The following is a 144,179-nucleotide window of genomic DNA, read 5'->3' as shown; positions in this document are numbered from 1 at the left end:
ATCTTTGACAAATTGAATAGAAAACTGTAACAATTAGAAATTCTTTGCGACCAACCTGAAATAGCTTCGCGGACCACACATTAATGGAGTGCACTGTAATAAATGCTTGACACATAGGCATATGTAGACCAATACGACAGTAGGCCTATTATATGAAGTATTACGGATATCAGTATTTTTCTCGTGGCAAGCACGAGGTAACGATGACACTGGGATTTCGGCCTCAGCCATTTCCGACATACTAATACACATAGCGTTTCGACCGACATGCCACTCCGTGACATGCGCTGCCGAAAATTGGCGGCGATAAAGCATTGGCCAAAATGACCGCCGCATTTTGACCGAAACCTTCGATATCCATATGTCCAGACGCCGAAATAGCCGGGGTCAAACGGTTCCGCCGTTGCATTGTAAACCCACCAATACAAATGCCAATAAATGTCATATTGTGAATCGCTTACTACGTCACAATAAAGATCTTTTTCTTTCAGAATCTTTCAACTTGCGACAATCGCTACGGGAGGTCACTGTAGTGGGTGGTGCGGAGGTACCACACAGAGATCATGTATGTTGTGTTCTTCATTAACCTCTTGCCTGTCAATTCCTTCATACTGTTGTACCGTGCCTCCTGTGTGTACCGCTAACTGCCTAACTGCCTCAATTTGGATTATTGTCTTCATTCTGTGCTTGCGTTGTATATCTTTGTGCTGCTTATTAGCTTTTGTGCTTGTCCCGAGAGGGCAGATATTGGTAGCTCTATGGCGCCACTAGGGTGTGACGACATCGCAGATTTTGCTTTATTCACACAACATTGGCGCTTATCGCCTATAAAGTCATTTGCGCCCAGTACAATAATTTCAGTAATACCAGGTGTCGTTTGCTGCCATCTTTCAAGAGTTCGGCTCTCTCTTCCTCTGGGCTTTTCAATGCGCTGTATTCACAGCAGGATCGGCGATGATGAGCCCAGATAAACCTCCAACACATAGAAACATGGCAGAGCCGAGACTCGAACCCGCAACCAATGGTGTCGTGACTGCATTGTTTAACCAACTGCGCCACACGCTTCCCCGACATCGCAGGTACTTCGGGGCTTGGTCCTCCCTGAATACGTTGCTGCTTGAGAACCACACGTCTCTTATATTAGACAGACCGTCAGTCACGTTACTACAGTCACAGAATGAGAATAGCAACATATAACAAAGTAATTAAATAACAACATGGGCCCGTCAGAAGCTAAACCGCCTACACTTCACGAATAGTCGTAACCATGTAGCATGAATAATTGTACAGGTCTTAAGATGTGCAATAATTATTAATGGTGGTGTCTATAAATTTTCGAAGGCACAAAGTCCACCAGCTCAACTTGTAATTCAAACACGTGAGCTGGAAGAGCAGTGGTTCCCAACCGGGGGGATTCTCCCCTTGGGGGGAATTCTGAAATTTTTAGGGGGGAATCTGACTTGTTGTACTTGGGTTGCAACTCATTTTTTACTTTTATGGTAGAACTGTAAAATATGACACTAGTTCGTCTTTATAAGTGTGTGTTTCTGTTGGCGAATTATTAGCTAGATATATTTTTAATGGTTTTTAAAACCTCCCCTTTCCGTAGAAATTCCACTCACTGAAAATGTGAGGCTCGCGAGACGATTACGTTGGGCCCGCGGCAGCCTCTTAACGAAATTGCTTCTAAGCAGGAAAAAGTCATGCCGAATTCATCACAAAGCCGCTTGGGAAAATGTTTACCTTTTTCAAGCCAACATGAGAGCTAATATTTTTGCTTTTTTGTTTTGGGGTATTCATGGTGTTTGTCGACTACTATGGTCATTTACACCAGGCCGATATTCTTCTTATTTTCCGTAACTGCCGAATTATAGCACGGCCCACCTCTAGGCTTTTGTAAGACACCGCTGACGCGGATGAGGTGGTGAGCTAATGTGAAAACATCCGAAGTTCATCGATTCAACTCATGACCATTGCAGAAGCAAACTCGGTGATTTATTTGTAGTTAGGAACTACCCGACCGAAGAAAAAAAACTGGCCAAATTTAGAGCAGTAACCACAACGGAAAGTGATGACCTAAGTTGTTTTGATTTAGGTAATTTCTAAGTAACAAAACTAGCTAGTATTCAATAATTGATATGGACGTAGCGCGCGTACTTTACCAAAGTGTAATTCGGTCCGCATTCGACATAGTCTGGGCATTTATTGCTCAGTCAACAAATAGTTGCTCGTTAAATCCCCTTCTTTGATCACCGGGCAACTTTTCTTGGGGGGGGGGGCGATTTTGGCTCAAATATCGGCCGCGGGGTCCACGAGACGAAAAAGGTTGGGAACCACTGTGGTAGAGGATCAAAATTAACAGTAATATATGCGAAGTATCAATATCATTTACAAAATTCATTTAGGAATTTTAAAATATTTTACCGCTGTCTGCTACTAGACAATAAATGCACAGAACATATTGTCTTTTCGTGACATTAATACAGCCGACTCCGCTTAATTCGGACACTTTGGTTACGTTCAATCTGAGCCGAAACAAGCGTAGAAACGAATTTGTCCAAATTAAGCGGACAATCAATTGCTCGGTTCAGATTGTCACTCGAATAATGCATTGCACATGCATTAACTGCGGTTATTGGTACTGACTGCATTTAACGCTGAAGAGCTAAAACTCCAAATTGATAGTCTTCGACCAATTACCCATTGTCTTTTTACTGCAGTCCTTAAAATATGGGGCGCAAGATCTAGGCAAATCTTGAAAAGGGGCGCTGAGATAGCGTAATTACATAATCCACAGCTGCAATACCAACGGGTTGCGGGCTCGAGTCCGGCCGAGGTCGACTCCAGAATTCCTATTGAAGTGTTATCTAGGCTCCCACTCGCCCTATCATCCGTGGAAGCGGTGTCTTATAAAAGCCTAGAACATCTTCTTGGGGGTACAGAACTTCAATATACAATTGAATAGTAGGCTATATTCATATTGAAATGAACCCAAATATTTTCGGATGACACTCGTCAGGGTAATCGTCAGCAACTGGTTGAGAATTCAAAAGAACATCGTATATCAACAATCGTAGCACAAAAGCCTAGAAGTGAGCCGTGCTACAAGTCTGCAGATGATTTACTATATAGTTACACAGAGCAATAGAACAAAACCCAATGCAATTATAACTTCGCCGTATTGTCAATCGCAGAGGGGAATTTTGGATATGTAAATCGGGATCGAACCAGATGGTATGAGCCCCTGCAGTTATGGTCGCTATCACAACCTTGATTTGATGCTGAATATAGCTTATAATTATTGCAACTAGTTGAGTGGTCCTCGGGAGCGATTCAAGGGCTATATATTTCCACTAGTAATGTCGCAACTCAAAAAGACCTACCGGACATCTACCTCTTAACTATAGTTTTCTTTTTACTACAGTCCTTAAAATATGGAGGCGTCAGACCTAGGCGCTGAGATAGCGTGGTTGTGCATTGTGCAATCCACAGCTGCAACACCAATGGGTTGCGGGTTCGAGTCTGGTCGCAAGGTCGACTCCAGAATTAACTCCGAAGTGTTTGAAGTTTATCTAGCCTACTCGCCATATCATCCGTGTAAGCGGTGTCTTATAAAAGTCTAGAAGTGGGCCGAGCTACAAATCGGCAGCTACGGAATAAAAATGAAGAAAATTGGCCTGACCATATAGTATTAGGGTTGGGCCTACTATATTTTGAGATCCTACAAAGAGGACACTTTTCACAAATTCCGAAAGCTCCAGCACCATTTAGGAAAACTGGTGATTCTGCAAAGTTTTCGACTGATAGTACTGAAAGGGTTATCACATTGTCTCGACTTCCGATTTACCAGATATTTTACGGAACTCTGACGTTAGCTGCGTCGGAGTCGCACTTGTCATGGCATTTTAATCCTTTTCGCGGAAAAAGAGGACAAAATCCAAAAAAAGGGGACATTTAGGCGTCCTCCGTGGACGCTTTCAATTTATTGGGAAAAGAGGACAAAAGAAGACAAAGTGGACGTAGGTTAACCCTACATATAGTAGTCGACAATAAACACCATGAATGCCTCAAAGCAAACATACAAATATCTCGTAGGGAATTCCCGATCATATTGACCGATTCAATCATGAATTATAGAAATTTTTCGCTCTTCGCGCGTTTAGGCGAATCAAGCTCACTCACGGTCCCCCCAAGTAGACGATAAGTAGCAGCAAAATTTGCACAGCCCGATGGGCTCGGGGGGCGAAGCCCCAATAATTTCGGTTTATCACCACTATGGGGGGGGGGTCCGAGACCAACGTTTTTTGGGGGGGGGCGGGGTGAAGAAGTGTTGTTACGGTCCTGTTCATTACATCGCATTGTGTCTTATCACATTGTACATTGTGTGTGTCTTGGCCAGATGAAAATAGAATCTGACGATGATTATTGATTAAGATTGCGACACAATGAAGCAGTGTTGGGATCAAGTCACTACCTTCGAGTCTCGAGTCATTGCGAGTCATTGCACATTTTGACTCGAGTCAAGTCAAGTCAATCGATTTTCGAAGGTGACTCGAGTCAAGTCAAGTCACTCGATTTTGGAGGTGACTCGAGTCAAGTAGAGTCAAGTCAAGTCACGAGTCAAGTAACAATTCAAGTCAAGTGGCTTTTTCGAAGTATGAGGACTGCTTACGTCATTGTATTTTGCTAGCTGTCAGAAATACAGATTGAGTGGTCATTGATTCTGGACTCATGAACGAATATAGAGTTGAATATAAACGCGATAAGGCGCTTTATTGCTGACATATACATAGAAAAGCTAAACTACGTAAGTAATAGCATAGCCGCGGATTATAGTTAACAGCCCAAATAGAGAATAGAGAAACGAATTGATAAGATGCAATACATTACCCAGTTACAAATTGATATGATACAATTCCAGCCTGCGCTAATGGTTGATGACTATATAAACTATATTGGAATTCAATTTCAATAAAACAAGAGGCTTGGTTAAGTTAAGAATAGAGAATAGAAATAGACATGTTGCTATTAAATTACTTTACTATAGTAGTTTACGGCAACGTAAGCTGTAAGCTTCGATCACTTCGTTTGCGATCAATTTATTTGTGTGAGAACAATGGAGGCTCGGTAAAACGCACGATCATTGAATGATTGGTCGCTCTCACGGGTTACACCGGCGTTTCGCGTACAATCCGAACATATGCAAGACACGATTTTTGTCGACATCGATTGCTTGATGACTCGAAATTGACTCGTAAATTTTGCTCCGAGTCACGAGTCAATCCACATTTCTGATACGCCGAGTCAAGTCAAGTCATTTTAGCAAAGTGACTCGAGTCAGGTCAAGTCATACGTAAAAGGTGACTCGAGTCTGGCTCGAGTCATCCCAACACTGCAATGAAGAGGTAGGAAGTCGAGTATAGTATAAATAACTAACTTAGAGGTGGTCAAAGTATTCAAGAAAGCGACTCAAGTAGAAGTAGAAGTAGCGACGAAAAAATCTACTCAATTACAAGTAGAAGTACTTCCTTCATAAGCAACCTAAAACTACTTGAAGTAGAAGTAGATTTGACTGACTTCAAATCTACTCAAGTAAGCAAGTAGTTGTGAAAACGATCGTGATTCGTTCGCATGGATTGTCAAGATCTGTTTTGAAGACGATAGTATTATTTTGTTGGCATTGTCTCTCAAAAGCTGCAAATTGAGGTATGCGGAAGGTGCAGAGAGCTTGATTCATATTGATGCATCCCAGGAGGTGTCAATTTTTGACAGAATAAGCAGTCGTCCACATCACGGGATGTAAATGATAGTACGGTATTAATATGGAAATGCGTTACTAATTCTTTGTTTACATTTTCACGAACACCCCGTTTTAGAGAATTTCATGGCATGGCGCCCTCCCCCATATTATAAGGCTGCTAGTCATGGCACCCTACCTCATATTATAAGGCTGCTAGTTCAGTCGACGAGCAATACGGAGAAGTTGTGTCGGATACGGCTTTTAACTCTTTGTGCGATTAGTATACGTTAATTAAAAATATGTCAGATCGTAAAAATGCCATATAGGCCTAGTGTATAGCTTTATTTTCGGAAAATATAAGGTATTACTACACTTGCTTTTATACTTCAACATGTATGTTTTCCAGTTAAAAGAACTGAAACTATAATTAGAACTCAACTTACAAATAGCCTACTACTTCTAAAAAGCGGAAAATACATTTCATGCCTTTTTTCCGGAAAGTTTCAACGGTGGTCTGCTAAAACAGGTCTAACGTTTAAAAAAAGTCAAAGTCCACTTTTTCAGATTAGGACACGTCACGGGCTGCTAGGCAGGGTTGTAACCAAGTCACATGGTTCCGAGTCACGAGTCAATCATACTTTTGTGGTTTTGACTCGAGTCGAGTCGAGTCATTTTCAATTCATCACAGACTCGAGTCCGAGTCCAAGTCACCGTTTAAAGGGTCAAGTCCGAGTCATGGTGTTATGACTCGAGTCGAGTCCAAGTCACAGTATTGAAGTCATATTCAACTCATGTTTTCAATCCTGCTTGGGTAATATCGAATTCCTTGTTTGCGAAACATGCTCATTTTGTCCCTATCAGAGTCTTGGCACGTGTTTATTTAGGCAGATAACGGACAGGTCCTGGCCTCATTTACCGATGCCAAAGATAACTTTACTAATCTTAGAACTTAAAATCGAATATCTCTCTTGTCAGTCTGATACATCACCAATACAAGCATTTAGTTTTCATTATGAACACATCGACGATAGTTCACGAATAGCTGATAGAGAACCAACAAATTCACGTCAAGATACTAGTTGATAGAGAATCAATAGATGCATGTTTATGTAGAGGTATTTACAACAGGCCAGCATGCTGTAAAAGCGTGCATGCAACTATGTGCATTGTGCAGTGACAACAGAACAGATACCCTTTGATTATACTAAAGGTTTTCCCAATTCCATTACAGACTACATCGCAGTTACAGCATTGGAGAAATAATTGTACAATGGGGCTGTTCAAAAACATTTTTTCAAATTTTCCGGCTACTTCTTAAAATTGCTAGATTGCCTAAAAAATCAAATTTGGCTCAATTCCAACCAGTAGAAAGCAATGCTATGAAAGAAAATTTTAGACTAATTACAAATAGAGATTTTCGAATTTTACCGGCTATCTCATGATATTGTTACATTGTGTAAAAACATGATTCATAGCAAATTTGACTCAATTCCAACTAGAAAAAGTGAAGTTATTAGAATAGAATGTTTTGGATATAAAAAAATAGTCGGATTACTACTATGTAATTATATTATATGAAAGAAGTTCTCACTAAAATACTCCATTTATTTTCAAATCCAAAATATTCTCCTCTCACATCATTGATTCCACTTTTTTCAAATTAAGCCAGATTCAGTGTTTCTTTTATGCAACATAACAATTTTATCAAGTAACCACCCAGTAAAATAAAAAAGAAGTTATTTTAGAACAGCCATATTGTACAATCATCACACAACATTAGCCATTCATTATTACTCACGTGCATCACAATGCACATACCTAACAAAACGTCAAATGGACGAGGGGCATTGTGTGTTTTCACAGACAGCAGATCAAATCAATGAGTTACACCTCAAAAATACTAATGTGGAAAGGAGATCCTCAAATATGTTAAAGCGGCATGGCCGTAGAATGAATCCACATCTACTGAATACACGCTCCACTAGTGCACTCGATGCAGGAATTGACAAGCATTTTTGAACCACACTGAAGAGCATTTAATACTCATTCTTTCTAGTCGCCCAAAAATGCAAAGAATCATCGCCTTCAAATCTACACATGAGCTTATCAGTCTCTTCACCATCTGAGTCATTTCATTGGCTCTAATTGAACTTTGATCCAATTGTTTGCTTGTATAATTGAAAAGTCTTGAGTACTTTAATTGCGGAGGATCTATTACCTCTTCATCACTGGACGATTTTGTACATTGCATTGCTACTATGTATCATTTTCTGTTGTTTTTACGGCGGCATATCTGATATCAGACAAGTGCAACGAAAGCAGTGGTGACAAATAGCGATGTCGGCAGAATTCGTCGGATGCGTTGATCTAGCCATTATGATTCGCAAATTTCTTCATCTTCAAGTCATATAAAATAAGAAGTCGAGTCAATGACTTGGGTCGAGTCATGCGTAATGACTCGAGTACAAGTCGAGTCAATCCAAATGTTGACTCGAGTCGAGTCGAGTCATTTTCCCATTTCAAGAAAATGACTCGAGTCAAGTCGAGTCATAAAAAAATCGTGACTCGAGTCTGACTCGAGTCGAGTCATGACTCGAGTCATTACAACCCTGCTGCTAGGTATAATAGGTTATTGCTAGATTAAGAATCGATAGTTTCAAACGCTATGGGGGGGTAGGGGGGGGGGCAGAGATGAGCATGGATTAGGATTAGGTTTCGAAAAAACAGGTTTTGTGAAATTTTCTCGGATTTGGATTAGACATTTTTTTCTGAACGGATTAGGATTTGGATTGGATTTACCTGTTTTCTGGGAGATTGAAATGTCGTGTGGCGAATGGCGACAAACTTTATTCAGTTCAGTTATTAATGTAATTATGGTTACTAAGTTATCTTGAATGAAGTGAATCGTTGGTTCTGAAAGAAAATTTTCGAATCCCTCCATTGCATAAATTAGTATTTTTTCTGAATTTCTAGTTGGAATCGGATTAGGATTGGACATGGACTTGAATATGAAAAAGTTATGGATTAAAATTAGGATTTGGATTTGAAGGTTCGGATTTGGATTGGATTAGGACATGGAAATTTCAAATCCGCTTATCTCTGGGGGGGGCATACTTACTGTGATGTAATATTTTGTATAGGCGACAATGCGGTGTGAACGGAACCACGCCACCCGGTATCTAATTCAGCGATACTTTCTTTAACACATATTTGTCACTCCATATATCAACTTTGCGCGAAGCGCAACGAAAATTCTGGGTGTTACATAACTTTTGAAGAGCTTCTTGGAGGTACAGAACTTCAATATACAATTAAATAGTATATTCATATTGAAATGAACCCGAATATTTTCGGCTGACACTCGTCAGGGGTAATCGTCAGCAACTAGTAGAGAATTGGAAAGAACATTGTTGATATACAATGTTCTTTCCAATTCTCTACTAGTTGCTGATGATTACCCCTGACGAGTGTCAGCCGAAAATATTCGGGTTCATTTCAATATGAATATACTATTTAATTGTACATAACTTTTATGAAAAATTAAATGTTGTTACTGCGTGAAAACAGCTCCGAAATTCCTTGGGCTATCTTTTTTCTTGGGGGATTAAACTACTTCTACTTGACAAAGTGAAAATAGCGAAAAGTAAGTAATTAGTTCACAAAATATTACGAAGTGGAAGTAGCGAGAAAAAGATCCACTTGAGTAAGTACCAGAAGTAGAGGAAAACTACTTGAGTACTTCGAAAAAGTAGAAGTACTTCGTTACTGACCACCTCTGTAACTAACCTGCGGATAGATACGCAACACATGTCGTTACGCTTGCTTGCCCGGAGGAAATTACTACAATCTGAACGCAACATAATTGCTAATCCTATAGTTGACGATCCGCGTGCTTAAATTCAATAAAGTTGGTCTTATTTGAAAGCTAATGTCGCACTGATTCCGAAAATATACATTAAAATCGAATCAGGACAATGGAACCTCCTTGAAGTACACCTCAAAGTTTGAAAATCGGCATTGTCCTGAACAATCGCAACCACGCAAGGGCCATTGTTATAGTCATTGTGCTGTGTCTTTGCGATTGTTTAGAACAATGCCGATTTTCAGACTTTGAGGTGTATTTTCAGGGAGTCCCATTGCCCTGATTGGATTTTAATGTATATTTTCGGAATCAGTGTGGCAGTAGCTTTCAAATAAGATCAAGTTTATTGAATTTAGGCGCGCGGGTCCTCAGTTATGGGATTAACAAATATGTTGAGTTCAGATTGCTGAGCAGTAATGACCTACGGGCAAGCAAGCGTGACGACGGGTGTTGCGTATCTAACTATCTATCCGTAGCAGAGATGAGCATGGATTAGGATTAGGTTTTGAAAAAACAGGATTTGTGAAATTTTGTCGGATTTGGATTGGATTTGGATTAGACATTTTTTTTTCATAACGGATTAGGATTTGGATTGGATTGACCTATTTTCTGGAGATCGAAATGTCGTGCGGCGAATGGCGACAAACTTTATTCAGATCAGTTATTAATGTACTTATGGCTACTAAGTTATCTTGAATCAAGTGAATCGTTGGTTGTGAAAGAAAATTTTCGAATCCCTCCATTGCATAAATTAGTATTTTTTTCTGAATTTCCAGTTGGAATCGGATTAGGATTGGACATGGACTTGAATATGTAAAAGTTATGGATTTGGATTTGGATTTGGATTTGAAGGTTATCTATAAGTATGGTCTATGAAATCAGACACCAACATGCGAAATCCTGTTTGGTTTTTACATTTCATTAACAAAATTCTGCCAAAATCGAAATCTATTAGCAACTTATAGTCCGAATTCAGTCCGGCTACGCTAAAAGTCGACAAAATCCGGCACCTTCTCCGGATCTTTACAACTTCGGCTAAAATAATCTGGCAACCAGTCGTATTGTTTTGACATTTCTCCTGACCGGCTGATATCTCGTAGTGACACTGGTAATGTCGTCATGTGAAAGTGAGATATGAGTTTCTGGTTCGGTGTTTACTGTTTAGTCGTGTGATTACGAGCCGCGTGCATTTACCAATCTTTGCGCAATATTAAGCAGCAGCATTGGGCTCTCCGTGCAAGCTAATACGCAGATTCCTTGAATATACTTATCAATCGAAGTGACAGCAGTAAAGTGAGAATGTCGTACAATCCGAATGCTAGCGCCGGTAATATGTATGGAAACTACGGACCACCTGGACAACAGCAAGGTTACCCTGGACAGCATCCAGATTTTAGCCAGCATCAATATCAGCCAATGCCAAATCAGTATGGTGGCCCATCTGCAATGCCACAGCAAGGACCCGGACCTCAATCTGCAATGGGAGGTTCGTACGGATATCCCGGCACACAACCAAGTGGAGGGTATCCAGAAAAGCAACAGTATGGAGGCACACCACTACCATCTCAAGTGCCACCTCATGCTGAAGGTGTGAAATCACCATGGGATCCAAATCAAGCTACTTCGTACAGTGGAACAGACATGGGAAGTGAAGACGTAGGTGAAAATGATGCTGAAGATAGCATACAACCGTCTGCACCGTCATATGATGCTGTTATTTATGGTTACGAAAACACAGGAATAGACGCAGATGTGTCTGTAGGGCCACCACCGTCTTACGCAGAATCTATTGAATACACGCCTGCGGTCGTGGATGCAAACCGCATTCCAAAGTTAACTGATGAGGACGCAAGACAAGCTCTGTTACAATTGGTGAGCAAAAGTGCTTGCTGGGGATCTGGTGCTGCGAAAGCAATGTCAATTAAGGACATTGCAGCCACCAACGCTTACCATTATGTACTAGAGACGTACACGGAAGGAAGAAGCACGAGCTATGCCAGAGTGCCATACAAAGGAGGATATATCGATGCGGCACACAACGGCCCTGCTCCTTTGCCATGGTCTATTCCTTGCAGTCCTACTGCTTTTTTCAAGAGCGAAGTGCACAAAATCCCAGTTCCTCATACGGATGTTGTGAGACCGTGCTATCTTTGCCGTGGTCGTGGATTTAACCGGTGTGGTAAATGCAGAGGTCGCGGTAGAGTCCGCTGCGGATTTTGCCACGGTCGAGGCACCCGCGAAGTGAACCAACCCAATGGAGAAAGGAGACACGAAATGTGTCACTCTTGTCATGGTAATGGTAGAAAACGTTGCCATCCTTGCCGCGGTTCTGGATGTGTTATGTGCCGCGTATGCCAAGGATATGGCAGTGTGAAGCAATTTATTCAGCTCACCGTCTCGTTCACCAATAGGCACAACGATCATATCATAGAAAGATCCGACCTTCCTGACGAGCTTATCCGTGGCGTACAAGGAGATACTATGTTCGAACAAACAGCGCTACGTGTTGGACCGATCCAAAATTTCTTCGAACGAGAGATAAACAGCACGTCAAAGCAGCTTGTGGATAGCCACAATTCGGCGTGGCCTACTGAGCGCATCCTACAACAAAGGCATTATCTTCGTTCTGTGCCTGTTCACGAGTGCCAATTTGAATACCAAGCGAAACCAGGGCGATTTTGGGTTTATGGTCATCAGAAGGAAGTCTACACCCAAGATTATCCCCACACCTGTTGCTGCTGTCGTTGTGTCATTCTGTAGACATGATGCCGGGTTGTGTTATAACTAGAACCCTACCGATATTAGATTTTTAAACCCATGTCAATAAAACCAATACATTCCACCTTCACCGTTACCACGATACAATGGAAGACACTGCATCTAGCTTATGGTGCATTTCCAAAACTCCAGAGCATTTATTTGAATATCTTTACAGCAGGGGTGTCGAACTCGGCTTGGGTCTTGGGCTGCATTCAAACCGTCTGATCGCTTGCGGGCCAGACCAGTCAAATGATTCCAAAATGGTAGCAAAAAACCCACGTTGATGTTTCTCACTTAAATCCTTTATTACCAAACCTATATACATCTGGTATATTCTATAATATTGCAGATCACAAACAACTGAATTGGCAAAATTTGATTATTGGTCTGTTGAATACAGTTATGAACCGAGAAAACAGTGGCCCTAACGACGATTTGTTTGCATAATCCATACCCCTTTTAGTAGCAATGCAGCGATGGCCTTGTCCCTAACTATGGGTTGCATGAAATACAGGAGATAGAAATGTGAACTCGGACATTCGAATTTAGTTCAATTATTATTGCATCGCGATTCAGGTCTCTCTGGAGGCCGGGGATCTGAAGTGATACGGCAACGCGGCTTAGTATATTAGAATTACGCTTTTGTGTACCATACCTATTATCTTCATGTAACCTGTATATAACGATTCCGCGTATATGAAAAAGTAATTTTGGTCCATTTTTGATGGAACTCGGTGTAGGCTACACTTTTTTTATGCTGACTAGAGTGAAACCACAACTTCGCTGTCCGATGATTATAATGCGGCCTGTGAACATGTTCCACATCTACCGTCTTGAGGGACTATTTGATAGAAGTACATTTCTTACTAAAAATCTCAACAATTCTTAGAACTGTGCTGGATAATTCCAGCATTTTTCGATTTACTCAGAATTGCTCCACGGGCCTGACAAAATCATCTGGCGGTTTGCGGGGCCGTATTTTTGACACCCCTGCTTTATTGCATTTTGCTATGATTGGAATGGACATGAAACAAAGTTGAATGCCTGCATCTGGACACTGCAAGCTATAAGAAATAGATCAATTTTCTCTGCAAAACTGTCGCAGATCGTAGTTCTCTGATTACCTCATACCATGTGACGTCAAGAGAATTGACAATATTTTTTTTACCTTCATTGGCTGATACTAATATTTCTTTCAAAATGTGATATTTACCGTATGTTATCGGCGAACCAATTGTCTTCCGGGTTCTAGTTACAATGTCAGGATCTCAGTAATCTAGCTTGGATATGAATTCCGAATCGTGGCTAGTATCCTGTAAATCACTATGCGATGAGACATGGCGCTTTATGCAAATCACACAGAAGGATGCTCATTTTCTATGTATTGCTACGCCTACACATTGAGTAATAGCATATGTGAATCAATTGAGCATATCCATTTCCTCAATGCTCAGTATCAAAATATTTGATTTCTACCTATTGCATGACAAATTGCAATTGATTTGGTTTTGAGCACTTTTTGTGTATATCTTAATAACAGCATCCTGACTGCTCCTTGATCTTGTACAATATTGCCATTTCTGTACTTGAACAGATTCTCTATCATTGATCGATGGAATCCTGGACGACGAAGATATTGCCTATTGATTATAATTGCGAGTCTTTTGAATGTTCCACGTATACTGATCAGTGCAATAGAATTATTGTTGACTAAATTTTATGTCTGGTGCTGCGTGTCAAATGAAGGGCTTGCTTGGAAATAGTTGAATTAGCCAGACAGACATTTATTGCTTCTTCTAAGATGAAATTGACTGGAGGTGACGATATGACCTATAAAGGCGTTGTTACTCATCACCTTCATGACAATGAATTCATCGAATGTTTCGATTTTAAAAAATATAACAGTGGACAGTCTGCAACAAAGGAGAAAATAATAAACACAAATATATGACAAAGACAATAGCTACGGTAACATACTAGTTTAAGCAATATGAAATCTTTAATTAGAGGCATAATATATAAATCAACGGGTACAGACTCTCAGATGTTATTGTAATTAGCAAAAAGGTCATCCAGGCATTGGGTTTTAAATTCATGCTGAGGCAGTTCTTTGATATTGTCAGTTACGCTATTACAAATGTTGGGCCCATATAATTGGTGTTGTGAGATGAAACAAAAAAGCAATTTAGAGCAAACAAGTTTAAAACAAGACCCTTGTTATGTTCCGTTTTTTCTAAGCCAGCATATTCAATAATGACGGTAGAGGTTCGTTAAGATTAGTAGTGTGCAGAAATCGCTGCGACAGATGAAATAGGCTACTACTAGTCCACGACAACGTAAGCTCTAATCACTACGTTTGCGGTCAATTTATTTGTGACTTGCCGACGGAGGCTGAATAAAACCATATTGCGCAATCGTTGAATGACTTGTTGCTCAGGCTCACATATCAACAGCGTGTCGAGAGCATGTACGGGACGCAGACGCACGGGTACAGCGAGTTAGCCTAAACCAAGGGCGAAGCCAGAAAAAATATTTTGGGGGGGGGAGGGAAAAAAATTCGATGACGTAAATGGGCCCGCCTATCCCCTTTAAAGTTCAGGGAAAATAGGTTAAAAACGATGGTCTTGGGATCTTATTGGATGATTAACACAACATCTGGGGCATATATTCCCACTCATACATAAAGTGATATAAAAATATAATGTCTGCAGAAATCTCGGGCGTCAACACTTTCGCGCGAAGCACGAAAATTTTTCATGGTTGATGAATGAAATTGGTTCATTATATTGTTAATTGCATATTGCAACTACGTTTTCATTATCAGATTTACCGGTAGGGCTGATAGAAGTGTTGTCATCGAACATTCAGGGTTACACTTGAACTATGTCCATACCATACGGCGAGATTATTTAGAGCAGTGGTTCTCAAGCGGGGGTCCGCAAAGCATTTTTCAAGGGGTCCACGAAACCTCCAAATTTGCAAAATGGTTGATAACCTAATTTTTAGTTTCTTGCAAATTAAAGTATCGAATGTCACATTCGATAATTAGAGAAATCACGAAGCATTTTCGCTTCATAACTGCTAAAACTTCAGGACTAACATAAACAGAGAACGGCCGTCTGAGATGGAATATTCCATCACTGTGCAAAGTCATTTTAATTGTCAAATTGCCAACAGCCTACTCATACTAAAATATTGCTGTTTTTGGATGTTTTGCTGGAGTTTTGGAAAATATTGTTTCCAGATATCCATTTTCTCCTATGATATACACGACCGCTATTCCAGAATAACTTCACTATGAACTGCTAGATAAGAATGATTAGGCTGGAGGTTATATTGGTCCATGTATGTTGCCATCATAGCCAAATGTGTCTTCGGAAGCGTGTTACAATCGCCACCATGGACCTATCTTTGTTGAAATGGATTTTCGGTACTCGTTCATATCAAATCGACGACGCAGATTTTCAAGACATGGCCTCGTGTTTCAAGAAATGCAGCTGCAGAATTCGCTTTGAAATAATTAGAAGTCTTCCCAATGTATACATAAATAGTATGATGTTATTTTCAAGAAAGTTTATTTTGCTGTTTTTATCACTTGCCTACAGTTAATAATTGCACTAGACAAATTTTTAGTTTCTTGCAAATTAAAGTATCGAATGTCACATTCGATAATTAGAGAAATCACGAAGCATTTTCGCTTCATAACTGCTAAAACTTCAGGACTAACATAAACAGAGAACGGCCGTCTGAGATGGAATATTCCATCACTGTGCAAAGTCATTTTAATTGTCAAATTGCCAACAGCCTACTCATACTAAAATATTGCTGTTTTGGGATGTTTTGTTGGGGTTTTGGAAAATATTGTTTGCAGATATCCATTTTCTCCTATGATATACACGACCGCTATTCCAGAATAACTTCACTATGAACTGCTAGATAAGAATGACTATAGGCTGGAGGTTATATTGGTCCATGCATTATATGTTTGCCATCATAGCCAAATGTGTCGCCGGAAGCGTATTACATTCGCCACCATGCACCTATCTACGTGGAAATGGATTTTCGGTACTCGTTCATATCAAATCGACGACTCGGATTTTCAAGACATAGCCCCGTATTTCAAGAAATGCAGCTACAGAATTCGCTTTGAAATAATTAGAAGTCTTCCCAATTTCTACATAAATAGTATGATGTTATTTTCAAGAAAGTTCATTTTGCTGTTTTTATCACTTGCCTAAAGTTATTAATTGCACAAGACAAATGAAGGTTGCATGACAATAGGGGCAAATTTGAAATAACAAATGAGGGTCCGTGGCGGTACGTGACGGTCCAAAGGGGGTTTGCTAAGACAAAAAAAGTTGGGAACCTCTGATGTAGAGTTGCTATCGGGTGGGCACCGCTCGGGACAGTTGTCATTTATTGCCGTTGCATCATGACTTGCGAAGAAAGATGTCACACTCCAAAGATCAGTCACACTTAAGGTCGTAGCTAGAATTGCAATTTTTTTATTGGGGGGGGGACAAATATTTTATGAGCTCCCCCGTGGGAACACCTCGCAGAACCGTACATCCCGACATGGGCAATTTCATCACTTTATACCCGTTATCCATACGATTCTTAGACGCACACACACACGCACCCTATTGAAGCTTCCAGTTGCCAACTATACTTATAAGGCGATCGTTCCACGGACGAGCCCAAATTGTGAATTTCGGACCTAGTCGCGCGGAGAGTAAAATGTTTTTGAATAAATGAAGTAATTTGATGAATAACACAGGTCGAAATTTTTCAACTTATCTTTTGTTTTTTAGAACGAATAATTGAGTTTACCTAATTTGATGATGCTGATTCCAAATTTGCCACCAGAATTCACTCATCACGTCACAATTTTTCGCAAAAATCGACTGAAGATTTTACTGAAATACGGCTGTGTTGAGGGCGATTATGACCGTTTAGGTCCATATATAACACGAAACACATCCTACAAAGCTCTCACCTTACTATATTGAATTTGCGGTTTGAGTATCTTGAACTAAAACCCTCCAGCTAATCAGGATCCTTGATATTCCCAAAAAATTTAGATGCAAATTCAATGAAAGAGAGTCATGTATTTTTTTCCGAATCCGGCTTCCTAATCAGAAATAGGGGTTTTTGGTGAGTGTTCTGATTTGAGGTCCAGTAAATACACCTTCTATTATATTAACTCAAGTGAAGAAACCTTTCGTGAATGGATTTAGAACGTGCTCTCTCTTTGATCAGAGCCTTTAGAAACTTTTTCATGAGATACAGTTTAATATATAATGGTGGAAATACATCATTAGATCTGTTGATAAGATCAGGCTCTCAAGCATTTTGAAGCCTGGCGTAAGACTCTCCCTCATCGGCCACTTACGTTAAATTCAATGATTTCTACTGTCTCATTCACAAAACAAGGATACCTTGTAGTTCTAGACCGATGAACTAGTACCGTATTTATGAGTTCAAAATCAACGGAAACTTTATAGTTTTGAGTACTTTATTCCAAATTTGAAATCGAAAGTTTCGTATTCTCGTAAGACCCCTTGATGCCAGTTGTACCAGCTACAAGGATGGAAGCACATTAATTTGCATTGTGCGACCAAACAGCTTTTAGGCTTGATGCATAAATAAAGAGGCGCAATTCACGGTTTCCAATGTCTCTATGTGACCTTGAACATCGACGCAATAGACAAAAGAGGGTTCGCCGGCAAAGAAGAGTGTGTATTCACTATCACGATGGATATACCATGCAAAAGTGGTGTCAGTGCCAAGTAGGATATATGTTTGGCTTTCAATCTGAAACCTGCAATTAAAGCAGATTCATTTTGCAAATTCAAATTTATGACAAAGTTATTTAGTTCAGCTTGATTCAAATTTATATAGCTGCTGATCACCATCACACACATGCTGAGAACATTCTTCAGACAAAGACTCTTCACTGAGAGAATCTTCTTCAACTGCTGGTAAAACTTTTGAAGGCAATGGAATTATAACATCTCGCCCATGAGAAATCGGTCGTATTGCGCAAGTCAAATTGGATATTGAATTTAATGCTGGTTTTTGACATTAAATAAATAAAAACACATGAGCAAAGTAACAATCTTTTCCATGTCGATGTGACTCGATCTCTCCAAACCATTTTGGCACACCAAATAGTAAATATTTTTGTTTTCGAAAGGTTCACAGCCTCAATGTCGCTTTATTATTCATTCCTTGTGCTGTGTAAACCTCTTCTTTACATCGCCTAGGGTCAGGTCTGATTTCAGTTTTCTGGTGTCTGATTTCAAAGACTACTCCAAGTCGTTTCGACGCCTTCCTATCTTTTCATTGTATCGCAGTCTTGTGATATTTTGAAAGGAAGGAAATATTAATAAATTGATACTGATATCAAAATCTAGGCTTAGATAATGACTTTATACTTATAAAATGTTACTTTTACTTCTACTTGAGTAGAAATTGACATCGTTACTCCTACTTCTACTTGAGTAGAAATTGATGCTGTTACTTCTACTTCTACTTGAGTACCTATGGTAAGTAATTCAACCACCTCTGATGATGTCACAATGGTGATAGCTATGACCAAACAGCAAAGAATACGTCACAAAACAGGCCGTTTTTAGCACTAAAATGCAAAATTTTAAATCACAGATTATAAAAAATCCTGACGTGAGAGAAAAAAAGCGACTTCATATTCGTAATCAGCGTACGAAAATTGACTTACTAGTCATCATTTTGGCTAGAAAACAAAAATCATGTCGACCAGTGTAATTAGTGCGTGTATCCAATATGAGCAAATGGATTCCAGTCTGTCTGTCAGTCCAGTCAGCAATTACAATTATAATTACTGTTAAACATGTAATAATTACAAATATAATTACAATTACTTTTAAACAGGTAATTGATTCTGTAAAGAGGTGTTATTTGACGACGTAATTAGCAACAATCTCAAGCTATTCATGTTTCATTCCTGATACGTAGAATACCCTTTAATTAAAAAAGACTCGAACGTATTCGAACTATTCCTAATCATGAGTACTGAAAACTACAAGCACAGAAAAATGTTTCAAGCGACTGTTCTAAGAACCTAAGGTTTGAGCGGTAACAGCGAATAGGCTACATGACAGTCAATGAAATGTAATCAAACAATTAGGCTACTCAGAGCTGAGTCAGAATAATGAAATGTAATGGGTAAGGCGTCAGCGATAAGGATTATACCGAGAAGGTGCGTAAAATTAAAATAAATGCAAAAGGAAAGAACCTCCTGATAACTAAGAATTAAAATATTTTGGTTCGCATTTACATTTTCACTTGCTCGGAAACTGTTAGATTGTATTTGAAGAACATTGGGGTGCGAAAAGTTTCTGGCCCCAGTAAATTTGGCCAAGATTGGAAGTAAGATTGGGATAACATCTCTACAAATGCGTGATCAAGTTTAATGAAGCCTTGGTTCGAAACTTGAATTTTTTTGCAATTGTTGCAACAAGCCTCGGTACTGGTCAGAGATTTAAAAAAAACTTCAACCGGGGTGTAGGAAATGGCTCAGCACGGGTTTCAGGAGAGTTTATTTGCTGTTCGTCCATTTTTGAAATATTAAGATTTAGTTTAGCTCACTGGCTCTTCAACGTTTTTAGACACGTCCCCCTTTATGACAGTAAATATTTCGTGCCCCCCTTATCGTCATAGCACACAATGAAACCAGAAAGTTAGCAATCCTTACATATAGTTTGATGGTATGGAAGGTTAGACTGTTAATGAGAGAATTCTCCAATACGAAATTCAGACTGTACACCAACCAATAACCATAACACGGAGGTGAATCGGGCCAAGCGCGGAAAAGATTTCAGTTCACTGGAGCGTCGCGCCCCGTTCAGATGCTTTCACGCCGCCCAAGGGGGCACGGCCCCAGTTTGAGAACCACTGGTTCAGCCAATATTGTAATTCACAAAGTTTTCTGTTGCTACTGTAGTATGGGAAACAGTTTAGCGTGACTGAATTATCTAGTTATTACGCATCACGCATAGAACACCGATGTAAATAGGCTAATTATTACATGTGGTGACTGTTTACTAAGGCCTTAAGGCCCCTCGTGGTCATCCTGGTTCGAACCGGATTTTCACTGGTGCGACGAATAAATGATTGATTAAATGATTATTTTATGTTGTGATTGTCAGGTTTCCATGAAAATGTAATTGAGATTGTAATTGAGCGAAATTTTGATCAAATTACAATTACAATTACAATTACAATTATATAAAAAAATGTAATTTATTACATTCAGCTCAATTACAAATTACAATTGATCCAGCTCTGATACATACCAGACCAAATTAAATAAAAACTCCTTTGATCTGACTCGTGCGGTTTAAAATTAGCACTTTTTAGCGGGAGTTGGCGATATTTTCATGTGCCAGTCGCATTTATGTCGGAGGGGTCTGATTGCAGAGACAGGATCATTAGGCGCTAGCCAAGCACCCGAAAATCTATATCGAGGGCTTCGGAATACATGCGTCGGTTTTATGGACGTCAATCATTTTGGGGGCGCACTTTGTGGAGTCGCATGTAGTCTAATTTATATGTCTTCGTGTGTCCCGGTACGGAAATTGCCGGAACTAGCAGTCCCCAACCCCTATAGCCTATTGAACTGACACCCCCAGACTCAATCAACCCAACGACCTCGGGCTACTCTCGTGTATCTACTGGTACCTTCGTATTCTCATAATTGAGAATGCAACTAAATTCAATTATGGGTAGGCCTATTTGCGGAATAATGCTTTTTTTAGGTATATGATAATATGAAAGCGTGGATGAACACTAAATCGCGCGAAGCGCAAAGAAAATTTTTAGCTTGCATTCATCTTCCCAAAAATACTGTTATATTTATTGATTTTACGAAAAGTTTACAAAAATTTGTGGGGTCGAGCGATCACCCCTTTCGCCCCTCCCTGACTACGCCAGTGGCCTACACCGATTATTTGATGACTTGAAATTGACTCGAAAATTTGCCTCTGGTCACGAGTAAATCCACGTTTTTCTTACGCCGAGTCAATTCAAGTCATCTTTCGAAGGCGACTCGAGTCATCCCAAAACACTGGCTTGGTCCGATTTCAAAACGCTTCTTTTTTAGATATTGTCGAAGATAAGATATTATTCGAGTTGGCGTAGTCGGTTAATCCACGGTCTTTATCGCGAAAGACTGTAATCGACTTTCGGCGCTAGCACGTTCTATAGGCAAAAATTTTATTTCTTCGACTCAGCAGACTAACTACCGTAAAGTCACATGAATACTATTATGAACAAAACCAGAGCATTTATTTGAATCGCTTTACAGCAGGGGTATCAAACTCTGCTTGGGTATCGGGCCGCATTCAAATCGTCTGATCGCTTTTGCGGGCCGGACCAGTCAAATGATTCCAAAATGGTAGCACAAAACCCATGTTGTTGTTTCTCACTAGAATCCAGTGTTGGGATGACTCGAGTCATGACTTGACTCGAGTCAGACTCGAGTCACCTTTTTCGTATGACTTGACTTGACTCGAGTCACTTTGCTAAAATGACTTGACTTGACTTGACTCGGCGTATCAGAAACGTGGATTGACTCGTGACTCGGAGCAAAATTCACGAGTCAATTTCAAGTCAACAATTGTTAAGTCATCGGTGTCGATATAAATCATTGTATCTTGCATCTGTTCGGATTGTTCGCGAAACGCTGGTGGTACCCGTGATAGCGACCAATCATTCAATGATTGTGCGTTTTACTGAGCCTCCATTGTTCTGTCACAAATATATTGACCGCAAACGAAGTGATCGAAGCTTACGTTGTCGTAAATTAGTAGTGACGTAATTTAATAGCAAGATGTCTATTTCTGTTCTTACCTTAACGAAACCTCTTATTTTATTGAAATTGAGTATAATATAGTTTATATAGTCCATCCTCAACCATTGGCGCAGGCTCGAATCGTATCATATCAATTTATAAGTTGGTAATGTATTGCATCTTATCAATTCGTATTATCTATTTTCGATTTTGGCTAGTAACTATGAACTGAGGCTGTGCAATTACTCACGTAGTTCAACAGTTCCACGTATATGTGAGCGATACAGCGCCTTATTGCGTGTATATTTAACTGTATATTCGTTCGTCGGTTCGGAATCAATGACCACTCAATCTGTATTTCAGACAGCTAGCGAAATGCAATGACGTAATCATGCCCCACACTTCGAAACGGTAACTTGACTTGAATTGTGACTTGACTTGACTTGACTCGAGTCACCTCCAAAAATCGAGTGACTTGACTTGACTCGAGTCACCTTCGAAAATCGATTGACTTGACTTGACTCGAGTCAAAATGTGCAATGACTCGAAATGACTCGTGACTCGAAGGTAGTGACTTGATCCCAACACTGCTAGAATCCTTTATTACCAAGCCTATATACATATGATGCGAAACAAATCTTCATATTGTTAATTTATTCGCTAAAAGCTTTTCGACTGACCCACATCAGTAGCAAACGTCAGTGATAAGGTGGATCAAATTCGAAATGTAAGAACTATTTTGTGTCTATGACGTAATAATAACAAACAAAAACAACTAGTAGACTGGCAAGATACGGTAGTAACGATACAAAACAAACGTTAACGAGCGCATATTCGGTTATAAATAACCGAGAACACAGCACACAACATTAATGAAATATTCCAAGGGTGTAGAGGCGTTCCTTCTGGCGACAGAGAATCGGCTTTCGCAGCTTTACGATCGTAGATTCCAGGACCTTCAAATGAAAAAGAGAACGGCCACGATCAACTATAGAAAATTGACTGTCATTGTGACGATCAGCTCATTCTGGATGGGATAACAGATGCTGTCCAATAGCCGAATTACAAGCAGTAACTTGATCATAATCACACAGTGTGTCAACACACTGCGATGACGGAGTTGGTGAAACCATAGTGTCCTATATGGTGTCGACACAAGCAAATCGCACGGTTCAATGAAATTGTATCACGTCACAGTTTCCATTTGGCTACAGCCAATTTGACGGTGATTTTTGACCGACTTGCCGAGCATTAAATTTGATGAATCGGGTATCAATCGAAAGCTGACGCTGTACTGCTTGCGAAAATATAAATTTTATTCCACTCATGACCCTGGAATCCCCACAATCAGCCCCAAATTATTCATTGTCGAGTAGATTGGCAGTGTGACGCAACAATGCTGTCTGGCGCAACGAGAGACTAGCTCAAGAGCAAGGATGCGGCCGAGCGGCGAGAGTGGGATCAGCTGACGTCGCGGCAATAGCAATGTGGAACCGCGCCACAGAGAAACGCTGCGCTGTTGATACTTTTTCTATGCGCTTCGGTACAAGCGAGCACACACCAGCCTTTCCGTGACTTGTAAGGGTAGAACTGGGTCCACAGAATGTATTAGGGCCCTACCAATTTTCGCGCAATATCCTTCAGCTGATAGAGATATGTAGGCTACGTCTAAGTAGTCTACATTGGATATGTCAGATTATTATGATATCGATTGCCTTAGCCCGCTTGTTGCGTAGGGCTCCAGAGATGCGTGGCGCTGTTGATACTTTCTATAGGCGCTTCGTTAAAAGCGAGCACACACCAGCCTTTCCTCGACTTGTAAGGGTAGAACTGGGTCCACAGAATGTATTTGGTCCCTACCAATTTTCGCGCAATATCCTTCAGCTGATAGAGATATTTCTAGTAAGAAAAATATACTTTCAAGTAATAAGATTCACTCAAGACAGCAAATTTAGATAATGTAAATATATCATATTGTAGTAATACAACTACAGTGTTGACTTTTCACTCTAGTCCCCATAAGCACCACGTCGGTGACCTTGACACCAAATTCCGAGAAGGCGAAAAAGTGCAAACTCTGTTGGGCCGAATGGACAATGGACATTCAGTTATTCACAGATGCGAAAAAAATAATGCAAATCCGTTTTACGTAAGTTACATTAGGAATATAAATACAGGCTATAGAATGAATATAATTCAAATATCTGTGATACCACTGTATTACTTTTGACGCAAAAGGTCCCCGGCATTCAAAAAAACTGTTTGGTGATTGAAAAATGCTAAACCAAATTCCAACGTCAACGTTTATAGTGATATCAGATATATTCGAGTGAAAAACAAAGGTATGAATTTGGTGGTAACATTTTGGAATCATTTGGCAGGTATGGCCCGCAAGCTTTCTAGTAACGGATTGAATCCGGACAGCGATACCAGTTTAATTCGACACTCCTGCTGTTAAACTTTATTCAACAATCAACATTTTACCTGCTGCATTCGCGGACCAAGTCCTATCCATACGGATCAAATAAAAGCTTGTAATGTATGCTCATTAGGGTTGTCCATGATTTGGAAAATCTCAAAATTTATGCGTATCCATGTCTTATTTTATAGATTATAGCCAAAAAACGTCAATGAACCTGCAATAAGCTCACAGGAAAGTCGTTAACATTTGTCTAAATGCGTTTGAAAGTAGCTGCCGTAGAGTGGGCGTGTCAGCGATCATAGAACGGCAAGCAGACTAGTAATCACGAAATCACGGCGCTTGATTGGCTAATCTGCTATGCTTCAATGATCACGACGGTGGCGGCTTGCTGCGCATTGTAGGCTGGCCCGCAGATATTGATTTAAGATTAATTCAGAACATACTGAGTGACGAAATACATGATGAACAAAGAACAGCTGCTTCAGAAAAACTTTAAATACATGACTTGATGCCTTATTTTGAAGGCAACCGTTGTAGCCTGTATGCCTTGTTTTCATCGAGGGAAAGCACAAAAACACAAGAAGAAATATTGCAAAGGCGCTTATGCAAGTGGCGAACGAACTTCTAGTTTCAGAGGGGATGTTCCATGATTGAATACAAATATAAAACTTGACATTGACAACTGTGTCTCATCTTATCTTGCCGTGGTAGCCTATATAATTGTAGTCTTAGAAGCTGTACGGGCTGGATGAATCAGCCATTTATGCTTGACACTTGTCACATTCTTGCAGCATAATGAATCATACCTGCGAGTTCTGTCTAAGTCCTCAATGATGCCCCGGAAAAAGGTCTAAAGGCAAGCATAGACTATGCTGGTAGGACCAGCAAAAAAACTGTTCGCTTGCATTGTTTAGCATGTCCATAATGAATCTTAGATCCATTACCGGCTGCATCACGACTAATTCTTGAATCAAACCAGACATGGACATAAAAAAGAATGCATTGAAGCGGTGCGGTAGTTACATTTCTTTAGAGCAGGGGTGGGCAAACTACGGCCCGCGGGCCGCATGCGGCCCGCAACACCGTTCTGTGCGGCCCGCGAGAGTCTAAAGCAGTGATTCCCAACCGCGGCCCTGAGGGCCGCATGCGGCCCCCAGCTAGCCTTCTTGCGGCCCTCACAAAAATATTGAGAAATCGATTTACGACAAAAAATTATGTTTATAAAATACTCTTGCTTGACTTGGAGTCTGGAGTTTTCAATTAGGATTGCAGGAAAGTTGTGAGTAGACTGCTAAGATTACGTCACTGCTGTTTCAATGCAATGTGCCCTAACTTTCCAGTTGAACGGGCAGTACCTATGGATATCGGTATAGATATAGGTATTGACAGGACCGTAACTGCCGCACCCCAGGTCCCCCAATTGGGGGGAGCGAGCTCGATGGGGCCCAAAATTATTTATTGAATTAGCATGAATTATAGAGTATTTTATGAAATTGTATGCAACTTTTTCAAAAATGTTTCGCGCGGGGCGCGATTTCAAGTTTCCAAGTACCTTAATTATTGGGTACTCTTCGACCAAGATAAAATACGCAAGATTTATAGAAGTGGGCATATCGGCGTTGGCCATTACCGCGCCACGACGCACGAAGACATAAAGTTTTAGGCCATGTAACATGCGACTCCAAGAAGTGTGCCCAAACGATCGGCAGCGAGAAAACCTTGGCCGAAAAGGACTGCCCTTACGCTGACCGAAAACTTCGTTATGTATATTGAAAATACATATAGGTATAATTGACCATAGGCGCCTAAATGACTGGCGCCGAATGTTCCTGTCTAGCAATCTGAACGTCACGAGACAAATAGGCTACCATCCCGCAGGGAAGAATTATATGCCAGTCAAATACTACCTATTTGAAATCGTGTGCATCTTTTAGTTTATTATGTTTGGGCGATTCTATATTTCTTGATATAGCAGACAGGGGGTCACGAAATAACAAATAACATCATGCAACGAAGTCGTACCAACGGGTCCGCCCGTCCGAATACGTTTAATTATTATTTACGGGCCCTACAGTTTCCAAGACACATCACTCAGCTCTACCGCTAAATCTGATTACGTGAGCAGAGAGGACAAGTAATTGATAGCAATATATATGCAATTCCCGATCTTATTGACCTATTTTATTTTGAATTATCGAAAATTTTCGCGCTCCACGCTGGCTCACTAAACGAAGATCCTGATTTCGTGGCAGAAGTGAACAACGGCACGGGGTTCGGTTTATCACCCTATTAGAGCTCAAGACTTAAGTCTTTTGGGGGGCCTGACGAAGTGCTGTTTCGTTCCTGCCAACGGGTATACGCCCGAAGATGTTTAATTATTATTGAGTGGTCCTACCTTTTCAAACAGAACTCACTCGGCTCAACCGATCAACCTGATTACGTGAGCAGGGAGAGGATAACAATTGATACCAATATATATGCTATTCCCGATTATATTGACCGATTCAATCATCAATTATAGAAAATTTTCGCGCTGCGCGCGACTAGTCGCCAGAAGCTGCCTAAGACGGACACCCGATTTAGATATTTAGATGATAAATAGCGGTAAACAGCCATCTAGCCTGAGGGCGTCTGGGGGCTTCGAAGGTCTGTTTATCACCCTATAGGAGGGGGCACGAGAAACGTTGTTTTTTTTTGGGGGGGGGCTGACGAAGTGCTGTTACGGCCCTGGGTATTGATAATTAATTTACGGATAGATGTGCAACAAGTGACTCACGATTGAATACGCCGAGATGCAAACTGCCTAGCCGGCAAAAAGCAGCATAATTGGTAGTCCTATAGCTCGCGACCCAAGCGAATAATTTTGATATGTCGGTGTTTATCGAAAGGAAGTGTCGCACTGATTCCAGAAATACGAATTGAAATCTCGCCAGGGCAATAAAATTACTCCGAAATACCCAGCAAATGTTGATTGTTCTAAACAATGGGAGCGCGGCAACACAATGGCCAATGGCGTCAAGCGAATGATCGGAACAATGCCAGTTTTCATATTTTGGTGACTATTTTGGGTTCCTTTCATTGCCTTGATATTCGTGCGGCCCCGGCCGTCCTCTGAAATTCTAAATTTGGCCCTGCCACCGAAAAAGGTTGGGAACCACTGGTCTAAAGAAACTTTTTCAAAATATAGATGAAATGAGTACTAAAAATCGAATTAATGTAGGGACTTGATTAACTTTTTCTTAGTATATTTCACCATGATATTTCTAAAACAACGGTTGTCAAACTGATTGGCGCGACCCCCTTCGGGGCGTGAAAGCATCTGAAGGGGGGGTGCGAAGTTGAGCTCGACTGAAAAAAAATTTTCGCGCTCGGCGGGATTTACACACAATTCATAGTTATTGCTCTGTGTTTAGTCTGAATTACATATTTATAAATCTCTCATCCACAGTCGTTACCTTCCATGCCATCAAACTACCCGTTAGGTTGGCTAGCACCCTAGTTGCGTTTTGTGATATGACGATAAGGGGGCGCGAAATCTTTCACCATCATGAGGGCGGCGTGTCTTAAAAAGTTTGAGAACCACTGATCTGAGGTAAATACTCATTATCACAGCGGAATAGCTTCAACGACATTGACATACTTTGGATCACGAGTGGGATTTCAGATTGGCCACTCCATTTTTAATTATTTCAGTGATGTGCTTATAAGAAACGATTCGGGCGTGTCTTAGGTAGATTCGTTGTCTGTATGTGTAGAATTGGGGTATTTATATTTTATCTAAACATAGTAGAAGCGTATTTGAAGCTAACATGGTATATATAATCAAATATGACATATATATAATCAAATATCAATATTGCGTTTTATTTTATAATCCCAATTTTATATAGTGCGGCCCGCGAATGGATTCAGATGTTTAATGCGGCCCGCGAGCTCAAAAGTTTGCCCACCCCTGCTTTAGAGTCCCAATGTCTACCTGGTCGGCCCACATATCTTCTGAGCATACAGGATTGTGTCCAGAATCCATGTCACATGGCGTGCTGCACCAGTTTGGCGATAACTAATATACTTTACCTTCACTGCACCCGGAAAAGCGGGACCACTTGGCGTAATCTCAATCATATCAGATAGGTATTTCTGGGATCTATAAGTTCACAAGCATTCGCTGTTTCACATTTGTCATGCCTGCAAGAGGGTATTGTTGTTCTGAACCTATTGTTATCTAGTTTTAACACTGAAAATTCAATGACCAAGTGTCTCATTTTATTATTTAATCACCAACGTACAGTGTGCTTACAGAATCATCATTGCCGTTAGCGTACTTCTTGAACTAGTAGAAGCACATAATCAGCAAGCCGCCGTGGGCGTGATCACTGAAGCATAGCTGATTAACCAATCAAGAGACGTGATTTCGTGATTACTAGTCTTCTCGCCGTTCTATGGTCGCTAACACGCCCACTCTATGGAAGCTACTTTCAAACGCATTTAGACAAATGTTAACGACTTTCCTGTAAGCTTATTGCAGGTTCATTGACGTTTTTTATCAATAAACTGCAGAATGAGACATGGATACGCATCTTTTTTGAGATTTTCCAAATTTTGGACAACCCTAATGCTCATGCTCAATGCTCCTTGCTCACACTTAACCATAAAAGCGACTATAGAAAGTATCGACACCCGCCATCAACAGCGCGACGTGTCTCTGGAGCCCTACGCAACAAGCGGGCTAAGGCAATCGATATCATAATAATCTGACATATCCAATGTAGACTACTTAGACGTAGCCTACATATCTCTATCAGCTGAAGGATATTGCGCGAAAATTGGTAGGGCCCTAATACATTCTGTGGACCCAGTTCTACCCTTACAAGTCAAGGAAAGGCTGGTGTGTGCTCGCTTGTACCGAAGCGCATAGAAAAAGTATCAACAGCGCAGCGTTTCTCTGTGGCGCGGTTGCACATTGCTATTGCCGCGACGTCAGCTGATCCCACTCTCGCCGCTCGGCCGCATCCTTGCTCTTGAGCTAGTCTCTCGTTTCGCCAGACAGCATTGTTGCGTCACACTGCCAATCTACTCGACAATGAATAATTTGGGGCTGATTGTGGGGGTTCCAGGGCCATGAGTGGAATAAAATTTATATTTTCGCAAGCAGTAGAGCGTCAGCTTTCGATTGATACCCGATTCATCAAATTTAATGCTCGGCAAGCCGGTCAAAAATCACCGTCAAATTGCCTGTAGCCAAATGGAAACTGTGACGTGATACAATTTCATTGAACCGTGCGATTTGCTTGTGTCGACACCATATAGGACACTATGGTGAAACATTACTGATTCTAATTTGCCGTGGGATATGCTGGCGAATTCTTTGCTGCAAGCGCTGAGACGTGCGACCTACATACCGACTGTCACATCGGCACGTGTATTCATATATAATGTTGCTTTGATTTGTCGCAGGTAGCACATCCTTTTGCGTTGCAGGCATCAGAGATTTCGTCATGAAGATTATTTGCGGTTCTTTGTGAAAAACAATGCCTCACTGACGATTTAATTTGCTGTTCAAACCTGTTTGACACTTTCCCAATACAAGGAAGATGCCAATAAACGGGACATTTTCTAGGTCCAAACGGTTTAACTTTTCTGAGATCTTTGAGTTTACGATCAATGGTCATTTTAATAATATGATCAGGATAATCATTTGACTGGAAGATTGACCGAATGTTCTCCAATTCAGAATCAAGTTTGACTCTACTACAAATCATCAGCGCCCTGTGCACCAAAGCTCTTATCAAATTAACTTTACCTTTAACTGGACAGAAAGAATCCCACGAAGTACATTGCCCACTGAATGGAGGCTTACGGTAAACTGATGTAACAAAGTTAGCACCCGTCTTTTCAACAACAACATCAAGGAATGCTAATGAATTATTAACCTCTTTTTCCATGGTGAATTCCAGTGACGGGTGAAGACCATTCAATTTGCTCCGAAACAAATCACACTGGGATTCATTCTCAAATATGGCGAAAATGTCATCAGCATATCTTTGATACATTAATGGTCGATCAATATCATCGAATAACCGTTTCTCGTAATACCCAACAAAAATGTTGGCCAGAATGGACCAAAAGGTGATCCCATTGCAACACCATCCGCCTGTTTACATACCATAAGATCCAGGATAATCCCAGAATTACCAAGGAAAACTGAAATAACTCCTCTTCTGCGGCTTGGAATTGAGTACAATTTGTTTTGCATCGTTTTTAAAGACAGCGCAACAATTTTATGGAGTTGGAAGGAAAATTTGAAAAAAAAAATTTTTGCATTTTCGGGCAAATTCAAAATTTTCAAACTGTACGAAATCCGCAAATATTGGTTGGAATGAATTGAAAGTTGGTATGCGTCGTTTTTTAAGGCAATTTCACGATTTAATCACGTATAGCCAGCAAGACTCAGGTAAAAAGGTTATTTTTGAACAGCCCTACTGCTGAGTGAAATCAAAACGTCGCTGTCGTATGATTATAATGCGACTTATGAACAATGAACATGTTCGACATTTGATGCTTGATGGCTTATTTGATAAAAGTACATTTCATACTAAAAATGTCAACAATTGATAGAACTGTGCTGCATAATTCCAGAATTTTTCGATTTACTCAGAATCGCGGGCCATATGTTTGACACCCTTGCTTTATTGCTATGATTGGACAATGGACATAAAACAAATTAAAAGGCCTGCATCTGGACACTGCAAGCTATAGGAAATAGATCAATATTCTCAGCGAAACTGTAAAAGATCATAGTTCTCTGATTCCCTAATACCATGTGACGTCAAGAGAATTCATGATACTTTTTTACCTTCATTGGCTGATACTATTATTTCTTTCAAAATGTGATATTGACCGTACATTATCGGTTAACCCAGTGGTTCTTAACCTTTTTTCCTCCAGCGCCCCCTTTCAAAAATTATCGTGCTCCAGCGCCCCCCAACCGCATATTGTAAGGAATGTAATAAAGACAATGAGTAAGAGGGTGGGCCGCAACAGCACTTCGTCATCCCCCCTAAAAATGATTGCCTTGCGCACCCATAGCGTGATAAACCAAACTTCCGAGGGCTTCGCCCCCAAGAACCACGTAGCGTGATTTCGATGGTCAGCAAAGTTTGTGTGGCATGGTCGCCCTAGGTAACAAAATTTTCTATAATGCATGAATGAATAGGTGGTAATTACATATATAAGTCGCTATAAACTTTTTATCCTCTCAGCCCACGTAATCAGATTTACCAGTAGCGCTGATTGAGCTGTTGTATGGGAAGATGGAGGGCACGTAATTAATAATTAAACATATTCGGGCGTGCCCGTAGGTACAATTAATTCGTTACCAGGGCCGTAACAGCACTTCGTCAGCCCCCCAAAAACGTTGGTCTTAGCCCACCCCCATCGGGTGATAAACCAAACTTCCGGGGGGCTTCGCCCCCAGACCCCCTTTCGGCTATCCACTATTTGCTGATACTAGTCATCTACATTGGGTGTCCATTTACTGAGCCAGGTATTCCCGCCTAGACGCGCGATGCGCGAAAAATTTCAATAATCAATGATTGAATTGGTAAATATGATCGGGAATTGCATGTATATTGATATCTAATTTTATCCTCTCTCTGCTCACGTAAACAAATTTACCGGTAGAGCTGAGTGATGTGTGATTGAAAAGGTAGGAACCCTCAATAATAATTATACATCTTCGGGCGTATACCCGTTGGCAGGAACGAAACGGCACTTCGTCAGGCCCCCCGAAAAAACTTGGGTCTTGGGCTCCCATAGGGTGATAAACCGACCGCCCCCACCACGTTGTTCGTTTTGCCCCGAAATCAGCTGTAGCCTACTGTTTAGCGAGCCAGTGCGAAGTGCGAAAACGTTCGATAATTCATGATAAAATCGGTCAGTAAGATCGGGAATTGCATATATATTGCTATTAATTTCTTGTCCTCTCTGCTCAGGTTACCAGATTTACCGGTAGAGCTGAGTGAGGTGCAATGTTCCGTCTAAGCTGCTCACGTGCGCAGTGCTGACATGGTATCTGTGCACAGAAAATCTACGTTGCTCACAACTAATCCGAAGTTTTTACCCTTTTTTAGTCGTTACGCACTGTTGTCCAAGGGTCTGCGCAGTGAGTTTATTGAGTGTGCGCAGACTCATCAAAACGTGGAGTGAACAATGTGAGGTGTCTTGGAAACTGTAGGGCCCGTAACTAATAATTAAACATATTCGGGTGGGCGAACCCGTTGGTATGACTTCGTTGCATGATGTTATTTCGTGACCTCCTGTCTGCTATATCAAAAAATATAGAATCGCCCAACAGGGATATCGCCCAACAAGAATATCTAGTTTTAGATATCCCTGTCGCCCAATCGTACTAAACTAAAAGACGAACACGATTTCAAATTGGTATTTCTTCACTGGCATATAATTTTTCCCTGCCGGATGGAATTCGTCTTCTGGGGTTCAGATTGCCAACACAGGAATATTCGGTGCCAGTCATTTAGGCGCCCATGGACAATTAAACCTATATGTATTTTGTAGGCTATAAATAACGAAGTTTTCGGTGTTCAGTTTCTCTGAATACTCATTAAGGGTATGTCCTACCACCACATCATCTACTGCGAAGCCATTTTTCTCCAGCGCCCCCCATACCGCCCCCCTGAGCCCAGCGCCCCCCATATCGCCCCCTGAGCGTTTCCGCCCCCTGGGGGGCGCTGGAGGCAAGGTTAAGAACCACTGGGTTAACCGATGGTCTTCAGGGTTCTAGTTACAATGTCAGTGTCTCAGTAATCTAGCTTGGATATGAATTCCGAATCGTGGCTAGTGTCCTGTGAATTACCATGCGTTGAGTAATGGCATATGCTTTATGCGAATCACAAGGAAGGATGTTCATTTTCTATGTATTTCTGTGCCTACACATTGAGTAATAGCATATGTGAATCAATTGAGCGTATTCATTTCCTCAATGCTCAGTATCAAAATATTTGATTTCTGCCTAGTGCATGACAAATTAAAATTGGTTTTGTTTTGAACACTTTTTGTATATATCTCAACAACGGCATGCTGACTGCTCATTGATCTTGTACAATATTGCCATTTCTGTACTTGAACAGATTCTCTATCATTGATCGATGGAATCCTGGACGACGAAGATATTGCCTATTGATTATAATTGCGAGTCTTTTGAATGTTCCACGTATACTGATCAGTGCAATAGAATTATTGTTGACTAAATTTTGTGTCTGGTGTTACGTCTCAAGTGAAGGGCTTGCTTGGAAATAGTTGAATTAGCCAGACAGACATTTATTGCTTTCTAAGATTAAATTGACTGGAGGTGACGATATGACCTATAAAGGCGTTGTTACTCATCACCTTCATGACAATGAATTCATCGAATGTATTGATTTTAAAAAATATAACAGTGGACAGTTTGCAACAAAGGAGAAAATAATAAACACAAATATAAGACGAAGACATAGCTACGGTAACATACTAGTTGAAGCAATATGAAATCTTTAATTAGAGGCATAACATATAAATCAACAGGTAGGCCAACTGACTCTAAGATCTTATTGTAATTTGCAAAAAGGTAATCTAAGCATTTGGTTTTAAATTCATACTGAGGCAGTTCTTTGATATTGTCGGTTACGCTATTCCAAATGTTGGGCCCTTATGCTTAGTGTTGTGTGATGAAACAAAAAATGTTTAAAACAAGACCCTTGTTATGTTCTGTTTTTTCTAAGCCAGCATATTCAATTATGACGGTAGATGTTCGTTAAGATTAGTAGTGTGCAGAAAGCGCTGCGACAGATGAAATACTACTAGTCCACGACAACGTAAGCTCTAATCACTACATTTGCGGTCAATTTATTTGTGACTTGTCGACGGAGGCTGAATAAAACCATATTGCGCAATCGTTGAATGACTTGTTGCTCAGGCTCACATATCAACAGCGTGTCGAGAGCATGTACGGGACGCAGACGCACGGGTACAGCGAGTTAGCCTAAACCAAGGGCGAAGCCAGAAAAAATATTTGGGGGGGGGAGGGAAAAAAATTCGATGACGTAAATGGGCCCGCCTATCCCCTTTAAAGTTCAGGGAAAATAGGTTAAAAACGATGGTCTTGGGATCTTATTGGATGATTAACACAACATCTGGGGCATATATTCCCACTCATACATAAAGTGATATAAAAATATAATGTCTGCAGAAATCTCGGGCGTCAACACTTTCGCGCGAAGCACGAAAATTTTTCATGGTTGATGAATGAAATTGGTTCATTATATTGTTAATTGCATATTGCAACTACGTTTTCATTATCAGATTTACCGGTAGGGCTGATAGAAGTGTTGTCATCGAACATTCAGGGGTACACTTGAACTATGTCCATACCATACGGCGAGATTATTTAGAGCAGTGGTTCTCAAGCGGGGGTCCGCAAAGCATTTTTCAAGGGGTCCACGAAACCTCCAAATTTGCAAAATGGTTGATAACCTAATTTTTAGTTTCTTGCAAATTAAAGTATCGAATGTCACATTCGATAATTAGAGAAATCACGAAGCATTTTCGCTTCATAACTGCTAAAACTTCAGGACTAACATAAACAGAGAACGGCCGTCTGAGATGGAATATTCCATCACTGTGCAAAGTCATTTTAATTGTCAAATTGCCAACAGCCTACTCATACTAAAATATTGCTGTTTTTGGATGTTTTGCTGGAGTTTTGGAAAATATTGTTTCCAGATATCCATTTTCTCCTATGATATACACGACCGCTATTCCAGAATAACTTCACTATGAACTGCTAGATAAGAATGATTAGGCTGGAGGTTATATTGGTCCATGTATGTTGCCATCATAGCCAAATGTGTCTTCGGAAGCGTGTTACAATCGCCACCATGGACCTATCTTTGTTGAAATGGATTTTCGGTACTCGTTCATATCAAATCGACGACGCAGATTTTCAAGACATGGCCTCGTGTTTCAAGAAATGCAGCTGCAGAATTCGCTTTGAAATAATTAGAAGTCTTCCCAATGTATACATAAATAGTATGATGTTATTTTCAAGAAAGTTTATTTTGCTGTTTTTATCACTTGCCTACAGTTAATAATTGCACAAGACAAATGAAGGTTGCAGGACAATAGAGGCAAATTTGAAATAAAAATTGGGGGTCCGCGGGGGTACGTGACGGTCCAAAGGGGGTTCGCTAAGACAAAAAAAAGTTGAGAACCACTGATTTAGAGTTTCTATAGGGTGGGCAACTCGGCACCGCACGGGAAAGTTGTCTTTTATTGCCGTTACTTCATGACTTGCGGAGAAAGATGTCACCACTTCAAAGATCACTGACAGTTAAGGTCGTAGCCAGAATTGCAATTTTTTTTATAGGGGGGGGGGAAGAAACGTACATCCTGGCATGGGCAATTTCATCACTACCCGTTATCCATACGATTCTTAGACGCACACACACATGTACCCTATGGAAGCTTCCAGTTGCCAACTATATGTATAAGGCGATCGTTGCACGGACGAGCCCAAATTGTGAATTTCGGACCTAGTCGCGCAGAGCGTAAAATGTTTTTGAATAAATGAAGTATTTTGATGAATAATGGGTGCGTGTAACCACTATGAGCAAATGGATTCCAGTCTTATTAATTACCTCGTTGACGCACGGTTATTTAGCAACCTCTGGTAAAGATTGACGCTACCTTAAAGATTGGAATTGCTGATACGTACCAGACCGAATTAAAAAGAAAATCCTTTGATCTGACTCGTTCGGTTTCAAATTAGCACTTTTTAACGAGAGGTGGCGATATTTTCATGTACCAGTCGCATTTATGTCGGAGGGGTCTGATTGCAGGTACAGGATCATTTGACGCCAGCCAAGCACCCGAAAATTTATTTCGAAGGTTTCGGAATACATGCGTCGGTTTTATGGGTGTCAATCATTTTGGGAGAGCACTTTGTGGAGTCGCATGTAGCCTACTTTATATGTGTTCCTGTGTCCTGGTACGGAAATTGCCGGAACTAGCAGTCCCCAACCCCCATAGCCTACTGGACTGACACCCCTAAACTCAATCAACCCAACGACCTCGGGCTACTCTCGTGTGTCTACTGGTACCTTCGTTTTCTCATAATTGAGAATGCAACAAAATTCAATTATTGGTATTGGCGAAATAATTTTTTTGGGGATACCGATAATAAAATGAAAGCGCGGATGAACACTAAATCGCGCCAAGCGCGAAGAAAATTTTTAGGTTGCATTCATCCTCCCAAAAATACCGTTATATTTATTGAGTTTACGAAAAGTAAACAAAAATTTGTGGGCTCGAGCGATCGCCCCTTTCACCCCTCCCTGGCCACGCCAGTGACCGACACCGATTATTTGATGACTTGAAATTGAATCGAAAAATTTGCTTCGAGTCACGAGTAAATCCATATTTTTGTTACGCTGAGTCAAGTCAAGTCATATTTCCAAGGCGACTTCAGTCATCCCAAAACACTGGCTTGGTCCGATTTCAAAACGCTTCTCTTCTAGATATTGTCGAAGGTAAAATATTATTCGAGTTGGCGTAGTCTTTATCGCGAAAGACTGTAATCGACTTTCGGCGCTAGCACGTTTCTAGAGGCAAATTTTTTTTTACTTCGACTCAGCAGACTAACTACCGTAAAGTCACATGAATACTATCATGAACAAAACCCTCAAATGGTACTCTGTAGTACCGTACGTGCAAAAACGGTTTCATACTTTTAATTTTGGGGTTGATTTCAATTTTTGAAGGTCCACCGGTCAGTCAATTATTTTTTTGAAATTTTACCGGTACGCGAGATGAAAAAGGTTGTGAACCACTGTTCTATATAGATAGCATATAGGCCGAATTCTACAATGCATCTCGTACGCTGATTTGGTGTTTCGCATCCCGAAAGGGTACAAGTCCACGGACCCTGGTTAAAGAACCCCTAGAATAGAAATGTTCAATCGCCGAAGAATCCATTGGTGTTACAGCTGTGGAGCGTACCACTACCTTACTCGCCACCGGCGATAATGACATGGATAAGGAGACCAAAGATAACCTAGGATGTAATTAACGTTGCATTGTTGGGGCAACAGAATTTCAATGGTGGCCATACTGACATTTACATACGCAACGCAAAAAGCTACGACATTTTGATCCGCAAGTCACGGCGTTCCAAGTCATAATCAAGTCCTTTTCTGATTTTAATGTTTGACCCGACTCAACTCGGGTCATTTTTATTTTATAACCTAATTCGAGTAATTTTACAAACGGTAGTACCCACGTCCAAATCACTATTTTTAGTCACGAATCATCAACGGGTCATGTTTTATCATAATTAACTAGAAATGTTACATCATAGCTGATCTTGCACCGCATGACAGCATTTCAAAGTGATGCCATAGTGAAGTTTGATGAGATTTCAGGTTTTGGAGGTAGTTTTACAGTGAACTTTTAGAGTGAACGGTAATTTTTTGACAACCGGGCTCGAGAATGATCGATTCGGAATCGCATTGTATCGCAGTCTTGTGATGTTTTGAAATGATGAAAATATTAATAAAAAACTGATTGGTCAACCGGAGGGGAGGGGGGTAGCTGGTTTCTAAATAGAACATGTAACGTTACGACCTATATGTTGAAAGAATCTTCATTGAAAAAGTAACAGATGTCTGTCAGGTCTGGCAGTTTTTTACCAGCAGATTTCGAGTTTGCGATATTCAAAATCGAGCTGCTCTTTCCTCCTGCCTATCGCTTTTGGTAGCCGATTGTGTTCCAGTAGTACGTCGCCATCGTGCGATGTTGAGTCGTTTACGCTATCATATAAACACGTTACTCTTTTGCGCTGATAAATTTGGAACATAACTCTAAAACAGGGTTGCCACTTGCCAGTTGTCCGGATTTCCCGGAATATGTCCGTAATTTCAGTGTTCAATCTGCGTCCGGAGGAAATGCTAAAATATGCTTGAATGTTCGTAATTTTGAATTTTCGTAAATCAACATAAACAAAAACTTAATGCAGGTGTATATGCTATTAGAAATTTTTTTTCGTACTTTGCGCAATTTAGTGTCATATTTATTGGTTTTATCATGGGTATTTCTGTCCTCGCAAAAAATAGAATCAAAAATAAAACAAAAATCATCAAGCACTGAAATAAGTCAATTGTACTCGCAATCATTAGAGAACGGTATGTCAGTTAAGGCCGTTTGGACGATTAAGTCATAGACAGTGGTTCTAATCCTGCCTTTTTTCCGAAGATCACAGAGATGTTGAAGGCAATCAGCTTCCCAAATAGGCCATGAGTAAGTCTCCCGGGCAAAGGTGCTGACCTCTAGTTTAGTAATTACCTTACCAAATTTTGTGGCGGGCAATGGAACATTTTCAAATCTGACGCGACCATAAAAGGTTGAAGACCTTCGGAATAGCAACTTGATAATACGGACCGGCATTTCGGCCAGCAATATCCATTTATCTATGTGAGAGGAACGTGAAATTACGTGCCGCGCATTTTCGATGTCATCGTACCTCAACCAGCTCTACGCCGACTCTGATCAGGGCGGAAAGAGGATATAATTTTTATACACCACTATTATTACTAATGCATTATGCATGCAGTAAGCCCCCAGAGGTTTCGTCGAACACCCCATGGTGGTCCCCAGACTATCGTTTTTGGGTAAGGGCTGCAAAAGTGTTGTTTCGGTCTTGCTTACAACACACAACTACACCGACCTAACAATATGTAAAACGTGAGCTGGATCTCAAATTAGAGATGACCCAATATCATAGTTGATTCATGACACGATGTTCAAAAATCCACTCTCGCATACAATCAGTAGGTAAAGCATATGTCATGTCGTCATACTGTCAGACAATGTGTTCATATCTCATTTTGAACCCGCTAACGGGCGCTAAAGAGCGACCTTATATTAGTAAAATATACATTACCGAGAATGGTCAATGCCGAAAATCTAACATACTGAGACGAGACGGACGTTGTCGATAATTTATACCCGAGAATCGACACCGAATGTGGCAACGCCGTGATGCACATACACACGACATGTACAATGTACATATGCATAACATGCCTGCATTGCATGCATTGCATTCTCGGTAATGTCCATTCTAGGTGGTGTCCATTCTCGGTATTGACGGCACATCCCGGATTTGTACCCATGAAGATGACCATGATAACCCTGCTGCTCTGAAGGCATCCAAAATCGTGAAACTCGCCGCACTTCACTACCAACACATTCTTGGGATCAAAGATAGAGAGAGAGAGAGAAATTTTCTTCATCAACTGATGAGGCCAAAAAACAGAACACGTATATGCGGTATAAAACAAACAAAAAACGATACCTTCTCGGTATTGACTGGCACCGGTGACCCAATCACGGCGATCTTCGTGTCAACCAGAACCAGAGTAATTGGTTATTCAGACAAAATAAAGTCATCAACTACCTAACAAGTAAACAGGTTAAACTAATACAGAATCTATCGAACAAAATGCAATAATACGACTCACTGGGCAGCAATGATAAATGGAAACATGGACCACATCACAGTTACAGTTACAGATAATCAGTGTATATAAGTGACGTGCAGCCAAATGAGGCAAGTGAGGCAGTGTCTCACCTGTCGTCGGGGTGAGGAAGAAAAAAATGTGAAAACACTAGATGATTATTGATATTTTTCATCGATGTACAATGTACATAAATAACTAAATTTGAAGATTTTCTTCGCCCAACATCTTCAATTTGCATAATTATATTCAAAAATACAGCGCGAAAGGAGATGTGAGGCACAGGTGAGGCACGGGCTTATCGTGCCTCACCTGAGACAACGCAATTCATCATAAACAGCTCGGAATAACTGGTAAAAATCAAATGCTATCGTCGGACTGATTCTGAAAATCCAAATAATAGTGTCAGAGCCGCAGAACCCCCTCAAAATCGCCAAATAATTTTACATTCGGCTTTATTACAGACAATGCCATCGCAGATAAACAATAGCCGCAGGTGAGGCACAAACGACTCTGCCTCGCGACAAGACGTGGAAGTATATTCACGTGAGTGTTATCTAACTACCAGTTATTGAATCACAAGCTCTCGGTAAACCAACAAAGCTTACTTCATGTTTTCGTTCCATGACGATGGCGATGGTGGTGCCTTATACAATCAATTGCAGTGACAGACATATAGATTTCACCTTGAAGCTAAGCAGCGATGGGAGCTTGCCGACACCTCAATTATTCTCGCCTGAGGCACGTTCAGAATGTTCAAGCATCATGACGAACTTTACCTGCGATCGCTCTATCGATCTGCATGTCCGCTTGTGGTCATATTCGTAAATGCAAATAACATGTTGACGGTTGCAAACTTATTCTTATTGAATTATTTGTCAACAAAGTCGCATAATTATTCATCGACGAGCGCTGGTTGGCCACTGGGTGATGAAGTTAGCCGATAGTTGGAGACTCAATAACACGGCCTTACAAAACACAGGTGTGGGTCGAATAAAAGCGCTACCGATTCATTAAAACTGAGTCTCCTAATATGCCATACTGGTTTTGCGATCAGTGCGACCTACTACATTGGTACCGATCCACTATCTCATATAGTAATCCATGTTGAACATAATAAATAATAGATGGTGTTTATTCGCAGTACAAAACGAGATTGACATCACATTTAGCCAGTGAAATTGAATGAGCTTGTTAACACTTGGTCGCATTCTAGTAAATCCTTTATTCGCTGTCATCGGTTGCATCGTCACTCGCTCCGGATTCTGCATCTCCGGAATCATCCCCATTATCATCAGAACCGGTGTCTTTAGAATCTAGAAAACGATAAGGGAGCCGGTAAATTACATTGAAGTGGATAAATGTAAAAGAAACATGAATATGCTCACAGCAGAATCACAAGATATCACTATGGGAATTAATGTCCATCGTTTCTGAGATTCTGACCATTTTGGATATTTGGGGCAGTGAGATATTATCCTCTAATTTGAGTGTTTTGGTTTGCAAGAAACATGTAAGCACTGGTCAAAGGCATAAGAAGATTATAGTGTAAGTGCATAGCTTCAAAAGGACGACAACATTAGATTTTACAATACCTCCAATATCATCCTCATCCGTTTCATCATCTTCAGAATCTTCAACAGCCTCACCCTCGTCATCATCGTCATCATCTATGAACATTAATAGTTAGCGAAAGTAAAGGAAGTTTCATTTAGTCGCCGACTCCAGCTAGTAAATCTTACCGTTCTCATCTAATATATCAAGAATGCTTTGGATCATTTCTTCCAAAGACTTGGATTCCTCCTCATCCTCGTCATCATCGGCTTTCCACTTGAGCAACATTTTAAGTGTCTGCTTGAGAAGACCACCACGTATTTTACGGAGAGCCATTCTGTTAGGTCGTCTACCGCGGGCAGGTTGGAATCCTGTTTCAGAAACACAGTAGTGAAATTATATTTCCAGAAAGCATATTCCCAATTTACCTCTTCGTCTAAACGGCCGGCCTTGGCTCCCACGACGAGGACCTCTTCTTTCATCATCACCATCATCATCCTCACCGCGACTTCCCACTATATAGAACAAGGTAGGACGGTAATATATCAATAAAGTGAAGCTTTGATGCAAATAGTACTTCCTGGACCTCTTCTTAATGGTTTGTTACCGTCGTCATCGCTCGTGCCGTTGCGTTTCTTACCCTTTCCTGGCATTTCTCTTTTTCCCCCTGGTGCTCTGCCTGGGCGATCTATTCAAGTTATTGTAGCCAATGTAAATATCGATATCTGATAGGAGGGGTAAATTAATCTGGTCGTAGGATTATTCTCAAGAATATGATACATAGAGGAAGATACTAGATAAATAACAGATTAATTCGCCCTTACCTCTGGATCCTCTCATTGGTTGTTTGTCATCGTCCTCGTCGGAGGTTCCATTCGATTTACCTCCCTTTCCTTTCATTCCACCTCTACTTCCAGGTCCACCGCCTAAAAAAATGTGAGATTGACTGTTACATATACGATTACGATCTGGTCAATTGCATGGACACGTCGGGTTTGTCTAATTTGAATAACTCCGATTTTTTCCCAGTTAATGCTAAAATGTGTCTGAAAGTACATTGTACAAATGCACATGAATGCACATTGCACAAATGCACATCCTTGATAAAGACTTGGAAAACTTGTGGATTGCTATTTTCAAATCACGAAAATTCGGCATCAAATAGTTCATGCCAGCCAGATATTATGTAGGCCTGACCATGATTAGTAATCGTAATGGATGACGAATGTCGATGACGAGCTTTTTCTAGAAATCATATATTAGATTGTTTCACATGTCAATTGATTTCTTTATAAAGGAAAAATTGCTCCACCTATTACTTCGTACCTTTAATTAAACTATGAAGCGAACTGAACATTGGTCAAATCGGCACCTATTTAAATATGATATACATTACGTGTGACTTACTGCAACAGAGTGATTTAGAATGAGTTTAGCATATGAGGAAATAGTCGTGATTGTAAATTGTTCGACTCTGAAAATGACGTCATTACCTCGCATTCGTCTCTTGTTATCATCGTCATCATCACCATCCTCTTTGGTTCCATTAGACTTCTTTCCTTTTCCACCCATTCGCCTGTTCATACCTCCTAAAGTGAAGATGTGTATATGTAATTATTATTATAGTCGTTGGAATTGAAATGCTGTATATAGCAGCAATAATAGGCTTTATTAGTTTGTAGTCATGCATTCTGAAATCCTAAGGCAGGGGTCGGCAACCTTTTACTAGTCGCGGGTCAAATTTCGGGTGTACAACTTTTTGGCGGGCTGGAATTTTTCTTAGTACTATATTTTACGCTCACTTCGGTATATTATCCTACATTGGTGCAATCTCAATCATACCAATCACAAGACACATGTATTTACACTTCAACAACACAGAATAAATGTGACAATTGACGCAGCTTGCTTTGTGAAAGGTTTTCAACTTCTGGTAACAAGTCAGATGAAACAAGAATCAGACCCTATTCAAAATGGACGTCCGAAATACGTGATCTTAGCTTGCTCTTCGTGAATTTCTTTGTTCAAGACTATTGTTCACATGTGTACGTGCTTCCAAAAATCGATGCAATTTCTTTTGCATTGTTGGTCAAGCTGGGATAAAGACCAATTTCAAGAACGCACTCTTTGTCAAAATCATGCAGCGATATGCTCTTTGTATGAAATTTGTCATTCAATTCAACTGCATCGCATTTCATAAAGGCCCATTTGAAATTTTCAGGCAATGGTATTGGCGTCCACATTAAACAGAGTACTGAATAGCCAGAATTCATTTTGTAGAGAAGGAATGTCGGAAAAGCGGGTGAATATTCAGTAGGTAATTTTCGTATCACAGTTACAAATGTAGTGTTGGTACTAGGATTTCTCTCCTCAGTATAGGAAAGTGAGCATAATTTTCTTTGTACTGTTGACATTTCCAGAGTCACAGATTTGTTTTGAATGCGCCTCAACATCTCATGTATTTAGTTGTTTTCCCCTGAAGTTGCAAATTCAATTTGTTCAGATGTGAGGTTAAATGTACCAGGAAAGCAAGATGAGATACCCATTTTCGATTACAAGATTATGAGTCGGCGATATTTGTGTTTTCGTGGAAAGTTGCTATTTCATTTTTCAGTTCATACACTCGTGTAAGCATAGCTGCTCGACTTAATGCGCGAATATGACAGATATCGGCCTACATGACATCGCCATATTGATTCTCTGCTTCTAGTAATATCTGGCGTAACTGATTCAGTTAATAAGACAAAAATCATATTAACATTTTTCATCATTGTGGCCAAAACACTATTCAGGTTTTCTGTCTTGGCACACAATGCCTTCTGGAAAATTAAACTATAGATGGCTAACTAACATACGGAGGCTAGTTATCTATAATTGAACAGTTTGAGATTCCATCATTGCGTCTGAGATGTTCCAAGCGTTTTTGAAGCAAAGGAAGAACACCTTTAATGTCACACCCCATTAGAGTGGTAAACCCTTTAAAAAAAGTATGGTACACCTTCGGTTGCGAGATACACCCGATTGATAAGCAAGGATCCAGTCTAGTCTATCTCCATCTCCTACTTCAACCACCTTCGTTTTATGGCGTAACAATAGACTAATACGATGTAGGCTACTATTATATCGTAGCAATGCCGCATTTTTTTCATGCAGTGCTGCACTGCAGATTGAAACTCATTATGAAACGGCGGGCCGTATTCTTGTGATAACTAATTATTATATCGCGGGCCGGACGATTTCGCTTGGCGGGCCGGATCCGGCCCGCGGGCCGTAGGTTGCCGACCCTTGTCCTAAGGGAAAAACAACTAGTCTATTCACCTTCTTCCATCATCTTTCTGCCGTCGCAAGATTCAGTGTCTTCATTTTCTTCGTTATCTGTTGAATCAAAATAGGATTATTACTATCATAATCGCGAGTTTTAAGCAGCGTCTGTCAAAATCGGATTAGGAGTTTTCAATCTGTCATAGGCCTTATGTAAGACATACTATCAGCTGATATATATGAAAATAAACTTGATCATAAGCATGGGTTGTTATTACTTAAAACACTAGTTTTCGCTCGTGGCCCTTTGACCAATGACCTACATTCGATATTGAATCTACTACGGTGTTTCCGCGACGGACGGCGAAATCCCATAGCATATTTGTTACTGCTTATCACTGTTTAGTTCACCTTTATCGTCAAGCAAGGATTTGATTTGGCAAAGGAATTTCCCCATTCGCATTTTCTTGTCTTCTTCATCATCATCATCATCATTAGTATTATTCATTCTTCCGCGCCTTCCTCGTCTTCTATCGGAAACTCGTTTCGCGAACTGGTTCGTGAGTCCTCGCATACGGTTGAATCTCATTTGAGATCTTTGTCGTCGGCGCATGGATGCTGGAAATACGTAAAAGATAAGGAATCTAATTTGAACTTATGTTGGATTGCATTTGTATGGTTCGACTAAATACACATGTTCAAGTCGCTGGCGGCGCAGAATATATACAAGGCAACGCAGGTTTAAGCGAACACAGTTATGAGGTAACCGGATGCGCTAAGAAATGATTTTGTCGAAAGTCTAGCTGAATATTGCCTACTTTGGGGCCATGTAGGCCTATACTAGTACTTTACCAGAGCAACATGCATTGTGTTTTAAGCCACCGGAAAACGTCTTTAAACTATCTTTGACTGTTAATTCCAATCTATAAGACACAACTTTAATATCCATGTTGTTAATAAGATTTCAAATCATGTTCGAAAAAATCGTTTGATTGTTGTAATCTTGGCCTACCTTGGCCATCACGACTCCAAACAATATTCTGTTACTTATTGGTGTTGATTTAGTAATAATGGTGTTTTTTAATTTACACCAAGAAAATATTATTTGTGATGATTGCTGATCTTCCGACTTGCACAACGGTTCACTTTCGTCTTAAAATCTCGTCTATCGACTTAGGCTATTGATACGATATTTCGGAGGCTATTGATACGATATTTCGAAGTAAAAAAAAACAACTATCATCTAACTTTTAGGCCTACCTCGTGGCATTGATGGGCGTCTTCTGGGGCCATTTCTTCGCATTGACCTGGGAGGTCCGCGTTGTTGACCACCGAACGATCTTCTTGCTCCGAATTGTGATCGATTGTTGCCTCCCATTTGAGTTCGCCGTTGACCTGTGGTGATATGACGAATTAATGTATGATTAATCCACACAAATTATAACTATGTATATACCTGGACGACCACCAAAGGAGCCAGGGCCCTGTCGATTCTGCATTCCTCTACCGCCTTGTCCTGGGCGACGTCGTGCTCCTGAAAAAAAGGTTTGCTTAATAACGTACGACGCAAACACACAATAACAATTAGAAAAACATCGTATTTACCGGGACGACCCCCAAGAGACCCAGGGCCTTGTCGATTCTGCATTCCTCTACCGGCTTGTCCTGGGCGACTTTGACCTCCTGTAAAAGGGAGTTAAAATAATTAACTACGACCTAATTGCACGAATGTATAACAATGTATATACCTGAACGACCCCCAAATGAGCCAGGGCTCGGTCGATTCTGCATTCCCCGACCGCCTTGTCCTGGGCGACTTTGACCTCCTATAAAAGGGAGTTAAAGTAACCGTCTACGATACAAATGCGCAAATGTGAAAAACGTATTTACCCGGGCGACCCCCAAATGAGCCAGGGCCCGGTCGATTCTGCATTCCTCGACGTGTTTTACCTCCTAAAAAGTGGATTTATTCAATTGTGGATTATTACTTATCATGATTCATTGGACCACACAAATGCGCTATTATAATGAAAACATCAGCAGGATCTAAAATTCACCTTGTCGACCTTGTTGACGATTACCTTGTCCGTAGTTAGAGAATCGACGGAAGGGACCTGGGCGTCGACTATCATCGTCATCATCGTCGTCGCCGTTTCCACGACCTGATCCTGGGCGTCTCTGCGTCTCTGAAATTCAATTTACAATTTATTAGGCCGTTTTATTTGGGTCTTCCAAAGACACGGTATGTGATGAAAAGGAGTGTTAACCTGGCCCACCGCGTCTTCGAGCGAATCGACCTTGTTCTCGCATGTTGTCATCATTGTCGTCATCTTCGTCGTCATCATTGTCATCTTGACCCGATGGACTAGGTCCACCGCGTCTTCGATTTCCCATTCTTGGACCGGAACGACCAGGCCCTCGCTTACTGTCATTATTGTCGTCAGCATCTTCGTCGTCATCATCCCCATCGTGAACCGGTGGACTGGTCCCTGATGAATAAAAAATTCACGGGTTCTTACCTCGAAGTCCGAAGCACTAAAAACAGCCATAAATTCCGCCACAGGCCACACCACGCTTATAAAATTTCAGCACATGGAACTACGTAAATGGTAGGCGTATAAAATACATACATAAGAAATTTCAAGGTGTACGAGCGCTAAAAATATTAAACATGTCACTATATATTCGTGAATAGGATGCCCATCGGTAATTGAATTCCATTGTGAGCATCATGCGCGGTCTACAAATGCCGCTAAAGTTCTCCCCTTTCCCGGAATTAGTTGTTAATATTAGAGCCCGATCGATTATTATCGGCTCGCCGATGATATCGAGTCGAAATTACAATTTGAAAGAATTGTCGGTATCGGCCATTGGAGGTGACAAAATATCGGATATTTTCGTGACGTCACAACATGAGGGTAGGAAGTCAGAAAACTTAAACCCTTGATCGCTAGAATGCAATATTGCTATATTTCATATAGATTACACTTTCATGATGTCCAGATGCCGCCTTTAGTTTATTTCATGTTCAAGTATGAAAATGGCTATAAAGCCGTTGAAATAAATGCTCTGAATTTTTGAAAATGCGCCTGTTGAGGTAAACTGCATCTTATTTGAGTATCAGCTGAATAAAGCGGCGCTATCGGTGTAGGGGTCAGATATCGGTTTAATCGGCATCTACCCAAAAATAATCCTACATCAGTCTGGCTCTATTTGCGGAGACATTCACTCGCCACAATTTTCGATGATCTGCAAACGACATAGTTCAAAGGACAACCACCGACAATGGAGCTATATGGAGGATATATAACGTTGTCAGTTTTATGTATTGTAGCTTTCTCTCACCGGGTCCACCTCCTCTCCGATGTCCCATTCCTGAGTTTCGATAACCACCAGATCGACCTGGGCCGCTCATGTCAACGTCGCCATCGCCATCTGGTTTCTGCATTTCGTGTCCATCAGACATTGCTGTAAACAAGAGAAATATAAGGTAGTGTAACTTTGATTTGTAAAACGTGTGGCAACTTACCGATCGCAACCAATCCGCACAAAACAGCCAAGCGGATGAGAATCATATTCGCTTTTGAATGTTTGTTAAGCGTTGTAATTGAATTATTCGTCGTTAGTCCGTTGGTCACCCAAGCAAAAACGATTATGCTATATTCATGGACTATTCGCATTTATATAGCTTTTACATGCATGAACACAACGTGAACGTGGTATAATTAGATTGAACATGAAGATAAAGTGCAGCAGAAATGCTAAAAAATGAAAGGAATTGCATTTCTGTAACTTCAACGGCTGATAATTCCGCAACTAGCCCATATTTAGAATCCGCCAGCAAGGACCTTTACTCGCATAGCTCGGAGCAATACGCTCTTCGTTCGTATTGGTATGAGGTCGGATTAGTTAGTAAAAATAGTGTCATTTTACAAATTTATGCATTGTACATGTTCTTATTATGTGAGGCCAACTTGTTTATCAGAAAAAGATGAATAATTACTACCCCGGCGTGGACAGTAATAGAAGTTGAAGTATTTCATCTTGAACGTTACCGTTATGGTGAAACCCGAAACAGCGGACCATAACATCTTCTATTATTAGCCTACTATTTAAAATTTGTCATGTATAGTAATGAAAGTGCCCTAAAATTTATAGTAATTCTTAACTATTATTTTCTCGCTCAATTGTGCACAATATAATGTACAGTTACATTTTTTTGGGAGATGGAAATTTAATATCGCAGGAAGCTATCTGTTAAGAGACTTGTCCATAAGTAAATCCCAAATTTGTGATCAAGTGTAGTTAAATGTAACTGATTTCTTCTAAATCATTTCTGGTGTCACAATAACAGGATCCAACAGAGCAAGCTCCAGTAGCGTGGTAAGTCGAAAATAAATTAAAGTCATCGTGTATTCATTTATTATTGGCTGATTATCACAACAAACTTCCCAATAGAATCAATTGCGCAATAACTGCATGTTCTTACCTTGGACATGGTGCATCCAATTAATATTTCTTCAAATATAGTCGAATATATCAAACAACAGCGTGTAAGATGAATTCTCAGAAGTTATTAACAGAGTTGTACGAAGCCAAATCATTGAACAATATGTATTTTCTTGTATAGTTTCAGCTTTCTTAGTAGTAACACCGGCGAAAGGAACTACGCTCGGAAAAGATGCTAGGCACGTGATTACAATTGTTCATGGAGGTGAAATAACGAGAACAAATACTACGCAGATCGTATTTATAGAATGCTATTTATAGCACGCTGCAAAGTACCATATCGATAGCAACATGCCGGTGCTCTGTTGAGTTTCGGATGAGTTAATTTTTACAGTAAATGAAAAGTCATTTGTTCTAGCAGATGCCAATATAGTTGAAAGATTCATATATGAACAGAGGTGGTCAAAGTAGTCAATAAAGCTACTCAAGTAGAAGTGGAAGTTGAAGTAGCGACGCAAAAATCTACTCAAGTACTAGTAGAAGTAGTTATGTTAAAAGCAATATAGAACTACTTGAAGTAGAAGTAGAATTGACTGACTTTGAATCTACTCAAGTAAATAAGTAGTTGTGAAAACGGTCGTAATTCGTTCACATGGACCGTCAAAAGCTGCTAATTGAGCAATGCGGAAGGTGCAGAGAGCTTGATTCATATTGATGCATCCCAGGAGGTATCAATTTTTGACAACATAACCATTCGACCGCATCATGTGATGCAAATGATAGTGTTGATATGGAAATGCGATACTAATTCTTTGTTTACTCGAACATCCCGTCTTAAAACATATGGCATGGCACCCTTCACCATGTTATAAGGCCCGTAGTTTAGTCGAAGAGCAATACGGAGAAGTTGTACCGGATACGGTGTTAACACTTTGAGCCATAACTATACGTTAACAAAAAATATATCGGATCGTAAAGATGTTATATAGTGTAGATATATATTCGGAAAATAGAGGCATTACTACACTTGCTTTTATACTCCATCATGCATGATCCCCCCCCCCCCAAAAAAAAAAAGCACCTGAAACTAATTAGAACTTATAGTATGATACTATACTGGGAATGGAAAGAGAAATAGCAATACTACTTCCAAAAGGCGGAAAATATATTTCATATCTTTTGTCCAGAAAGTTTCAACGGTGTTCTGCTAAAACAGGTCTAACGCACAAAAAAGTCGGAGTCCGCACTTTTCCAGATTAGGACATACGCCCTGGGCTGCTAAAGAAAGGTAATTGCTAGATTGCGAAATGGTAGTTGCAAACGTATGGGCCATATTCACTATGATTGGAAGATTTCATATGGGCGACAATGCGGCGTGAACGGAACGACACAACCCGCTACCTAAAGTATATTCACCGAAACTTTCGTGAAAACACATTTCTCCCTCTATATATGTACCGTGCGCGAAGCGCGACGAAAATTCTATACTTTACTTAACTTCTATGAAAATTAAATGTTGGTAATCCGCGAAAACACTACTTCTACTTGACAAACTGAAAATAGCGAGAAGTAAGTAAGAAGATCACAAAATTTTACGAAATAGAAGTAGAAGTAGCAGAAATCAGATTTACTTGAGTAAGTACCGCAAGTAGCGGGAAAATACTTGAGTACTTCGAAGAAGTAGAAGTACTTCGTTACTGACCAACTCTGTCTATGAACAATGAACGTACACAGGCCTAACCTACATGAGATACGAAACAAACGTTATTATAAGGTCAAACATCAGACGAGATGTTGTTCAGCGAGCCGAATGCACTCATGCACTCACGGTATGCATATACACAGATCTTGTGTGTATATATATCATGAGTTAATGTATATGCCGCAAAACATCAAGGACAAGACATCCTATCCTTTTCTATGATCAACTCAGACCAGAGGTCTCAAACTCCGATGCGCTCGCGGGCCAATTTCCTTGCACTTGATGGCGCCACGGGCCGATGTGTTTCCAAGTAGGCCTTATTTGGCGGGACCTTGCAGACTGCTGGAATTCCACACACATCGTGAAAATGTGATTTACTATCGTAAATTCACGCCTGATACGAAAAAAACACATTTTCTATATTTGAATAAAATTGCACTTGGTATAGTTTGTCAAAATAAATAGTTATAGACAGCATGCGATTACGCAAATGCATCGTGACAGCGTATAAGCTTATAATTTTGCGCTATAATTTTGCAGCTATAGCGGACAATTTGACGTGTCACTGTTATAGGTAGAATATTTTAGAATTTAACGAAAATTGATCTCATATCAGAGCATTAGTGGCAGCTCAGCCAATTCCAGGTTTTCGGGCATAATCCTGATAATATGTCATTACCAAGTCAATTTAATGAAGCGTTAGATTCACTTTCCAATATTGGAACTGGAACAGATCAATAACAACTTGCATATATTGATTAAGTTACCATAGTAATAGACATGTCATATCGCCGAAGAATCCATTGATGTGACAGCGGTAGATGCTGCCACTACCTGACTCACTACTTTTAATTGGCCATAATATCATGTATAAAGAGAGTAGACCCAACATGACGCAGGATGTAGCTTAACTAACAATGCATAAAGGGGAAAACAGAGTGTCCAAGGTTTCCATTTCCATACCGAACTGATTAGCTAAATGCGCTACGCCACGCAAGCTACGACCTTTTGATTATTATTACCCATACCAGTCTGATATTTTGTTGCGTCCTTGGTTTTATCAAGTAACCTCGTTCGGACTGGAGTCACAAGTCCTTCTCTGAATGTAACGTTCGACCTGACTCAGCTCGAGTCATTTTTATTTTATCAACCGTGCAGCGCGAATTCGAGTAATTTTAGAAAAGGCTGCGCGCAAGTCCAAATCACAATTTTCAGTTATGAATCAGCAAGGGGTCATGTTTTTTGGAGTTGTATTAGGGCGAATTTTAAGTTCTAAAAGTTCTAAAAAATAATGTGGCAGGTAAATATAGCTGAATACTTCAAAATCCAAAATGCCGACGCGGGCCGCCAAAAATTATCTCGCGGGCCGCGTGTTTTATAACTCTGACTTGGACACTGTTACCATTCGGGTAGAATCAAATGTAATGCGTCGGGATTCAGCCAAAATAATGATACGAAAGCAGGGTTGGGATAATTCGATTCAACTTTTCACACGACATCACTCAACGAGTCACTATTATAGTTCGAAAATTCGACTTGATTTGACCTGACTTGAACCTAGACTGCTTCCACTCAACATAAAAAAACTTAAGTGGTAATGTGGGCTTATAAAAAGCTCCCAAGGAATAGTTTCGGATGATACGTTACATATTTCTGGGTAATGTGGGTGTCGACTCTCGACAATTTCACGAATTGCGTAATGAATCTTTGTGAGCGACACATAACAACAAATGTAATTATAGTTATATCGATTGGCTCGTTCAAATTACGTGCTACATTACCTTAATACATCCGCGAAACATAGATAATCTCAAAATATGTAATCTTCATTTGTCAATCATGCAATCCAACAGCATACATAACAACAATACTATTGAGCGGAATGTGATACACAGATCAGCAAATATAGAGGGCAGACTCGATATAACATGGTCATTAAAGCCGATCCATAACGAACAGGAGCGTGTTACTACAGAAGTCGTTACCTACGAAACCATATAAGTATACAAACTAAACTGCAAACGTATAGGAAAAACAACAACATCAAAAGCACACAGATCTATGGAAAACAAAAGAATAAAGATATGTCATTGCTGAAAGAAGATAGCGGTAGCATAAGAGCGTAGAACCACACAATTGTTTATTGAACTCACAAGAACACAAATTACGGAGTTCAGACGGTATATGCTTTACTATATATTTACGCAAATGTACGTGGTCGACTGCCGGGGCGGTGTTTCACAGACAGTGACAACCCACAGGAAAATCTTGATCGATGTTGGTGAGTATCCGCAGGTTTGTGAAACAGATTATTATCAAAATAAAGTTCATATAAATATGCCGAAATCATAGTCAGCGTTGTAAGCCCATTAACGCACTAATAAAATATTGAGTCGACTTATATTAGACTCGTGGTCCCCAACCTTTTATTCCAGGGGAACATGAAACAAGATACTCCAAAAATATTATTAAGTTCATAATAATGTTTATTCACTCGAAAAATATTTCGCGCGTATCTTATCAAGAGTCACCTACTGCCGCTGAAAGGAAATTAACAATTGATTAAAATTCAAAACCAAAATACGAATCATGACGCAATTGTGTCGGATTTATAAATAGCATCTGAACAGCGAAACTGAACCGTAGCAACAATGGTACTTATAGAAACCGGTAGCCTTAGACACTAGAGCGCGCATAAGAAATACAACGTAAAAGACAGTGATCCATTGTACACAACTTAAAAATAGAAGCTCGCCGCTTGCAATCGTGAGACTATACACGAATTCGTTCTGGCGACATACAACCAGATTGTTCAGTTTGATGAATATTCCGAAAGACGCAATTACGTATAGCGGATACCGTAGACATACACAATTTGCGATGTTACGTTTGAGATGTAGGCGAACGAGCGACGCAAGATTAACCGTAAGCCCGCGAGAGCCAAATGAATGACCTGCGGACGCAATGTTGATATCCGTGATTTGAAAGTCGACGCTTAGAAGAGTTTCATATGAACATGGGTTAATCGACCCTACGGAACATACGAACGTAGTTTTCGATACGGGCGTTGCTCGTCTTCGCCCACGCGGAGGCTTAACGGGAATCTAGTATATATTCCCGCTCCTCGATGCGGACATTGGCGCTTCGGGCCGTAGTGTGGCAATGCAACTGAGCACGAAGACGCTGGCATGAGTCCCGCTGAGAGAGGGTTATCTGTTCTTGGTAAGTGGCGGGTAGCCTTGCCTAGTGCTCTGAATGGCTAATTTAAGTACTAAACTGTTCTGTATTGATTTTAGAGAACCCTTAGGTTCTGTCAGAAATTGCCGCGCCGACCGCCAGGACGACTTGGCGGGGTATTGGTAATAGTTTTCAACTAGCAATAACCACATCTCACGAGACGATCATTGATTATGGTACTGCCGCTGCACAAAGATAACGCACACCAAACTTTTTCTTGAGTCTATCTGGCTGCAATAATACTGATTATGGTGATTAGTCTAATTTGGCCCTACCCGCTTATTAATCAGTGATCAATATGATCGGATTACATAGCTCCCGTGATGCTGTAGAGACTAGAGACCAACATATACAATGGAGTCATCAATTATTTTGCCCTGGTAGAGTCGACGGATTCAATGATATATTGACACAAGATATATTGCTCGGATATTGTGACTCAAAGTCACAATCAAAAACATTTTGATTGATCTGATGACATTTGATAAGGATGCGGAAGCGAGTGACTTATGGAGGTGCCAATGCTTCCGCATTGACCAGAAAGTATAGCAACCACATTTTCCGTTCATAAAATTATAAGGAGCGTATACTTTCTGTACTTGAAAACATACAATTTTAAACTGCCACGTAAATCGTGTATTTCGATAATGCAAATGAAAATGCACGTTGCTTTACCACATCTTGCTCTCACACAGATAGATTGTAATGCATGAAAACAAGTCAAATACACGATGTTTCTATGGAGATATATCTCATGGGCAGATTGGGCTCACTTGTCTTTTCTGTAGGATTAAAGGTCTGATTATTTATTCGGAATGCCGTCTTGCGGATCAATTCGTTAATTAGACGTCCGCATAATTCGACCGATGCCATCGCAGGCTTATCGGATTATGCGTGAACGGCCGCATAATTATTTATCGACAGCCGAATAGAATACTGCTATAGCAAAGGACGAAATACAGATGAGTCATTTTACTGATTGTAGCGGATCGTGGTCTCTCAGTCCGAGGGATGTAACGTTACGACCTATATGTTGAAAGAATCTTCATTGAAAAAGTAACAGATGTCTGTCAGGTCTGGCAGTTTTTTACCAGCAGATTTCGAGTTTGCGATATTCAAAATCGAGCTGCTCTTTCCTCCTGCCTATCGCTTTTGGTAGCCGATTGTGTTCCAGTAGTACGTCGCCATCGTGCGATGTTGAGTCGTGTACGCTATCATATAAACACGTTACTCTTTTGCGCTGATAACTTTGGAACATAACTCTAAAACAGGGTTGCCACTTGCCAGTTGTCCGGATTTCCCGGAATATGTCCGTAATTTCAGTGTTCAATCTGCGTCCGGAAGAAATGCTAAAATATGCTTGAATGTTCGTCATTTTGAATTTTCGTAAATCAACATAAACAAAAACTTAATGCAGATGTATATGCTATTAGAAATTTTTTTTCGTAATTTGCGCAATTTAGTGTCATGTTTATTGGTTTTATCATGGGTATTTCTGTCCTCGCAAAAAATAGAATCAAAAATAAAACAAAAATCATCAAGCACTGAAATAAGTCAATTGTACTCGCAATCATTAGAGAACGGTATGTCAGTTAAGGCCGTTTGGACGATTAAGTCATAGACAGTGGTTCTAATCCTGCCTTTTTTCCGAAGATCACAGAGATGTTGAAGGCAATCAGCTTCCCAAATAGGCCATGAGTAAGTCTCCCGGGCAAAGGTGCTGACCTCTAGTTTAGTAATCACCTTACCAAATTTTGTGGCGGGCAATGGAACATTTTCAAATCTGACGCGACCATAAAAGGTTGAAGACGTTCGGAATAGCAACTTGATAATACGGACCGGCATTTCGGCCAGCAATATCCATTTATCTATGTGATAGGAACGTGAAATTACGTGCCGCGCATTTTCGATGTCATCGTACCTCAACCAGCTCTACGCCGACTCTGATCAGGGCGGAAAGAGGATATAATTTTTATACACCACTATTATTACTAATACATTATGCATGCAGTAAGCCCCCAGAGGTTTCGTCGAACACCCCATGGTGGTCCCCAGACTATCGTTTTTGGGGAGGGGCTGCAAAAGTGTTGTTTCGGTCTTGCTTACAACACACAACTACACCGACCTAACAATATGTAAAACGTGAGCTAGATCTCAAATTAGAGATGACCCAATATCATAGTTGATTCATGACACGATGTTCAAAAATCCACTCTCGCATACAATCAGTAGGTAAAGCATATGTCATGTCGTCATACTGCCAGACAATGTGTTCATATCTCATTTTGAACCCGCTAACGGGCGCTAAAGAGCGACCTGATATTAGTAAAATATACATTACCGAGAATGGTCAATGCCGAAAATCTAACATACTGAGACGAGACGGACGTTGTCGATAATTTATACCCGAGAATCGACACCGAATGTGGCAACGCCGTGATGCACATACACACGACATGTACAATGTACATATGCATAACATGCCTGCATTGCATACATTGCATTCTCGGTAATGTCCATTCTAGGTGGTGTCCATTCTCGGTATTGACGGCACATCCCGGATTTGGACCCATGAAGATGACCATGATAACCCTGCTGCTCTGAAGGCATCCAAAATCGTGAACCTCGCCGCACTTCACTACCAACACATTCTTGGGATCAAGAGAGAGAGAGAGATAGAGAAATTTTCTTCATCAACTGATGAGGCCAAAAAACAGAACACGTATATGCGGTATAAAACAAACAAAAAACGATACCTTCTCGGTATTGACTGGCACCGGTGACCCAATCACGGCGATCTTCGTGTCAACCAGAACCAGAGTAATTGGTTATTCAGACAAAATAAAGTCATCAACTACCTAACAAGTAAACAGGTTAAACTAATACAGAATCTATCGAACAAAATGCAATAATACGACTCACTGGGCAGCAATGATAAATGGAAACATGGACCACATCACAGTTACAGTTACAGATAATCAGTGTATATAAGTGACGTGCAGCCAAATGAGGCAAGTGAGGCAGTGTCTCACCTGTCGTCGGGGTGAGGAAGAAAAAAATGTGAAAACACTAGATGATTATTGATATTTTTCATCGATGTACAATGTACATAAATAACTAAATTTGAAGATTTTCTTCGCCCAACATCTTCAATTTGCATAATTATATTCAAAAATACAGCGCGAAAGGAGATGTGAGGCACAGGTGAGGCACGGGCTTATCGTGCCTCACCTGGGACAACGCAATTCATCATAAACAGCTCGGAATAACTGGTAAAAATCAAATGCTATCGTTGCACTGATTCTGAAAATCCAAATAATAGTGTCAGAGCCGCAGAACCCCCTCAAAATCGCCAAAGAATGTTACATTCGGCTTTATTACAGACAATGCCATCGCAGATAAACAATAGCCAGGTGAGGCACAAACGACTCTGCCTCATGCACTATTCGCTAACAATGGGACAATCGCAGCGCGGCGAACGCGCTATCGATTTCGGAAACCAACTGTCTTGTAGAAATAGTATAGTAGCGACGGCCAACACATAACGCGGAGCAAATACATTCCGTTACTGATGTAGCTGATATGTATTTTCCACCCATATAGGCCTACCTATAACCGTAAATTGTGGAATGTGATAGCTATTCTTACATAGCCTGCGTTGTCGTTGTTTGCGGTCGTTATAATGTTTTCGACTGTAATAGTCGTATACACCAGGTCACTATTCTATGTTTTCATTTCATATTTGTATTTGCCCATATGTAGCACTACCCACTTCTAGGATTTTGTAAGACACCGCTTGGAACAGATGGCGACGAGTATAGCCTGATAACCCGCGTGTGAAGGTGGCTAATGTTACAAGATACAGGTCGCAAACGTCATCAGCTAACTTTGTAGGTCTTATATACTTGTGAATATTAATCCACGGAAATCTGCATCTCCAGTGATCAGACTAGTTTATCCTCAAGGTCATACCGATCATTCCTATCTAATACCCAATACTGTGTACGTGCGATTGTGCATGAGTATTTTCTGTACGATCAACCTTGCCGTTTGTTATGCGTTTTGGTTGGATGAAAATAAGGACTCTTTCTCTGTCAACCAAAATCATCAATCTAACCCTGATTTTCCACAGTCTGAATGATGTCTTAAACCAAGTTTGATGTCAGTGTGTGACAATGTACGCTGTTCATTTCCACCTTGTTAAATGGAGATGGGACGAGCAACGACAATAGTGAGCATAAAACCGAAATTAGGACCTTAATGAAAATATTTTTGTGCTTTTCGTTTCATCCTTTTCGTTGAGCAATCTGCATATAACTGAATATTTCACAAAAGAAATAATTTAAATATGTATTGTAGAATGTATAATTGCAGCGGCCAACCGAGTGCAAAGAAAACGCTCCCGCCTTCACGTTTCTCTTGCTTATGTTGTCATTGACATATTTGTGTATATTTACTGGGTAATTTACGTGTGTCTGTGTGTATGTGGGGGGGGTCAGTGCCTCACCAGCCATGAATCTCACCGCACGTCACTGGTGTATATCAATGTGGCTGGCGAACAGACTGCAAAATGAAAGGAAGATTTTCCTAATCGAAAAGCTATATTGTCGCACGGATACCAAAAATATAGATTATAATCATGTAAAATTTCTGAATACCCCCTAAATCACCTTGAAACTCGGAAATCAACATTGTTTCCGAAAAATAATCGAAGCGGCGCGACACATGCGCAGCGACCGATGAACTTGTCGCACTGATTGTGACGTCGTTATTGAGCGTCTAATGAAGTCGAATCGTGTTCCCTGTGAAGTTTTGTTGTGCCTTAGTCTTCGCCGTGACGTGATGACCTCGTCCGAATGCGAGCCGCGAGTTGTTCTCGTATTTTGGTTAAAGGAAAGGACGTAGTTTATTTTTGTCCTCGATGTTTTTGCGGCATATACACCGACTCATGATATACATACACACGATCTGCGCATATGCATACCATGAGTGCATGATGTGCATATGCCGCTGGACAAGGAAGTGCAGATATAACCTTTACGGCTTTCGAAGTCATGCACCACCCCTCCATGCTATCCCAGTAATGCATGAGCGCCAAGCAGGAAAGCCATGGATACCAGTGTTACTAATCAGGTCTTTGGTCTGACCCGGCCGGGAATCGAACCCACGACCTACCGATCAAGAAGCCGGACGCTTAACCATTACGCTATCTTGTCGGTTATTGGCGCGTTAATATATTTGGATAACCACAAATAGTAAAACAGCAGTCTAGAAGAATACAATGAATACATATTACTCTGCACGCAGCAGGCAGACTTGGACAACTAGAAAGTTTCAGCTTATCAAAACTAGACTAGAATTAGAATTACAGCTATTAAGTTTTTCCAAAATAGAGTAGGATTATAATTATAGCTACACGATTAATTCCAGATTAGATTAAAATTAGAATCGGAGACACACACGCAATTCAATGGTTTCTGGTGGGGAATAGAGGCATTTGCTCAAAATTATATACAGGACAGTCTACATATTCACGGAGACACATGCGCCATTAATGTTACCAGTTAACTGCTCTGGAATGTATGTATCGAAAATTATATTACGTGTTGTTCACTAAACCTTATTTTTAACTCTGGATGGCCTCTGACGGCGTCACAAACGTATCCAGCACCACTAGTTTGACGTGAAATAACGCTTTCGTGAAATTTTAAGCGTTACTGGTATCGGCTCACAATACGTTTTATGTTGCAGTTAAATGCGATTACTTTTTGCCTACTGGTGCGGTTGTGTGTCTTGTGTAGTCAAACCAGCAAATAGCTACTCTGTGATGACAAAAGTGCTGGATAGTGGGGAACAAGGCCGTAACTACCGCACCCCAACCCCCAATTGGGGGGGGGGGCGAGCTCGAAGGAGCCCAAAATGATTTGGTGAATTAACATAAATCAAAGTATTTTTTTTAAATTTATGCCACTTTTTGAAAAAAATTTCGCGCTGGCGGCGCGATTTAATATTGCCAAATATCTGATTATTGGGTACCCCACGGAAATACGTAGAGTTTATAGAAATGGAGACTTCGGCGTCGGCCATTACTGCGCCACGACGCACCAAGGCATATGAAGTTATTGGCCATGTAGCATGCAACTCCAAGAAGTGTGCCAGAACGATCAGCAGCGAGAAGACCTTGGCCGAGAAGGAATGCCCTTGTGGTGACCCAAAACATATATGTTTAATTGGTTTAATGGATGGCGCCGAATGTTCCTATCCTAGCGATCTGAACCCCACAGGACAAATGCCATCCCGCAGGGAAAAATTATTTTGCCAGTAAATCAATACCATTTTGAAATCGTGTGTGCCTTTTAGTTTTAACGATTTCTATATCTTTTGACATAGCAGATATAGGAGGTCACGAAATAGCATAATGTAACGAAGTCAATATACCAACGGGTCCGCTCGAAGATGTTCAATTCTTATTTAGGGGTCCTACCTTTTCCAACAAACCTCACTCAGCTCTACCGGTAAATCTGACTACGTGAGCAGAGAGGGGATAAAAAATTGATAGCAAAATCTATGCAATTCCTGATCATATTGGCCGATTCAAACACAAATTATATAAATCTTTCGCGCTTCGCGCGTTTAGTCGCAGTAAGGTGACGCACTAAACAGTAGACCCGATGTAGCTGATAAGAAGAAGGGAAAATCGTACAGGCTCATCGGGGCCCAAGACCAACGTTTTTTGCGCTAGGCTGACAAAGAGCTGTTATGGTCCTGGTGGGGAATGAAGGCTCGGAATAAATTTGAAGTGGGGAATGAAGACAAAAAGGTTGGGAACCAATGAATTACAGCATATAAACATTTCAGAAATTGGATTAGAATTATAATATCGGCACTAAATTGGCAACTAGAAGTATGTATGTATATAGTCGCCCAGGTCTGGTAACTGGTCAATTTTCGGAACAATATATAAGAGCATAAGAACATTTCACAAATTAGATTAGAATTAGATTGCTGGCATTTCGCTCTAATTGATGGAATTAGACACCTAGAATTATCTAATTGTCCAAGTCTGCAGGCTCGTGATCTGCTGACTTGTAGCACATGGCTGCACAGAGCACGGCACGCATGCACTTTCGTTGTATAGGCCTACGCTTTTGTGAAAAAAAAACAATTAGAAATTACGCCAGTGATTCTCAAACTTTTTGTCGTCGCGGTCAGTCAATACTCACGCAGCCGGTTCCCCTCAGGTTTTAGTTCAAATTTATCTCAAATTTCTCAATTTCCCTGTGTAAATAGGCTATACACTGTAAAGGGCAAAACTGCACTTTTCATAGGAAGGTTTGGTATGCTCCAAATGCTCACAATATCATTTATTAGACCAACGGAGGTTGAATGCTGCCGCGATAATTGCCAATGTATGGCAGATATTTCTTCACGACCAACGACGGAATCGGTCGACTTCGCGTGACGCGAATACCATCGCGGAAGTCGTATAAATTTCCTGGTGCGGAACGCATTCGCAGCCAGCGCGCGCAATCGGCTAGGACGCAATCCGCGTGGCGTTCCAATTCCAAGTGCTGATATAGCTTCTGGCTGGTGCCGGTAAATGTTCGTACGGGGGCTTCCGGCATCCAGTACTCTTGTGCGATATCTAGGTGACGGCAGTACGCATGTAGAGGCGAGTTTCTGGAATTGTAAAACACAAGCCGGCAGCAGTTGCAATTGTGACACTAACTTGATTTACAATAAAAATAGTAGTAATAACAATTGGTAAATAAGGACATAAGGTGCTAATTAAGCTCGTGTGGCTGGCAGCGAAAAAGATAATGTCTATGCACGTTAAGTGGGAAGGGAATTGAATGCCGATATGTATTGCAATGATCGCTTCAACTCGTGCCTATGAATTACCCCATACCAACGCAGACAGCTGAAGCGTAATAAAAGAAGTAAACTAAAAAAAGAAAGCACAATAGCTATGCAATGTCTTCGGGACAAGGGCGAAGTCATTTTAAGAAAAATATGACATGGAAAGTCGCTAGTTTTCTGTGTAAATGAATGACAGACCGTAATCCTGCAAGCTCCGAGGCGCTGTCAAGCGTCGCCCGGAATCCGGGGTTGGAATGGGTGTGACATTGTTGCTCCGTAAAGGATAAGAGACACATACGCAAAGAGAGAGAGAGAGAGAGAGAGAGGGCTCTACAGCGTATACAATACATACATATACAGGGCCGTAACAGCACTTCGTCACCCCCCCCCCCAAAAAAAAAAAAAAAAAACGTTGGTCTTGGGCCCCCCATAGGGTGATAAACCTAACTTCTGGGGGGTTCGACGCTGTTTACCGCGACTTCTCATCTACCTTGGGTGTGCGTTCAGTGCGCCAGCATTTCTGGCCTACACGCGCGAAGCGCGAGAAATTTCTATAATTCGTGACTGAATCGGTCAATATGATCGGGAATTGCAGATATATTGCTATTAATTTTTACCCTCTCTCTGCTCACGTAATCTGATTTACCGGTAGAGCTGAGTGAGGTGTGTTTGAAAAGGTAGGAACCTTCAAAACATCTCCGAGTGTATACCCGTTGGCAGGAACGAAACAGCACTTCGTCAGCCCCCCCCCCCCCCCCCAAAAAAAAAATTCATGGGCTTCCATTAGGTGATAAACCGTCCCCCATCACGTTGTTCGCATTTGCCGTTTCGTGAGCCAGCGCCAGGCGCGAATATTTTCGATAATTCATGATTAATCGGATAATAAGATCGGGAATTGCATAGGCTATATATTGCTATGAATTTCTTGTCCTCTCTACTCAGATTTACCGGTATAGCTGAGTGAGGTGTCTTCGAAACTGTAGAGCCCGTAAATAATAATTAAACATATTCCGGCGAGCGTACGCGTTGGTATGACATTGTTACATGACGGTATTTCGTGATCACCTATCTGCTATATCAAAAAATAAAGAATCGCCTAAACGTACCAAACTAAAAGTTCACACGATTTCAAATTGGTATTTCTTCTCTGTCATATAATTTTCCCCTGCGGGATGGTATTTATTGTCTTGTGAGGTTCAGATTGCCAATACAGGTACATTCGGCGCCAGTCATTTAGGCGCCTATGGACAATTAAATCTATATGTATTTTGTATATATGACGAGGTTTTCGGTCAGCATAAGGGCGGTCCCGTTCGGCCAAGGTTTTCTCGCTGCCGATCGTTCTGGCACACTTCTTGGAGTCGCATATTACATGGCCTAAAACTTTATATGTCTTGGTGCGACGTGGCGCGGTAATGGCCAACGCCGATAAGCCCATCTCTATAAATGTTGCGTATTTTTTGTGGGGGGAAGAGTACCCAATAATAAATATATTTGGCAACTCTAGATCGCGCGCAGCGCGAAAATGTGTTGACAAAGTTGCACAAATTTTCAATAAATGCTCTATAATTTATGCTAATTCACGAAATAATTTTGGGCCCCCTTCGAGCTCGGCCCCCTCCCAAATTGGGGGGTTTGGGGTGCGGCAGTTACGGGCCTGTACATATATATACTCAAGTGCAGAAAAAGATGTTGAATGCGTTGATACCAATAGAAATTGCGCGCAACCTTTTCATTTCTAAATTGCAATTCCAAGTAACGGCACTTCGAGAATGACTCACTGGTCAGGTATGTAGAGGAGGGGCGGTATTTATCTGCAAGTCCATTTCTCTGAGTTTTTCGGCATCGCGTACTTTGAAGTCAGTCATTCTTTTCTGAATCTTCTGCGAAATTTCATCTCAGAGTGGCGCAGGAATCTGTCGGAAGAGCCATCTGAATCCTCTTTTGTCTGTTTTGGTGAAATGTGTATTGCTCCACAAACAATATCCTGCACTATTCTGCTCGATAGGGGGAGCATCGTGCTCGGTAGTGGGAGCATCCTGCTAAGCTGCAGGAGTATCGTGCGCGGTAGCGGGAGTATCCTGCTCGGTAGCAGGTGAATCCTGCTTGATAGCAAGAGTGTCCTTCTCGATAGCAGAAGTATTATGCTTGTAAGCAGGGCAACTAGGCGGAATAAAATCACCGAATATGCAATCAAAGTGGTTGCAATTCCTCTTAACCCTCGCGTTCCTCGTAACGCGCATATTGCTGTGCCACCAAATTCGCTTCTCGTTTAATTTTCTTGAGCTTCCATTCAGATTTTCGTGGCCGCAGTAAAATAGTAACGGGCCATACCACCACCCGCCTTCGTGGCGAGAAGCGCAATTCTTTGCCGAAAGATCGTGATCGGCGTCTTTCGTTGAGAATTGTCGATTGTTGTGATATGAAAGAGGATCGCTGGTATTCACCGAGAATCCGGACACGATTAATCTATACTTGTCGGAACTGGGTCCAATTTGGAAATAGCTGAATAACAAGAATTGCCGCGAAATGAGATGACGAGCTTGTGACGTAATAAGGGAGACTCAGATATCACATTGTCATACGATCATACGGTCATACGGTCATACGGTCATACGATATTGCTGCCAATGTTGCGAGAATGCCATCAATTCAGATTCCATTCATTTGATACAGAAGACGTAGGTTCACACATCCGCATTCATTCAGCCTCTTGTCTCTTAACAGGTAGGAACTTTTTTTAGTTTATTTCGTTATTCTGTACCACGAATTATGTTGTTATAGTCATAATTTCAAATTTGGGTATACATTGACGCATGGAAAAAAGAACTGCGTATCGTTTCAACTTGCAGTGTCTGCTTACGATGAATTATGATGACACAAAGAGAAAGATCCTCTCATATTTCCTGCCAGTGCGACACGGAATATTTTCAAAACCGAAACTGCTCCATGAACATCTAAAGTAGTGGTTCTCAACCGGGGGTTCGCGAAGCATTTTCAGGGGGTCCGCAAAGCCTATAAATTTGTAAAATGTCCGATAACCATTTTGTAACTTTTTAAATTAGGGAAATCACTAGGCAGTTTTGCTTCAAAACTGCTATTGCTTCAGTAAGCACATCAACACAATGGTAGTATGAGATTATTTGTCAAATTGTCAATAGCTTACTAATACAAACTCATTGCTGTTTAAAGATGTTTTGTTGACGTTTGTTGAAAATAGTTATTTCCTAGTATGTCTCAAAACACGGATTAAAATCTCATCAAGGTATCCATTTTCTACAGTAATACATAAACGCCATTCCAGAATATCTTAAAGATGAGCTGCTAGCTCTATAAAGAAATGATGACTATAGTCTGGACAGGACAACTTCATTGAAAAGTCTGCTTATCAATTTTGGTGCCCTATATGTTGCGATCGTACCCAAAGGTGTCGTCGGAAGCGTCAATAGTTAATATTAGATTCGCCGCCATCTACCTTTGTGGAAATGGATTTTCGGCACTCGTTTATATCAAATCCAAGGCGTGTATTTTCAAGACACGACCATACATTTTAAGAGATAAGAAATTCAGCTGCAGAATTCCCTTCGAAAAAATATAAGTCTACCCAATTTCTACGATGTTATTTCAAGAGCGGTCCTTTTTTGCTGTTTATCAGTAGCCTTGAGTTGACAAGACAAATGCCGATTGCACGATAATTGAGTCAAATTTGAACTAAAACTTGGAGGGGTTAGCCGGGGTCCGTCACAGTCCAAAAGGGATTCGCGAAGAAAAAAAGTTTGAGAACCACTGATCTAAAGCAGGGGTTACCAACCTCTCTGCAACCAAGAGCTACTTCTTGGGTACTGATTGAAGCGACGGGCTACCATTTACTCCCACCGTTTACCCGTACCAGACTTGAATTTTCGCTTTGATATTCATAGGACTGGGCAGGAATGACATTGCGGTAAGACTTCTAAGGGAGTCTTTTAAATCAAAACATCTCATTTCAACTAGCTAGCCACCAAATTTTCTTCAAGAAATCATGAATTACTTTGCACCATGTTAGTATAAATTACACAATAGTCAACTCAAAATTTAAAATAGATCTTGTCACACTTTAGATTGGACGTCATGATATCTGTTTCTATATCAGTCAGTGAGAAGCCTGGCATTGCATGCTATCGCTATCAACTATAGTGCGCTGCACTCTGGTATGTAACTTGACACTGCAACTCTGAGAGAGTGTTCTAGATGTGCATTATAGTGAGGCGTGTTCTGCATTCGTTTTTTGATGAAGTTCATGTCTGAAAAGGCTGATTCACAACTATAAGTTGACCCAGACACGCTTGCAACCTTCATAGCTGTTGCGTATACACCACTGTACTTTTCCGTGTCAACATGGCACCAAAAGTTTGCTGCAGTCAGGTGGGCTTCGAGGTGGACGTCATTTTGCATTGCAACAATTTCATTCCCTAACTATTCAGTATTCAGACATGACAGATTTCATTATACCGGACAGCGGCAACGATTACAGAAAGTTAGAAACATGGTACTAAACTGCGTTGAGATACAAGCTGTGTCAAAATATGCAATGCGTAATGGGCATGCAGATATTGGAGATCTGCTAGTAGCCTACTTCACGGCAATCTGCTACCGAATAATAATGTTTTTACTAGTTTGGCTTTGTCTGTGACGTCGAGCTACAATAACGGAGCCCCCCTCCGCCATTTCAAGAAGACCGTGGATGGCATTCCGTCATGTCTCTGTATAGGCGGTGCGCCTTACTGTACGTCTTCGATATCTTGTGATTCTATTACATGTTGGTATATTAGGCTACTAATTGTAATTGAGGATATTTGATATCATCATTATAAGTGTTTATATATATGTGTTGTCATTTGTAAGTTACATTTTATTGTGATTTAAACAAGAATAGCTAAATCAATCACTGGTAATAATCTGACGAATATTGGTAAATGCTGCTATACGATCTATTTTAGAATAGGCTCGCAAGCTACTCATCTGATCGCCGTGGGCTACCTATGGGTCCCGCGGGCACCACGTTGGTGACCCCTGATCTAAAGGATAAGAATCACTGATCCAAGCTTGCCTGTATTTAGCCACCCGATGAGTTACTGCATTCTCCGTGACCATGATTACTTCCAATTCCATATCTCCTTCATTTGTCATTTCATGCAACTCCTCGAGCCCTGCCGATATGGGATGTGAACGAGGTCATTGGTTTTCAATTAAGCTATACTTCCCTTCGGGAATGCCCTAAACCAGAGGTGTCAAACTCAACTTGAGTCGTGGGCCGCATTCAAACCTTTTGGTCGTTTGCGGACCGGACCATTCAAATCATGCCAAAATATTGCTTTAAAATCCATACCATCTTTACTTCAGTGGAATGAATTATTTTCAAGGCTGTAAAAAGCAGTGGTTCTCAACAGGTGTGTTTTTCATCGCACACTGAGGGCCAATTGAACTGCACGAGTGTGCCGATTGGAAATGTGGAAATATGATCGCCGGCTAACAAAATTTAAAGAATCCAAATTCTGAGTGGGCAGAAACGGTGGTTCTATTATTTCTACCCGATCGGGACATACAATGTACAATGCGAGGTAATCAACAGATAGGTGGATGTCGAAACGACGGTGTCTCAATCTCATATCCACCTCACCCTGATGCCCGATGTAGCAGTGTTCGATCATTATCTTTTTTAATCAAGTGTCCTCGCTCTTTTCATTCTCTTCCCTGAATTCGTCCTTGATCGGGTATTTTTCTTGGCCTTTTTTGTAAGGAGATATGAGCACATAGTGACGTAGGGAGTACAAGGTCTTGGGCCCTGCTATACATGATATAGTTATATATGTATTCTATTACCTATCATAGAGACTCAATTCCAGCACCTTTATCCGGGAGAAACTGATTGACTGCCGACTTAAGAACTTTTTTGAATTGAATGCAGTACTGTCTCCGACCCAGCATGGATTCAGATCCAACCACAACACCAACCATGCAATACTATCAATTGTAACGGATTATTACAAAACCATCAAGCAAAAAGAAAGTGGCTGCAGCATTTTTATCGATCTCCGCAAAGCTTTCGACACAGTTAACCACAGAATCTTAAGATACAAGCTAGAACACTATGGAATCAGGGGTATTGCAGCAACTCTACTTGAAAGCTACCTGGCAAACCGCAAACAATATGTTAAACTGGGGACACTAAGAACGACTACCAGAGATATAACTTGTGGAGTGCCACAAGGCTCAGTCCTTGGACCGACTTTTTTCCTCATTTATATTAACGACATTGTTAATGCATCTTTATTCCGCACAACGCTATTTGCTGATGATACTCACCTCTTCATAACCTCCAACACTGTCGATGATTTGCATGCATCTGTGAATAGGGAACTCCCAAAAGTGTCGAGATGGCTGCAAGCAAACAAACTGAGTTTGAATGCAGATAAGACCGAGATGCTCGTTTTAAATAATGCCAGTCATAATTTCACTGTGAACATCAATCATAAACAAATCTCAATATGTGACTCAGCAAAATATCTCGGCGTCACCATTGATTCCAAATTGTCTTGGAAGCAGCATATTGAATGCACAATATCAAAACTAGCTCGGTGTGTGGGAATAATGACCCGTCTCCAATCTTTGGTTTCCAGATCAGTACTACGAACCATCTACTTCTCTCTTTTCCACTCGCATCTGCAATATGGAATCGTAGTATGGGGAAATGCATGTACAACATTTTTGTGCAGAATTCGAACCCTGCAAAACCGTGCGATACGGCTGATCTCATCTGTACCTTTACGTACCAATTTATCGCCTTACTACCGTAAGCATCGAATTTTGCGAGTTGATGAACTGTATCGCTTCGAAGTATCAAAAGTTGTTCACAAATATTTTTCCAATAGTCTCCCTCCTGTGTTTGATGACTTTTTCATACCTGCTAAACATGTCCATTCCCATTACACGAGATCTTCGTCTAAAGGAAACGTCTACTTACCCCAACCCAATAGCAACCTAACTAAGAGATCTATCGACTACTCGGGACCTATCATCTGGAATGCATTACCATCACATATCCGTGAATTGCCTTATAATAGATTCAAAAAAGCCCTACTTGATCACCTCTTGTCGTTACACTAACACTGTTGCCCTACCTCGCCCAGACATTGCTTCATTGATAATCTGCTACCATTGTTAAATTTTTTTCTATTTTCCTTTCCTAACTAAACATTTTTTTACAGCCAGACTGTTCTGAGTCAAGTGTACCTGTTTGATGCTGGTGTGATCAGACTAGATGACCTTCACGGTCTTATCGATCATTCCTATCTAATACCGAATACTGTGCACGCATAATTTCTGTACCACATTCACTGCCGTTTGTTATGTATTTTGGTTCGATGAAAATAAAGACTCTCTCTCTCTCTCTCTCTCTCGGGCAAAGAACGAAGTTGGGCAAAAATACCATGATATGCCAATTGAATGCAGTTATAAAGCGCTGATGCAGTGGTCGATCTAAGTTGGAATATTCATGTGCCTCCTTTGTTTATGAGCAGGCCGTGTTATTTTTGGCATTTCAGGAGCCAGATGCCAAAACTGCCAAAAATAAAAATTTGAAAATGCCAAAAATAAGCAATTTTTGGCATATGCCAAAAATAACACGGCCTGCCAAATAGTGTATTTCGTTCATTGTTGTGTGTTAACAGGACCGCGTTACAAGCGAGAAGAGCGTTTGTGAAAGGCAGGTTTCTTAATCTGGGTCCAGCCCACCCATTAGAGTGAAAGCATGTGTCCTAAATGGTATGGACACAGCGAGATTGGACGGCTGACTGCATTTGGTTTACGTCATACTTTCCATTTGTCAAAAGGCAATTTTACGACCATTTTTGACCGACTCGTCGAGCGCTAAATTTGATAAAACGGGTATCAATGAGAAGCTGCCGCAGTTCTGATTATTAAAATATAAATTATATTCTGCTCATGGAACTGGAACCCCCAAAATCAACCACGATTTTCGCATTGTGACGCAACAAACTGTCTAGCTATTTCCGAGCTGCATGTGCATAAGTCTCGTTTTGCCAGACAGTCTTGTTGCATCAATGTTCTTAAACAAGCTAACCTTCCCAAGACTCTTCCATGCGAGTTGGTAATATTAAAGCCACCCGATGTGACGAAAGTCCTCCGAAAATATATCGGTAGACTGAAGATGAAATGATAGTCGGGCTACTAAATAGAATGTGTTGAGAGACAACACAGGAAACTCCTGGAAAAGGATCGGGAAGAAAAATTTTTCCGCGATGAAATCGATGGCACTGGCGAAGTGATCTCTTTTCATGATGCATGGAAGCCGGTTCGGCCCTCCAAAGATCTTGAAGCTCTGAAAACCTTTTGTGGATGACTGGCGACATTCTTTAACTCAACGGCTACTGTTGAAGCCGATATTTCCCAGATTCGCTGGGCGAGAAATGAATTTAGGAGAATCTTAGCTGACCTGAGTTTGGAAGCACTGTTACAGTGCAAACGATTTAAGTCTATTCAACAGCTGTAACAATCAGCTGTTAAGCGTGTTTGTTAGGCTTTTCTTTCTTTTTTTTTTGCTTATTAGCACCGATTCCGATGGATACTGCACATTTTGTGGTTTCGTTTGATATTATTAACCTACGAAATCGTTACGTTTTTTCTTCTTCTTATTGTTTGTTGGCACTGATTATACGTGGATGTTGCACATTTTGTGGTGTCGTTTGACAAACTAGCCCAAATAAAGCGTTTTTGTGACTAATCCGAGGCTGAAACTATCTATTTAGAGGACGATGCCCAAACTGCCAAAAATAAAAATCGTAAAATGCCAAAAATAAGTTCTTTTTGGCAGTTTTGGCATATGCCAAAAATAACACGGCTTGTTTATGAGTGATGGCCCTGGGTATATATACGTTGCGACTTGCGAGGAATAGCATACAAAAGAGTAACGGTATAAACGCGGACGTTGGAATCGGGTTCATTGGTATCAATTCACCATTGTCGTTTCTCTGGAGGGCGCAGACATTTTGAATCAGAAGTCATACAGCAGTGCGACCACAGATATTTAAATTATATTCTTTGCGTAACTATAATACATTATCCATGTAATTTACAGAAAACGGTTTACATAGAAGTTTTCACCTGTGTGAATAAAGCAATTTTTTATCCACTTTCACGAAAATACCTGTAATGATCGAGTGTGCACTCTTTAGCCTTTTCGGAATTTCGTGTCAATGTCACCGACTTTTGTTGCTAACGGTGACTACAGTGAAAACTAGCACTGCGACCGGATGATTACAACTACGCAACTTATTATAAACAATTGAACATGTTCGACATTTGCCGCCTTGAATGATGATTTACGTGAACGTGTTTTTTATTAAAATATTGAACTTTAGTTAGAAATTTACTAGATACTACAAGTCATTTCCCATTTACTCACAATTGCTTCGCGGGCCGGATGAAATCCTAATCGGCCATATTTTGACACCCCTATGCCCTAAATCCTAAGCCGTTACATGAAAAAAAATTATTAATTACAGATGGAACTTGATTACACCTAGATAAAAAAAAGTCGACACAAACGAATTCCTCCATATCGATGAAATAAAATTGAATTTAAAAGCTTTCCTACAGAGCCAGTAATCTTTCAGAAACCTTTGACGTAATCATCCCTACCTCGGTAGAAATCCACGTCACCATTCATTGTTCGCTGGGAAACCTAAAACAGAATTCACAAAAAATACCAGAATTTCAGAAATCCCACGAATTCTCCTCTTTGACTCTGAGCCGTTTCAAGGTCATGGTTCAAGATTTTATGCCGCTTCTAAGTTAATTCGAACTTTTATTCAGCGTAAACCGAGCTTGCTCATGAATTCAAGTTATAAACGCCCCATCTTTGAGAGAATTGAAATTCTACTCATCATCATCATCATCATTGGTTTATTAGCGATTTTATCAGTTCAATACACCACAAAAATGCGATACAATGAAAAGACAGGAAGATGTCGAAGCGACAAGGAGTAGTCTATGGAATCTGACACCCACCTTGGCCTAGGCGATGTAAAGAGGAGGCATGCACACTGAATGAAAGTAAAGAAGATAGTATAGAAGAAGAATGCGACAAGAAATAGGGCGGCATGTCATGGGAAGCGAGATCGTTAGGTCAGTCGTGGTCCGGTAATCTTGAGGATGGACTGTGGTCATGGTCCATTCCTTATCCACAGTCCATTTATTTCCATCCTTTGCTCCGATTTTAAGTTCCTCCAATATCTTCGACCTGTTTTCCGTTGAATACACATAACAAAATATTCTATATAAGTGTATGTAACACGTGTTAAAGGACTACTTTGATTATGAGGCGGGGGAGATAGTGCAGTGGTTACGATAAGCGCCCACCAATCTGACGAACTGGGTTCGATTCCCGCCGGAGGTTTATCTGGGCTCCTCTTCCCCCGCCGTTGCCGTTCTTGCGGCGACAAAAAAAGCCCAGTAAAAAGACCTGACGAAAGAAAGCACTCTCAAGGAATGTGACAGAACTTGGACATCACTCTTGGCCGAGGTGGATGTTAGAGTAAAGGATCGCTACTGACGCGTGTCGTTCGACGTCCTCCCATCTGTTCACGACATCGCATTGTCTCTTATCGCATTGTACATGTGTGTGACTTGTTCAGATGAAAAATATAACCCAACTATGTTATGTTATGGGACTCTATACGCAAACTACTTCTGAGTCTGTCACCCAAGAGCAACAGGCTATCTCCAGATAAGTAATGTATAGCCGAGCAGCAAGACGATTGGCTTGTTATACTTTTATACATATCAGCAGAGACAATAAACCGTTAATTGCCGCAGTATGACTCCGTAACATAATGTTATTTCGTGATCTGTATGCTATATCAAAAGTATAGAATCGCCCAAACGTAGGCTACTAAACTAAAAGACGCACACGATTTCAAATTGGTAGGCCTATTTCTTCACTGGCATATAGCCTACTATAATTTTTCCCTGTCTTTGTGAGGTTCAGATTTCCAAGACAGGAACATTCGGCGCCAGTCATTTACGCGCCTAATTAAACCTATAAGTATTTTGTATATATAACGAAGTTTTCGGTCAGCAGAAGGGCAGTCCTATTCGGCCAAGAGGTTTTCTCGCTGTCAATCGTTCTGGTACATTTCTTGGAGTCGCATGTTACATAGCCTAAAACTTTATATGCAGGGTTGCCATCGACATGGACCCAAAAATAAGGACAGTCGAAAAATTAGATTACCTTTAAAAGCGATTTTGTACATACTTTGTATTCATACGAGCCGTGGTATATCACGTTACTTACTTTTTGCAAGAACCTGCTCTTGCAACTCCTTGTTATTAGAAAGTGATTCATGGATCTCACGATAGCTCAGGTCATGGTTTTACCTTTACTCAGGGCCGAAACAGCACTTCGTCAGCCCCTCCCTCCAAAAAAACTTGTTGGTCACCCCCATATAGGGCGATAAACCAAACTTATTCACCTCGTTCTGATTAGAGGCGTTAACCAATATGGAAAAAGGCTGTACATAAAGTATAGACAAAATCATTTTTTGAGCGTATGGAGCAAGAACTCCAGCAGTAGCAATGCTTGTGGTCTTGGTCATGGCCGAAGCAAACTTCTTTGCGATGTTGGAATCTGGGAATATTGCTCTGAACAATTGCGATGTGCAATCGTTGTAGAGGAATGATTGCTGGTGTTTGACAGTATGGAATGCCCAGGTGTTAATCGACTTGTGAAAAAACTATTCAACGACTGGTTGAAATCAACGATTAAGATCCACTTCTTGTATTTTGGGGTATCCATGTGAGTTGAAATAGCGGTCTTTCATGTGGCCTCCACGTTAATGTCACAATCGCAGATATTGCAATGTGCGAAACACTCGCCCGCCAAGCTTCCTTTGATACCTCTGAAATCTCTTTCATAATCGTCGCGAAAAACGTTTTTACGCATGCTCTTTTTAACTAAACAGATTTACCCTTATTAGTATTTGAAACAATATGTGCAATATAGTTTAGATAAATTTATCAATGCTTAGTTGCTTTACTACTTTTTAAGCCAAGTGTCGACTTCACTGCGCCCTTTTCCAGTAAGCAGTAAATGCTGCCTTCCCCGACGGCAGAAACCCCGTGCTGCTGTTCACTACTAAAATGACGTCCGTTGCGATAGCTTGATACATCCGAAACTACTATACCACTCACTGCCCTAGCTATCTCACCAATTAGAAGTCAAATCCTGTGGCGTGTACGCCACGGGAGTTTCTTTTATTTATGATGTCATAAAATCTCGACGCAAAAGCATAATTTTAGAATGTTATGGAACACAGATACCAGAGGAAAACGATCCAAGTTCTCTACCTTGTTGAAAATAAGACAAAATAAGGACGCAAATCGAAAAGAAGGACATTTTTTAGAAATAAGGACAGTCGAGTTTGGACGTGGCCATTGGCCAATGTTCCCTCTAAGCTGCGCACGTGCGCAAATGCGCAGTGCTTTCACGGTCTCTGCGCACAGAAAATCTAAGTTACGCACAAAAAATCCGAAGTGATGACCTTTTTTTTAGTCGTTACGCACTGTTTTCCTGTGGTCTGCGCAGTGAGTTGGCGAGTGTACGCAGACCCGTAAAAAAATTAGAGGGAACATTTGACGTGGCCCTATAACATAAGGACAAATCTTAGAAATAAGGACGGTATGGCAACCCTGTTTATATGTCTTGGTGCATCGTGGTCCGGTAATGGCCAACGCCGATATGCCCATTTCTATAAATCTTGCGTATTTTTTCTTGGGGGAAGAGTACCCGAAAATCGCGCCTAGCGTGAAAATTTTTTGAAAAAGTTGCATTAATTTTCAAAAAAATGCTTCATAATTTATGCTAATTCACGAAATAAATTTAGGCCCCCTTCGAGCTTGCCCCCCCAATTGGGGGGTTTTGGGTGCGGCAGTTACATGTCCAGTAAAACCCCGGAGCGGATGCATCTGGCATTTCCGTGTTGGAAATGGGCTGACCAGCGATGTTAAAGGTTAGGTTTTCTTTTGAATTTACTGTCAACAATTGGGATTTCGAGGTGTTTATGAAAAGGTTATTTTTGGCCGTCCGCTCATGCACTTTGGACATTTGGTCACTATAGTCAAGACATCCCCAGCTCTGCCGTGTCAGATGCGGAAGAGAAAAATGGTCTCGCTGTGATGACTTTTGGTATTCATGGTGTTTCGACTACGTTGGTCATCTTTCATCGCGCATATATTCTATATTATGAATCCTTACCTGTCGATTTGTAGCACGGCCCACTTTTTCGATTTCGCGGATCCGATGGCGACATGAGTCGGCATTAATGCTCGATTTATCTGAGCGGGAGGTGGCGCTCCAGCTTCAAACATCCATCCGTATCCGGTTACAAACGACGACGGCCATTCCGTTCATCGCCCTCTGGCCTCTGTACCGTTGTGGGGGCGGGGCCCCGCCATTCGCCATATCTGTAGAGTTCAACTAGGTTCTGTCGCTACAAATTTTCGATTGGGTCGCTGCCACATGACCATAGCATGCAGTAGCGCTAGAGTCGGTTGCTTATCGAAGGATTTTTGAAGCTCGTGCTTTTGGGAGAATGACAAGGATGGATCCTATTGACAATTGGTTTCTAACATAACTACGGAAATAGTGTGAAGTTACCGGTTATCATCTCGTCTTTGAATCCGTAGTGCAGCTTCAATGCAGTGAAGTCTGAGTGGACGGGATTGGCGGGACATCGTAGGCTCGCGAAATGTTTGAGAGATGATTTGCTCCTGTGAGTGATGAGCTTGTGAAAATCAGGTTCAGGATCAGTATTTGTCATTTGTCGATCTTGTATGCTAGTTATGCATGCCTTATATTTAGTTGGATGTTATATGGCTGTAAGCTGTAAGCCTTTAGCCAAAGCAACTTAATTAGAGCCTCACGAGTTAGTACTTAGTGGTCTTTTCTTGTGTCCCAAGCTTGATACAGAGTACAGACCATGGAATATGTAGGCCTATTGTTGTAGCGATAAGATGGAAAAAGTGGTAGGGATATCGTTCATCAAGAATACAAAGGACCTATATGTCCAAATCCGATTGGTTCAGACTTTAAACTTTGCCAAACTTGCCAATTTACCACAGTTTACTTCTCTTCCAGTTAATGTGTCCAGCACATGGATTTTGATGTAATAGTGTGGTTTTAATTTAATGGCTGCGTGAGCTGAATCTGTCGGGATCTATTTTGCCATAGTCTCTTCAAATGCTGGAAAAAGCATTAAACACCGTCATGCCATTCAAGATCATTCGATTCGGGAACAAGAATAGGAAAGGGAGATATCATCTTTCACATAAGAATTCATTTCTGGTAGGTTGAGCATGCTATACTATAAATCGACGTAATGATGTTACACAGACCTTTTTTGAGTCATGCTTACTGTAGCTGTGATTGAATTAAATTGTGTATCCATGCAATATTTCAGGTCCGAGTCCAGCTTTTGGATAACACTATAATGGAATGTACCTTAACTGTGGAAAATACAGGGGTCGACTGTCTTAACGCTGTGGCTCACAGATTGGAACTGAAGGAGGTGTGTATAGTATATGCAATGATCCTTATAGCCTACATGGCGTACAGTTAAGGCATTGAATTTCTTATATGTTATTTCCTAAGATAGGCTTGCTGGCGATATAGGCTGGGGAAGTGAATTGACAATATTTCGGTTAAATCTCTTTTCCCTTCAAGAACAGTAAAGTTGTTAGAGATTTGAACTGCAACTTTATGGTGAAATAACAGTTTCAATGTTTATTTGAAGTGTTTGTAATTTGGTATTATATCGTGTGCTGACGCTGGTACAGCCGTATTTCAATAGATGAAACTTGGATAATTTTTTGAAAACTATACCTTTTTACTTGAATGTGCAATGATTTTATCATCGTGCACTATATAATTTGGTTTGTAGTGCATTGACACTGGCGGATTGACATGTAAGCCTATAGTGCCATAAATTGCGATTGAAAGATGAATTTTCTGTACTCTGAATAGGAATAGGACGTAGTATATTTCTGTCCGTGATGTTTTTATGGGTATATACACCGACTCATGATATGAGCTTATATATGCACAAGATCCGTGCCTATGCATGTCATGAGCTAATTTTGTGCATATGCTATTTGACAAGGAAGGTGCAGATATAGCCTTGTAAAGCTTTCTGAGTCTTGCACCACCCCTCCATGTTACCTCGGTAATGTTTGAGCGCCAAGGGGGAAAGCCATGGATACCCTACCAGGTCTTTGGTCTGACCTGGCTAGGTACTGAACCCATGACATACCGATCAAGAAGACGGACGCTCCACCATTACGCTATCTTATACCCTGATGTCACTGCATATGCTGAATTATACTAAATACAAGTTATTGCATAGGATTTGAGCTTGGAGCTTCACTAATGGCAGAGATAATACTTCTGACACAAAGTGACCTTTGAGATAAGTTTGATGATATCATAGGAATTGCAGGAAAAGCTTCTGTTGTGCTTCCATAACATAGTTGTAAATTTTGAAAGATCGAAGCATTAACTTTTGTTGGCCTATCAATGTAAATTCGCCAATGGTACTATTTTAATTTCCTACTGTATGCTTTCTTCAGGTCCAATATTTCGGATTACAATACTACAACAGGCAAATGGCGATTCGATGGGTTGAACTGGACAAACCTCTAAAGAAACAAGTTGATAAAAATGCCCAAGATCCCACACTGTACTTTCGAGTCATGTACTATGTCGCCAACTTTGAGTTACTTCAGCAAGAAATTACCAGGTATTTGTAGCCGTACTATCTTGGAATGTGTCACCCACGATAAGCTGTGATAATATTGGTATATATGGTATTGTCACAAATACCCTGGATTGTTGATCCCATGTAAACTCATGAAAGTGAAATTTAGTAGCTAGTTTCAAAATATTGTTAGGACTATTTCTTCACGCATATCAACGTATGTGCTTTCCTCTTTCACCTACTTCTACAGATATTTGTTCTATCTTCAACTGAAAAACAATGTAATTGATGGCTGCTTGCCACGTAGTCCAGAAGAAGCCATCGAACTCGCAAGCTATATGCTTCAAGGTATTTCTGATTGAGTCTGTCTAAACAAAGCATGTTTGTTTAAGGCATTCCTGTTCGTTATATATTTTTTATTATGACTGACCACGGCCAGAGGCCTACAAAGAGATAGTGAAAACTCCATGGCTATTTATGTAAAAGGCACAATCCAAACTGAATCCAATCAACGAGTACATGGTGTTGTATTTATTTTGATTAGCCCTAGTTAGAGGGCCTGTATTGCTTCCTGTATTGGTCCACTCAGGAAATACCGATTTCGGAATATGAATTTTCTGGTTTTCTTTTGTACAATTAATCTACTGTACCTTGGCTTCTATTTACTATAATCTGTTAGATTGATAAACAGCTATTTTAGTGTCTGTTAAAATTTTACTCATTCTGTTTGGGTAGTTTTCAGTGACTCGTTTGAAACGTACTGTAATGAATGAAAATGGCAGTCAATCAATCATCAATGCTCTAATTTACTGCATTTGACGAAAATATTTCAAGAAGTGTCAATATTAATTAACAATTTTTGTTCAGTGCCCATGATTTTCCATACCGGTAGCGTGAATTGCTAGTATAATATACCATCATCTCTAGATCACATTCCTAAGAGTAGAAAAATTGAAGGCTAGCAAATAGCTACTTCTTAAATCTTGTGTGAGCATCATATCCACTATCAAACCATGTCCATCTCATGAAATCAGTTTTTTATTTAGATTATTGTGAAGATGCTCGAGTCATTCCAATCCGTTTATAGTTGTGACAAGCTGTACTGACCTGGCCAATTCAGACTTTTATGTCAATGTCAGTGTCTATAATTATGAAGATTTGCTGTTGTAATATAGGGGATCGCTCCTAATGACTCTGTGGATCACCGTGTAGCCCACGATAAACTAGTAGCACGCTCAACTGTATGGTACGAACATGGAATCTGAATAGCTTGATGTTAAATATAATAATGTTTGACTGTACGTCCGCATTGCTAGTAATTTGTGCAATTGCACAATATAAGTAGTAATGGCACGGAATTTGACTTGGATTGATAGTTATCAATTATAATTGACACTAAATTGGCTTTTTGTTTTTGCTTTCAGATGTCACGCATGACTCAATGCCATGCCAATCACGATTTTTTTGTTTCTATGGTGATATCCTGTTCTCGCTAGTGTGAATAGGAAGCAGACTTTCCATAGTTCGATTGCAACCCCACCCATATGTTCTTCATTTGGCAATTTCATCCAACCATTATAAAAATTCCACATCCCTTATGATGGTGTGCAAATATCACATGTGCTTATATTTATAGCTTTACAGTGGGCTTATGGAGTTGACCTACAATGATGATTCATGGCTGTGAATATCAGCTATGACAATTTTATGTTCAATTCATTGTAAATTAGTGTTAGTCATGGTATTGTGATTTTACTATACCTGTATCTGGGAGAGAGGTTATGACCTGTTTGATTATCTAAAAGGTGATATATGTTTTTCATTTATTATCCTTCTTAATTTATGGCTATTACTCTACTCATTTTTATGTAGGGTACTTCTCTCTGTGGGCGTTTAAGGGAACGTTTTCACTGTCTAAATGTTGATACCTAATATGTTATCTTGTGCTGCCACGCTGGATTCAGAATTTCATATCCAATAAAACCTTCATGACCCTACCTCTGTAGTAACAGTGGGTGTTTAGGACCACCAATGCTGTTTCCCCCCGTTTCTTTTACTGTTAATCTGTTCTCCCATCACTGTACTCTGTATTTTTTCCAGCTGAGTTTGGAGATTTTAATCCTGAGGTTCATAATGTCCAGTATTTTCGGGATTTTATTTTATTTCCGGAGGTGAGTGCTATGCTGCTAGCTACATTATATGGTATTACAGCTATGCTTCATTCTCAACAGATAATGGCGCCAAATGAAGAAATATTAGACTCTTTAACCACGGAGACATTAAATTACCATCAACGCCACCGGTATGATTGCATTTTGCTTTTCAATGATTTCAATGCTACCCTAGCTTCTAAGATTTTGGTTAAGAAACAGATCTTCGATATGAATTACTCGCACTCGAATTATAATAGCACTAAGTGGAAAATCTCATTCATGGTCGAGCTTTGTCAAGTGCATCATCTACTAAGTTACTGAGAATGAAAAATTCTTCTCTTCGTTCAAGTCTAATGAATTCTATTTAGGTTTGCGAATAATTTGTGATTGTAATCACACATGCTGCATGCACGCAGCAACAACAACAACAGTCTTTACATTTCCTGAAATATCATGAGGAATGTCACCTTTAATTAAGTAGTTTTTGCTATTTCATTAATATCTGTAGTAGATTGTATTGATGGATCTATGCTCATTGCTCATTCATTGATATAACTCATGTTATGACATTGTTATGCTTCTTTATTTTACGTTTTACTCAGGAAATGCAGGACTTCCCGATTAGTGAATCATTGCAATAACTCTACGAAACCATTTGCGGAATTTGCTTATTGGAATTGAGTTTTTATGTCCAGTTTAAAGAAGGTGTTATCTAGCTACTTACTTACAGGGAATGTTGATTCTGTATGTTTTGTGCTCATAGACATTGGTATGAGTTAGTTCAGCCTTGGGCGTTACTGCAGCTCAAACCTACTATGATTACTGGTTCGTCAGTCAAGCTTGTGCAGTATTTATATCTCTGAATAAGATGCATCTCGTTACATGTGCAATAAAATGTATTTGAAATTGATCTCATTTTTCTCCATTCAGTACTCAATATATTGCAATGTGCCAGCAGTTTGATAGTCCAAGGTGTTCCCTTGTCCACATCAAGCAATGTAAAATGTCCAAAGCTGCTGGCCTTTTATGAAATGACAGCAAGACATCTCAGTTCCTTCAAATATTTGAATTTTGATGACTCTCATTGTCACCAATTGAAGATATGACTGCATCGTTTATGTACCAACATGAGTGATGTAATTTCGTTTTGATTCTATGTAATTCCTAGGGACCCTGTCTCTTGATTTGGAGCAAACATTTGCTCAATTGTAAGTGTCCAGCACGTTTCATACAAAATTTATGAAGAGATGATGTCACCTTTTAAGAATTTCATCTTTTGGGAATCTGGAAATCTCGCTGTTTTTCTGATTTATTTGTTTTTAGTGAAGTCACACTCAACGTCTGCAAATATCCTGCTTTAAATGTTGATAGATGTGAACCTACTTAAATAACTACAGATATCTGTTCTGAGATGTGTCATTTTATTGAAGGAATGATGCTGATATATGGTGGGAACAATTTGAACAGCGTAATCCTATATAACAAGTCCTTTGATAGTCTGTTTCACCAGCTCACATACTTTCTTTCGACCATGTCTCTGTGATAAATCAATCATAATTTTACAGATGTTTCAATCCATGAGTCACCCTATTCCTAAGACTCATGGTTGCCTAGAAAGCAATGTATTTCCTTGTAAGGTGGCAGCAGTCCAGCAGAAATAATTTCTGATATCAATGATTTCAACTCTGTGGTATATCTTCGTTGATGGGGTGTATTTCATCTTTTGCTGGGATACATAAATGACCATGACCACCTATATTTGTAGAAAAATAATATAGCACTGTCCACATCTAAATCAACATAGATTGTGTAGGTATCGCCTGTTATTTATAAAGATGGCATTCTAAGATGTAGAGCCAATAGTACTGTCTAAACCGATAATAGTATATTTACTGTTATCAGGTAGAATAGCTACTCTTGAAAATATGAAATACCTTAAACCGGGGTTACTTTGGACAATTTTCAACAATTCCGCTTTGTATCTCGGGAATGTTAGGGTGTAGGGGAGGCAAGTTTTGTGTTTTTTATGGGTCATGGAGCATAGATTAGAATTACCTAATCCAAAATCCTCATGGTCATAAATAAGTACCTTATTTCTGTAAATTATCCGTGTCCAAAGTTATCCCTGCATGTGGGGTAACTTTGGACAATGGATTTTTTTGTATGTCTTTACAATCAATTGTTTATGAAACCTCGTAAATGAGGCCTTATTTGGTAAGACTTGATGAGAGCAGTGGCTTAAACTGAAACAAAATAGTTTATGTCTGGCCTATTGCATGATTTTTACCTAATCCCCCCCCCCCAAAAAAAAAAATAGGTAGTTAATGAAGGCTAATGGGCCCTTATTCATCTCTTATATCAATTTCCCCTCATGCCTTCGCCAATCGGGACTGATAAATAGCATATGGTGATAAGGGATATCCCACTGGCAGTGTCAGCAATCGACAGCAAACGTTAAACATGTTAACGTGATTTATTGTTGATTTCAAATATATTACTGTTCTTTAAAAGATACACTTTCCCTTTCCTATCTCCTTTGATGGATATATTTGTCGTAATTTACGATATCCCATATTCAGCAGGCACATCTTTAGGAGTATGTGATACGTTTTTGAAGTAGCTTACACCCGATTACAATCTCTCAGCTCATTGCCTACCTATTTTTTCATATTTTGGCAAACTCTAATTTATTTACCTTCTCATTCCATTTTAAAAAGCCATCAGGCCGGTAATAAGGAATATAGTTGACCTTACACTTTGACACAGATGAAGCAGCCACTTTCCAGAGCTCTAAATATCACATTTTCCACTGTCCAAAGTTACCCCATTCTGATAAAATTTGACGGGATAACTTTGGACATCACATTTTCTTGTATTGATCTAAGGGTGAGCCCACTGAGATTTTTGCCATGGATTAAGACGGCTTAGAGGTATCTGCTGCCAAGTTTTGAATCTATGAATCACATGCTATCTATGTTTGGTTGTAAGAAGTTTAATGGCCATTAATTTTGATGAAATTGACTCCCGCCATTAATTTATCAATGTTGGGTCAAGTTTATCTGGTAGTGAAATGAATCCACCTTCTATTGAGACTACTTGTGGTACTGTTGCCACATGAAAAAGAATTGGACATCCAGCAGCAACCCTTTTCCATCAATAACCACTTAAATCTTTTACTGCTTAGTGTCCAAAGTTACCCTTAAGTCCAAAGTTACCCCGGTTTACGGTAGCGTGTTATCATTGCAACTATAAAATGCTACTAAATCATTAAAAATAGGTTCTGTGTGAGCAGTCTAATAAAATTTGTACTGGTTCATGGCACATATCACCGTAACTAATTAGGTTATTGGATCACTAACTCCAAATGTAAGTTTCAATGCTTAGCCTAGAAGTATTTGCACGAAAATCATCAATCTCAATAATTGTTGTCATGGCAGCAGATTAAGAAGATTAGGGCATTTTCACTTGCTCCTAATAAATCATTTGAGAGAAGCTGAATGCGGGTGCAGTATTGTATACTAAAAAGAGAGTTCATTGGTTTAGCAAACAACTTCTGAATTTCTGTTGAGCTCTGGATTTTTTTCTACATGATTTAGCCTGCCCATGAAGATGAACGCAGCTTCATCTAATTGTAATAAACTTCAAACTTTGTGATTACATTAAACTTTACCATCAAACAGCATCTTGATTCTTTTTTTTATACCTTGTCGACATACTTGTCAGTGGGGCACATTTGGAAAAATGTGATTTCTGTTTGATCCTGGTATCAATGTATCGTTTTATTTAGGACCTTGATTTAGGTATTTTTTATCAATATTTGGTGGTGGATATTTCTCTAACGTTAATTGTAATAAAACTTCTGTATTGCCTTTTAGAGGGCTCACAGCACCCGAAGCCGAGCTAAATTACATTCTCAAAGTCATTCATTTGGACGGATATGGAGAAGAATGCTTCAAGGCAAAGGTTAGATTTAGGCCTATCTGTTGAATAAATAACAAGGTAATGAACCCGTCCCCATTCAAAACCTGAGGAAGGGTTGTGTATTGTGATTGTAAGGTTTCTAGTTTCTACCTACTGGAATGACAGGATTCTGATATTTCGTTGCCTTCATAAAGCAAATATAAGAAGGTGGTGACATAACAGTGTTTTGTTCTTCATCTTGTCACTTCTGGCAAATATCTGTCAATAATTTAATTAGAAGTGACACCATGAAAGAACTCTAAATAGATGTAAGTTAGTTATAGGAGTGTAAAACTTCATAATTGTGACAGCTATAATTTACCATTTGGGTAGGCCTTGAATGTTATTGCCTACTTATGGCTTCTCTGATGTGTCTTCAAGTGTTGAATGGTATTGCAAATTAGCGGTTCGTGTAGGGTGGGTCATGACATTTCATCTCATTGTAACTTGTCTCAAATTGACATCATATTACTATATTTTAGCTTGGGCTATAGCCTGCCATTTGGCAAACTCTCTATTACCGACCCAATCAAGTTTGTAAGTCATTGTATATATGTACCATATGTGACACCAAATTTTGCAATGATACAGTCATAGAGCATGACAATAACACGGAAAGCTTGCCTTAATCTCAGAAATGACTGCATAGAGATTTTAATGTATTCTGACCTATAGGCCTATGCCTGAAATTGGTAAGTGGATTGTGCAAGGGACCATAAAATTTGATGCACAAATTCTAGTAATAACAAACGCTTCACTGAATTGTCATTACAATCAGCAAAGATATGATGTTTAATCCGATTTATCACAGTAGCAAAGTGCTGGTACTTTCATGGACTATGCTGCGATTAGTAAACCCTCAGGGACATGCCATAAATTACATTGTTGTGTGATATCCATTGGAGTAGGTCGTTACAGTATCGATTTCATTTTATTGCTGGCTCTTGATGTTGTGAACTCTCACCTTAACCACTTGAGAGGTTACAGTATCAGACATAAATCGCTGTGTATACTAATAGATTATGATGGCATGTCACACGCTTGGGATCATCTGCTTCCTCTTTTGTAGCACTTGAAATTCCGTGGCGTCATGCTTTTTGACAGGTGCGCTGGAATTGATGACATGAATTAATGAGTGGCCTACCATAATTAATGGCATAACGCATAAGGTATTTTAAGAATCAATTGCGGCCAGGGTACTAGAAAGTCATGGGTGCAACAAACTTGTAAAATAAGTGTTTGTTTTCGACATTATTTTAATACAGTGCTACCCTAAGGTACTCAACTTTATTAGCTTGGGAACTGGTAAATTTACAAAACAAATTTTTTGGAGCTGTGAACCACCAATATATGAAATTAACTCGAAATGTAGCCTATGCAACTCGAATGCAAATATTGGAAGCTGAATTTGATGATGAATTTGCTGCTGTCTTTTTGGTGTTAGAATATTGAAATACAACCACTAACTTGAATTTGATTGTACGTTTTTTTTGCATGAACTGCGACTTTGCTGTTTGTAGCATCGATGATAGGGTAGGCTTACTGGCAAATGTTGCTTAAGGGAAGTGTTGAACTTGAACAAAATTAAGGGTGGCTTGCCGCCAAACGCCGAAAAAATTGTCGCAGTGCCACAAAAATGAATTTGGTCACATACCCCCGAAAATTCTGTATTACTAAATTCTATTGCAAAAGTAAATTGGAATATATCGAATGGGTATAAGAATAGAAATACATATATATATATATATATATATATATTTAATATTCCTAATGAAAGTTACCCCGGTTTACGGTATCAAGTTTGTATCCCAGTTTGAGAACCCCTTGGCTTAAGCCATCATTCTGTTCACCACACCACGACTATTTGAATTTCTATGCATGTGACATCTAGCTTATATTTGGTGATACGCCTGTTGATATAGAATTTTCTCTTCAAATCTCTACTACTTGCTTTATTTCATTATGAATGCGGTATTTAATTGTACATTTAAGTTCTGCACTGTACATCAATGATTTGATCTTCAAACAGTTCTTCTCGAGTACAAATACTGAGGTTGCCGAGATGCTGACCGCTTTGAGCGCCTCCGCCAGTAATCCTGATATAAGTTGGCCCTAGTTAGTGTAGCTTTCGTGCCATATCATCAAGGCGTATTTACGAACCTCGTCTAACGCTCGCGTACTTTCCAGGACTCGCAGAACTTTGATTACGAAATCGGATGCTCCTTCGTGGGGATCGTAGCTCGGGAAATTGTACCGTCGTCCGAAGCGCAGGGTAACAGCAACGAAAAGACGGGCGTCTTGCAATACTCCGTCGGGAAAGTGACTTCGTACGAGTGGAACAGCATCGATTCCGTTTCGTTCAATAAGTCCGCGATCATATTGAATATGCGGAAGGATGACACCACGCTGCAGTTTCACATGGTACTGTCAAAGAAATTTTAATTGATGTTTAGTCCACAGTTGTTCCAACTAGCGGATTTTCGAAATGAGTAACTCAATATCGAAGTAGGACCACTCAATTTTCAAAGCTCTCAACTAGAACTAACGACCTTTGAAAATCCTTAACTCAGTCTCTGAAACTCAACTAACTAAATTAAATTCTGAATCAACTAATACAAATAACTGAATTGCAAATTAGCGATGAAAGAATGGGTATTAAATCACTATTTCTGAAAGAGGATTTCGTGCCCCCATAACTAGGTATAATGATTCAAGAACTCGAATCTTAATTGGGTATTAATTCTAACTATTCGAGTCGAGTTGTAAAAGACGATTTTTTCGAGTACTGAAATTACACCCTCCTCGCCACTGAAAGTTAATTTATCAACGAGAATTATACTTTTGATGCTAGTTTCCAACACGTTGAAGGCTTAAAACCCCGAATGGCCGCATCAAAGCGTACGAAACATAGTACAAACCTACCAACGTTACGGGAAATAACACATTTCCAAAGTCATGATCATCCCATAACCCTATCATTAAGTGCAATGAAATCGGTATGGTCGAAAAATTACCGAAACTTCTGTAATGTGATGGATAACATGCCTTATGTTCTTTGTTGTTACAAAAAAGGTGCATATTTGAATTTTGACATATTTCATTCTGTTATTGCATCATAATGAGTGATATTCAAAAACTCGACTCGAAGCATACTGCGTGATTCAGGATCGAATCACTCAGGTACTCGATTTTGCCCAGCCCTACCCATAACCAACCGCAAGGTTTTGCTTTGCCACTGGTAGTTTAGTGACAACTCTGAGCTAGCACGAACACCACACAACAGAACACCGATATCACGAAAGTGTCATTTCCAAGAACTTACGCGTGGCTTTCTACGACATGGTCCGTATGCTGCGATAGCACCAATCGAAGTTTGCAGACTTTGGCAGCGGGAAATAGCCTAGTATCGAAACTACAATTCTCGTTGATAAATTAACTCCTGGCGGAAATAAGGGTATAATTTCAGTGCTCGAAAGAATCATCCCACTCTCCAACTGGAATCGTTAAAAGTAATACTCGGATTGTACCCACCCCTAATCTGGCCTCGCCTGTTCCTTTGCAGGAAGACACGGAGACCGCCAAGTACGTGTGCAGGATATTCGAGACGAGGAGAAAGTTTTTTTCGCTCAATCGCCAGTCCAGCAAGTGAGGATCTTACCTTTTCCTCACCTAGTGTGGGTAATTCGCAACGCAAAGTGACAGTAACGCTTGTAAGCCGCGTGATGTGTGGCTCAAGTTGTGACTTGAATAGGCTTTCAGAATTAAAGGACTGTAGAAACGAAGCGAAGTTATTGCGGCCGAACTTTTTTCGGTATTAGCAAAAATAGCATAGACTCTTGAAATTGTCAAGAATTATGAACATGAAGAACTCGCTAACCTCGCTTCTACAGGTTGGGATTTCGTAGAAATTGTTTTGCATCAGCAGTTTGACAATTTTATGCAGTTGACAGTAAACTTTGAATCTCTTTCTTTATATTAAAATGGGATCCGAAAATACTTTTTTTTAACAACCCTACTACACAGTACAGTGACAAAATTCATTCCATATTTTGAATTTTGTTAACCTCAATCGCTGACGTTTTCTATAGATTGGAGTGGATCGAAAAACTTTGATCGGAATGAATTTATTGATATAAGTACGGTATATTTGTTGTTGCAAAATTACACCTTAACTATCCTTGGACTAGGGCTTAGCGACATTGAATATCTGAGTGGTTCAACTCTAAACTGGTATTAGCTCAACAGTGGAGTATTTGAGTATTACCGTACTCATTATGACATCATTAGAGTTTGGATGATATGGAAGGTTCAAATATTTACCTTTTATTCGATGACAAAGAAAACAATGGCCAGTTCTATGTAACAAGGTATAGATAATTTGGTATTTTTTAACCATACCATACCTAGTTTGTTGAACTCTATGGCAATACTGCGTGTTGATCACGATTTTGCAGAGATGACATATTCAATAAGGTGGGTATAATTTCAGTAGACTTCTTGAAAAAATTGACCCGAATCTGTATAATTGACCCATTCCTAGTTATGTGTTGACTACCCAATGCACACTGGACCATATTCTCTCCAACTGTTGCACTATAAATTTACACCAAGGGATTATCATGATTATCAAAATTTTAGAGCACTCCCCGTGAAGACATTGCTCTGTTATCTGCATTTTATGGATAGCTACTCCCCTATTTGCGAGAGTTATCTTCCCACTGGTGAAACAGAATACTTGTGCGATAACTAATTGGGTTAAAAGGTGCTCTGTGGTGACACCATGGATAAGAAGCACTATGTCAGCGTTTTAGTGAACCACTCTTTGCAGTAAACTTGGAATTATTTTACGGGCATCTCGTGTCAAAACATGTACCATTAACATGAACCTGAACGCAAGTAATGCTTCTGGCAATGATAATATGGAAGAGTAGTAAGCTGTTGGTTATTTTTATGATATACCTATTCATATTGTAGAAGTTTGTTTTCACTGGAAATTGATGAATGCACTGAATAAATTTGAGGTGACATTAGCTGTTTCTTGAGATTTTGTACATTGTTGGGGACTTGTGGAGTTGTACACTGCTCACAGGGACATAATCAATGCTAATTATATTCAATGTAACAATTGCGGATTTCTGTGCATGGAAATAATTGATGTTCGGGAATCGCATACCAAACGGCTGCTGGACCATATCAAACAACACTTTCCACAGACCATAAAATCTTGTATTTCGAAGTAGTAGCAAAATAAGTAGCAACGCTTATTGTTGTTGAACAAAGTTTTAATTTTCGCATTATAGCTGATAATGGTAACCCATGATGAGTGTCAGCCCATCTTCATAAAGGAATAGGAATTATGAGTTCCTGTATGCCAGAAGCATCTCAAATTGTAGTAAGCATGTCATCCCTGAAAATATCCATGAACATGATTGATCACTGTTTTATGTTGATAAAACTTGACATGAGCTAATATAGTATGCTACAATGAAAGTAGTTTTGGATGTGCTATTAAGGCCCTTAACAACGTTCAGAGTATCCTCCTTAATACTACGTATCTTCGCTAGCTATCTTATTTACATCTGTTATTCACAGTGTAGTTTTCGATGCGGTAATGTGTATTCGCAATCCAAATGGCTTGATAGCCCAGTCTAAAGTATGCGTAGAGTAAACATGGCGGTCAGCAATGTGATGATGTATTGTTTGGTTAGTGTGTAATGTCAAACCGACTCTCTATAGACGAAAGAAGTCATTGTTTTGGATTATTTCCCTTTGAGAAATAGGTTAGGAATAATGGAATGCTTTTTTGAGTTGTAGTGAATTAGCAGTAAATGATGTACTAGGTTGAAAAGGCTACCAGTCTTGTTTGTAATTTTGACCGAGTGGAATTCCTGTGTGAGTGATCTGATTTGGCTATTAGTGTTAGTGAGGCACTCGATTGTTTGCTTCATTATTGACTACCGTAAACCGGGGTAACTTTGGACTTAAGGGTAACTTTGGACACTAAGCAGTAAAAGATTTAAATGGTTATTGATGAAAAAGGGTTGCCGCTGGATGTCCAATTCTTTTTCATGAGGCAACAGTACTACAAGTAGTCTCTATAAAAGGTGGATTCATTTCACTACCAGATAAACTTGACCCAACATCGATAAATTAATGGAGGGGGCCAATTTCGTCAAAATTGATGGCCAATAAACTTCTTACAGCCAAACATAGATAGCATGTGATTCATAGATTCAAAACTTGGCAGCAGATACCTCTAAGTAGTCTTAATCCATGGCCAAAATCTCAGTGGGCTCACTCTTAGATCAATACAAGAAAATGTGATGTCCAAAGTTACCCCGTCAAATTTTATCAGAACGGGGCAACTTTGGACAGTGAAAAATGTGATATTTAGAGCTCTGGAAAGTGGCTGCTTCATCTGTGTAAAAGGGTATCGTCAACTGTATTCCTTATAACCGGTCTGATGGCTTCTTAATATGGACTGAGAAGGTTAATAATTTAAGAGTTTGCCAAAATATGAAAAAATGGGTAGGCAATGAGCTGAGAGATTATAATCGGGTGTAAGCTACTTGAAAAACTTATCACATACTCCTAAAGATGCGCCTGCTGAATATGGGATATCGTAAATTACGACAAATATATCCATCAGAGGACGTAGGAAAGGGAAAATATATCTTTTCTAGAACTGTAATATATTCGAAATCGGCAATAAATCACGCTAACATTCTTAATGTTAGCTGACGATTGCTGACACTCTCAGTGGGATACCCCATTGTCACCATATGTTATTATATAAGTCCCAATTGGTGAAGGCATAAGGGAAAATTGAGTAAAGGGAGGAATAAGGGGGCATTAGCCTTCATAAACTACCTGATTTTTTTGGGGGGGGGGGGGGTTAGGTAAAAATCATGCAATAGGCCAGACATATACTATTTTGCTTTAGTTTTAGTCACTGCTCTCATCAACTCTTACCAAATAAGCCTCATTTACGAGGTTTCATAAACAATAGAGGGTAAAGGCATACAAAAAACTACATTGTCCAAAGTTACCCCACATGCAGGGGTAACTTTGGACACGGATAATTTACAAAAATAAGGTACTTATTTATGACCATGAAGATTTTGGATTAGTTAATTCTAATCTTTGCTCCATGACTCCTGAAAAACACAAAACTTGCCTCCCCTACACCCTAGCATTTCCAAGATACAAAGCGGAATTGTTGAGAATTGTCCAATGTTACCCCGGTTTACGGTATTCATTTTCGTTAATGACGTTTCACGGTAATTGGACAGAATGGTCAGTACTTACTTATGTTATGTCACAATTTTGAAGTGGTGATGTTTAAGATGGTCAAATACTTCATATTGTAATGCAGTGGGCGAGTTTGTTTGTGATAATTGGGTCGCCATTTTACTGGACGTTGTTTTCTCCATGATAGGACCATGATTAATGGACCTTCTATTGATCCAGGGATTTGTGAAGTCGTTCAACCTGAAATGATTTAATGGTGTCTATACAAAGTCATAAAGGTTACAAATAACTTGATTTGATTCAAGCATGTAATGAATCAGGAAATGTGGGTCAATATTCTGATCATGCAGCATAAGAAGTGGAAATCAATAATCATTAATCAACATTCCATAGAACTCGTGCAAAACAGGCTTTCCATCAGGTGGGATGTCATATTGTGAAGATTGCTTTATGATATAATAGTTGGTACCTTTGTATTTTAACTTTCTAATAATAAGTCACACCTAGCATTCAGTTAAAGGCAATGTCTCAAATGTCTGTATTCGTAAGTTGCATCTGTTCGGGAATAATCGAGGTTACAGTTTATCCATTCAACTATTTTGGTTATATAAAATGGCTTCTGATTGAACAAACACTGTTTGCCTACACTGGCAAATTTATTCCATTCAAAGCTTTTCGACCTACTCTCATTAGGAGGGAATGTCAGTAAACCAGGTCAACCGAATTCCTCATACAGAAACAATATTGGGTTATAGTATAAGCAGTAGTTAACAGACTCACAAACAGCAGGGACCAATATATTAAAGACAAATTTTACTATAAAAATAGCCTAATGAAATGCTCTCATAGTATGGAGATTTTTTTGTTGGCTACAGAGTATGGACTCTTGCAGCTTTTTAATGGTTGCTTCAAAAACTTTAACATTGCAAAGAAATCAACCACTAGTAACTATGGAAAACCGATTGCTGCTATAATATTTGGCGTGGGCATTGTTTTTAGGAGTTGGTGTCTGATGGCCGTTATCTGATCATAGTCATACGTGCTATCTAGAGATGGTGATATGTCATCATCTCGTGGTCAAACTACTATCATAGACATAGCCCACACATATTGTTTTCAGGGATGTATTTTGTAGCCTACATGTAATTTGCTGAAATGTGCAGAACATTTGTTAGTAAAGGGCTGTGTCTTTTCTCAAACTTGAACTATGTTGCTTATTTTGTGAAAATTTCAGGAAACTTACCGTTGAAAGCGAAGAGTCTTCGATTCAGCGTAGGCCAACACTCAGAAGAACACAGGACGGCCCGATGCCAATACCAGAAGTGGTGAATAGCCAGTCCAATCTCGATCAACATGCTCAAGACGGTGTGCCAACCGATTTCATATCATCACAAGGTTCGTCTCGATTGGTTTTACCGAATAATCATAAAGATTGTGAGCTATTTCTAATAGCTTGGTCACCCGGGTTATAACCAAGTCGCAAGGTTCCGAGTCACAAGTCAATGTCATTATAGTTTTGACTCGAGTCAAGTCGAGTCATTTTCAATTCACCACCGAGTCAAGTCCAAGTCATTGTGTTCACTGCTCAGTTTCCAGTTAGAGTCTTCTTAAACCCACTTTATAACTCTGTTTGGTGATATCAAATGGTTCGCATTCATAATATTGTAATTTTCCTCACTTTGAGCAGTTCGTGGTCGCATTTTCAAGTAGGAGACTCAGACATGGGGTGATTACTTCATGAATGTAATCTATTGCGATTACGATTACTTCTGAATCACGCGATTACGATTACAGCAAAATCAGGAAGTAGTCGATTACGATTACGATTACATTGGAAAAGTAATCACGATTACATTTATTTTGCATCGTAGTAGTTGTATTGGAAGACAATACATGGATTGCGCTGAAAAGGCCTAATGATATAACAATTGTCTTTACAAAAGATGGGACATTTCCTTGTTACGTCATAATGTACCCATTGCCCATTTTATAGAGGACAGTTTATCGCACACAATGTTTTGCATTCTTGCCAGGTCCATAACTGCCACACCCCAAATTCCCCAATAGGGTTGGGAGCGTGGCTGGAGTGGAGGGTACTCAAAGTATTTCGTAAACCAACATAAATTAGAAGAGTATTTGCGATAGATTTCATAAACTTGGATATTCTCTTTGAGCTTTGCGATTTAAATGTATAGCTTGATTTCAAAATGCATACGTCTCCCTCATAAGAAATAAGGCTTGTATAATTCATAGTAATAGGCATCTAGGTGCCAGTCAATACCGCTCCTCGACACATCAAAAGACATGTGCAGTTTCGGCCAACACGAGACTCCACGAAGTGTGCTACTAAAGAAAGACATCGGCCGAAACTTAGATAATGTGTCCATTGTCAATAGCCGCGCTGGGTGGGCGTGACTAACAGTCTATTCCTTGCAATCGGAGCCCACGATGCAAATGCCACCCTGGCACCCACAGAGCATTAGACATGACAATTTGTGTGTGCGTCTCACGCAAGTTTTTCTTTTATTCTGCTATGTTTGGGCCACTACTATCAATATCATTTGGCTATATAACAGACCGGAGGTCACGAATTAACAACATGTATAGAATAAAGTAATTATTCCAAGCTACCAGATGTTATAATTATGAATTACGCGCCCCCTGCTCTTCAGGTAAATCTGGCCATCGGGCTCTGAGAAAGGATTAAAAACGCAATATAATGCAATTACCAATATTAGGCTATTGATTAAATTCAATCTTCAACTTCAAAATTGCCTACTCTATGGGGGCCTAAGGCCAATGTTTGGGTGGGGTAAACTTTTGCTGTTTTTATCCTGATTCTAGCTACAACCCACGCTAACATGGTATATAAGCCGATGGCCATGGCGGCAGGTCCAAATCTTCAATAAAGAATTGTGAAACAGCGATTTGCGTCCGTTTTGAGTAGAATAATATGAGAATACGAGATAGTGAACAGTCACTTTGATGCAGATAATGTAATGCAAGCTTCCATTACGAAAACGGCAAAACAACGGCTCGGTTACGATATATATCAGCAGCAGTTGATTTTAATGCTTCGTTGTGGAAACCCGTAATGTTTTATTTGACGAGTACAAAATTTCAAACCTTTGTCTGGTGTACGTTCGTACCATATAGGCCTACTGCTCGCCTAGCAGCACGGTGAAACTGCATTCAACTATAGAATTAGAACTATTACATTGTATAGTTTAACTAAGCAGAACCAAACATCAATGCAAAAGTTGCTATTTTAACTTAGGCTGAGAGGTGAATAATTATCCTGTTGCAAGGTAGTGGTGTCTGAAATGTGTTGATAACCCGATATACAACATTGTGGGTTTCTTACAATAACACTAGTGTACATCGAATATCTATTTACTATGTGTGGACACTTCTTACGCAAAGACGAGCAAAGCTAATAGGCTACCTCTGACGTAATAATGACCAGCGGCATTTGAAAATCAGACGTTTACGCTCTCAATAACTGATATAATAACTCTTCCTTGTTCACGAGTGTTCAGTTTATGTCAGAGTCCTTGTACAAATAAAAAGTAATCGTTCTTTCGCAAAAAAATCGATTAAATATGGGAAGTAGTCGATTACGATTACGATTACTTCGGGATTTTTTCGAATGTGATCGATTGCGAATACGATTATTTGAAAATGCTGTACCGGTAATCGATTACGATTACTAATCGCGATTACCCCATGTCTGGTAGGAGTACCAATAGACGAAATCCCAATAGTGTGGTTACTTTACTATTCTTTGAAATTTCAATGAAATGTTGGTCTTGGCTTTCAATGCTGTGTTGCTACTGATTTCGATTTCAAGGCTTCTACAAAGTTGGAAGCATAGAAACTACAATTCTCACCGGTTACATAACTCCAACTGGCTAGGGCGTGTAACTTCTTTACTCTATCCAAATTTCAGTCTTTGAATCAATTCGCCCATCCTTGATTGAGGTAATGAATTGCCATTGTTATTAGTGTTGTCACTTGTCAGACATCTGTCACGATTGTTACATGTGGGGATTGTCCATAAGATAAATATCACGTTATATTGTACTCTTGTGTGTGCTGCTATTTGAGCAGTAGATATTCCAGTGGTTACTGAAAAGTCACAGCGAAAGCGTTTGAGTATGGATGACAGTGATATCAATGTGGAATAATGTTGGTATTATTGCAATTTTGTGAATGTAATAATACAGTAACCGGATGGGTTGCAGTAGAATCCAGAAACTGAACTATCGAAACAATAATCTTCCGTCGAAAATTGATATTTATTGATGTTTTTTCTTTGTTTCAATACCCGTTCATATCTAGCAAGCTAGGCGTTATTAAATATTGATATTCACTATCGTCAATGCGTTTCTGTTTCATCAGAAAACCTGCAGACGTACGGACGTCACGCCGACACTCAATATTACACATCGCAAACCAGTCTCCATGATGTCTACGTATCTCAGACAAGCCTCAATGTACCACCGGTCCAACCAGAATACGGGTAAGTCATAGACACATCGGGTTATCATGAAGTATCATCAAAGATTGTGGTGATGCAATGCAGTCTAGATTGTTACGCTACAGTCGCCTGTTATTTGCGATCAGTGGCATACTATCGCGAATTCATGACACTAAAGACAATTAGTATATTTCTGATCATACCAATTTCTTTGAATTTTGTGCCAATGCTGTTTGAATTCTGTGACAATGTTGTCGGTAGACCATGACTTCACACATCAATATCATTTCCACTAACGCAAATAGCTTTGTACTACGTATTTCGTACGTGACGATACGACCAATCCATGACCAATGAAATCGTGTGTTTGTGAAATTGCAGCTATCCGAACGGATATGTGCCGGGCGGCAGCATGTACAGCTCGCCCAGTATCAACTCGCTGGGACATTCACAAACGCAACTCAACCAAAGATCGCCCGCATCAAGGTACTGTAATAGTACGCAGATTGAGGGTCAAACATTTTATACCCTCTATGTTTCAAACCAGTAACTTATCGCTGAGCTCTGACCGGCATCACGCCAGCAACGGGGTCCCAGTTTATCGGCGAACCCCGGATTACGATCAAGCCGTTCAGCAGAGGAGGAGGTATAGCAGTTATTTGGAGAATCAGGTTGTCGCCAGGCGACAGAAACAGCCCGACGTTTCAGGTATCATGCAAGTTTTGTTTCTTATTTTCGTGAGCTTATGGTTTCAGCTGCTTTACTGAGGGGGTCAGTAGTTCAAAAATCACTTTTTTTCAAATTTTACTGTCTTTCTGATAAAATTGTTAGGTAACCGTACCTTAAAACACGCTGCACACCGATTTTGGTTCAATCCCAACCAGTGGAAAATTTTCAGACTTAGAATACCGGAGTAAAATCCGGAAAAATGGTAAATTTTTCACGACATTTTGCTAAAAAAGGGTAAACTTTCCGGCTTTTCACACTTTACGTTGGTTGACTAAAAAAGAAGAAAGTTAGTCACTTTCGTTCGAACCCCTATTTAGCGTCATGCCCACTCTAATCTATCCACCGTCTTATCTCTATAAGCTGTGAACGAGGACATTTTCAAAAACCGGAAAAAGGACGACAAATCCTCCTAAAGGATGTATGGTAACCCTATTGCGGCGGAAAATTTTGGATTTATTTATTAAAAATAAATATTGAAAATTTCAAAAAATGTGCAATATTTAAGATTTCTAATCATAGGTTGGAAGATCTATAATAAATAGTAATTAAAGAATATGCCACCGTGGACGCTATTTTTTTCCGATCCAAAAGTTTGCGCTCCACTAACCTTGCTTCTACTTGTTGGAATCAAGCCAAATTTGTTGGTTAATTGCATCATGCTCAGTTAGTATAAAATCAGGGTTCGTTCTGATAGAGCATGACGATGCAAGATGTCTCTACACCGAACTTGGCTCGTTCCGCACTGTCCTGCTCTCCTGTAGCATTTTCAGGAGACCCAGAAATTATATTAGGATTTAAATTGGAGCACAGAAACATTTCTCAAATTATATTATTATTAGATTACTGCCATTTCTTCGCTCTATAGTCTAACTAAACAATTAGAATTATCTTGTGTAAGTCTGGTCGATTGCTTTTTTTGCGAAGATCACCATCTCCCTGTGATACTTTCAGAAATGCAAGACGGCCCGATGAAGCCGCGCCCCCATTCTATGATATACTCCCAGCAAGAACTTCTGCATCAAGCTATCCACGGTCCACACTACGCGCACTACCCCCCGCAAAACCCGCCGCTGCGGTATTTGTACGGCGGGGCGCAACGCGTGGACTCGTCCTCCCACTTGCCCTCGTCACAGACTCAAATACACAGGGCCGTCGAATCGTCTCACGAGTCACTGCAAGCGGCGCACGGCTTGCCGGGGCAGCATCCGGGGCAGTATGTGGTCGAACGTCAGCAGCATGCAAAGGAAAGGGGTGTGCGTCACGTAGGGGGCGCGCAGGGGAACCCGTTGTTGGCTGCTAGCACGCCTGAGCTTGCCAATTCATTGCAACAGGTTTGTGGGATAGACTGTACTCCAGTTCGGATATAGTTTTGGATTTGCTTTAGGATTAGGTTAGGGTTTGGAGATAAATACAGGTTAATTTCAGGATTGGTATTAATGTTAGGGCTAGTTTGGAGTATAAAGTCTTAAGTGGTGTATGCTCAATTTTCGTTTTGATAGTGTCACATGGTCAAATGTTGGAACGATTTCGAGCGCAGTGGTGGAGTTGATTAGGAGAATAATTTGAAGATACACTTAGAGGTACAAACTTTGGTACCGGTATGCTTTTGAATCGGATATTCATATTGAATTATACCCGAGTATTTTCGACTGTCACTTGTCAGTTGTAATTGTCAGCCACTAGTAGAGAATTGGAAAGAACATTGTATATCAACAATCGTATCACCAAATTTGATTTCTTCGACACCAAATTTTCATGTCGCCAAGTCTTTTGGTGATTCTATTGTTGACATACAATTTTCTTTTCAATTCTCTTCTAGTTTTTGATTATTACCCCTCACGAGTGTCAGCCGAAAATGTTAGGGTGTATTTCAATATCATGTTGATAATTGTAGCGTGCACTCGAGGTTCGAATGAGGACTGATTCGTACTTGGGCGTAAAGAAGCGTTTTTTTCACGGTTTCCTTGAATATAAAAATGTGTTCCACTCGTTGCAAATAATTAAATTGGAATGATTTTAAGCGACAAAAAACAAACGCAGGGGGTTATAACTGGTCAGCTCTTTGCTTGTCGTTGTTTGGGCCGAGTATTGGTTGTATTGAGTTGAGTTGTAATCTTCCAGTACCAAAGTTATACACACCCTTTTTCGACAACCAACTGTTTTAATGGCAAAAATCAGGGTTTCGGCAATATATCTCCACATTGAAGCCTTGAAACTCAAGATTGGTTTTTATCATAGGATTCAAAACATGTTCGGGATACCGGACATTTTTGAGTGGTGATTCATCCTGCGCAGTTTCACATATGTCATATTAAGGGTTAGTTATGAAGAAAACATATATTTTCCCAAGTATGACTGGCATATTTTTTCTTTGTGATGCTACGAAAGGTACATATTTGAACTTTGCAATTCGCACTTACTACGCATTACGTCATAGTGAAACCAGGCCTAAATTTCGAATTGAATCTAAATACTTGACTTGGGATTGAATCTGTCGGATACGCAATATTGTCGAAACCTTCTTCGCAATGCTTGTATTTGAAGTGACGGGGACCCCTCTCGTTCTCAGTTTCCGTGGTACGAGCTGTTTATCGAGTAATATGGGAGAAAGCGACTTAGTTTCGATGGAACGTGTGAAAAGAGAGGGCAATGTCAATATTTGTGGAATGGCGGTTTCAAACTGACTGGTTCGGACGGCATTGAGTTGATAGCAGTTAATTAGACGACACAACTGAAATGGCAACTGTGGTTATAACTCGATCATCTTTATGTACCTCAAAATTGAACATTTGACAAGAATACAAGATATCTAACAACTCCATACGCAATCATATAACTAAAGCGTTTTTTTATTTGATCAACGCTGGTAGGGCTTGTTCCACCATAAAATTCCAAATTTTACAATATCAGAATATGATTGATGTAAATCCTAATTGAAGGAGATGAGCATGTATTTGTATTTAGATCAAAGAGCTAATTGAAGGCGATAAGTTGAAATTACGCTGTTTTGAGAAAAATGAATTTGTAAAAATATCTCGGATTGAAATTTTTAGTTAAAAATATGATTCATATTTCTTTCGCAGGTCAAAGGCTACTCTGGGTCTGAACTCCAGCTGCTACGACACTACACAAAACCTCCCCCGCCCTACCCACGCAACAACAGCACCAGCACGCCTGACCTCAGCGCTCACCGACACACGGGAGTGTCCGCAAGCACCCCAGACCTACACCACGGACTGAGCGCGGTGCCAGGCCAGCGTAGGGCGCATCTTCACCCGACAGTTGCGGAAGACGGAGCGTATCACGTGCATGAGCAGCGTGACGTGGATGAGATGAATCCGATGGTGATTCGTGGCGTTTGTACCAGTGTGGAAGGGCTGCACAGGCCGCAAATGGTGGGTGCTTAGCAGGGTTGTTACCAAGTAACAAAGTTCCGAGTCGTAAGTCAATCTCAATTTTATAGTTTTGACTCGAGTCAAGTCGAGTCATTTTCAATTCATCACCGAGTCCAAGTCCGAGTCCAAGTTGGCGAGTAGAGTGCTGAGTCCGAGTCATAGTGTTGTGACTCAAGTCTGAGCCTAAGTCATTGTGTTCACTGTTCTGTTTTGTGTTGAATTCAACCCACTTTTCTAAACATGAGTGATATAGAATGGCTCGCATTCATAATATCGTAATTTTCCTCAGTCTTAACAGTTTCTGGCCCTATTTTCCAAGCATCAGGACTGATAGATGGAATACCAACAATGTGGTGACTTTATCATCCATCGAAGTTATAATGAAATGTCTGTCTTGGCGGCCGTCCTAGTCTCGAGTCTCCTAGTGGCAATGAGCGTGTAAGTTCAGTACTCCAAAAAATTAAGTTCCACTTCTTGACTCGAATGAATAGGTGGTTCAGATTCGAGCACTGTTAACACGGATTTAGCAATTTGCTTGCAATCAATTCTTATTTCAGGCCGTCATGCCACAGAGGCAGCCCGCAGCGCTACAATCCGTCCACGCCTACATTCAGGAACTGTCACAAGAGCAAACCAGCATGCAGGAGCCCGCTCCGGGCCCCCATATCAGACATTCGGGGCAGCAGCCCAACCCCAGGCATCACAGGCCGGTGTCGTACCCGCCTCGTTTAAACCACAGCAATCAGATTCTGTCTGGGGTCGACGAGAACTTTCAACCTTTACCCACAGTGAGGCAGACGCACACGCCCGTCGAGAGGTCGTTGACTAATTCGAGCTCATCCACAGGTAGGATGTAGTGTTTTTTTACTTTGTTCTTGTTAGATATAATTTATATCAGGCTTGTAACCAAGTCGCAAGGTTCCGAGTCGTAAGTCAACCTCATTTGTACAGTTTTGACTCGAGTCAAGTCTAGTCATTTTAAATTCACCACCGAGTCAAGTCCAAGTCAGCGAGCAGAGGGTCGAGTCCGAGTCATGGTATTATGACTCGAGTCCGAGTCCAAGTCATTGCGTCGACTGCTCAGTAGGGCTCTTCAAAAATGACTTTTTTTCTCAAATCGTACTGGCTACTTGATTAAATTGTTAGGTTACCTAATTTAAGCCTACACACGAAATTTGGTTCAATTCCAACCAGTAACCGCTTTGCTACAGGAGAAAGTTTCTATTTAATATATAAAAATAAATAATAAATTTGAAAATTTTCTGTTCACCTCATGAAAGTGTTAGGTTGTCTATAGAAACGATGCTCACCAAATTTGGTTCAATTCCAACCAATGGAAGCGGAGTTATTGCCGTCGAAAAATTTTGATTTGAATAAAATAGTATTTACGGTGAGCACAACTATAATAAATAAACAAAGAATCGGTCACCGTAAATACTATTTTATTCAAATCAGAATTTTTCGACGGCAATAACTCCGCTTCCACTGGTTGGAATTGAACCAAATAGACAACCTAACACTTTCATGAGGTGAACAGAAGATTTTCAAATTTTTTATTATTTATTTTTATATAATAAATAGAAACTTTCTTCTATAGCAAAGCGGTTACTGGCTGGAATTGAACCAAATTTTGTGTGTAACCTAACAATTTAATCAAGTAGCCAGTACAATTTGAGAAAAAAAGTCATTTTTGAAGAGCCCTACTGCTCAGTTTCGAGTTAAAATCTTGTTAAAACCACTTTTTATAACTCTTTTGCTGATATCGAATGGTTCGCATTTGAAATATACTAATTTTCCTCAGTATTAACATTTTCTGGTGGCATTTTCAAGTGCCAGTACCAATAGAAGAAATAACAAGAGTCTGGTTACTTTATATTCCGCGAAATTACAATGTACAAAACATTGTATATCACAGGGCTCTAATAACGGGAGTCATTCCAACCCTGTGATCGACAATGTCTTTTTTCAATACTATGCTAGTTCACGAAAATGTTCGGGTTTATTTCAATATGAATATATCATTCAATGACCGATCAGGTTGTCGCAGTGATATTTACCATGGCATTCCATTCTCCAGTCGACACCCCCTACGGTTCGTTACAATACATTCAAGAACAACGAGGCAGTCAGATCAGTTTGCAACGCACCCAACTCGCCCCGGCTGCTCACCCCGTCCTGTCCCAATACCACCCCACCCCGTTAAGAGCGGAGGTCCACACGTCGGGCTCAGCGGACAACTTGGAATATCAGCACAGGAACGTGCCCCCGTTGGTTGCCAACAGACAGAGTTTCGAAGGTGGGTTTCTGTAGATGTGAGTACGAATTGTCCGAAGTCTTCTTCATTGATTAGTAATTACACGGCAATTTTTTACTCAAAAATAAGGATTTTTCCACTCAAAGAACTCGTCACTCAAAAAACACAATTTTTGCACTCGCGTGAATTGTCACCATCAAATTGAAAAATTTATTTTACTCAAACAATTCGCCACCGACTTCCTCACTTCCATGATTTTCCACTTCTCATTCAACTGCTGAATCGGTCGCTATTTCAATTGCAAAATGTGAGAGAAATAAGGCGTAGAAATAAAACACCAAAATTTAAACTGATTTAGAAAGCTTTCACGCACACTCAATTTGTCGATCGGATCGTTTATTTAGAAAAAAACACACAATTTTTCATTCAAATTACTGCTCGCAAAAACGCAACTTTCTCACCACAATGCTGAATCAGGTGTCAATGCTAGAGATGTTTCTGAATCCATATTTGCCAGTATAATTTGATAGAATCCCAATTAACAGGATACTTGTCCATTGATAAGAGAGATATACAGCATCAAACTTTAAACTGATTTAGAAACCAAAAATGTTTTCCGTTCAAAATGGCTTTTTTTCTCGAAAAATTGACGATCTTGTCAAAGAGTCAAGATTTTGTCCCTCAGTTTTTTCAGCGAAATGATTTGTCACTGGTAAAAATCACAATTTTGCCATTATTTAGCCGAGCGTTTACCAACTACAGTACATGCTAACGTAGTAAACGCAGTTGCATTGTACTTTATGGCGAATTCCTTCTAATCTTCTATTCGTTTTCTGGTACGCCGAAAATGAACCGTAGTCCTGAATTTAATGTTTCTTGCGTTCACCAATACAGACCAAGATTCAGAACAAGACGACGGACCAATCCAAGCTCGCCAGGTGAGTATCGTTTGCCGCGCGTCTCAAAAGCAGTTTCCGCATGTTTTCTCTACCTAGGAGACGGCCTCGGTGTATCGAACCGCTCCCCAGCACGCGCAAATGGCGTCCAACGTGACCATGGTCGTGCACAGCAGCGCTAGCGAAAGCGACGACAGTTCTTCGCTCGGATCTGGAGTGAAGCCAAACTATCGCGACGGTAAGTTCGCGTGGAATGATTGTCATTTGCAGAGACTGTTTGAGGCATAGAACTTTAATCTACATTATACAAGCAAGAAATCCATCTGAGTGAGGGCTTTTACGTTCAATGTAGCCTGCTATCTTCAGCTAATACACAAAATATGTCTGTAGGCACAAACCGGGTTGGCGGTTTTTGATAAAGTCAACTCCAAGGCACACAAATGAATAGTTTTTCACACAAATTGAATTGTCCATTATATGTTTGTAAATTCTCTACTACCGACATCTTTCAGCCTGTAATATTCGGGTTCATTTCAAAACGAATGTACTATACGATTGTATATCGTCATTTTCCTGCGTGCCAGCGTGCAGCGCGAGTATTGGAAAAACTGTCCTAGCGGTTTGAGTGCGTGTTCAAGGAGAAATGGAAGTACCGTAACGCTATAAATTTGTACTTTCGTGCCAGCAGAAGTAGCTATTTCCAAGGAAGCAATGAAGTAAATAACCTAAACACATTGATGTGTACATACCAGGGCCGTTGTGCTGTATATCGCAATTGAAGCCTGAATTGAACGAAACATTTACTTACGAATTTATGAATACATACAATACATTTCTAATTCCGATTTCACCAAATGCCGAATTCACCGGCAACCATTTTGTGTGCAAACCTTTACTTATATTCTACTCCAAACACAACTTTTGAGCATTTTCTCAAAGCAATGAACCAGTGTGGTGCGAAAGTCTGAAATACCGAAGACTCTGGGAACAATTGTACGACTGATGAATTTGTCAAACAACCTAATAAATATCGACCACTGAGATTTTGTAGGTTATCTTGATATTTCTGTGCTAACCGCTTGTTTCTATTCCAGCACCATTAACGACAATTGATAACTGGCACCGAGACCACGCCAAGGAGATGTACGTGCCGCCCAAAAACAAACCGGGCCCGTTACCAAACGCAAGATTACCTCAGGTACGACGAAATCATTCCCACTAATTTGCTGCGAATTCATTCGCGACTTTGCACGCAGGACGCGCGCACGCCGCCCTCCTATCCGCAAGGGCCGGAGTCTGTCACCCACGAGAGTCCCGTGGTGCCTAAAATTCCGATCATCGAAACGCTGGACCTGGACCCGCCCACCAGTTATCGCAAACCCGCCGCCATGGAAAGTTTCGACGACGCGGACATGGCCCGGCATTCTGTTTTTCCCCACCCTAACCCGTCTCCGATGCCCCGGTCGCCCCAGTTGAGCAACACAAACCCTTTCTACTCGTCTAGTAATCCCTTTTACCGGCCTGAAGATAAAAACGAAGATTCGCCCGATGGAAACGTGGAGAATATTTTTCATTTTCAGCAGAATCACGCAAACCGCGGGGATGGGGATAACATCTTTTCGAATGCGCCGAGGTGGGTGGATTGTCGTGTGGTGTTTTTCTTGTGATGACGACAGTAGCGCACACGAGGTGGTCGAACCCCCACTTTTAAAATTAGAAGTTCATCCTTTCGAAATGCCGATTAAGTCTCCAATACGTCTGAGCTGATTTGCAATTCCGCAATTTGTAGCGTTGTTGCGTTTGGAAGGTGGAATTCAATGTCTACTGGTAATTTTCTCTCGTGTACAAACGGGAGAAGCCGCCTCACCGTTCGTTTGAACGCACTGAAACAGTATTAATAGAAGCGGACGCTAGGGCTGTTGAAAAAAAACTTATTTTTCAAGTTTCACTGGCTACTTGATAAATTGTTAGTCTGTCAGTGGAGATGATGCACACCAAATTTGGCTCAATTCCAACCTCTAGAAGCGAAGTTATTGCAGTAGAAAAATTCGGATTTGAATAAAATAGTATTTACGGTGACCAACTATTCGATTATTTATTATAAAATCATGGAATTAGAAATATTTCTACTGCGATAACTTCGCTTCTAGTGGTCGGAATTGAGCCAAATTTGATGTGCATCATCTCAACTGACGGCCGAACAATTTTATGAGGTCGACAGAAAAAATTTGAATTTATTCATTTATTTTAATATGAGCTTTCTACTGCAAGAATCTCGCTTCTAGTGGTTGGAATTGAGCCAAAGTTGGCGTGCATCGTTTTTTTAACCAACGTAACAATTTTATCAAGTAGCCAGTGAAATCTGAAAAAAAAGTTTTTTCGTGAACAGCCCTAGCGGACACGTTGCAGCGACTGCAACGTATTTATCTCACTTTTTCACTCGTTACTGACAATCAGCAAGAACAGCGGTACGTAATCTCCCGCAGAGGTTTCATATTTATTTGTACACAAAATGTATCGATTGACATGTCCTACGATGTTGTAATATGATGCAGCCGCCTGTTGGCGACATTGCATCTCGGTGGTAATCTCGGTTGCAAATTACGTCTTTGTTTCGCTTCGAGTTCCTATCCGGCTTGCGAAAGTGGAAATTTTTCCTGCTTGTATATGCCGTACGCGTAATTTTGTCAGCACGAAGAATCTTATCTAATCATTGTATCGTCATTAAAATGTCTGCTCATCTCAAATGAATCGATGCTACTGCACCATTGTGAATTTGTCATATTTTCAAACCACTCCCTTTTTTCTTTTGGCTGGCTGTTTTTTTCACTCATAAACGCTATGTCAACATTTCGCAAGACTACTTTCTACATTAAATAATCGAAAGTTTAAAAAGTAAATAGTTTTGCCAAGAAAACTGTATAAAGTGGCAGTGGAATTACTCCATAGGTATAACCGCTAGAGCAGAGGTCTCAAACTCGAATGTGCTCGCGGGCCAATTTCATACTTTTTGATTGCGCCGCGGGCCGCAGCACCAATAATAGGAGGATTCAGTGAATTTCCAAGTAGGCCTTATATGGCGGGACCTTGCAGACTGATATTCCATACGCATCGTGAAAATGTGATTCACTATCGTGAATTCACGCCTACACGAAGTAAATCACATTTTGAAATATTTGAATAAAATTGTTGCTGTACTTGGCATAGTAGTTGTAGACCATATTTAGTTGTAGATCCCGTGCAAGAGTACAAATGCATCAGGACATCATAAAAGCTGCCGCGTTAATATTTAGCGGTTAGCGGACATTTGACGTGTCACATTTACAGGTAGAATATTTTAGAATTTTAGATAGATTGATCTGATATCAGATCATTGGAGCAGTACAGCCTAATCTGGGTTTCGGGCATACTCCGGATAACAATAGGATATTGATCATGTCATTACCAAAGTCAAATTAAATCGGCGTTAGATTTACCTTTCAATATTGGAACAGATCTAAAACAACTTGAATATAATGATTACTGTGATATAGCAATAGAAATGCCCAATCGCCGAAAAATCCATTGGTGTTACATCTGTGAAGCGTATGCTACGACTACTTTATACTCGCCACATTTAATTGGCGATAATAATGAGGATAAAGGTATACGCAAGCTGACACATGATGTAACTAACTATACATCAAGAGGGCAACACAATACCAATGGTTCCTTACCATCCTGTTTAGACATCTAAATAAGCTACGCAACACCAGCTAGGACATTTTAATATATTACCATTCCCCATATATCAGTTTGATAGTTGTTTGCATCCGTGGTTGTACCAAGTCACGGCGTTGCGAGTCACATATTAAGTCCTTCTCTGATTGTAACGTTTGACCCAACTCAACTAGAGTCATTTATATTTTATCAGGCATTTAGTCCGAGATCGATTAATTCTACAAAAGGCTGCGTCCAAGTCCAAACCACAATTTTCAGTCACGAATCATCAACGAGTCATGTTTTGCCATCATAAACAAGTAATGTGACGCAATAGTTGATCTTCCACAGAGCGGTAACTTTTGAAAATGATGTAATAGTGTGAACTTTGATGAGTAGTTTCAGGCTTCTGGAGTAGTTTTAGATCGAATTTTCAGTTCTCAAATTCAACAAAAAGATACTTGGCAGTTAAATATTGTCGAATTTTCGAAATCCAAAATGTCATCGCGGGCCGCACAAAATGGTCTCGAGGGCTGCATGCGGCCCGCGGGCCGCGTGTTTGAGACCTCTGCGCTAGAGCAAGTTTGGTTGATGTGTCCAAAAGCTTTTCAAGTGCCCTGAAATAGACATGGATTGATGCTACCTTTGAAAATACTCAACGCTGTTTCCTTCTGGGCTGCGTGCGCGTCTGTTAATCGGCGTCTCTGTGTGTGACTTTCAGCGGAGAATTGCGTCACGCCAGACGAAGCACGAGAAGAAACAGTCCCTTGAAGGTTTCCGCGTCGGATATCGCCATCGAGGAACCTTCGTCGCCATCTGCTGGGGCACACGACGATCGGGTGAGGAGGGTTTTCTGGAATAGTCGACCAACGGTCCAATGCAGTCCAAATTTACGCACTTTAGTCCCATGAAAATTGCCCCTGTCACGTCAAGCGTGTGTAAATTTGTCCCGTTCTCTCAGGTTTTGCAGCTTGAAAAAGTGGTGGAAGACGGCGTCGTGTTCACCGAATTCAAAACTATTCCGAGCGGCCGGACGTCTCCGAGTGGAGAGCTGTTTTTCAAAGACTCGACCGGTCTGAGAGACGTGAAAGGGGTGTTCCCGTATGTTGACAACAGAGTGAAGGTCGCGTGCACGGCGGCTAACCCAGACGGATACATCAACGCATCGTTACTAAAGGTAGGGCTGGGCAAATAACTCTTTGTTAAATATCCAAGTCTAGCATTCTTAGTGTGCTTTTTGCGAGTACAAGGAAAATATTTCCACACCGCAACTATTTGGTAGTACCATCTGAGTTGGACGGATTAGTGTGCGTTGCCGCTCGTATGGAAGTAGAAGCAACGCCATAAATTGCTGCTCAATTACAAGTAAAAAGAGCACTTTCGAAGACATATCAAAACTTTTCGAAGTAGAACATGAAATCGGAAACAATTTCGTGGGATTGACAGTAAATTTTGAAATAAATTTTAAAATATTTTTATGATGAATTCGAAATTTTCACATCTTCCAGTTGGAATCGAGCTAAATTTGGTGTGCGGCGTTTTTTTTATGCAACTTAACAGTTTAATCAGTGAATCCGGGAATCCGAAAAAAAGCTGCGATATTATGCTATGATTTCATTGGTTTTCAGATGGACGCGGGCGATGAGGCAGAACAGTATATCTTGTGCCAAAATCCGAAAGAGGAATTTCTCGATGAATTCTGGGGGATGGTGTGGGATCAGGGCATCTGCATCATAGTCATGATATCCAAGGAAATGGTGAGATTGACGGGTGTTTTTCTACTGGCTTTGGCTATTGCTGTTGTTGATTTATTGTTAATTTATTGTTAAATGTATCTTATGTGGGGTATCCATTTTACAGTACTGTAACGAATTTGTAGTTCTAGTGCATAACAGGCTTGTACAAACTATTGGGTTTTCAAGATGCCCAACTAGAACTAGAAGAAGAACTAGCGATCTTAAAAATCCACAACTAACTAATAACTAGGGCGATTTTTTGTAGCTAAGAAAAAAAAGGTGTGGACCTAAAAAATCAAAATTTTGACATTTAAAAGCTTAATTTTGACCAAATTTTGACTTCATTATGTAAATTACGTGTTTTCCCATGTAATGTTACAATTGTAGACTACTACTCATCTTCATTTCTGGTTAGAACTGTCTGTCCTTACGAAGTTGTTTGGCCCGAAATAAACTTCATTTTAATGAAATCTGGGCCGTCTACAACGGTAGGCTACAGGATGTTAAATATCAAATGATAAGTTCACCGATAGTGCAAACATCTACGATACAAACAAAATGCAGGTTGCAAAAAATGTCAATTTTTTGACCTAACGCTACAATTTTGACAAAATTATGACTTTTCTTACATGCAAATCGCTTTGCTAATAACTAAAGATACAAATTAGTGAATTGCAAATAAGCTAGGAAATATTGGAAATGGAATCTGCATTTCAAAAGGAAAGTGTTTTGAGTTTGAAATGGAAGGGGTTCAAATCCCGAAACCCACTCCCTGGCTTCGCTACTGTTAGCAGTGATGACTGTAATCTACCAATGGCTGCAAGAACATCACACCGGTATGACAATTCATGCCAAACGACGACGAATCTTTTCTAGCAGTTCGGCGCTGAATTTATTTTAAATGAAAGGACAGCGTTTTCATCTGTTTTTGCAGGAAGACGGAAAACGCAGATGCGGTCGATACTGGCCGGAACAGATCGGACACTCCGACGGCCTGGTCTCGGGAAACTACCGCGTTTCCTGCGAAAGCGCGAGCGAATTCCCGCAGACGATGTACTCCAAGCAAAACGCGGAGGAGACGTCCGAAACGAAATCTTCGTGCGAAAAGCTGTCGACCAGCATGCTGGTGCTGGAGAAAGCCGGCGCCACGGTGTGCCGTAAGATCTGGCATTTGCAGTATTACGGGTGGCCAGACACCGGCGCGCCTAAGGAGGCTTCCGATTTTCTCGGTGAGTGGCCCGTGTGAGTTCAGAGGTGATCGGAGTGGAAGCACTAACAGTCTTTTAGGCGTAATTACTAACATTACGCAATCTGAATTTAGTTAGAGTTACCATACGAGGATTTATCCTCTTTTTTGACTTATGGAAAGTGTCCTCGGAGGTCGCCCAAATGTCCTATTTTTTGAGAATTTCGGTCAAATTTACGGCCAAATGCGACTGAAATTCCGTAGATGAGCACCGAAGTAACGCTCTGGCGGGTATTTCGGGTGCGGACTCGGAAGGTTGATCATTTTTTCAGGATTCTCCTACGGTTTTACAAGTTTCAGAATTTTGAAAAAGTGCCCTATTTCAGATTTCCAAAATATGGGAACTCTAATCTAGTTGAATAGTATATTCATTCGTGCTGAAATGAACCCGAATATTTTCCTCGTCAGGGGTAATGGTCAGCAACTAGTTGAGAATTGAAGAACATTGTATATCAACAATCAAAATATGTTGTCACCAGCATCGAAGTTTACAGACTTCCACAGCGGAATATAGTATCGAAAATATGATTAGGATTGGGATCATAAAGTTAGCCGATTCGGAAGAATGCTAATTTGAATAAAATAGTATTTACGGTGACTAACTCCTTAATTATTTATTATAAAATTATGGAATTAGACATTTTTCCACCGCAATAACTTTGCTTTTACTGGTTGGAATTGAGCCAAATTTGGTGTGCATCATCTTTACTGACAGCCTAACAATTTTATGGGGTCAACAGAAAAATTTTGAAATTTATTTTTTATTTTTCAATGATAAATTCAAAACTGTCTACTGCCAGAATCTCGCTTCTGCTGGTTGGAATTGAGCCATAGTTGGTGAGCAGCGTTTTTTTAACCAACCTGACAGTTTTATCGAGTAGCCAGTGAAATATGAAGGAAAAGTTTTTTTAACAGCCCTAATGTACAGTGTACACGTACAGTTTATCCAGGTTTGCTAAATCCGTGAGATTAAAACTTAACTTTGTGCACTGCGATCATCCAGTTTCCTTGATCCTGGGTTGTTGAATCCTGATGTGTGCGAGTCGCAGTGCACAGCGCGATAATCGACTTCTTGATGTTAACAGATTTTCAATTCCCTCCACGAGTGTCAACGCACCGTTATTCCCGAATTTTCTTGCAGCGTTCCTGGACGAACTCGAGTCGGTTCGAAGACTCGCCAACGAGTCGACGCCACTTCAGACGCCTGCCCCGGTGCTGGTCCACTGTCCTTCCGGCGTCGGCAGAAGCGGGGTCTTTGTTCTTTGCGACCTGATGAGACGCAGTCTTGAGCATAATAAGGTACGTAGGGATGAAATTTTTTTATGTTCTAATCTAATTTGCGAAATATTTCTATGTTCTAATTTTAATTGTAATCTAGTTTCTGGTTTTACAGAACTGTAGGCCTACAGTGCCAAGCTTGCCGGGCAGACATTTGCTATTCTCATGCTCACAAAAATGAAACATGATTTGCTATTAACTAAACTTGACTCCATGTCCAAGTTCTAATCTCATTCGAAAATAAACTTTGTAGCTGATTCTAATTTTAATCTAATTTGTAAGTGACTGTGTAGCTGTAGTTCTAATTTTAGTCTAATTTTGAAAAACTTCGTTGCCGTAATTCTCATTCTAATCTGATTTGGAATAGTTAATTTTCCAGTAGTCCAGTTGTCACTAGCTTAATGCATTTCGTAATTGAAAAGCTATGTCGCACGCTATTAGACTCGGCACTGCAGTCTCCTTCCTTTTTACAGACGACAACGATACCGGAAATGCTGAAAGCCCTCCGTCAGCAACGAGCCAACGTGGTGCAGACTGTGTCACAATACCATTTCGTATATCAAGTATTGATTTTATTTCTTAAAAACTCCAGACTCATATAAGCCGACGGTCGCGTAACGTCATACCGCGGCCCTCCCGCCAACACAAGCAACTTTGCGTGCCCCCGTTTTTTATATCTCCTATCTTACAATGTACAGACCCTTCTCAGTACTCGTGATGAAATTGCAAGGTCTTTTATTCGTTTATTTTTAACTCGTTTTTAAACTAAATTGACTGCAACAATGAGACTTTGCTCGCGGCATCATGTGATCGTGAATAGAGCCCGGCTGATTTTATCGTGTCGCCGCTTTGACAAAAATATCGGTATCAGCCATTAGAAGTAAAACAAATGTCAGCAATTTTTGATAATATCGAGTAGATATTGCACTTTGAAAGAAATATCGGCCATTAGAGAAAAAAGGTATCGACTGATTTCAATCCACACTTTGAAAGAAATATCGGTGTCGGCCTTTAGGTAAAATGAATATCGGCAATTTTCGATAATATCGGGTGGATATCACACTTCGCAAAAAGCATTGGTATGGGCCATAGGTAAAATATCAGCAATATTTGATAATATCGTGGCGGAATTGAGCCAAATTTGGTGTGCAGCCTTTTTTGGCAACCCAACAATTTAGTCAGTTACTCGTCGGACTCCGGGAAGAAAATCTTTTTTTGAAAAACCCTGATTCGTCCAAACGTACCGATGACCGCAAATCTGTTCAAATACATGCTGTGTACTTTCTAAAATGTTAAGTCAAGCTAGAAGACATATTTTTAAATATGGACTTACTATATCGAGGTTATCGGTGAAGGTCGGGCTCTGCACGCGAGTCTCTCGCGGCTATCTATCGTATGCGTGAAACAAATTGTATCTTCTTTGATGCCAAAATGATGGAAATATGTATTCACGCTGGGACTGTCGTTTGATTAGGTACGCTACTTCCGTCCTATCAGTGTGTTGTGCCTTTGACGCAGTTGATAATGAGTTATTCGTTCATTAATAAAATCTTTGCGAAGTCGTTCTGCTGGTTTTACTTGATTGTCGTGTGAAGATGTGCTGGTAGTGGGTTTAAGGTAAATTAGAATTGGTAGTGGTGTATTAATTCTACTGCCTTAGTTATCTATAATACAAACTGGTGACCAATTTAGTGAGAAGCAGACTGTAAGTGGAGCCACACAGAGATCTTTAATTTGTCGACAGTGAAAATCAATGTATAGCTTACAAAGCAGTTGATTAAAACATTGAATATTGCTGCAAAGAATACGTTCGTATTGCCAACCTTATTCCAGCCAGACCAGGAACATAACTAGGAGTAAGGAAACAAGAGATCGCTTCATGGCGGCAGAGTTGTAATCAAGTCAATCTTACTTTTATAGTTTTGACTCAAGTCTAGTCATTTTCCATTCGCCACCGAGTCAGGGAGCAAAGGTTCGAGTCCATGTCATAGTGTTCACCGTTAATTTCTAGTTAAACTCACCTATTTGGAAGCTCCTGGTGATTGCCTCGCATTCATATAATTTATTACTCGTTTGTCTCACTTTAGAGTTGTTACGTTGGTTATTGTATGTATTATTAGGCTTACCATATTTTGGAAATCTAAAAGGGGGACACTTTTTCAGAAATTTAAGACTTGCAAAACCGGTGAATTTTTCCCACTTCGTGATCGGTTGACTAAAAAAAAAAGGTCATCTTTCCGCTCAGATCTCAAAATATCGTTTTTCTCTCCACATTGCCAGGTGAATGACTAAAAAAAATAAAAAAGGTCATCTTCTCGCTCAGAGCTAAAATCACCGTTTTTCGCTCCGAAATACCCGCCGCAGCGTCACTTCGGTGCTAATTTGCGGCGTATCACTCGCAATTTGCTCTAAATCTGACCTAAATTTTTAAAAAAGAGGACGTGGTAAGCCTTGCGGCCTTAAAAAGCGGGACGTTTGGCCGACTGGTCGGGACGCCGGGACAAGACGTTAAAAAGTGGGACTGTCCCGCCTAAAACGGGACGTATGGTAAGCCTATGTATTATGATGATGCTTCTAGGGATGGTGTGAACCTCTGAAGGGTTCGGGTTCGTGTGAACGCGAACCTTTTTGAAAGGTTCTGTGTGAACGCGTGCTAATTCCAACCCTACATTTCGGTGAAGTGATAGCATATATATTTAGCGACGACTCGGACCGCAATGCTGAAGTACATATTGACGTTTTAAACGTCGCCAAACTGGGGCAATTAATGATGTAATATTCACATAAAATCGATATCTTCCGTCGCTCTGCGAACAATTTCGACGAGGACTTGCAAGGGAATATAAGTTTACGCCTTAACGGTCTAGGCCAGATCGGACAATGTATTCGGCGTCTGAGTATTGCTACGTTGCTATTGAGCAATATTACCTCATTAACAAGTTATACAGCAGTAGCCTACGCCCCAATCGCACGGATTTTATTTTTATGATACAATAAACATATGTAATCAAGATTGATACCGTAGGCCTGCTAGAATTTTTACATCAGACAACGATATCAACGTCATTGATTGGTTGAATAAGCATCATTCGCTGACTACCAGCAAGTAGTGTATTTTGCTCTTGATGTTGTGTGATTGCGGGTCAAGCTCACAGCAGAGAGTCACTATATTTGAGCTAACTTTTGTTACAAAGCAAGTAAAATTTTTGAGATTGTCAAGGTGCATGCTTGTTTAGTGTGGATTTTTTTATGCTGCCAGCGCCATACATATAGTGGCCCGCAGTTGAAATGCAAGAGATTTCAACCAAACATGTTATAATTAACTTAAAATTGTAATATATGAAAGAGGTTCACAGTGCAGAACCTACCAGAGATGAGCGGATTTGAAATTTCGATGTCCTAATCCAATCCAAATCCGAACCTTCAAATCCAAATCCTAATCCATAACTTTTTCATATTCAAGTCCATGTCCAATCCTAATCCGATTCCAACTGGAAATTCAGAAGAAATACCAATTTATGCAATGGAGGGATTCGAAAATTTTCTTTCACAACCAACGATTCACTTGATTCAAGATAACTTAGTAACCATAAGTACATTAATAACTGATCTGAATAAAGTTTGTCGCCATTCGCCACACGACATTTCAATCTCCCAGAAAATAGGTAAATCCAATCCAAATCCTAATCCGTTCAGAAAAAAATGTCTAATCCAAATCCAATCCAAATCCGAGAAAATTTCACAAATCCTGTTTTTTCAAAACCTAATCCTAATCCATGCTCATCTCTGGAACCTACCGAGGTTCGTTTGTGAACGTGAACCTCTAAATGTCTGAGGTTCACACACAGAACGCGAACGTGAACCTCACGTTCACACCATCCCTAGATGCTTCCCTGTAAAGTAGCAAGGTATGACGTCATGTCTACTTAACTGTCCATCACCGCATCATCAAGTCGTATAGAATGGCTTGAGTTATGCGCAATGACTCTAACTAGAGATGGTCTGTAAAACCGTACTTCTACTGTGTCGAAGTACTCAAGTAGGTTTTACCTATCTGCATGATTTCTTCAGTGGCTATGCTATGGACTAATTCTGCTCAAGTAAGCTGATTTGGAATGTAGTTGCCGTTATATAGGATTTGATAATCCTACATTGCCAAATTGTTTTTGAACCGACTGTTCTATACATTTATTATTCTCCTGTTTATCTCTTGATTTGGTTGTTCTTATTTCTTTCGTTAATTATTTATTATTGTTGCATGTTGCTGTTCCAACTTGCCACTATTTGACCGTTTCCAATTTACTCTTGACGCGAGAATGGACTTGAAAGCAGCTGACTGGATGATCTGCAGGAGTCCCCAAGGATCGTATCACTGCGGCATTTATTTTATTTTTGAACTCAACAGAAATGAACAGTTTTCAGACTAAACTAGACTGCTCAGTGCTCACTGCTCACCCTTCAACTTGGATTGCCTTCTGCTAGTTGATTCTTGCCCGATTTGTCTCCAGTCATGTGCAATTACTCAAGTATAACTCTGTAAAAAGGCAGTAGAATCCCCGTGTCCACCACGTCTGAAATTTGGTGCGTGAAAACGACTCTCGGAAGTGATCTCCTCTATCAACACTGACACAACATTATCTTCGTTTATAGTTTATTAGAAAAGCGATCACGACACCATAAGGATAATAGCATAACAATAAAAGTGGAACCAGAGCTTGGCAACGCATTCTCGGAAATAAAACACACATTTCGAAGACGCAAATCATGATCCTAGGGCATTTTGAGAAAACATTAGTCATTAGACCAGGGGTTCAAACTTCGGTTTAATTGTAAGGCGTTTGTGAACGGGCAATGTTTCAACTATCAACCGAGAAGTTAAGGTTTCCCGCGCTTAAAAAAGTTTGAAGAATCCTCTCAGACCATTCTTGAAGACGAGGGGTGTTTTGATCCACGATGACAAAGGCAAGTTGATATGGTCGGTGACAAATAAGCTACCTTTACTTTTCAAGTACCAAGTACGAATATGCCTACTCACTTGAGCGCGTTTGCTTTACTAGTACTTCTATATTTGCTCAGCTTTCAGTCATTGAGTATTAGGTACGGACAGCCAAGGTAGTAAGTGTGAAGAATTGATGCTACTTTTTCAGAGAACACTACTTGCACTATTTATTCAGGTGGCTATATTTTCTGACCACTTCCAGGTTTACTCGACAGTTTTTTAGGCACTTACACTTAGGATATCATACAGTGGGTATACGCTTTGAATTTCATATAGTAGAGCGTAGCTTAGGGATATTTCAAACGCGCTTACAAAAAAGGCTAAGTACTTGAGTGATTTGATTCTGAATCGATCATCATCACGTCACAGCAGCATGAATGATGCGGAAACTTCAAATATGTGCCATCAATGGAACCACAAATAACGTAATGCCCTTGCTGTATCACATTTAAGAATAACTGGTATTTTTTCGACCATACCTATTGTAGTTCACTCTGTGAGAATGCTGTGGTTTGATCACGACTTCACAGATATGTCGTTTAATTAACATGTGCATTGTGCAGTTTTGTATGGCATTGTATACTGCAATACTATGGTTATCAAATTTAAGATTGGGAAAGGAGGACACTTTTCACAGGTTCCAAAAGTTACTGAAGCGGAATAGAAAACCATATTTATACAGCCAATTTCATTGTGTTGACTAAAAAAGAGAGGTCATTTTTCAGATTTTACTCTCACGCTAGGGTTACCATATTTTGAAATCCTAAAGAAAGGAAACTTTTCAAAAATTCTGAAAGCTCCAGAACCGGACAAGAAAACTGGTGATTTTGAATCTTCTTAGATCGACAGTACTGTGTCGACTAAAAAAAGTCATGTCTTTCACTCGACTGCCGATTTTTTACGAAACTATGACGTTCGCTGCGTCGTGGTTGCATTTTTGGTCGCTTCGAAAAAGAGGACAAATTCCCAAAAAATAGGATATTTAGGCCTCCTACGAGGGCACTTCAAAATTATTGTAAAAAGAGGACAGATCCTCTTATAAGAGGACGTACGATAACCTTACATAACCCGTCATCTATCTTTTAGGTCAAAATTTTATGTCTTTTGTGTTATTTTCGAGCATTTGGGCTATAAAGCAGGACAAATTGTCAAAAAAGTAGGATATTTCCCCGAAGGGAGGACATTTATTCAAAAAGGATGACTAATCCTCGAGAACAATGGCAACCCTATGCGGTACACCCAATTGAGGATTACAGTCTTCCTCAGTGGAAAGTAGTATTGAAACTATAATTCTGATTGAAAATTACCTCTTAGTGGACGGGGAGAAAACTTTTTAGTTCTCAAAAAACTCATATTTTACTACTCGACTCGAATCATTGCGCCCAACCCTACTTACGAGTAAAATTATTTCTGAAAATTGCACCGATTTGTAGTCAAGACGCACTTCATAATTTTAAAAGTAGTCAGCCATGATCGCCTACTAAATATATGCAACGTCTCGACCAAATCCACTTTTTCAAGCTACCTACTAAGTCACTTTTCAAATCTTCAATTTCTCCTCGCACTTGATTTAGTTCTTACGTGTCTTGGAAATTTTCATTCTAATTGCAGTTGAGTAAAAATTTGCAGCTATTTCTACTCTAATACGAACGATAACTATTTTGATGGAAAAGTCCCATGCAATTTCAAGTTGGTCATTGAAGCACGCCTACTTTCCGAAACAATCTATTCTTGTCCATACCTCAAGTCGGCGTAGACGACGCCTCTGGCATCACCATTTGTTCTGGGCAGATCCCGCAATAAAAGAATCTAGATTATCGTCGGACAACGAACACGAATAGAAATATTTTTGTGTCTACTAAGGATTAAATAAAGAATTTTTAAAAGATTCACAATTTTGGATAATTACAACATTAGTTGCTATCGGAACCATCCGCTCGTAACATGGATTGGATCATGTTCTTCACTTGGGCTTCATTGCGACATGAGCTCAGTGCTTTGTCAATTTTCTGGAGCGAATAACCTTTTTTGAGGGCAGTCTGAAAAAATAGAGTAACAGGGTCAAGGGTAATCGTCACCAACTAGTAGAGTTGTACCATCAAACACATCACTGGCTTAAAAAATTGAAATAATTGAGGTGGACAGATGGCTTAGGTTCAACGTACTATTTTTAGATTATACACAAAATACTTATAAAAATATCCTTATAAATATACGAGGGGTATTCATTGAAAGGAATCAATGGAGAAAGACTGGCGACTCTCAACCACCGCAGGTTCTTAAACTTTTTCCAAGTGCCACTTGCTGGTCTGGTTATTATCTTACACCAATTCTACTTCTAATTACCAATTTTTGGGCAGAACTACTGAATTTTTACACTTTTGGATTTAGTTTAAATTGAAGGTACAGAACTGCAATATACAATTGAATAGTAGGCTTTATTCGTATTGAAACGAACCCGAATATTTTCGGCTGACACTCGTCAGGGATAGGCCTATCATCTTCAGCAACTAGTAGAGAATTGGAAAGAACATTGTATATCAACAATCGTAACACAAAATATGACGTCAACGGCAAGAAATTTCTAATAATCGGGGCTTGCACTTATTGGTATTTCGTCTAGGCCTATAGATACTGGTACTTGAAAATGCGACAAGAATCTGTCAAAAGTGAGGAAAATTAGTATATTATAAATGCAAACCGATATCACCGGTGTTATAAAAAGTCGGTTTAACAAGACTCTAACTGGAGCAGTCAACACAGTGACTTGAACTCGAATCATAATACCATGACTCGACTTGAGTCATAATACCATGACTCGGACCTCAGCTAGCTGACGTGGACTCGGACTTGAATCGGTGGTGAATTAAAAATGACTCGACTTGACTAGAGTCAAAACTGTAAAAGTGAGATTGACTTGTGACTCGGAGCCTTGTGACCCTGGTCGTTGGTCATTATCTGTTAGTTGCAAAGGTACACCCTGCAACTCGGAGAGTGGTCACCTCCGGTTAACTGCTAAAATATGCGACACATCCACAAAATCTGCTCTTAAGCCTATAAATTTGCTACTTTTAGCTGCGATTTTGTGTAAATTTACAGCATCAATTCTACTTGAGTCTGGCAAAGTATCATGCATTTCAAGCAAAAGAAACCCGTCATTCAAAACAAGTTAGTGGCATTAAGAGGACACAGCATTGCAGATGAGTCAAGAGAACCACGCCTGAAACATATAAATTTACCAATAGATTTAGTGACAAAGTACTACCCTTTTAGGAATAATCCAAGAAGGCTTTACTTACTTGCACGACCTTCTCAAGTGGTTGTGGATTTCAGACTTTTTCTACTTCGCACTTTTCACTTGTTTACTCAAAACCGGGATAGAATCTTTACGTTTTTACTTGCTTTGTAATTGGTACTTTTACTTCAACTCAGATTAGAAATCCAAAACCTTATGTGTTGCAATTCAACTCAAATAGCTGGGTACCAGACTTGGATGACTGGATAAACTCCAGTTACCTAATTAGACTAAATTAGAGCGAAATGCCAGTAATATAATTCTAATTTAAACAGCTTCTTTGAGGATTGAGGTACAGAACTTCAATATACAATTGGATAGTATATTCATATTGAAATGAACCCGAATATTTTCGGCTGACACTCGTCAGGGGTAAGCGTCAGCAACTAGTAGAGAATTCGAAAGAACAGCGTATATCAACAATCGTAAGACAAAACATGACGTCACCAGCACGAAATGTCGAATACGAGAGCGTTCAATGTACTATTTTTAGATGATACACGAACTCTTTTTGTTGACACAGCCTTGGCTGGTGTATTTTGATAAAAGTCGACTCCAAAGCACACAAATGAAAGTGTGAGCGACCCTTTCCGAGTATGCGAAATCTGTCGTCTCGATAATTTTTCGCACAGGCGGGATTATCCAACAAGTGTTTGCCAATTACAGAATTTATGGCCTTTGATTGTTCCGCATCAATCTTGAGCGGATGAGTTAAGGGTGAGCTTTTCACCGAGCGTGTTCTAATGAATCTATACGCTGTTCTTTCGAATTCTCTACTATTTGCTGACGATTAACCCTGACGAGTGTCAGCCGAAAATATTCAGGTTCATTTTAATATGAATATACTATTCAATTCTAATTTAATTTGTCAAATGTTTCTATACTTGAATCTTATTTTAATCTCATTGTTTTCTTAAAAATCCCTCTTTGTCTGCTGCATATTGTCAGCATTCCCAGCAAGTTAACATGAATATCCCTTTCGCGCAGGAAAATCCAGTGCGAAGTCGCCATCGCATTGCTTACACCGTACAGCGACATTAGTTATTGTGAAGAATCATACCCATGCTGACATAACAGCTTGTAGTATGCAAAAAACCTTCTACTTTCGATCACGAACAGAACAGCAGCGAAGAAAAAGAGACAGTGAACACAGGCTAGTTCACTATCATGCCCTCAACTACATCAAGAAAAAAGAGGAAGATTGCTCCAGATCTAACTAAAGAAAATATATTAGGAGTAGGAAGATATTTCGCGGCAGAGCGAGAGAGCATGTTTTTATCGTTACTGGAAAAGAGAAAATCCTTTTCCTATTCTCAAGGCTCCTGCCCGACAACTCATAGGCGTGACTAAAACATCTGCTCCGTCGGACAATTTTTTCAGCCATGCATGAGCGCTGTATGGTACAAAACGAGCCAAGCTTGATGGACAGACGTTAGCCATTACCATTAGTTTTTGCGAATTCAGTGATCCTATTTCTGATCTAATTTGAAAAAAAGTGTAGCTCTAATTTTAATTTAATTCGGAATAGCGGAAAACTATCAAGTTTGCCGGGTAGAACTATTTCTATTCGTAGGCCTTTCTTTATTGGCCATACATCAACTGTTGAACGTAAGAGTACCAAGGTTTAAAACTATAGGCCTACATTTAGCTCCGTATTGAACAGCTTACTTTTAGGTCAGCAGCTTCAATTTTGGTTTGAATAATTTTCAAGACTAGAGCTTCGGCACTTCCGTCGCTGTCCAGCAACTCTTTCACAGACAATCCACCTCCGCCCTGACCTGAAATTTAGGGGATTTCTGTGATTGTCAACAAAGACAATATTTGACTATGTTAGGGTTGCCATACGTCCGGAATTTCCTGGACATGTCCGGAATTTCACTGTTCAAACTAGCGTCCGGGAGGAATTTCTAAAATATGCCAAATGTCCGGAATTTTGACTTAGGCTCAGAATTTTTTTCGTAAATCAGCATAAAAACAATCTTGTTTGGGAATATTTATGCTGATGTATGATATTTTTCTTCGCGCTGCGCGCGATTTACTAGCACATTTATTGCTTTTAATATGGAGACTACCACCCTCGCAAAAACTGCCGTAAAATATAAATAAAAACGACCTTCATTTACTGGAATAAGCCAAATTGTAATCGCAATTATAGGAGAACGGTATATTCCTAGAGATCGTTAAGGCCGTTTAAATGATTTATCAAAGATAGTGGTTCCGAACGGGGGGTCGTTTGCCTTTATTCTAGGGTTTGTGAATATGTTGAACGTGATCAGCTTCCACAATAGCCCGTGAGTAAGTCTGGGCAAAGGTGCTGACTTCTTTTAGTAATCAGCATAAGGCTGATTAACAATCTTATCGGTAGGACATGAACATGACTTAACGATGCGCAATTGCGCTCCCAGTATTTTCGAACTGATCATCCTCCACCGGCAGTACCCTAACTCTGATCATGTGGGCGGAGAGTAGTATATACATAGTAATATATGGAACGAACAATATTATTGACAGAAATCATCAAATAATTTAACGACCAGATTCATATAGCAAGCACGTGCCCCCCTTCAGAAGTTGCATCGATTACCCCATAGTGTGGGCTCAAAATCATTGTTTATTTGGGCGGGAGGGGGCTGAAAACATGTGCTTTCGGTCCCGGTTACACAACACACAGTCACATACTCTGAACCGGACCGTGACCACCTCTGGTCTATGAGCAAAGCGTTATTGGTGTGACGTCAATTCATTTTGAAATCCACTAGTGGGCGCTAAAGGGTGTCCGGAATTTGGGTTGCTGAAATATGGTAACCCTAGACTATGTAGGCTAAAAGTTTACCGTGTGATGTGACTAGTAGCTCGGCATTCAAGTACCAATGCATTATCTACCGCAGGGAAACAGCAGGCGTGACTAATTATCGTTCGGACATAGGCCTACATAAATGCCGTAAATGTAAACTGAATTACAACTAGATGTAGAGACTTTCAATATGTACCAAACTACTACAAGTCGAGGTAAGAAACAAAAGGTATATAAACTACGCAAGTTGTTTGAAGTAGATTGTGATTAGTTGTCACACACCTTCGTTAGTCAATCGCCAGTGGCAGGTTTCAACATTGTAAGACACACCTTTGCAATTAATGGAGGATGGAGCATGACGTGAAAATGGGTGCGATTTTCTGAAACCAAGTGTCCTCCTGAGTGCAGCAAATATAAATTCCGCAATGATGTATTTTATAGCCACATTCTCAAATTCGAGTATGCATTGGTCTACTCGAAAAATCAAATCAGAAATACAGGACATAAATTACATAGAATATACTAGATTCAGGCGGCTCTGTCCGAACATAAATATCGTACTGTACATTATGCACAGTCTTTATTTTACTGATACTCGATCGAATGATAGTTCATTTGGAGACGACCAGAGCCATTCTATATTACTCGAGCCGAGTGGGAAAAGTGGGTTGAACCGAATTGAACTCAAAACTAAACAGTGAACGCAATGACTTGGACTCGAGTCATAACACCATGACTCGGATTCAACCCTCTACTCCAGTGGTTCCCAACCTTTTTCATCTCGTGCCCCCCTTGGCCGAAATTTGAGCCAAAATTCCCCCCTTAGGAGAAATCTGCCCGATGTTTAAAAAAGGTCATTTTTTACCGCGCAATCACCAGTTGACCGAAGAATAAGACCGGAGGTACGGAGTGTCTGTTTCTAGCAGGGCTGTAACAATACTTTGTAGACCTTCAAAAACAATAGTCTTGGCCCCAATCAAACAAATTCTGGAAGGCTTGACTCAACAGAACCCCATACTTCCATTTGTGCTTTCGGCTTATCATGCACCAATCGCTAATATAACTGCTGTGAAAAATTAGTATGCATAAATTTGCTGGTCTCGCGATTTTTTTCTCAAGTGTGCGTATGCATTTGGCCAATAATATTGGTATTTTCATATATAGCAGGATTGACCACACTCGAGTCGGATTCGAGTCAGCATTTTCTGATGACTCGAGTCATTTTCTCAAAATAGGGAAACGACTCGACTCGACTAGAGACAATCTTTGTGTTGACTCGACTTGGAGTCATTGTACATGACTCGAACCAAGCCATATGACTCGTGACTATAAGACGGCCAAGACCGACATTTCATTGTAATTTCGAAGAACAGTAAAGTGGCCTTCCTATTGGAATTTCGTCTATTGGTCCTGGTACTTGAGAATGCGACAATAAACTGCTCAAAGTGAGGAAAATTAGTACATTATAAATCAAAATCATTCAATATCACCAAACAGAGTTATAAAAAGTGAGTTTAACAAGACTTTAACTGGAAACTGAGCAGTCAACACAAGGAATTGGACTCGGACTCGAGTCATAATACCATAACTCGGACTCGACCCTATGCTCGGTGACTTGGACCGTCGGACTTGACTCAATGGTGAATTGAGAATGACTCGACTTGACTCGAGTCAAAACTATGAAAGTGAAATTGACTTGTGACTCGGAGCCTCGTGACTTGGTTACAGCTCTGATATATACCCTGATATATCACATACACGTGATCAGATTTCCTGCTTGAGCTCATTGAAATTTAGGACACTCATTCGGTTTCGGCAACATTGCACCAAGTTTAACATGCATTTTTTCGATCTAGTAGCTGTTCACTAAAAATAAAGCAAGGCTAGCGATCTCTTTGACTTGAATCGATAACGTTGGAATATTTTGTCACTTTATGAAAATAGGCTTTTCGAAGTACAGAACTTCAATATTGCAGCCAACAATACGTTCATATTGTTAAATTTATTCCACTGGAAGCTTTTCGACTGACTCTCTTCAGCAGTGAACGCCAGTAAATGAGGTTAACCAAGTTCGAAATATAGAAAGAATTTTGTCGTTGTGACGTAATAATGACAAGTACACAAGTTGTGTCAACGACAAAGTCACAACAAATTGTCTTGCGAAGTGCAGCACATCTGAACTAGTTCAAAAAAACAAGGGCGAACTTAGGGAGAAAGAGATTTCGAATATCATTTGAATTTACTTTCAGCAAAAAAACAGCTATAAGGAGCATACGCACTGATATAACTGGTTGCCAACATGACAGTTCGGACATGAACATTTTGGGAAATCCGTTACAATTCTAAAGTGGAAATCCTCCCTAAAAATTGCAAAATTCCCCCCAAGGGGGGAATTCCTCCCCGGTTGGGAACCACTGCTCTACTCACTAACTTGGACTCAGACTTGACTCGGTACTGAATTGAAATTGACTTGTGACTCGGAACCTTGTGACTTGGTTACAACCCTGGATTTCACACAGATCAATCAATGGCCTATAGTAATTGGCAGTTCGTTTTTGTAATAAAAATATTTGATGTTGTATAGTTACCTCCACCTCCAATGACAGTGCCTTCGTTGTTGTTGTACGTTGCTGTCCCTGCAATGTTGGCTTGAGGGAACTGACCGCCAGATATATCGATATCCGTATGTGTTGCCCCGGCTCCAAAATCTTAACATAAATACTGGCATTTAAAAGCTGACTCAGTTCACAGTGATCAGCAAAACATACAACAATGGTGTTTGTTTCGATATACATATGCCACGATGCAGTAGAGCAGGGCTATACAGGTGCATTTACAAGAGGTTACATTTTTTTAGGTCGTTATAACTCTCACAAAATATACTAGTCATACAAATGTAATATGGTATAGCCATTAATTATACAGAATCCGGTAAAGTGGCGTTAGCAAAAGGGAAAGCAAGAAGTGAAATGCATCTATTGCTCTGATTATCACAAGAAGTGCGAGAATTGACATTTTTATTTCTTGCTACCGGTGTGAAATCAATTCTTTATAAGGGTCATGTTTGTAAATGCTGACTTACAGCTACTCCCAAAATAGTGGGAATTTGTAATTTGGGCAGATAAGGTCCGGATTCAACAAAGGTCTACATTTGGACCATGGTCCACCAGTTAAGTATGGCTGTATAGCCTATGCCTAAACCTACAGCGGTCAGAGTGCGAGACATCAGTAAATCCGCTCAGAGATATGGCGCTATTTCAGTGTACCGATGCTGATCACGATAGCTCAAGATTATCATAATATGTTCAGTCGAATCAAAATGTGGGTCTTGCCTACTACTCGGTACTCATACTCATGGAAACGGGAACTGCATAGGGATAAGGTCATGTGATGCGTATGAGCAGTATGCTACAGTTCAAAAATTCTTGCACTGGCGGGTGACATCAGTATAATTTCACAGCAGGTTCGTACCAATGGTAATATCATATAGACGTACGTTTTGTTTCCCTGTTAACAACGGTATTTCCCTTGTTTCCTACAGACAAATGACCAATGTGACTGCTGGTGATGTTAAACTGGTTTTTTACACCTCGCTTAGACATTTCCAATCTTCTAACTACGAATTTTAGGAAATGATATACAGTAGAATACAGCTAAGCCTTAACACTGGAGCCAGCTCTCATCCAACACAAATATTCTTTGCAGAAGTAGCTGATTGACAGTAATATTATAGAAATTAAACATGGAACGGCAACGACCGATTTTGCAGCTTCGTTCCGCTTCGCCGAGGCTGGAGTGGAGAATTGTTATACGTAAGCGACTGTAGGATTTCTGGCAATCCAAAAGCAATCTTCCCGAGCGCAGAAATTATTGAATCTGGTCTTGATCGAAAGCTACTGTTGCACTGATTCCGAATATATAAATTAAAATAATGATCAGGCACTGATCCACCTAGAATCCGTCCTCCGAGTCTGAAATATCGGCATTGTTCGAACAATCAGAGAGTCGCGACGGGTCATTTTTATGGTCATTGTGTTGCGGTTACCCAATTGTTCTGAACAATGCCGATATTTCGGACTTGTAGGACAGATTCTAGGTGGATCAGTGCCTGATCAATATTTTAATTTATATTTTCGGAATTGGTGCAACAGTAGCTTTCGATCAAGACCAGATTCAGTAATTTCTGCGCTCGGGAAGATAGCTTTTGGGTTGCCAGAAATCCTACAGTCGCTTATGCAAAACAATTCTTCACTCCAGCCTCAGCGAAGCGGAACGAAGCTGCAAAATCGGTCGTTGCCGTTCCATGTTTAATTTCTATAGTAATATAGAAACACTTCCGCATTTCTTCTATGAAGTATGGTAGCAATCTGAACGAACTTATCAGAAAACCACACTGAAAATCCTCAGCTTCGCAAGTCGCTCATAATGTGCAAAAATAAAGCCTCGGTCAGAAAAAGATAGCTAGCAAATATAGGTATCAATTCGCATCCTATCGCAGATAAAAATCGATGCGTCCATCAAGCAATGAAAAACTAAGCTTGCAGGGTCACCAAGTTTATGTATCAGTTCCACTGCGGTCGTTGCCCCGAATATTTCAATGACTTCTTTACCTCGGAATCAAAAGCGCACAAGTACAACACACGCGCGTCCACGTCGTCCAAATAACATATGATCGACCGAAAAGATCATCGCTCTATCAAATATGCCGGACCTGATGTGTGGAACAGTATCCCGCCGGCCATCCGACAGTCGACGAGCATGTCCAGTCCACATTCAAGCCGAAATACAAGCAATTACTACTAAATAAATACAGTCCATCCTCAAGATTACCAGACCACGACTGACATATCGATCACGCTTCCCATGACATGCCGCCTTATTTCTTGTCGCTTTCTTTTTCTGTACTATCTTCTTTACTTTCATTCAGTGTGCATGCCTCCTCTTTACATCGTCTAGGCCAATGGTTCTTAACCTTGCCTCCAGCGCCCCCCAAGGGGCGCTGGCGATTTTGAAGGGGGCGGAAACGCTCAGGGGGCGATATGGGGGGCGCTGGGCGATATGGGGGGGGCGATATGGGGGGCGCTGGAGAAAAATGGCTTCGCTGTAGATGATGTGGTAGTAGGACATATCCATAATGAGTATTCAGAGCGAACTAACACCGAAAACTTCGTTATATATAGCGTACAAAAGACATATAGGTTTAATTGTCCATAGGTGCCTAAATGACTGCTGGCACCGAATGTTCCTGTCTTGGCCATCTGAACCTCAGAAGACGAATTCCATCTGACTGGGAAAAATTATATGCCAGTGAAGAAATACTAATTTGAAATCGTGTGCGTCTTTTAGTTTAGTACGATTGGGCAACAAGGATATATAGAACTAGATATCCCTGTTGGGCGATTCTATATTTTTGATATAGCAGACAGGAGGTCACGAAATAACATCATGCAACGAAGTCATACCAACGGGTCCGCCCGCCCGAATATGTTTCATTATTAGTTACGGGCCCTACAGTTTCCAAGACACCTCACAATGTTCCCTCTACGTTTTGACGAGTCTGCGCACACTCACCAACTCACTGCACAGACCCTTGGACAACAGTTCATAACGACTAAAAAAATGTCATAACTTCGGATTTGTTGTGCGCAACGTAGATTTTCTGTGCGCAGAGACCGTGTCAGCACTGCGCACGTGCGCAGCTTAGAGGGTACATTGCAACCTCACTCAGCTCTACCGGTAAATCTGGTAACGTGAGCAGAGAGGACAAGAAATTGATAGCAATATATATGCAATTCCCGATGGTATTAACCGATTTTATCATGAATTATCGAACATTTTCGCGCTTCGCACTGGCTCGCTAAACAGTACAGCTGATTTCGTGGCAAAAGCGAACAACGTGATGGGGGCGGTCGGTTTATCACCCAATGGGAGCCCAAGACCCAAGTTTTTTCGGGGGGCCTGACGAAGTGTCGTTTCGTTCCTGCCAACATGTATACTCCCGAAGATGCATATTTATTATTGAGGGGTCCTACCTTTTCAATCACACATTACTCAGCTCTACCGGTAAATCTGTTTACGTGAGCAGAGAGAGGATAAAAATTGATATCAATATATATGCAATTCCCGATCATATTGACCAATTCAATCAATAATTAGTGTAATTTTTCGCGCTTCGCGCATCTAGGCGAGAATAGCTGGCTCAGTAAATGGACACGCAATGTAGATGACCATGTATCGGCAAATAGCGGATAGCCGAAGGGGGGTCTTGGGGCGAAGCCACCCGGAGGTTTGGTTAATCACCCTATGGGGGGCCCAAGACCAACGTTTTTTTGGGGGGCTGACGAAGTGCTGTTACACGGCCCTGGTAACAAATTAATTCTACCTACGGGCACGCCCGAATATGTTTAATTAGCAATTACGTGCCCTTTATTTTCCAATACAACAGCTCACTCAGCGCTACTGGTAAATCTGATAACGTGGGCTGAGAGGATAAAACGTTTATAGCGACATATATATGTAATTACCAACTATTCATTCATGCATTATAAAAAATTTTGGCACATAGGGCGACCAGGCCACACAAACTTTGCTGACCATCGAAATCACGCTACGGGTTCTTGGGGGCGAAGCCCGCAGAAGTTTGGTTTTTCACCCTATGGGCGCGCAAGGCAATCGTTTTGGGGGGGGGGTTGACGAAGTGCTGTTACGGCCCTCCCTCTTACTCATTGTCTTTATTACATTCCCTACAATATGAGGTTAGGGGGGGGGGCGCTGGAGCACGATAATCTTTGAAAGGGGGCGCTGGAGTAAAAAAAGGTCAAGAACCACTGGTCTAGGTCAAGGTGGGTGTCTGATTCCATAGACTAGCCTACTCCAAGTCGCTTCGACAACTTCCTGTCTTTTCAATGTATCGCTTTTTTTGTGGTGTATTGAACTGATAAAAGTGCTAATAAACCAATGATGATGATGATAATAATGAAATTATAGTTGAAAGTGTGAAAAAATTTGGTAGCGAATATTCGATCTCCTCAGAAACCGAATGTATCCAAACTGCAGGCAAAAGATATACACAAATATCACTTTCCGCTCTAACTTATCTCTGTAGTGTCGAGATCAGGACATCAGGTGTCATCACTCATCACCAGGCGTGCAGATCAGGTTGATGACCCCACGAGAGATTAGCACGATGTTGAGATCAAGTCACTACCTTCGAGTAACAAGTAATTTCGAATCATTGCACCTTTTGACTCGAGTTAAGTCAAGTCAATTGATTTTCGAAAAAGTGACTCGAGTCAAGTCAAGTCACTTGATTTTTGGAGGTGACTCGAGTCAAGTCGAGTCAAGTCAAGTCAAGTCACGAGTCAAGTCACAAGTCGAGTTGCTTTTTCGAAGTATGAGGCATGATTACGTCATTGCATTATACTAGCTGTTTGAGTGGTCATCATTGATTTTGAACCGATGAACGAATATAGAGTTAAATATACACGAAGGAAGTTGCTGTAGAGGCCATCGCTTACATTATGACATGATGATCAACTAACTTTTCTGATTTTGTGTCCTGCTTTCGCGTTTCCAAAATACGTTAACCCTATCTATCTACTGGAATTCTTCATAGGTCCAGATTTCGGTAAAATAAAATCTTTTTTAAATAAAAAGTGGTCAGTTTTCGGGTGAAGAAAGATTTTTCAGGCCAATAAACTACTTCGTAAGGAACGACAGTTCCAACCAGAAATGGAGAGAAGTATAGTGCTATCCCAAAATGATGTGCGAAAACACCTAATTTACATACATGAGGGCAACCATATGTATAAATCAAGTTTTCTAATGTCATAAAATGTCAAAATTCTGATTTTTAGGTTCAAATCGTCCGTTTTTAGGTAAAAAATCGCCCTAGTTATCAGTGTTATCACTTGTCAGCTTCATGAGCGAACAAATATATATTGACGTGTTGTTGCTGTTGTTTGTGGTATTCATGGGAAGTATTGATGTGTTTATTGTGCCTGCCTTCGTTGTAATATATCCATCGAATCTGCAATGTGTCTCTGGATCCAGTCGAACCTGAAGTAATATAGCCGCATTCAGTCAGATAGCTAGGACTACGACCGAACGGCTACAAATGGCGAGCACGCACCCTGATGCTGGATCCGGTAGAGAGATGCCGCTTGCAGTAGGAGACGGATGCGGTGGACTTGGAACAAGACATTTATTGAAGAGGAAGAAGTTGCACTTGCACGGTTTTTTAACAAGTTAGCAAAAGGGATGCTTGGGAAGGAAGCGCGACAAATTGTGAAGTTATTGGACACTCGTGCTGTTGGGAAAATGGATAATGTGGCACGTGGTGGCTTGGAACATGTTTCGGTATGCTCGTCTGTTGGAAACTCTGTTGTTGATGTGACCTTGGAAGAGGAGGATTTTGAAAAACCGCATGTAGAGGAAATCGTTGATGATGTGTTGGCATGTGAGAGCAAAATGGATTCAGTGTCTGAAGAAACTGTTACTGCGCCTGTTGTTGATGATGTTGTATCCGAGATGGTAGTCATGGTACCATTGAAGTTGTGTGACGAGATAGTTGATGAAGATAATGATGATACTGATACTGATGATGATGATGATGTTTGTCAAGGTGAAGAAAGAGATGTGATGGAGGAACAATTGACTGAGGATTGTGGAGGTGAAAGTGCTGTAGTGGCTTCGTCAATTGGAAACAAGGGCTTGGTTGGTAGAGAAGTAAACGTATCGGATATACTTGGAACTTTCGAGTCGTTGATGGACTGTGAGAGGGCCATTGAACGTGTCGATGTGAATATAAAGGAGCCCTCGCACCGTAAAACTTTTACTTTGAGAGATGTTCGAATGAGATGGTGGTACATTGGGATTTGACAGCGGACTTGGACTTCGCCCCTGATGTTACATATTAGAACTGTGGCTTGATTTGATAATGAACTGCTATTGTTGATGGGTATTGACACCTCGTGTTTTTGTTTCTGTTGTTGGCTTGGTTTTAGCGCATGGTGTTATGTTGTTAGAAACTGTCTGTGGCAATTGGTTGCTTTTACGTTGTCGGTGGATTGTGTCTTGTTGTTATGTATTGTTGACAGTTGAGTGAACTTTTGGAGATATTATGGTGGCCTTTGTGTTCTTGGTGGATCTCACGAATGTATTGTATTATTGGTGGTTGTAGGACGTTGTAACAAGCCTTGCTTGATTCTATTTCTTTGTACATATTCATCCAATTTTTATACTCATTTTTTTAAATTTGTGCTCCCTCATGTCGCTTGTGAGTGATCTTTACTACTAGATCACTCAACTTGGGAACGGGGATGTGTAACCGCTCGACTCCGGAGCCATAATGACTCCGGACTATCTGGTTGCAAGACCAGTCATGCGTAAGGTAGCATGTGGTATTGGGAAAGAGGAAGTGATTGTAGTTGGATATTGGGTATTGTATGGAGTTGGTCTTGGAGTATCTTTGTGTGGAGTTGTTACTGTGTTAAGTCTTGGATTGGATTGGAAGTATTGATGTGTTTATTGTGCCTGCCTTCGTTGTAATATATCCGTCGAATCTGCAATGTGTCTCTGGATCCAGTCGAACCTGAAGTAATATAGCCGCATTCAGTTAGATAGCAAGGACTACGACCGAACGGCTACAAATGGATTGTCTTCTACAATTGTCATTTACACCAGGCCGGTATTTCTTATTTTTGATTCCGTAACTGCTGACTTGTAACACAGCGCACTTCTAGGCTTTTATGACACCGCTTACCCGGATGAGATGGCGGTGAGGAGCCTAGATAAACCTTCAACACTTACGTAGGAATTCTGGAGTCGACCGCGGTCGGGGTAGTGACTTGGAAAACATCCTTATACAAATAGACTACTTCGGAGATATTACTGCAATCGATTTAGTTACAATCATAACATTTATCGTCTGTCTCAAAATTAATTTCTTTAATACTCAACAAAAGGCGATGTGGTGAGCTTTTTGGAGGTAAGGAACTGCAATATACAATTTATTCATATTTATATTGAAGTTAACCCAACTATTTTCGGCTGACACTCGGCAATATGTTGTTCCACCACTGCAATATTTGACAGTGTTTAAATTCGTGGCGTAGCTGCGAGAAAAATCGAATTGCTACTTTGGCTTATAGGCTACTGAGGGTTCTCAGCCGCTGTAACGCGGGGCTATTTTAGTGTGTTCGTGCAACTTCCAAAGTTGCAACACGTTTTCATGACTTTATGAGCTAGGGTATAGATCTCATGAAAGATGTTTAGTTTCTAATTGCTTATATTTGACAGATGACAAAAGCAGATAAGTAGGGCCTATAGCATAACCTACTGTGCAAACTCATTTCAATTCCATATAAGCTATTTATTCAACGGATACGCCTACATCACTGACTCCTAATCTTTTGAGACTGCGACTCAAATTTAGGTTTCAGTGCCATATCGCGACCCAAGCTCACACGTCAAAAATAATGCATAATGCATGATACGTTTACGGGCGTGTATGATATTTATTAGGGGTGGTGCGAAGTTAAAGTTGAGAAAGGACAGATATGTTGTAGAGATGTAGCCTACACGATCAGGATTTCGAATTATAACCGGAGATGATTCCGACAAGTTTTCCTCAAACAGGTACGGATCCAGAGTCACATTTTTGCCCGACAGCCGGATCCGGACAGGATTCTAAATTTTTAGAGCATGAAAATGATTTTCTGTTGTTTACTTCGATATTTTGTCTGAACGTGGACTCGACTGGCTTCAGCATTGCACCGCTATTTCGAAAAATCTCTAATGGCAAACTTCAATGCATTGCCGAGGTGTAATTAGCGAAATTTCGGCGACAGAGGCAAATGGATGCTCATTTGCTCAACCTTGTGCAGGATATTTTTGAATGCGGATTTAGACATTTATGAAGAAAACAGGATCCGGATTGAATCCGAATTACATTTATTCAACATGGTTTGATCCTGATCCTGAAAAACCACGATCCATACATCTCTAATATGTTGGTGTTGTTAAATGGTGAGGGACATTCCCTACCCCCGATACAGTGGAGTTCGCACCAACCAAACAATTACATGATTCCAAGCTAGAGCGTTCGGAACCCAGGACATACCGACCCTGGAATCCCTGGATTCCAAGCGATTATTCTGATAGCGATTCAGCTACTATCATAGGAAGCATGCACAAAATTCCACTGGGCAATGCACCGCATTTTTTAATTTTACATTTTACAACTTGACAATATCAGCTGATCGTCTCGACCACTCCTCATTAGAGTGACAGTGCTACCAACGTAAATGGCGCAATAATGAATTAGTCAAACCGTTAATGGCACGGATATCTGTAATAAATCCACAAGCTGCTGTGATACGTACTTCAAAAGAACGGTTTGGTTGTAATACTATTCTGGAATAATAGCTTGAAGATGAGCTGATCGAAATTACTAGGCTGGGCGTTTTATCTTTCTTTAAAAAAAATTGTTTCTCAATTCTGCTGCAATCATACCCAAATGTCTCGTCGAAAGCATTACGCGGGATTATTACATTCGCCATCACCTATATTTGGGGAAATGGACTTACGGCACTATCGTTCATATTAGATCGAAGGCGCAGATTTTCGAGACACGATCACTTATTTCAAGAAATGCAGCTTCAGAATAGCTTTTAAATAAAAATCCACTTAATTTCAACATGAATAGCACAATGTTATTTTCAAGAAAATACATTTTGCTGCTGGTTATTACTAGCCTACAGTTAATATTTGCACAAGACAGATGACGGTTGCACGATAATCGAGGTATATTTGAACTAAAACTTTGAGGGGTCCGCTGGGGTCAGTGACGGTTGAAAAGGGGCCCACGAAGACAAAAAGATTGAGAACCACTGCTCTAGAATATTGATGAAAGTAAGCTATCCAAGCCGCCAGCGAGTGGAACGAGAATTGATTACTTTGGCGGGAAATCACGAAATGCCAGAGAGAATTTGTGGTCATTGCCGGTAATGGTTGTTTTGCGCTGTGCTTTGTTGTGTAGCGTCGTATTGGTTTGCAGCTTGCTTTGTCGATTGTACTGCAGATATGTAAAATACCCCATGTTAATGTCGCAATCAAGAGTCCGTATCAACATTACAAGCCGGTATGCAATAAATTGCGCGATGGGAGATGGTTTCCAGTGTGTTACTCTGTGTCAATTTGGTCTGTTTCATGAAATCCCTGTGACAACCAGACATGAGGTAGGCTAATCGTGATTAGTAATCGTAATCGATTACGACGATCACACTATTTTCAAATAATCATAATCTAAATCGATTACATCGCTGCAAAAAGTTAGCTCTATGAATTTCACGTTTATATGTTCTCTTTCTCTGTCCGAAAATATGGGGGGCGATGAATATATACGGAGCTTGATAAGGCAGCGATGAGTAGAAAAAGGTTAGGAAATACTGCTCTACACTGGCATTGTACATACCAAAGCCGAAGTTTCGAGACTGTGACTCAATAATTACAGTAGTAACTACGTTATCAAAGTCGAGTATCCAGGATTAGCGTGCACTGATGTGACATTAAGCTTATCGCATGAAGGATTTTTTGCAAAAGTCGATATTGGTATATGTGAATTTTTAAAGTGTTCTACCTAGATGGATAGCGACATTTGGTATTGTGTATCTAGGTTGTGCTATCCAACAGCACATTAAGTTTCGGGATTGTCACTCAATGGTCAGTTTGGTGATTTCGTTATCGAAGTCGGCAATATATCGGTGCGCGCTGATTTAACATGTACTCGACTGCGACTGCGGAATTACTACGTTAATCATCGAGTCACAGCAATAAAACTTGGTACAGGGTTAGATGACAACATCAAAATACACCATACTAAATCATGTTGCCCATCTCGATCAGACATGGGGTGATTACTTCATGAATGCAATCGATTGCGATTACGATTGCTTCTGAATGACCCGATTACGATTACGATTACGATTACAGCAAAATCAGGAAGTAGTCGAGTACGATTACATTGGAAAAGTAATCACGATTACTCACGATTACATATTTTGCATCTCAGAAGTTATATTGGAAGACAATATATGGATTGCGCGGAAAAGGCCTAATGAAATAACAAACTTCCTTTAAAATAGATGCGTCATTTGCTTGTTATGTCATAATGTACGTATTGCCCATTTTTATAGAGGACATTTTATCGCACCCAACGATTTGCATTCTTGCCAGGTCCCTGACTGCCGAACCCCAACTTTCCCAATAGCGTGAGCAGCGAGCTCGAAGGGGACTCAGAAGTATTTCGCAGATCAACTTAAATTATATGGTATTTTCGAGAGATTAAATTGACTAGAAAATTCTCTCTAGATAAGCTTGATTTTGAAATGCATACGTCTTTCCCTCACCAAAAAAGCACACATAATTTTTAGTAGGCCTGCATTTAATACAAAATTGTTTTTTTTTTCAAGTTGTGAAACTATGCCATAATTTTGTAAATACTTTCCAAAAAACATTTTGTATGAGCCTACGGACAATAACCACCCGATTTAGCCGACGTACATCGATATGGAATGGTTTGAACCCTCAAAATAGTCGGTTCAACAGTTATTGTACAGATATTTCGTCAAAGGAGCTATATTTACCCTATATTTTCAATTGTCAATGTCAATCTACATTCGTGACGTCGTGGCTTGAAAAAACAAAAAGCAAAATAAAAATATGTTTTAAACAAATACCCTGTTTTAAACATGTTTGCTTTAAATTAATTTTTGTTTTAAATGCAACCCTAGTTTATAGTAATAGGCATTTAGGTTCCAGTCAATACCGTGCCACGACACACCAAAAGACATATGCAGTTTCGACCAACACGCGGCTTCACGAAGTGTGCTACTAAAGAAAGATCTTGGCCGAAACTTTGGGTATGTGTCCATTGTCAATAGCCGCGCTGGGTGGGCGTGACTAATAGTCCGGTCCTACCAATCTGAGCCCACAATGAAAATGCTACCCGGGCACCCACAGAGCATTAAAGACATGACAATTTGTGTGTGCGTCTCATGAAAGTTTTTCTTTTAGTCTGCGACGTTTGGGATACAACAATATATTTTGATTATATAACAGACCGGAGGTCACGAATTTAACAACATACACTAAAGCAGTGGTTCCCAACCTTTTTCCACTCACGTACCATTTCGAGGTTTTATACGGTGCTCGCGTACCACCTACATAAGTTCCGTTCGATGAAAGCAGTCAAACTAGGTTCCCGCCATTAATGACGTCATAATCACGTATTTGATCTATGCGAGCCAGGTGTAAAAAACAAAACTAGATATTATCAGCCAGGGTTGATTAGGCTTACCATATTTCGGAAATGAAAAAAGAGGACACTTTTTCAGAAATTTCAGACATGCAAAACTGGAGAATTCTCAAAAACCGGTAAATTTTTTCCACTTCATGATCGGTTGACTAAAAAAAAAAAAAGGTCATCACTCCCGCTCAGAGCTCAAAATCACGTTTTTCACTCCACATTGCCAGGTGGATGACTAAAATAAAAAAAAAATAAAAAAAAAATAAAAAGTCTTCTTTTCGCTCAGAGCTGAAATCACCGCTTTCCCCTCCGATATACCCGCCGGAGCTTCACTTCTGCGCTAATTTGCGGCATATCAATCGCAATTTCCTCTAAATCTGACCTAAATTTTCAAAAAAGAGGACAAAAGGACGTATGGTAAGCCTAGGGTTGATGAATGAATGGAATTGTGTTTTCACCACCAGTCACAAGAAGACCAACATAATGAAATTACAACAAACAACAAAAGTCAATTTATTCAATGCGACAGCTGCATTTGTTTATTTTCGACTATGGTCGATGCGTCGCATACGTTTACTCAGAACCGTAACAGCATTTCGTCAGTCCTACCCAAAAACGCCGGTCTTGAGCCCCTAGCATAGGGTGAACAACCAAATTCGGGGGGGTTGGCCCCAGACACCCCATCAGGTTAGTCGTGTTCGCCGCGACTTATCACCGACATTTATTGTACCGAGAGACGCATTACTCCGCCTAAACGCGCGAGGCGCGAAAATTTTCGACAATTCATGGTTGAATTGGTAAATATGATCGGGAATTGCATATATGTTACTATCAATTTTTTATCCTCCCTGCTCACGTAATCAGATTTCCCGTTAGAGCTGAATGAGGTGTCTTATAAATTGTAGGACTCGCAAATAATAATTTAACAGATTGGGGCAGTGGTTCCCAACCTTTTTCATCTCGTGCCTCCCTTGGCCGAAATTTAAGGCAAAATTCCCCCCTTGGATAAATCTGCCAGAAGATTAAAAAAGGTCATTTTTACCGCGCAAACACCTGTTGACTGAGAGAATAAGACGGGCGGTACCTGAGTGTTTGTTTCTCACAGTGCTGTGATAACACTTTGTAGACCTGTAAAAACAATGGTCTTGGTCCCAATCAAACAAATTTTGGAAGGCTTGACTCAACAGACCCAAACACTTCCATTTGTGTTTTCGGCTAACCATGCACCAATCGCAAAATATAACTGTTGTGAAAAATCAGAATGCGTATGCATTTGGCCAATAATATTGGTACTTTCATATATAGGAGGGTTGACCAGACTCGAGTCGGACTCGAGTCATTATTTTCTGATGACTCGACTTGACTCGAGTCATTTTCTCAGAATACGGAAACGACTCGACTCGAGACAATCGGGGTATTGACTCGACTTGGACTCGAGTCATTGTGCATGACTCGAACCAAGCCATATGATTCGAGACTATAAGACGCCCAAGACCGACATTTCATTGTAATTTCGAAGAACAGTAAAGTGACCACCCGTCTATTGATCCTGGTACTTGACAATGCGACAAGAAACTGCTCAAAGTGAGGAAAATTAGTATATCATAAATCCAAATCATCCAATATCACCAAAGAGTGTTGACTGGAGTGTGACTTGGACTCGGACTCGAGTATAAAAACCACGACTCGGACTCGACCCTCTGCTCGGTGACTTGGACTCGGACTTGACACAATGGTCAATTGAAAATGACTCGATTTGACTCGAGTCAAAACTATGAAGGTGAGATTGACTTGTGACTCGGAGACTCGTGATTTGGTTTCAGCCCTGATATATTACATACACATGATCAGATTCCCTGCTGGCGCTCATTGAAATTTAGGACACCCATTACGTTTCGGCAACATTGCACCAAGTTTAACATGTCTTTTTTCGATCGGGTAGCTGTTCACTAAAAATAAAGCAAGTCTAGCGATCTCTTTGACTTGAATCGCTGACGTTGGAATATTTTGTCACTGTCTGACAATGTTGACTAGAAAATATAAGTTAAATACTTTCACTAGAGGCCTTGTTATGATAGATTCGGCACGACATTTGCTCGCTTAGGATATATTCGATTAAGAGGCCATCGCTGGCCTACAAAATTGTCTTGCGAACTGCAGCACATCTGAACTAGTTTAAAAAAAGAGGGGGAATTCGTATGTGAAAAAGAGATTTCAAATAGCATTTGAACATAATTTCAGCAAACAAAAAACAGCCATAAATAGCATACGTTTGGAGATATCTGATTGACTACATGACAGTTCGGACATGAACAATTTGGGAAATCTGTTACAATTCTAAAGTGGAATTCCTCCCTAAAAACTGCAAAATTCCTCCCAAGGGGGGAATTCCTCCCCGGTTGGGAACCACTGGATTGGGGCGTTATAATAACTTCATTACATGATGTTGTTTCGTGACCTCCTGTCTGCTATGTCAAAATATATTGAAATCGCCCTAGTTGGGGCGTTTGAGGTGCGGCAGTTACTGTCCTGCGTTTTCTCACAGCGCGTCGAAAGTCATGCATCGGCATAACAAGTCAGTTTCGTTTCTTTAGACGAGGATGAAAATCCTTGCTCGCACACCTACGTAGAAGGGAAAATTTGCAGATTGGGAATATAGCGTGAGAAGCTAGCGTCTAGTGCGAGGAGGCCATGCTAAGCCAGAATTTTATTGGAGAACAATCTTGGTGTTTCGGCTTTGCTGACTGGTCCACCTGAACTAATATCTCCCTTCGGTCGAAAGAAAAACAGAATCTACTCGCGTACCACCTGGAAGACCTTCGCGTACCACTAGTGGTACGCGTACCACAGGTTGGGAACCACTGCACTAAAGTAATTATAACAGGATACCAGCTGACGTTACAATTATAAATTATGTGCCCCCAACTCTCCAGGTAAATCTGAACATCGGGGGCAGAGAGAGGAATAACAATTAATTATAATAAAATGCGATTACCAATATTATTGACGAAATTCAGTCTTCAGCTTGAAAATATCACCCTATGGGAGCCAAAGACCAACGTTTGGACTGGGGACGAATTGTTGTTTTAGTCCTGATTCTAGCTGCAACCCACGCTAACATGATATATAAGCCCATGGATATGGCGGCAGGTCCCAATGTTGAGTAAAGAATTGTGAAATGACAATTGACGCCCGTTTCAAGTAGGGCCATATCAGAATAAGATGAAGCGAACATAAAGTTCTGCCTTCAACTTAATACAGATAATGTACTGCAAGCTGCCGTTACGAGAAACGGCAAAACGGGTCGGTTATGATATATCAGCAGCTGTTGATTTCAATGCTTCGTTGTGGAAACCGTAATGTTTTATTTGACGAGTAGGCTACAAAATTTCAAATCTTTGTCCGGTGTACGTACGTACTACATAGGCATACTGCTCGCCAAGCAGCAACGGTCAAACTGCGTTCAACTAAGCATAACCAAACATCAATACACAAGTTACTATTTTAAACTAGGCTGAGTGGTTATTAATTATCCTGCTGCGAGATACCGGCGTGTGGAACGTTTTGATAACCTGATATACAGCACGGCGGGTGTTCTTGCAATCAGACTCATGTTCGTACATCGAATATCTATTTGCCGTGGATGCTTCTTACGCAATGACTAGCAAAGCTAGTAGGCTACTTCTGACGTAATAATGAGCAATGACATTTGAAAATGAGACGTTTGTGCTATCACGAGCCTGGTATAATATCTCTTCATTGTTCACGAATGTTCAGTTTATGTCATAGTCCTTGTACAAATAAAAAGTAATCGTTCTTTCACAAAGAAATCGATTAGATATGAGAAGTAGTCGATTACGATTACGATTACTTCGGAATTTTTTCGAATGTAATCGATCGCGATTACGATTACTTGAAAATGCTGTAATCGTCGTAATCGATTACGATTAGTAATCGCGATTACCCCATGTCTGATCTCGAGATGGAGCACAGTAAAAATCAAGAAATACCAATAACGACTTGGTTTTTAATTACAGCTGCTGACGAATTGACATTAACAAAGTTATCAAATATTAAGATCGTGGTTGCTATCACATCTTATTGAGCGTCCACTTGCAACGCAATAATTTTAAGTAATCTGATCGTGACAGTCACGTGATTTTCATAGTGTACGTTCACACAGGACCGGAACAGCACTTCGTCACCCCGAATAAAAAAAACTTTCCACAATAGCATTCGATTCTTACCGGCAATTATCAATTCTAGCCTGTTTATCGTGAATTTGCGGAATCACTATGAGGACAGGCTCGTCCGTGCCTTACCTCTTCTGTCGTCGTTTATTTTTGAACGATGGAACGATAAACATGCAAATATTGCTTCTTTGAGTGTATAATGCACTGCATTTGTAATTCGTGAACATCGATAATACAAAAAAACAATCATCGACGGTTTTACAAGTTTCTTTTCCTCATCCTATATAATGACAAGTGATGCAGTGACCCTGACTGCACGTAACTGGTTTGTTTTACCAAATTATTGCTATATGTTACTCTGCTCAGCCAAAGGCTCAATGCGCCAATGCGGCATATGATGATTAGTCTCACGAAATGCAGTATGCGAAGTAAATCTGTTATAAATACGACTACATGGGGCATTTTTATGTTAAATATATATGGAAAAAGACCGTTTTATGGAACACTGTCCTTCATATTGGAAATCTTTATGGTTCATTAACTTTTACTCATTCTTGTGACTTCATTGCTCACTAAAACATTTCATGTAAGCTGTTCAGTTCAATGCATTCTGAAGATATATTTGACAATTAATTTTCGAATCCAATGTTTGTGACGATACATTTATTATCACAATGACCACATCCACGTATTACATTACACCATAATGTCCCATAGGACACAATGATAACACGCAAATGATACTCAAGACGAAATAAAGTTCCGACATCTGTATTTGTGAGAATCAATTCTTCAGCAGAGCCTCCGGATTCTTATTCTCGAATTCCCCCTATTGAAATGCAATATACATTGAGTTAAAACTCACATAGAAACGTCCCGTGCGCAAGACATAAATAGCGCACACAAACAGAAATGTGACATCCAAGATGTAAAAAATTTGCAATAAGTTATCATCAATCAATTATAAAACTTGAATATTCTTAAAATTTCCATTTGTCACATTGTGTCTTCGTGAAGTAATTTTGATTTACTGTGTGGTTGGGTCACCATATTTACAAGACTCATGTATTTTACTCACATCCTGGTTCAGCGAATTCCATCTGCGTTTTTCTGATGAATGCTTCATCAGCTCCAACTGCAATGGTCAATGCCAAAACCAAACAAATGATACTTGTCAAGCTGTTCATTCTTATATCTGTGTCAACATAAATATCATTAAAGCTTTATAATAATATTTAACGAAAGGATTCGGTAACTATGATGTCAGAAACCAAAATGGTGCTGCTTTGATATATTGTTGTTTTCAATCTTAAATTTTGAAAATGCAGTTGAAGCAATTCCATTTTGAGTGGGTATGAACGCACCACCAGATGGGATGACTTACAAGTTTTGCGATACAGGACACATATCGAACCGCTGGACATCAATATGCTCCTGTGTAAGTAAAATGAGATCGTTGCGATGTTAAAGGTCAGAGAAATTTCGAAGAGGATTGAATTTATTTCAGAAACATTGCAAATATATTGAGCACTCAATTTACGATCGCAGGATGCAGGGGGTACGTTTAAGAGCGACTCAATTTTAATCTTACGCAATGGTTCTGGGTACTTGGTACAATAAACGACGAAGACTATAGCCTATGCCATAAAATGTACCGATGGTACCTGCATCTATTTTGAGACGGTAAATTGAAGACTATGCGATAAACTAGCTATTAGAAAGGATCGAAATACAATTAGACACAGCAAATGAGGAAGAGTTTTTTCTCGTGCAAAATTTCGCGCTTCTAGAATTTCGCGGGCGCAGACTGAAATAAAGACATTGCACGCTCCATACACCTTATCGCTACACCCTGTTAAATACGCGTGATTGAAATCTTATATATAGATTATGCATATGCTCAGGAAATGCATACCTGGTATAAACTCGACAGGAAATTATTCGGATCAATATTCATTTCATTTCCCCTAACGTGACTATGCAACGATGCTTCATCACATACGAAATCCGGAGCTGTAAAGTGGCCGCCCAAACTATTCAATTATCGATAAATATGACAAGTCGTTTCAGCCGTCAATATCTTACTTTTGGTACTTCGTGTGAATTTAAACGTAAGGTCGCATGATGAGAGTGAAACATCAAATTTGAACGAATGTAGACATGACATACGCACACAGGTTTCTAACTACGGCAATTCGAACCCTTTAAATTGGGGGGAATGGCGAGCTCGAAGTGGGCCTAAAATTATTTCGCAAATCAAAGTAAACTATAGAGTATTCAGTTGTAGACTTGGTACGACTTCAAAATTTCCATCGCGCTTTCATTTATAAAAAAAGGCATTTCACGCCCACAATTACATCCCCACGACACACCAAGACTTCTGATGTTTCTGTCTACATGCGACTTTGTGAAGTGAATTACCAAATGAAACCTTGGTCGAAAACTACATCCGCATCTTGACCGGAGAGTGACGAAGTTTACTGTTTCGGCACTTGACGTACAACACATGACTGATATCATATCAACTGAAAAAACATACCCGTTACTAAAATATAATTGACTTCAGACACACATTCAGCCACCTTCGATGGCATTGGTTGATAGAATATTCTATTTATTTCTTATTGAAAATATATCAGTACACTCCAACGCTCTGCATCTCGTACACAAGGATTGCTAACTAGAAGTACGAAGTTGCAATATGGTCGCTCTGCGAAGCGCTATTCGGAGACATTAAATAAGGATGGAGCAAACCCCCGAATGGGTCTGGTTCGTGTGACCGCGAACCTTATTGAAAGGTTCTATGTGAACGCGAACGTGAACGCGTGACGTCACCTGATGTCGTATTGGTAATTTCAGCCCTACATTTCAGTAAAGCAATATATTAATGTACATGTACATGTAGGATAAAAATTTATAGCCATATATATGCATTGTCCGATCATATTCACCGATTCAGTCATGAATTATAGAAATTTCTCGCGCTTAGCGCGTTTCTGGTTGGAAAGCGGACTCATGAAAAGGTCCAAAATGTAGATGATAAGTAGCGGTAAAAAGTGTATAGCCTGAGGGGATCTGGAGAGCGAAGCCCCCAGACGTTCGATTTATCGCCATATGGGGATCCAAGACCAACGTTTTGGGGGGGGGGGGGCTGACGAAGTGCTGTTACGATCCTGCTTACACCTCAGCGGTCTAGGCTAGACCAGACAATGTATCAGGCGTATGGCTATTGCTACATTTATATTGATCAGAGTGTAGGAATGATGGATACCGTACGCCTACTAGAATTTTCACAATAAACAACGACATATTCTTCATCGATTTTGGTGATTGGTTGAACGATCACAATTAGCTGACTATCTAAATGTGGTGTATTTCGTTTTTGATGTATTTCGTGATTGATGGCCAAGCTCACAGCACAGAGTCACTAAATATTCAAAATGCAAAGCTGAATATTTC

General features: G+C 40.3%; 4 protein-coding genes, 1 long non-coding RNA gene and 1 other non-coding gene across 6 annotated transcripts; 2 read left to right on the top strand and 4 right to left on the bottom strand.

The window, feature by feature from the left end:
* The first annotated feature begins 10,670 nt into the window (after positions 1–10,670).
* On the top strand, positions 10,671–14,077 carry LOC145436978 (protein SSUH2 homolog). Its single transcript, XM_080314160.1, has one exon. The coding sequence runs from the start codon at positions 10,902–10,904 to the stop codon at positions 12,360–12,362; it is 1,461 nt and encodes a 486-aa protein (XP_080170286.1). The 5' UTR covers positions 10,671–10,901; the 3' UTR covers positions 12,363–14,077.
* Positions 14,078–41,406: 27,329 nt separating this feature from the next.
* Positions 41,407–46,555, bottom strand: LOC145437939 (uncharacterized). The gene is made up of 11 exons (XM_080315310.1): positions 46,454–46,555; positions 46,258–46,392; positions 45,409–45,615; positions 45,055–45,111; positions 43,230–43,325; positions 42,561–42,662; positions 42,314–42,424; positions 42,165–42,251; positions 41,925–42,107; positions 41,778–41,852; positions 41,407–41,498 (listed from the first exon to the last, which is right to left on the bottom strand). Exons 1-11 carry the CDS (start codon positions 46,494–46,496, stop codon positions 41,407–41,409), a joined length of 1,188 nt encoding a protein of 395 aa, XP_080171436.1. The 5' UTR covers positions 46,497–46,555.
* A 7,891-nt stretch (positions 46,556–54,446) lies between these two features.
* On the bottom strand, positions 54,447–54,582 carry LOC145438412 (U4 spliceosomal RNA). The gene has a single exon (XR_013914941.1). It is a non-coding gene; the product is annotated as a U4 spliceosomal RNA (small nuclear RNA).
* Positions 54,583–76,405: 21,823 nt separating this feature from the next.
* On the top strand, positions 76,406–112,694 carry LOC145436976 (tyrosine-protein phosphatase non-receptor type 21-like). The gene is made up of 27 exons (XM_080314158.1): positions 76,406–76,646; positions 76,762–76,869; positions 77,927–78,096; positions 78,305–78,402; positions 80,155–80,225; positions 80,286–80,356; positions 84,083–84,170; positions 86,355–86,588; positions 87,730–87,812; positions 92,653–92,813; positions 95,820–95,940; positions 96,280–96,384; positions 96,446–96,606; positions 97,579–97,958; positions 99,711–100,022; positions 100,580–100,868; positions 102,100–102,318; positions 103,171–103,214; positions 103,272–103,410; positions 104,267–104,370; positions 104,429–104,805; positions 107,593–107,710; positions 107,833–108,048; positions 108,500–108,628; positions 109,542–109,836; positions 110,995–111,152; positions 111,605–112,694. Exons 1-27 carry the CDS (start codon positions 76,542–76,544, stop codon positions 111,731–111,733), a joined length of 4,485 nt encoding a protein of 1,494 aa, XP_080170284.1. The 5' UTR covers positions 76,406–76,541; the 3' UTR covers positions 111,734–112,694.
* Positions 112,695–115,765: 3,071 nt separating this feature from the next.
* On the bottom strand, positions 115,766–125,939 carry LOC145436977 (uncharacterized). Its single transcript, XM_080314159.1, has 4 exons — positions 125,716–125,939; positions 124,808–124,927; positions 121,094–121,203; positions 115,766–118,169 (listed from the first exon to the last, which is right to left on the bottom strand). Exons 1-4 carry the CDS (start codon positions 125,819–125,821, stop codon positions 118,044–118,046), a joined length of 462 nt encoding a protein of 153 aa, XP_080170285.1. The 5' UTR covers positions 125,822–125,939; the 3' UTR covers positions 115,766–118,043.
* Positions 125,940–141,368: 15,429 nt separating this feature from the next.
* Positions 141,369–141,922, bottom strand: LOC145438119 (uncharacterized). Its single transcript, XR_013914829.1, has 2 exons — positions 141,799–141,922; positions 141,369–141,549 (listed from the first exon to the last, which is right to left on the bottom strand). It is a non-coding gene; the product is annotated as an uncharacterized LOC145438119 (long non-coding RNA).
* Positions 141,923–144,179: the final 2,257 nt, after the last annotated feature.

This window comes from Botryllus schlosseri, chromosome 4 (genome assembly GCF_051294905.1).
Source record: "Botryllus schlosseri isolate E-star chromosome 4, Bs_hap1, whole genome shotgun sequence".
Classification (NCBI taxonomy): Eukaryota; Metazoa; Chordata; class Ascidiacea; order Stolidobranchia; family Styelidae; genus Botryllus; species Botryllus schlosseri.
This window is presented reverse-complemented; position numbering and strand designations above follow the sequence as displayed.

What these genes read in the sequence shown, in the direction of transcription:
- LOC145436978 (XM_080314160.1), top strand. Translation starts at nt 10,902, where the DNA reads ATGTCGTACAATCCGAATGCTAGCGCCGGTAATATGTATGGAAACTAC.
- LOC145437939 (XM_080315310.1), bottom strand. Translation starts at nt 46,496, where the DNA reads ATGCAGAATCGACAGGGCCCTGGCTCCTTTGGTGGTCGTCCAG. An exon ending in CCGGCCGTTTAGACGAAGAG is followed by an intron (nt 42,108 to 42,164) that starts GTAAATTGGGAA and finishes TTTCTGAAACAG; the next exon opens with GATTCCAACCTGCCCGCGGT. An exon ending in TGATATATTAGATGAGAACG is followed by an intron (nt 41,853 to 41,924) that starts GTAAGATTTACT and finishes TAATGTTCATAG; the next exon opens with ATGATGACGATGATGACGAG.
- LOC145436976 (XM_080314158.1), top strand. Translation starts at nt 76,542, where the DNA reads ATGCTGGAAAAAGCATTAAACACCGTCATGCCATTCAAGATCATTCGA. An exon ending in AATTACCATCAACGCCACCG is followed by an intron (nt 80,357 to 84,082) that starts GTATGATTGCAT and finishes ATTGCCTTTTAG; the next exon opens with AGGGCTCACAGCACCCGAAG. An exon ending in TTGCCAATTCATTGCAACAG is followed by an intron (nt 97,959 to 99,710) that starts GTTTGTGGGATA and finishes TTTCTTTCGCAG; the next exon opens with GTCAAAGGCTACTCTGGGTC.
- LOC145436977 (XM_080314159.1), bottom strand. Translation starts at nt 125,821, where the DNA reads ATGTCTAAGCGAGGTGTAAAAAACCAGTTTAACATCACCAGCAGTCAC. An exon ending in TGTTAACAGGGAAACAAAAC is followed by an intron (nt 124,928 to 125,715) that starts GTACGTCTATAT and finishes ATTTATGTTAAG; the next exon opens with ATTTTGGAGCCGGGGCAACA. An exon ending in TTGAAGCTGCTGACCTAAAA is followed by an intron (nt 118,170 to 121,093) that starts GTAAGCTGTTCA and finishes CTATTTTTTCAG; the next exon opens with ACTGCCCTCAAAAAAGGTTA.